This window comes from Neoarius graeffei, chromosome 6 (assembly GCF_027579695.1).
Source record: "Neoarius graeffei isolate fNeoGra1 chromosome 6, fNeoGra1.pri, whole genome shotgun sequence".
NCBI classification, from domain to species: Eukaryota; Metazoa; Chordata; class Actinopteri; order Siluriformes; family Ariidae; genus Neoarius; species Neoarius graeffei.
This window is the reverse complement of record NC_083574.1, coordinates 34,179,128-34,312,058: the sequence shown is the minus strand read 5'-3', so window position 1 is coordinate 34,312,058 and position 132,931 is coordinate 34,179,128. Positions and strand designations below refer to the sequence as shown.

At 41.1% G+C, this 132,931-nt stretch overlaps 3 protein-coding genes across 3 annotated transcripts in view; 2 read left to right on the top strand and 1 right to left on the bottom strand.

Annotated features, from left to right (window-relative positions):
* The window catches only part of rnf7 (ring finger protein 7), a 19,699-nt gene extending 18,838 nt beyond the window's left edge, over positions 1 to 861 (bottom strand). Inside the window, exon 1 of the mRNA XM_060923590.1 lies at positions 649 to 861. Within this exon, the coding sequence (XP_060779573.1) occupies positions 649 to 826 (178 nt within the window). The 5' untranslated portion in view covers positions 827 to 861. The remainder of the gene's footprint in view (positions 1 to 648) is intronic.
* Positions 862 to 27,721: 26,860 nt separating this feature from the next.
* trpc6b (transient receptor potential cation channel, subfamily C, member 6b) lies at positions 27,722 to 69,820 on the top strand. Its single transcript, XM_060924335.1, has 12 exons — positions 27,722 to 27,849; positions 35,342 to 36,107; positions 39,464 to 39,646; positions 39,804 to 39,968; positions 45,957 to 46,173; positions 50,000 to 50,227; positions 54,317 to 54,581; positions 58,425 to 58,620; positions 63,117 to 63,320; positions 66,048 to 66,104; positions 69,482 to 69,557; positions 69,687 to 69,820. The coding sequence occupies exons 1-12, from the start codon at positions 27,722 to 27,724 to the stop codon at positions 69,818 to 69,820; spliced, it is 2,619 nt and encodes an 872-aa protein (XP_060780318.1).
* A 9,140-nt stretch (positions 69,821 to 78,960) lies between these two features.
* LOC132887414 (cilia- and flagella-associated protein 45-like) lies at positions 78,961 to 110,275 on the top strand. Its single transcript, XM_060922888.1, has 12 exons — positions 78,961 to 79,022; positions 86,098 to 86,217; positions 86,338 to 86,459; positions 86,604 to 86,748; positions 92,733 to 92,903; positions 93,005 to 93,183; positions 93,269 to 93,398; positions 94,865 to 95,011; positions 96,666 to 96,779; positions 101,420 to 101,613; positions 102,283 to 102,507; positions 110,200 to 110,275. Exons 1-12 carry the CDS (start codon positions 79,020 to 79,022, stop codon positions 110,273 to 110,275), a joined length of 1,626 nt encoding a protein of 541 aa, XP_060778871.1. The 5' UTR covers positions 78,961 to 79,019.
* The last annotated feature ends 22,656 nt before the right edge of the window (positions 110,276 to 132,931 follow it).

The following is a 132,931-nucleotide window of genomic DNA, read 5'->3' as shown; positions in this document are numbered from 1 at the left end:
AAGAAAGTGAGGAAAGGGGGATAACTTGGAGTATATTTTAAAAAAAGGAACGCACTTTCCCTCGGTAATAAGCATGTCTGAAAGCGAGTTCTTTAGTCCGTTTATTCACTGAGTTGTATACACTCACTGGTCATTTTAATAGGAACACGTGTGCGCGCATGCGCAGTGCCTTATCTTGTGGCTACTGCCTCATACAAACATGACGTCATCTGGCGGCTTTTCGAGCATGCATTGGCTACTTCCCCCTTAAAAGATTTAAGACACTGGTTCAGGATCATAAAGCTCCAGCATTATATGCATTGGTGCAAAGACGAAAAAAAAAACCCCTCAATTATTCATATCAAGACGATTAAAGCAAGTTAGTAAAAGTTGAAATTGGACTGGGTAAAATCCAAATTTTACCCAATGTGTGTGTTGGACATCCTGAATGAAAGTCCAAACAAGGAAAAAATAAAATAAACCCACCTGACAGTTTGCTCTTTGCCTGACAAGTGAGTTTATTAGAAAACCTAAGGTAAAGTATTTGGTTAACAGTAAACATCCATAGCAAAACAAGTTGCCTAATTAAAGAAGCTACTCGGCTAACTAGCTTTCTGTACCGATAAACCGTTTACTAGCCAGTTAGCACCCAGTGTTAGCTACACTTACCCATAACTTGGACCCTACAAATGGCGCAAGTATCGCACTCGACATCCCAGCTCCACATTGCCACTGCATTCCACTTCTTCAGAGAAAACATTTTATCTGCCCCCGACTTAGATGAAGATGATAAACCGCTATGCGTGTGCACTATCCCCAACTCCTCACCGTCATCCATCTCCGCCATGGCCTGATAGCAGCATTTACAAAATGGCCGCCCTTCTATTTTTCCTCCTCAAAAATTTCAACAAACCCTGCCTACTGCGCTCTGATTGGATAAATATTCCGCACCGTCCAATCAACGGCAGGTATGCAAAGATAAATCTCGAACAGGGCGGGACCTTCTGAACAGAAATGTCGTCATTCCCCTGTGCATAAAATTCGTTGTGGCAGGAGTGATGGCTGTTTATATAATGATGAACATCATAACAGAGGTTTAAAAGTGAAGCCAGAGCCCTTCTACAGAGAGCCTATCCATCCATCCATCCATCCATCTTCACTTCCTATTAATGCCATTGCACCGAAATGGGATGCAATTCATCTAGAGGGCGCTCGCGAGATGCTTCTAGACAAAAAGTCCAAATTTTATTTTAGTTTTTTGCAAATAATGTATCGACTGTATATCAGAACCGAAATCTCATCTCATCTCATTATCTCTAGCTGCTTTATCCTGTTCTACAGGGTCACAGGCAAGCTGGAGCCTATCCCAGCTGACTACGGGCGAAAGGCGGGGTACACCCTGGACAAGTCGCCAGGTCATCACAGGGCTGACACATAGACACAGACAACCATTCACACTCACATTCACACCTACGGTCAATTTAGAGTCACCAGTTAACCTAACCTGCATGTCTTTGGACTGTGGGGGAAACCAGAGCACCCGGAGGAAACCCACGCGGACACGGGGAGAACATGCAAACTCCACACAGAAAGGCCCTCGCCGGCCACGGGGCACAAACCCGGACCTTCTTGCTGTGAGGCGACAGCGCTAACCACTACACCACCGTGCCGCCCGTCAGAACTGAAATGAAAAAAGAAAAAAAAAAACCCTAATGTCTTCTCATTTTTTCTTACAGGGAAGATGATTTTGCCCTTAAAAAGGTAGCTATGTAGGTGGCATGGTGGTGTAGTGGTTAGTACGGTCGCCTCGCAGCAAGAAGGTTCTGGGTTTGAGCCCAGTGGTCGATGGAGGCCTTTCTGATGTGCAGTTTGCATGTTCTCCCCATGTCTGTGTGGGTTTCCTCCCACAGTTCAAAGGCGTACAGTTAGGTTAACGTGGGGCAGCCATGGCCTGAAGTTGGGCTGAAGTGCCCTTGAGCAAGGGCATCTAACCCACAACTGCTCCCTGGGCATTGTAGCATAGCTCCCCACTGCTCTGTGTGTGTGTGTGTGTGTGTGCTCATTGCTTACTTGTGTGTGTGTGTGTTCACTGCTTCAGTTGGGTTAAATGCAGAGGTTAAATTTCACTGTGTGCTTGAGGGTATGTGTTACAAATAAAGGCTTCTATGATGGTTGCATTTTGATGAGGCGATAAACACACTTTGAGTATTTTACTACAATTTAAAAAGGACCAAAAAAATGTAACTACATCTATTGTCTCTTCTGTTTATATAAAAAATATAATGAGCATTACGGTGGCACAGTGGTGTAGTTGTTAGCACTGCCGCCTCACAGCATGAAGGTTCTGGGTTCGAGCCCAGCGGCCAGCGAGAGCCTTTCTGTGTGGAGTTTGCATGTTCTCCCCGTGTCTGTGTGGGTTTCCTCCAGGTGCTCCGGTTTCCCCCACAGTCCAAAGACATGCAGGTTGGTGGCTCTAAATTAACCATAGGTGTGAATGTGAGTGTGAATGGTTGTTTGTCTCTGTGCCAGCCCTGCGATAACCTGGTGACTTGTCCAGGGTGTACCCCGCCTCTCGCCCATAGTCAGCTAGGATTGGCTCTAGCTTGCCCGTGACCCTGCACAGGATAAGCAGCTAATGCATGGATGGATAATGATCGTGGGCGGCACGGTGGTGTAGTGGTTAGCGCTGTCACCTCACAGCAAGAAGGTCCAGGTTCGAGCCCTGTGGCTGGCGAGGGCCTTTCTGTGTGGAGTTTGCATGTTGTCCGCGTGGGTTTCCTCCGGGTGCTCTGGTTTCCCCCACAGTCCAAAGACATGCAGGTTAGGTTAACTGGTGACTCTAAATTGACTGTAGGTATGAGTGTGAATGGTTGTCTGTGTCTATGTGTCAGCCCTGTGATGACCTGGTGACTTGTCCAGGGTGTACCCCGCCTTTTGCCCATAGTCAGCTGGGATAGGCTCCAGCTTGCCTGCGACCCTGTAGAAGGATAAAGCGGCTAGAGATAATGAGATGAGATGAGATAATGATCGTTACATTTTGGGGCTCCAGCTCCATAGGCCCCCATTCATTCTGGACTGTCTGAGGCCCTCTAGTGGTAGGCTGCAGTACAACTTTAACCCCACCCATTCCCATTCCCTTATCAAGTCAATAAGAAAGGTGGCAAACTTCCATTTTAAGTTATAGCTGCACAAATTATTTTTAGGAATAGTGTTCTGTCATTTTTACAAGTTCAGTTGACCTTGATATCTCCACCAATATTTTTTCTTCATGATAAATGTCTTATAAAAGTTAATTTGTGATCAATAAAAAGCCATGGTTGATGTGGTGAAGCCATGAGGGGAAGCTATAGCATAATAGTTAGAGAAGCAACTTTGGGACCATAGGGTTGCTGGTTTGATTCCCTGGATGAGCAGTAATGGCTGAAGTGCCCTTGAACAAGGTACTTAACCCCTGCTCCCCCCAGGCTGCTCTGGGTATGTTGTATGCTGCTCTAGATAAGAGTGTCTGCTAAATGCCGGTAATGTAATGAGATGATTAACAGTGTTGGACATGAATGTGATGGCATAAAGTAAGGCAGCTAGCACTTTATCTGACAATTGTGTGATTTTAAAATTTAATCTAAAATCTTATCCCCAATGAGGACTACAGTACATCAACTTATATTTGTGTGTTAAAGTAATATTAAGGTGTAGGGGAGAGTAGGACAGTTTTTATTCCCATAAATGAATTTCAACTAATCAGGTTTTAGATGGCATCAGAAGTTAGATGTTGCCCCTAAGAGTAACCCACTTCCTTTGAAGCCACAAAGCTAGATACAGCAGCAAGGTTTGTGCAGTTAGATATTTTTGTCAACCAAAACTTGTATTTTGCTTCACCTCCATTCTATGGTGTAATGTATGCTGGTGAATTCATGTTTTGTTAGGAATTAAAGTATGTGTCCTAGAGTTACCATATATAGTATCATTTAACTTCTAGGGAAGGGTGGCACGGTAGTGTAGTGGTTAGCACTGTTGCCTCACAGCAAGAAGGTCCTGGGTTTGAACCCAACGGCCGATGAGGGCCTTTCTGTGTGGACTTTGCATGTTCTCCCCGTGTCTGTGTGGGTTTCCTCCACAGTCCAAAGGCATGCAGGTTAGGCTAATTGGTGGCTCTAAATTGACCATAGGCGTGAATGGTTGTCTATGTGTCAGCCCTGTGATGAACTGGTGACTTGTCCAGGGTGTACCCTGCCTCTCGCCAGGGCCGGCTCTAGGTCTTTGGCTGCCCTAGGCGAGATTGAGTTTTGGCGCCCACCCCCAAGAAAAAAACCCCTCTAATAACATCTAAATAACACTTTAATCTAATCACTCTATTCTATTACTATTAAACAATGTACGGTGCATGGACAATAAACAAGAAGTCATTTTTATCTTTTTCATTATTGTTATTATTGTTATCATTATTAACATAAAGTGTCACAAAGTAAAATGACCACACAAATTCAATACATATCTCCATATAATGGGCAAAAACTCTTCCGCACCCTGTTCAAAGTGTAGTGCATGGACAATAAACAAGAAATTATTTTAGTTTCTTTTTTGCTATTAAAAGTTAAGTCATCTCTGAAGAATTAACAAATTAAATGAATAAAAAATTCTACAATTCTAAATTGTGCAAACTTAAGCACCCTGTTAGGACATCAATGGGCTGTATTTTCAAACAAAAGTGCTATTATGGGTACTTTGTTATTGAAGTCTATTGCTGTTTGCATCTAGTTAGCTAGGCAGACATTGATTCAGGCGTCTAAAATATTAATTTGCCACTATAATGGTTGATATGAGAGATTAGATCAGACTTACCTCTATACTTGGCTCTATTTGTTTCTTCCTGTAGCCTTCGTTTGCGCCCTTGCACACCCGAGAGTTTGGATTTCTTCATTTAAGCACTTGTAGTCTGGGCTACTTTTTGCGTTGGATAGCCATTCTCATTCCCCAATGAACACCGCTCCCCCCGCCCCCCTTATAACCTATCATTGTGCATTTTTAGTAGGCATAAGGAAATCACCGACCACTACTGCGTAGGCTACACTTGTTTTTCAACCTTTTTGAGCCAGGGCGCACTTTTTTCAATGAAAAAATCTCAAGGCACATCACCAATAGAAAATGTTGACTGAAACTAAAATGCTGTTGCCAATATTTACAATATACAGTCATTCTATAATTTTCCACGGTACGCTTGGTGATCTCTCACAGCACACTAGTGTTCTGCGGTACTAGAGTTCGGCAGCACAGTGGTTGAAAACACTGTACACCACTGATGCACTTGGTAACATCTCCATTCAATAACTCCATCCCTCCTTTTTGGTGGGGTTTTGGTCACCCTTGGCGCCCCTGGGCACACTTTGCGCTCTAGGCAATTGCCTAGGTCGCCTATAGCAATCGCTGGCTATGATTACATGGCCAAAACAGAGAATAGCCGCGGATGCGCACTTGCGCGCCCGAAGACACACTATAGACAGGGCGAACCACTGTTGAGCGCTTATTGTTTCATGATTAACAACCACCACCACCACACCCCACCCCACCCCACCCCACCAGCATTGTGTGTTCATACAGTTCATATGTTACAACTACAGTGTCTTGCAAAAGTATTCATCCCCCTTGGTATTTGTCCTGTTTTGTTGCATTACAAGCTGGAATTAAAATGCATTTGGAGGGTTAGCACCATTTGATTTACACAACATGCCTACCACTTTAAAGGTGAAAATTGTTGTTTTATTATGACACAAACAATAATTAAGATGAAAAAACAGAACTCTGGCGTGTGCATAGGTATTCACCCCCTTTCCTATGAAACCCTTAAATAAGAGCTGGTCCAACCAATTCACTTCATAAGTCACATAATGAGTTGATTAAGATCCACCTGTGTGCAATCAAAGTGTCACATGATCTGTCACATGATGTCTGTATAAATTAACCTGTTCTGGAAGGACCCTGACTCTGCAACACTATGAAGCAAGCAACATGAAAACCAAGGCGCCTCCAAACAGGTCAGAGACAAAGTTGTGGAGAAGTATAGATCAGGGTTGGGTTATAAAAAATATCCCAAACTTTGAATATCCCAGGGAGCACCATTAAATCCATTATAGCAAAATGGAAAGAATATGGCACCACTACAAACCTGACAAGAGAAGGCCACCCACCAAAACTCACAGACCGGGCAAGGAGGGCATTAATCAGAGATGCAACAAAGACACCAAAGATAACACTGAAGGAGCCGCAGAGATCCACAGTGGAGATGGGAGTATACGCTCACGGGTAACGGGCTGTTTATTATTGACTCGCGTCCTGGATGTCAGCCCAGTGAAAAGTACTACATTGATACTACATGGAATGAAGATGTCATTTTAAAACAAACGGAGATGGGGCTCGATAGCAGGTACAGATAATGGATGGATGGTCCATGTTCAGTGTGGTGCACATGATGATACCAATCATCAGAGTGACTACATTTCTCCATTTAAATATACTGAATGACCAATTACAAGACCGAAGACATGGGTAATGAAAGAAAACAGTTGAAATATCATTATAATCCAATTATTTATCATTTCTGTTCTAGGGGTATCAACAAATATGTCCAGGCTATATTAGAATAAGCAATAATTTATCTCACCCCTCCCCCCCACTTCCTTTGCCTTACTCTGATATACCAAAGGCATGCAGGCATACATTAGACAATTGCTTTTAATTTCATCAATTTTCCAGAGCAATGATTCTTTTTTTAAAATGAGTTGTAAGGGTACCAACAAAGTTGTCTGTCTGTATACAGTGAAAGTTTGATCTCTCAAGCAGTGCTGACTAGTAATAACTAATCATAACTAGCTGAAATCTGAAAGGCAGCTTGATCATGATGATGAACTGATTGGAAAATATTCTTAATATGATAGGCACAGCTGTTCCATGGTATGTGAAATAAACAGTCATGTTGCACAATGTACTTTTTTAAAAAAGCCATTTTATTCCCTCTCTAGTTAGTTTTTAAAACTGTCTACAATATTCTAGGATATGTGAATGTAAAAGACTGTGATTTGTCATTAAAGCTAGACTGCCTTTCAGATTTTTCAAGTGTAGGTCATAAAAAGAATTTTCCCTGACACCCAATTATTTTTGTTTAATGGACCAAAAGCGACTGAATTCGAATCACAGACTTCCAATTTTATTAGACTTAAAAAATAAATAAATAAAATTAATGAATTTATGGCCATGTGGCCCTAAATGCTCTGCTATTTTTTTTTCTTGCTTCACTGAGATACGTCATGCATCACATGGTGGGCTTTCGCTGTTTGTGCAAAGCATTGTGGGATACAAATTTGAAACAGGAGAGAAAATGGAGGACGTGAGTATGAGAATGAAAGGTGAAAGACCGGCTACAGGAACAGAAAGCGAGAAGAAAAGACATTATGTTGCAAAGGAAAGGAAATGCAGGACCAAACTAATAAATAGCGGCGGTCAGCGAGAACCTCGGTGTGATCAACTATTTGTTTAGTGACAGAATGTAACTGTCAGTGCACGGTCAAAGGTAAACTTGTAGATGGCAGTAATGCAACACTGGATGCCAGCTGCCATAAAACCCAAAAGAAGTAGATGATAAAGTTAAACCTGCGTATGCATACACGGACTTCCTCTGTCTGCTTGACTGCGCGAAGTGAGCGATTTCATGCATGTTATTTACTCAGAAATCCCCTCAAATTAAATAACTTCCCAGCCACAGAATGGCCTGGTTTTTTAAAAAAAAAGATATTACAGAAATAAACATGCATCACAATGACCAAATTTCAGAGGAAACTAAATTTCACCGGTTTTATTAAATCAAAAGGCAGTCTACTTTTCATACAGCTGTCAAATCTGACTGAAATGATCATGATTTACTATCTAGAATAACCTTCTCTGGAAACAAGCATGAATCAGAATGAACTTAAGTTAACAATTTAAGTCATTATTAAACCAGGTTGTTTCAATAGCCTTTTCCATTAAGCATGTCTTGGAAATAAAATAAAGTGCAACCAAACAGTTTCTACCTTTAACCACATATAAGCACTATTTCAGCTATATACAACCCCGATTCCAAAAAAGTTGGGACAAAGTACAAATTGTAAATAAAAACGGAATGCAATGATGTGGAAGTTTCAAAATTCCATATTTTGTTCAGAATAGAACATAGATGACATATCAAATGTTTAAACTGAGAAAATGTATCATTTAAAGAGAAATTAGGTGATTTTAAATTTCATAACACATCTCAAAAAAGTTGGGACAAGGCCATGTTTACCACTGTGAGACATCCCCTTTTCTCTTTACAACAGTCTGTAAACATCTGGGGACTGAGGAGACAAGTTGCTCAAGTTTAGGGATGGGAATGTTAACCCATTTTTGTCTAATGTAGGATTCTAGTTGCTCAACTGTCTTAGGTCTTTTTTGTCGTATCTTCCGTTTTATGATGCACCGAGTGTTTTCTATGGGTGAAAGATCTGGACTGCAGGCTGGCCAGTTCAGTACCCGGACCCTTCTTCTATGCAGCCATGATGCTGTAATTGATGCAGTATGTGGTTTGGCATTGTCATGTTGGAAAATGCAAGGTCTTCCCTGACAGAGGCGTTGTCTGGATGGGAGCATATGTTGCTCTAGAACCTGGATATACCTTTCAGCATTGATGGTGTCTTTCCAGATGTGCAAGCTGCCCATACCACACGCACTAATGCAACCCCATACCATCAGAGATGCAGGCTTCTGAACTGAGCGCTGATAACAACTTGAGTCGTCCTTCTCCTCTTTAGTCCGAATGACACGGTGTCCCTGATTTCCATAAAGAACTTCAAATTTTGATTCGTCTGACCACAGAACAGTTTTCCACTTTGCCACAGTCCATTTTAAATGAGCCTTGGCCCAGAGAAGATGTCTGCGCTTCTGGATCATGTTTAGATACGGCTTCTTCTTTGAACTATAGGGTTTTAGCTGGCAACGTCGGATGGCACGGTGAATTGTGTTCACAGATAATGTTCTCTGGAAATATTCCTGAGCCCATTTTGTGATTTCCAATACAGAAGCATGCCTGTATGTGATGCAGTGCCGTCTAAGGGCCTGAAGATCACGGGCACCCAGTATGGTTTTCCGGCCTTGACCCTTACGCACAGAGATTCTTCCAGATTCTCCGAATCTTTTGATGATATTATGCACTGTAGATGATGATATGTTCAAACTCTTTGCAATTTTACACTGTCAAACTCCTTTCTGATATCGCTCCACTATTTGTCCGCGCAGAATTAGGGGGATTGGTGATCCTCTTCCCATCTTTACTTCTGAGAGCCGCTGCCACTCCAAGATGCTCTTTTTATACCCAGTCATGTTAATGACCTATTGCCAATTGACCTAATGAGTTGCAATTTGGTCCTCCAGCTGTTCCTTTTTTGTACCTTTAACTTTTCCAGCCTCTTATTGCCCCTGTCCCAACTTTTTTGAGATGTGTTGCTGTCATGAAATTTCAAATGAGCCAATATTTGGCATGAAATTTCAAAATGTCTCACTTTCGACATTTGATATGTTGTCTATGTTCTATTGTGAATACAGTGTCAGTTTTTGAGATTTGTAAATTATTGCATTCCATTTTTATTTACAATTTGTACTTTGTCCCAACTTTTTTGGAATTGGGGTTGTACAATTATAAGTTTTCACTGAACGGTTGTAGCTTTAAAGGCTCAGTTTTTACAGTAAATGGGCAGTGATATTAAGAATAGCTTTTTCCTGATTTACTGATGCTACTTTTTTTTTTAAAGGAACACAAAATAAATATAACAAATCATAACATTAGGTGTAAAACATAAGGGAGTATCAGACCTAGTCTTGAATTCCAGGAAGTGCATTATCAGCCGGATCCATAGATCACAGTTCTTTCTTTCTTTCTTTCTTTCTTTCTTCTACCATGTAAATGCACTGGAAAGCCATTTCCCATTTTCGCTCTTTGTTTCTAAGTAAGGATTTACAGAGAAACACATTTAAACAATGATTCATTTGTTTTAGGAAATAAGTCCCCAGTGCACAACTCTATGGTTATTCCAGGGCTGTGTCAGCTGCAAATGATCTAATATCCCAAAAACACACTGCTCAACCCTGCTTAGTAGACTGAGCTTTCACTGAGCTCTTTTAAGTATTTACTGAGCAAAGACACTGAATCCAAGTTATCAAATCAGAATAATATGTACAGTCAGTCAAAGTCCCTTCCCACGCCATGTGGCGCATAGGGCAGCGTCGATCTCCGTTTCCATAGCCCTTGGCCTCTCGCTTATTACATAGCTAGGGTTACAGTGGGGGGCTAGTACTCTGGTAACTGCGAGAGTTTGACTCCCCACTCGCATCTGTATTGCAGCGTGCCTTGCCAGATGGCAGTAGGTACCATTTTTATGATGGTCTTTTGGTATGACCCAACCATGAATAGAACTCGCAATCGAGAGGCGGACACGCTAACCACTAGGCCAACTCACGGTAGACTAATATATACAGTATACTTTGGAAAAAGCTTGCTGGCTAGTATGGCTAACTTCAGAGATGGACAACAAATGGAAAAAAAAAAAGCTGACTCTAGAAACCAAACATTTCTTGACTGTTCATATATGGTGGAGAAAATTATGTAAATTTAATTTTAGGTTGAACTATTCTATTAACTAACTTGCTTATGGGTAGATAGAATAATCAAACACACTATCAACTGTCAAGTCTGAGTTGTTTAATGTCTCTGTCTCTCTCATTACATGTTGATCCTGAGACACCAGTGATGCTGACCTCTTCTGCTCCTCGGACCTGCCTGATCCATCCTGATGCCCTACGTCTGGCTCGAGTCTCATCACATCGCTCCTGTGGAGGACGGCCCCATATGGACAGTCAAAAGTTGCACTTAGAAGATGCTCTGGACACTTAGTTTTGCTCTGATGGCTGAGGACTACAATCACCATGATGACTTTCGGACTGCAGTTGCCATGGACAGTTTTATGGCGTATTCACACCTACATTGTTTGGTCCAGACCAAACAAACCAAATTTCCCTTGGTCCGGACCTTTTGGGTTGGTCTGAATACAAACCACTGAATTCTGGTCCGGACCAAACAAGCGGACCGAGACCGAGCTGCAAGGTCGGACTCGGTCCGGACCAAAGGAACCCTGGTGCGGATCTTTTGGAGGTGTGAAAGCAGACTGGACCTAATCCGACAGTTTTGCTTTTTTGTACCTCGGGAGCTTCCGTTGTTTGTCGAGCATTATGGGAAACAGAGTCTTGACACTCCACCGCAAAGTGCAAACACTGTTTCGGTTGTCAAGGGAACCTTACAACAGTCGTTCAGTCATTCAGACCAGTGGTAGGCTAGACTACAGAGTACAAAAAATGAGTAGGGGGCAAACGTGGGCCGAGGAAGAAACGCGTACCCTTGTGGATATATGGGCAGATGTCCACATATCTGAGCTTTTGGAGAGAACACACAAAAATGCCAACGTGTTTGCTGTATTCAGTGAGAAAATGAAGGAGAAGGGGTTCACGCGCTCCCCAGAACAATGTCGGCTAAAAGTGAAGAAACTCCGTCAGACCTACATTAAAATCAGGGACATTCTTTCAAAAAGTGGCGGTACTAGCGACGCAAAAAAGAAATTCATCTATTGCGTGAAGAGCCAGAACTGTCACAACATGATGTGCGCTCATCAGCGCTATCCTCCGTAGCCACCTTGCCCTTTGAAGTTGTCGTTGATAAATTACTTGTACAACAGCATAGTAATCGCACAATTGTGAAAACAGTAAAAACTGGAAAAAACATATAGCTTTGATGACATTAAAAAGAATAACAGCACGGAAAGCCTCCATGACTACTTTTGAACTTAACGCTTTGTGCGCGTGTCGTCTCTGACCAATAGCTGAACGACCTCAGGGCGCGTGGCTTTGTTGACAGATTTTGGTCCACTTACTAAAATGTACAGTGTGAAAGCGAACCGCACCAAAATGAAAAAATAAAAAAAACATTTGGTTCGGACCAAAGCAAGTGAACTATCGAACTATCCTGGTCTGAATACACCCTTACACTCAAGTTTCCATCAATGAACGGTTGGTAACGTCAACAAAACAGACTCCATGCTAAAACTATAATGAATTTCCTGGTTACATAGTTGTACTTTGTGACTACATAGGACACAGTTATAGAAGCGAGTTATATATAATCACGCTATCTGTTATCACCCAGATGAGGATAGGCTCCCTTTTGAGTCTGATTCCTCTCAAGGTTTCTTCCTCATTTCGTCTGAGGGAGTTTTTCCTTGCCACCGTTGCCACAGGCTTGCTCAGTGGGGATAAATTGGGGATAAAATTAGCTCATGTTTAAAGTCTTTAATTTTCTGTAAAGCTGCTTTGTGACAATGCCTGTTGTTAAAAGCGCTATACAAACAAACTTGATTTAATATAAAGAGAGAATTCAACTGATACTATGGCTGCAAATACACTGCAAAAATGATTTTACTTATCAACTAAAAATATCTTTAATATAGGCAAATTCATCTAATGTCATGATTTAGATGGCTTTTAAACAAATCTAACATTTATTAAGCCCATTTTTAGGTAGTTTTACTCATTAAAAACATGAAACTGTCTTGTTCTGTTGCCAGATAATTTTGCTTATTTCAAGCATTTATTTCTAAAAAGAAGCTAAATTATGTGGCAGTAAAATAAAACCATTCTAAGCTTAAAGTATTATGTTTGCAAATAGGATTAATAATCTTAGATTTGCTTCAAAACAGTCTAATAAAGTGATATTTTAGTTGAAGTTCCCTGTATTCAAGATATTTTACTCATCTCATCTCATTATCTCTAGCTGTTTTATCCTGTTCTACAGGGTCGCAGGCAAGCTGGAGCCTATCCCAGCTGACTACGGGCAAAAGGCGGGGTACACCCTGGACAAGTCGCCAGGTCATCACAGGGCTGGCGCATAGACACAGACAACCATTCACACCTACGGTCAGTCACCAGTTAACCTAACCTGCATGTCTTTGGACTGTGGGGGAAACCGGAGCACCCGGAGGAAACCCACGCGGACACGGGGAGAACATGCAAACTCCGCACAGAAAGGCCCTCACCGGCCACGGGGCTCAAACCTGGACCTTCTTGCTGTGAGGCAACAGCGCTAACCACTATACCACCATGCCGCCATGTTTTTATTTACTAAGATATAAATTTGTGCAGATTACTGTTATTTATGTGATGCTTTTGTAATTAAAATGCAAGAAAATAAAAATGCTGCAGTGGTCCAGTATAATACATTGCTGCCTCATGGCTTTGCATCTGCTGTGACCCTGACCAGGTTACACCAGGTTACTGGTTAAAGAATGAGTTCAGTTAGATGAACTGTTCAATGATGTATGGCATAGCGTTGTTACCTGATGATCACTCCAACACTGTGGTAATGCTTTATGCATGGATAGCAACCCCTGGGTTCGATCTGTACGTCTGTGTGTCTGATTTGAAATGTTCATATAGTTAGAACATTCTAACTATATGAATAAATGCTCATATAGGCATTTAGTTAGTCATGATTGATAAAATATGTCGCTTGAGGGGGACCAGCTGTTCCTTTGACTTGGGTTCTTAATTGTAATTTCCCTGATAGCCTGGGTGAAAGAGGTCCGCAATTATTCTGCTTATTTATCGAGTCCTAGAGTCAGACGGTGGAGGGTGGGCCGGTTACAGCCTATAATTCTCTCTGCAGTCTCCACCAGACTACGATGGAAGAGGTGAGAATGGACTCAATAATGAAAGTGTAGGGCTGGACCAACATTGATGGAAGTGGATTGTACATTTTTAATCACATCCACTGAGGCAAATCTGATGGGCCTAAGCTGTTTCAGTAATGGGTTTGAGGTTAGATTGCCAGGGAGGTCCAGGGGGATTATGGGACAGGAATTTAACATTGGTGACAGGTGAGATCTGTCCAGTTATTAGGGGGAATATGGGAAGTTCATATTCTTCTGACATATACTCATCCTGAAGCACTGAAAGTGTATACATGAGATTTGAATGCACGCTGGAGGAACACATTTCGACTTTGGATAAACTATTCTGATGTATAGACATGATTTCTAGCACATACTATGGCTTTATTTATTTTTTAAACCAATATCACCTGTTCTTGATTGAGTATTGCCAGTATGAACTGTTAAAATGTTGCAATAATGTAAATTATTATACATACAGGTCACTTTTTCGATGGAATAAAAACATGTATTCTATTCCTTTCTAGTGTGTTTCATTCATTTGATTTGACAGCATGCAATATTGTTGGCATATTGCTTATCCTATGTGTATTATGTCACTCTGCCCAATGGAGAATAAGTGTTGAATATGGTTTACGATATCGCATGGTTATCAAGACAACATGATGTCACACGTCAGAGACGTAAAACTTCCACGCTAGCAAGTGACTGTTACAATTTGTAAACAAACATGGCCGCCAGGTTTGCCTTGTTAAATACAGAAGATTTTGAGAGAATTTTGATAAAGACGCATTGAATACCCGAAAGGAATGTGTATGTATAATAATAATAATATTGGCTGGCTTTTTTTCATGGTATGTCAGATACTCGTCTTCAACTCGTTCAATTTATTTGTCACATGCACACTTCAAGCACAGTGAAATTCATCCTCTGCATTTAACCCATCTGAAGCAGTGAACACACGCGCGCACACACACTCAGAGCAGTGGGCAGCCACACACAGCGCCCGGGGAGCAGTCAGGGGTTAAGTACCTTGCTCAAGGGCACCTCAGCACCTCAAGGTGCTCAATCATGCTAGTTGAATGGAATATATCTGATATACCACTCACCACCAGCCAATATTATTTAAATGCTGCATTACTAATCTAAACCCCTATATATTATAGCAAACATTCATTACAACATTCTACAAACTGGTGCTCAAGATATCCATCCATCCTCTCTAGCCACTTATCCTGTACAGGGTCGCAGGAAAGCTGGAGCCTATCCCAGCTGACTATGGGCAAGAGGCGGGGTACACCCTGGACAAGTTGCCAGATCATCACAGGGCTGACACATAGAGACAAATAATCATTCACATTCACACCTATGGTCAATTTAGAGCCACCAATTAGCCTAACCTGCATGTCTTTGGACTCTGGGGAAAACCGGAGCACCCGTAGGAAACCCACGCGGACATGGGGAGAACATGCAAACTCCACACAGAAAGGCCCTCGTTGGCCGCTGGGCTCAAACCCAGGACCTTCTTGCTGGGAGGCAACAGTGCTAAGCACTACACCACCGTGCCACGATGCTCAAGATATTTTCCTTTAAAACTGATTTGCATTCATAGAAGTTCCAGTCAATACGTTAGATCAGTGGTTCTCAAACTTTTTTCACCAAGTACCACCTCAGAAAATACTTGGCTCTCCAAGTACCACCATAATGACCAACATTAAAATACAGTAGCGTAGTAGGCCTAAGTATTCATTAAAAACAAGGCGGAGGTTTTATTTATATATATAAGTATAAGTATATTTAATATTGTTGGTCACTGTAACATCACACACAGTACTTTGAACAGTAACACTGTGTTTAAATATAGGAAAATAAAACACTGTACTTAAATAATGAATCAAATAAAATTAATTGCACATAAAAGTGAAATAAACATTGTACTAAAATAAATATTAAAAGACAGTTCTTAAAGATTAAATGAAAATGTACTTAAAAGTTAAATAACTGTACTGTACTTAATGTTAAGTAAAAAAAAGTACTGTACTTGAAAAAAATCAAAACAGGCTATGCATAGCTGCAGTTCTTGCCGTTTCTTAACTCCAGTGACTGCTTTCTGAAACAGAAACACACACCCACAAACAGAGGAAGAACAATAAGATTAAGAATAAAACAAAAGTGAGGAAAAGCATTAAGAATAACAGCTTATAATGTTAAATATACACAGACTATTGACTGATTGACTATTGATTGACAACTTACTGAGCTTAATGTGATGGGTGTGCTACGGGTGTACCATAGGACAGAATGGTGGACTTGGACTGCTTCAGTTCATCACATTTTCGTAAAAAAAAAAATCCACTGGTTTGTCCTTTAGTGCTGTGTGTTTGGTTGTAAGATGCCGTTTGAGATGTGATGGTTTCATGGACTCATTGCTCCGAACGTCGCCGCATACAACACACTGCGGCCTGGGCAGCTCCTCTGTCCCGCTCCAAATGAATCCCAGTTTTATGTATTTTTCGTCATACTTCCTCCTCACTGGTTTCTGCCGTTTCCTAGCAGTTTTGGGGCTGGTTTTGCCACTGTCGTTAGCATCTGCGCTCGGCTCATACACGTCCTCTTCAGTTCTCCCTCTCTCCTGATCCACGCGCTCATTCGCGGATTTAAGCCACGACAGTAATTTTGTCGTACTCGTCATAATTAGCAAAGCCACCTCCACCTTTTCCCATCACAGCCTAGTCTACCAATGGCGGATAACCGTCTGTCAGCGGAACCGGCGGGAATGCGTACGTACGCTACGTATGGCTACCCAGAAGCACTTGCAAACTTTTTAAAATTATTAACTTAATTTGTATCTCCTTTCATTTTCTTGTCATCAGTTGATAAGATATTTTCAGCCATTCGGATATTATGGATAGTATTTCATGTTTTATTTTATTTTTTAAATTTTATTTATATTTAATTAAGTGATTCTTTGGCGTACCACTAGAATGGAGCCCGCGTACCACAGTTTGAGAATCACTGCGTTAGATTTTACTGTGTGTAATTTGATACTATTGGCCAAGTGATCCAATGAAAAGCCATACGTATTACTACTCTAATTTGTAGCACACTATTACCCTGTCCACACTAGGGATTTTGTACCGATACGATACTACTTTCGTACCGCAACACCTGTCCACACTAGCAACTATACCGGTACTGTAGCGGTATAACTGTATTGGTACGAAACCCACAAATGTATGGGTTTCGTACCGGTACATTATTGGTACTGTAGCGCTTCGCTGTAGTGTGGACAGATGAAGCGGTTCTGTATCGATACAAATATAATGCGCATGCGCAATGAACCATTCCTACTTCTTCCAGGTTATTCATACAATACAATACGCACGTGCTTTCCAGCTGTAAATAAAACGTCAAAATGGCTCAAAACGACCGTGGAGCTACATGGAGCAAAGACGAAGTTATGTGTTTGTTGATGTCTTCGCTGAATAAAATAGTGAAGAACGGAGATTCGTTTTCTTTGTTTCTTTCTCAACTGCCTCGCGCGTTTTATACGATTCGACTGAATAAATGACCACCAGAAATACAGACTGTACATTGTCAACAAAAAGCACGTTGTTTCATCCGCCATATTCTCGGAAGGAAGTTACGCTGTAACCACGGAAACATTTCGTGCACGCACATTTCAACTACCGTGAAAGAAAACCGCAAACATTTCTCGCTAGTGTGGACAGATTCACTAAACTGTACCGGTATACTTTGTATCGATACAGTTATACCACTATCGTACCGGTATATATGTGAACACAGCTTAAGAGACCTTCCTACACCAAGTGCAACCAAAAGTGGATTACAAAAGAGACAGCTGAACAAATTGTCCACATCTGATGGTGTCTGATGGTCATGATGAAGTTAAAACTGCAGACTGTAAAACCTGTGAACAAAATACCACCATAGATAATGCAAATTTATAAATGCAGGGTGGCACAGGGACCACTTCACAATTGTATAGTGTTTCCATGTTCTCCCAGTGATTGTGTGGATTTCTTCCAGGTTCTTGGGTTTTGTCTGTCCCTCCAAAAACATGATGGTAGGTGTGTTAAAACTGACTGTGCTAAATTATCCCTAGGTGTGAATGAGTGTGCAAATGTGTGTGTATGTACATGATTCACTGTAATGCACTGGGTCCCAACTGGTTGTGCCTAGTGTTCCCAGGATAGGCTCTGGATCCACCACAACCCTGACCAAGATGAAGTGCTGAAGATGAATGAATAAATGAATTAATTTATTTATGAATGCATTCTTTGTTCGATTATATTTACAGTGGATGCAAAGGAGAGTTTTAGATACGTTTTTCTAGGTTAAATCTAGGTCAAGGTTAAATCTAGGGTAAGAATAAGCTAGACTTTGAAAGTATCCTCTCCTTTTAGCTCTCCCATCAAAGCCACTCCTCTAAAACACATGAACGCCAAACACATGAACACTATCCCGATTACTTCTGGAGGACGAGTCAACAAGAGAGAGCGGGGGTGGGAGTGGGGTGAGAGTAGTGCGTCATTTTCATATCCAACAACTGTACCTCATGCCTCATTCACATGTAAGAAAACACCTAACATTATGAAAATGAATGTAAGCAATGAACATGGCTATTGTTTGTACTCACAGTTGTTGATTAGCTTACTGAATGAAATGATTGTATGGGCTTGTATGGGCTTTTTTTACAGCCCTGTGACTGCCACAGATGGCAATTTTTTTTTTTATTGTCAGAGAATTTGATTTTTATTCATTTCTGTTGGAATGTAAAAAGAACTTCAAGTGATATAACAATACTGGGTGACTGGGTTGGTGGTTCAAACCCCAGCACTGCCAAGTGGCCACTATTGGGCCCTTGAGCCAGGCCCTTAACACTCTCAGCTCCAGAGGTGTTGTATCATGGCTGACCCTGTGCTCTGACCCCAGCTTCCTAACAAGCAGGGATATCCAAAGAAAAGAATTTTACATCATGTAATGCATATACAGTGGTGCTTGAAAGTTTATGAACCCTTTAGAATTTTCTATATTTCTGCATAAATATGACCTAAAACATCATCAGATTTTCATTCAAGTCCTAAAAGTAGATAAAGAGAACCCAGTTAAACAAATGAGACAAAAATATTATACTTGATCATTTATTTATTGAGGAAAATGATCCAATATTACATATCTGTGAATGGCAAAAGTATGTGAACCTTTGCTTTCAGTATCTGGTGTGACCCCCTTGTGCAGCAACAACTGCAACTAAATGTTTCCGGTAACTGTTGATCAGTCCTGCACACCGGGTTGGAGGAATTTTAACCCATTCCTCCGTACAGAACAGCTTCAACTTTGGGATGTTGGTGGGTCTCCTCACATGAACTGCTCGCTTCAGGTCCTTCCACAACATTTCGATTGGATTAAGGTCAGGACTTTGACTTGGCCATTCCAAAACATGAACTTTATTCGTCTTTAACCATTCTTTGGTAGAACAACTTGTGTCCTTAGGGTCGTTGTCTTGCTGCATGACCCACCTTCTCTTGAGATTCAGTTCATGGACAGATGTCCTGACATTTTCCTTTAGAATTCACTGGTATAATTCAGAATTCATTGTTCCATCAATGATGGCAAGCCGTCCTGGCCCAGATGCAGCAAAACAGGCCCAAACCATGATACTACCACTACCATGTTTCACAGATTCTTATGCTGGAATGCAGTGTTTTTGTTTCTGCAAACATAATGCTTCTCATTTAAACCAAAAAGTTCTATTTTGGTCTCATCCGTCCACAAAATACTTTTCCAATAGCCTTCTGGCTTGTCCATGCGATCTTTAGCAAACTGCAGATGAGCATAATGTTCTTTTTGGAGAGCAGTGGCTTTCTCATTGCAACCCTGCCATGCACACCATTGTTGTTCAGTGTTCTCCTGATGGTGGACTCATGGACATTAACATTAGCCAGTGTGAGAGAGGCCTTCAGTTGCTTAGAAGTTACCCTGGGGTCCTTTGTGACCTCGCCGACTATTACACGCCTTGCTCTTGGAGTGATCTTTGTTGGTCAACCACTCCTGGGGAGAGTAACAATGGTCTTGAATTTCTTCCATTTGTACACAATCTGTCTGACTGTGGATTGGTGGAGTCCAAACTCTTTAGAGATGGTTTTGTAACCTTTTCCAGCCTGATGAGCATCAACAACGCTTTTTCTGAGGTCCTCAGAAATCTCCTTTGTTCATGTCATGATCTCATCTCATTATCTCTAGCCGCTTTATCCTTCTACAGGGTCGCAGGCAAGCTGGAGCCTATCCCAGCTGACTACGGGCGAAAGGCGGGGTACACCCTGGACAAGTCGCCAGGTCATCACAGGGCTGACACATAGACACAGACAACCATTCACACTCACATTCACACCTACGGTCAATTTAGAGTCACCAGTTAACCTAACCTGCATGTCTTTGGACTGTGGGGGAAACCGGAGCACCCGGAGGAAACCCACGCAGACACGGGGAGAACATGCAAACTCCACACAGAAAGGCCCTCGCCGGCCCTGGGGCTCGAACCCAGGACCTTCTTGCTGTGAGGCGACAGCGCTAACCACTACACCACCGTGCCGCCCCTCATGTCATGATACACTTCCATAAACATGTGTTGTGAAGATCAGACTTTGATAGATCCCTGTTCTTTTAAATAAAACAGGGTGCCCACTCACACCTGATTGTCATCCCATTGATTGAAAACACCTGACTCTAATTTCACCTTCAAATGAACTGCTTATCCTAGAGGTTCACATACTTTTGCCACTCACAGATATATAATATTGGATGATTTTCCTCAATAAATAAATGACCAAGTATAATAACGGAGCTCCAGTGGAGCACCATACCTAAGAAAAAATGGTAAACCCATTGAGTCGATTTTTTGTGGTTTGTCCGTGTACGTGTACCACCACTCATACACACCGCCTAGCGGTCAGTGTTAGTAATTACCAGTCATACACACTGCCTAGTGGCCAGTGTTAGTAATTACCAGTCATACACACCGCCTAGTGGCCAGTGTTAGTAATTACCAGTCATACACACCGCCTAGGCGGCACGGTGGTGTAGTGGTTAGCGCTGTCGCCTCACAGCAAGAAGGTCCTGGGTTCGAGCCCCGGGGCCGGCAAGGGCCTTTCTGTGTGGAGTTTGCATGTTCTCCCCGTGTCCGCGTGGGTTTCCTCCGGGTGCTCTGGTTTCCCCCACAGTCCAAAGACATGCAGGTTAGGTTAACTGGTGACTCTAAATTGACCGTAGGTGTGAATGTGAGTGTGAATGGTTGTCTGTGTCTATGTGTCAGCCCTGTGATGACCTGGCGACTTGTCCAGGGTGTACCCCGCCTTTCGCCCGTAGTCAGCTGGGATAGGCTCCAGCTTGCCTGCGACCCTGTAGAAGGATAAAGCGGCTAGAGATAATGAGATGAGACACACCGCCTAGTGGCCAGTGTTAGTGATTACCAGTCATACACACCGCCTAGTGGCCAGTGCTAGCCAGTAAAGAAATAAAACAAAAGAGACTGGCTATGGTATAAAAAAATTCTACAACCTTGAAACAGATGGGAGCTCCGCTTTTAGGCAGTGCTTAAATCTATATATTATTTTTGTCTCATTTGTTTAACTGGGTTCTCTTAATCTACTTTTAGGACTTGTGTGAAAATCTGATGATGATTTAGGTCATATTTATGCAGAAATATAGAAAATTCTAAAGGGTTCACAAACTTTCAAGCACCACTGTACAGTACTGTGTAAAAGTCTTTGGCCCCTTATCTTTTTTATACAAACTTTGTTATAGATTTCTATTTTATGACTTCTACATTATCGAGTCAGTACAAAAACATTTTAGAGTTCCAAATGTTCTTTTCCAGCACAAATTAAATGTTACAGGAGAAAAAGTTTGTATCTGAGCAGCATATTTAAATAATATTGGCTGGTGGTGAGTGGTATATGAGATATATTCCATTCAGCTAGCATGATATTGAATGAGTCGAAGATGAGTTATATCTAACATATATCACCAAAAAAAAAAAAGCCAGCCAATATTATTATACATACACATTCTTTTCGGGTTTTCAGTGTGTCTTTCTTTTTCAAAGTTCTCACAAAATCTTCTGTATTTAACACAGCAAACCTGGCAGCCATGCTTGTTTACAAATTGTCACAGTCGCTCGCTAGTATGGAAGTTTTACATCTCCATCGTGTGACGCCATGCTGTCTTGACAACCATGCAATATCCATTCTATCCATCCATCCCCACTTATGCAGGGTTGCAGACAAGCTGAAACCTAGCTGACTACGGGTGAGAGGCGGGTACCCTGGACAAGTCACCAGATCATCACAGGGCTGACACATAGAGACAAACCATCATTCACACTCACACAGAAAGGCCCCCGTTGGCCACTGGGCTCAAACCCAGAACCTTCTTGCTGTGAGGCGACAGTGCTAACCACTACACTACCATTCAATATCATAAACCATATTCAACGCTCATTCTCCATTGGGTAGAGTGACATAATACACATAGGATAAGCGCTATGCTAACAATATTACATGCTATCAAACCAAATGAATGAAATCCGCTAGAAGGGAATAGAACACATGTTTTTATTCAGCCGAAAAAGTGTCCTTTATGTATAATAATACATAACAGAGCACTTTTCAGATTAAAAAAGAAAACATAATGAAGCGACTGGGTTTTGGTGCAAAATAAAGAAGCAAGTGTGACCATCAAAGTGTCCAGAAGAACTGTGGCTGGTTCTGTAAGATGCTCAATAAAAGCAACAGTGCTAACCACTACACTACCATGCCACCCACCATCCAATATCATAAACCATATTAAACGCTCATTCTCCATTGGGGAAGAGAGACATAATACACATACTGTAGGATAAGTGATAGGCTAACAATATTACATGCTATCAAACCAAATGAATGAAATCCGCTAGAAGGGAATAGAACATGTTTTTATTCAGCCGAAAAAGTGTCCTTTATGTATAATAATACATAACAGAGCACTTTTCAGATTAAAAAAAAAAAAACATAATGAAGGCTGCTGGGTTTTGGTGCAAAATGAAGAAGCAAGTGTGACCGTCAAAGTCTCAAGAAGAACTGTGGCTGGTTCTGTAAGATGCTCAATAAAAGCGACAGTGCTAACCACTACACCACCATGCCACCCACCATCCAATATCATAAACCATATTCAATGCTCATTCTCCATTGGGTAGAGTGACATAATACATGTAGGATAAGCGATATGCTAACAATATTACATGCTATCAAACCAAATGAATGAAACCCGCTTGAAGGGAATAGAACACGTTTTTATTGAGCCGAAAAAGTGTCCTTTATGTATAATAATACATAACAGAAGGGCGGCACGGTGGCGTAGTGGTTAGCACTGTCGCCTCACAGCAAGAAGGTCCGGGTTCGAGCCTTGTGGCCGGCGAGGGCCTTTCTGTGCGGAGTTTGCGTGTTCTCCCCGTGTCCGCGTGGGTTTCCTCTGGGTGCTCTGGTTTCCCCGACAGTCCAAAGACATGCAGGTTAGGTTAACTGGTGACTCTAAATTGACCGTAGGTGTGAATGTGAGTGTGAATGGTTGTCTGTGTCTATGTGTCAGCCCTGTGATGACCTGGCGACTTGTCCAGGGTGTACCCCGCCTTTCACCCGTAGTCAGCTGGGATAAGCTCCAGCTTGCCTGCGACCCTGTAGAACAGGATAAAGCGGCTAGAGATAATGAGATGAGATGAATACATAACAGAGCACTTTTCAGATTAAAACAAAAAAACAAAAAACATAATGAAGGCTGCTGGGTTTTGGTGCAAAATGAAGAAGCAAGTGTGACCATCAAAGTCTCCAGAAGAACTGTGGCTGGTTCTGTAAGATGCTCAATAAAAGCGACAGTGCTAACCACTACACCACCATGCCACCCACCATCCAATATCGTAAACCATATTCAATGCTCATTCTCCATTGGGTAGAGTGACATAATACACGTAGGATAAGCGATATGCTAACAGTATTACATGCTATCAAACCAAATGAATGAAACCCGCTTGAAGGGAATAGAACACGTTTTTATTGAGCCGAAAAAGTGTCCTTTATGTATAATAATACATAACAAAGGGGCAGCACGGTGGTGTAGTGGTTAGCGCTGTTGCCTCACAGCAAGAAAGTCCGGGTTCGAGCCTCGTGGCCAGCGAGGGCCTTTCTGTGCAGAGTTTGCGTGTTTGTTAGGGTTTTGCTGGGATTCGAACCTGGTTCATTGGTGTGATGATCCAGCAAACCCCCACTAGGCCACCAGGGGGATGACTCAAATGCAGAGGCGTGAGGCGGAAGTAGAAAAAGTATCAAAAGGTTTATTTATACTATGTACACTATATACAATCCAGGGCAAAACAAAAAAACAAAAACAAAGAGTATAATCCAAAAGTTCAAAAAGAAAAAGGCAAAAATGCAAAAGCTCAGAAGATCCACAAAACACAGTCACTACTAAATCCAAAAGAAAAGCAAAGTGCAAAACAAAGAACATGGTATAGAGGAAACTGGAGATAAACATAACAGCACAAAGACTCCGTGACAAGAGGACTGAACTCAGGGGTATAAATACACAAACTAATTAAGGACACAGGTGAAGATAATCAGGACAAACAGGCAATTAACAAAAACACAAAACATAGGAACAGTGGCGGCCTCTAGAGGCCAAAATGACACGAAAAGGAAATAACAGCGGCCTCTAGAGGCCAAAACAGTCCAAGTCCTAACAGGACCCCCCCCTCTAGGAGCGTCTCCTGACGTTCCCAGGGCGATCCGGATGGGCCAAATGGAAGTCCCGACACAGTTCTTTATCTAGGACATCCCGAGCAGGAACCCAGCAGCGCTCCTCAGGACCATAGCCCTCCCAGTCCACCAGGTATTGCAACCCGCCGCGGACCCGGCGGGAGTCAAGCAGGCGATGCACAGTGAACACAGTCTGCCCCTGGAAGATGCTGGGGGTGGGGGGTTCCTAGGGGCAGGGGCATACGTAGACGTAAGTACGGGCCGCAACAGGGAAACATGGAAAGTGGGGTTGATCCTCAGAGTCCGGGGCAACTGGAGCCGGTAGGAGACAGGGTTCACCCTGCGCACCACCTTGAAGGGGCCAATGTAGCGAGGAGCAAGCTTGCGGTTCTCCACCCGCAGCGGAAGGTCCTTAGTGGACAGCCAAACCCGCTGCCCAGGGCGGAAAGCGTGTGCAGGTCTTCTATGGCGGTTGGCCTGAGTCTGGTTGGTTCTGGAGGTCTGGATGAGGGTCTTCCTGACCTTGCTCCAGGTCTTGCGACACCGTCTCACATATTGGTTGACCGAGGGCACCCCTGCGTCCTCCTCCTGGTCCGGAAACAGAGGTGGCTGGAACCCGAATTGGCACTGGAATGGCGACAGCTTGGTGGCCGATGACTGCAGGGTGTTGTGGGCGTACTCTGCCCATGGCAGCCAGGTGCTCCACGATGTCGGGTTATCCATAGCCAGGCCTCGCAGGGTGGTTTCCAGGTCCTGGTTGAGCCTCTCCGTCTGACCATTGGACTGTGGGTGAAACCCAGAGGAGAGGCTGGCAGTGGCTCCGATGACCTTGCAGAACCCGTGCCACACTCGGGAGGAGAACTGGGGCCCTCGGTCTGAGACGATGTCCTGTGGAAGACCAAAGACTCGGAAGACATGATTGAACATAAGTTTAGCTGTTTCAAGAGCAGAGGGGAGTTTGCACAGTGGTATGAAGCGGCAGGCCTTGGAGAATCTGTCAACTATGACCAAAATGACCGTGTTACCTTGTGACTCAGGGAGACCTGTGATGAAGTCGACTGCCACGTGGGACCAGGGACGCCGGGGAATGGTCAGAGGATGCAGGAGACCCTGGGGACGCTGTCGTGGGTTCTTGGTTCTGGTGCAAACCTCACAGGACAGGACAAATGACCTTACTTCCTTCTCCATGTTAGGCCACCAGAAGCGTCTTTTCAGGAAGTCCAGGGTCCTCCGAGCTCCCGGGTGGGCGGTGAGAGGGGAAGAGTGACCCCACTGGAGAACCTTGGCCCGGGCTTGATGTGGGACGTACAAGAGGCCCGGTGGCCCCGTCCCAGGACCGGGGTCCTGGCGTTGGGCTCGTCGAACAGCCTCCTCAATACCCCAGCGGACAGGGGCCACAATCCGGGACACCGGGATAATAGGCCCAACTTCATTCTCCCTGTTAGTGGCAGAGAACAGCCTGGACAGTGCTTCAGGTTTGGTGTTCTTGGAGCCGGGGCGGTACGAGAGGGTGAAGTCAAACCGACTGAAAAACAGGGCCCACCTAGCCTGTCGAGGGTTCAGTCTCTTGGCTTGCTGGAGGTACTCCAGGTTCTTGTGGTCAGTCCAAACCAGGAATGGATGTTGCGCTCCCTCCAGCCAGTGCCTCCACTCCTCAAGGGCCAGTTTGACCGCTAGCAGTTCTCGATCCCCCACATCGTACCGGGACTCCGCAGGACTCAGGCGGTGGGAGAAGTAAGCGCAGGGGTGCAGCTTTCCTTCTGAACGTTGAGAGAGCACCGTGCCGACACCACTGTCCGAGACGTCCACCTCCACGATGAATGGTTGGGAGGTGTCTGGGAGGACCAGAATGGGTGCCATGCAGAAGCGGTCCTTGAGGTCTTTGAATGCCTTTTCTGCCTGAGGAGACCAGACATAAGATCCACCTGTCCTTTTGGTGAGGTCTGACATGAGTTTGCGTGTTCTCCCCGTGTCCGCGTGGGTTTCCTCCGGGTGCTCCGGTTTCCCCCACAGTCCAAAGACATGCAGGTTAGGTTAACTGGTGACTCTAAATTGACCGTAGGTGTGAATGTGAGCGTGAATGGTTGTCTGTGTCTATGTGTCAGCCCTGTGATGACCTGGCGACTTGTCCAGGGTGTACCCCGCCTTTCGCCCGTAGTCAGCTGGGATAGGCTCCAGCTTGCCTGCGACCCTGTAGAAGGATAAAGCGGCTAGAGATAATGAGATGAGATGAGATGAGATGAAGAAGCAAGTGTGACCGTCAAAGTGTCCAGAAGAACTGTGGCTGGTTCTGTAAGATGCTCAATAAAAGCAACAGTGATAACCACTACACTACCATGCAATATCGTAAACCATATTCAACGCTCATTCTCCACTGGGTAGAGTGACATAATACACATAGGATAAGCGATATTCTAACAATATTACATGCTATCAAACCAAATGAATGAAACCTGCTAGAAGGGAATAGAACACGTTTTAATTCAGCCGAAAAAGTGTCCTTTATGTATAATAATACATAACAGAGCACTTTTCAGATTTAAAAAAAAAAACAAAAAACATAATGAAGGCTGCTGGGTTTTGGTGCAAAATGAAGAAGCAAGTGTGACCGTCAAAGTGTCCAGAAGAACTGTGGCTGGTTCTGTAAGATGCTCAATAAAACCTACAGCTCATTTCCTATTGTACCTGAGACTACTTTTTTTTTCTAAAGCAAAGGGTTGTCTCACACCAAATATCCACTTTGTTTCATTTATAATGGCTTACTGTTGTGCATAGTGTGTGTGTGTGTGTGTTTTATGTTGAAACATTTCATTTCATTATTTTTAAGCCATTTTTAGTCTCCAGTATTTCTTTACACGTGTCTAAGAGTTTGTATGTGACAAATATCTTCTGCTTCTTCTTCTTCCTTTTTTCATTCATGTGGAAGAAGAATGCGCTCCTGAGCATCCTTGAGTGTGTGGTGTGAGTGCGTGGAGAGTCCGGGCACACAGCCAGCTCCAAGGACGCGGGTGTTAAATGTCTCTCCTGCAGCCACTGGCATGGAACGCGCTGTCGTTTGCATCGGATTTAACATGAAAGGCACGAAGTAAGAGAACCTTAAATGAAGCACATGGGCTGTTCTATCCCGGAAGGGCTTCTGTTTAAGGTGATTTCTTTAAAGTCATGAGGAGACCGGTGTGCTCCGAGCGCTTACCTCCAGAACAAAGTTCACACAGTGGAGATCGAGGACCATCAAAGGAACAATGTGAGGAGAGACACGCAATTTTCCGACAGAGATCTTCTTACTTAAGGTGAGTTCCATCCCCATCCAGTCAATCCATTTTATCTTCTGTTAAGATAAGATAAGATAAGGTAAGATAAGATAGCCTTTTATTATCCCACAAGGGGAAATTTACATTGTTACAGCAGCAAAATATATAAAGAGAAAAAAGAGTAGTGCAAAAGTACTAAGTATACAAAAAAGTATATGTTAAAAAAATGATCATTTTTTTGCATAAATTAACAGGTTTGCAGATATATAGTTAACATAAGTGTATTACAAAGGTGGTATTGCACATGTAAGTATTGCACAGGTATTATTACCAGTATTACCCAGGTAGTATTGCACAAGTAAGTCGGTATATTGCACAAGGGCCATTTTAACCATGTGTAGCTAGCAGTTCGCTGTAAAGTATACGTTCAGAGGGGTCTCAATGGATGTAGAAGTGATCTAGACAGTATTGTTCATTATTGTGCGGAGTGACTGGTGCTGTGCTTGGTGAGATGCCGGTTGTACAGTCTCACAGCAGTAGGGAGGAAGGAGCTGCTGTATCTCTCCATATTGCATCCAGTCAATCCATTTTATCTTCTGTTAAAACGCTGTGATCATCTTCACACCTGACTATAGGACGCAAAATCCATTTTACTGCACAATAATAAGTGAACATGATACTCAAAGGGATGGACGTCATGTCATTATTATTATTATTATTATTATTATTATTATTATTATGGAGCCGAGTTCATCCCTTGAACTTGGGGGTGATGGGTTGCTTGATGGTTAGGGTCCTCCTGAGTATGTGAGCAGTTCCAAGAAGGACGATTTTCTAAACCTCTTCCATTCTGATCTTCTCAGGGATTTTGCTTGTGCACTTTTCCATCCCCTTCTTGACGAGCCCAAGAGCACGTATGACCACTGGTATTGTTGTGGTTCTCATGCCCCATGTTCTCTCGATTTCTATTTCTAGGTCTTTATACTTGGAGAGTTTTTCTGTTAGGCTTCAGCTTGCCTGCAGCCCTGTAGAACAGGATAAGTGGCTACAGATAATGGATGGATGGATGGATGGATGGATGGATTTTTTCTGTTGTTTTCAAAGAAGTGTTTCTTTCTGTGAGGACAGACATATCAATGAGCAGACAAGTTCTCTCCTTCTTGTCTTTCACTATGATATCTGGTCTGTTCGCCATGATCTCTTTGTCAATTTGGATCGGCATGTCCCAGAATATAATAGCTACTTCATTTTCGGTGACTGTTGATGGTTCGTGTATGTAGTATTTGTCTTGCATTTTGATGTTATAGTGCTTGCAGACTGCCCAATGGGGATATGCTGCTGCCTTATTGTGCCTTTGTATGTACTTTGTTTTGGCAAGTTCTGGGCAGCATAAGACTAGGTGGTCTATTATCTCTTGATGTTGATTGCAAATTCTGCAAATTCTGGGTAGGTGCCATCTTTCAGAATCTTATTTTGATAGTAATTCATCTTGATGCACTGATCTTGGGCAGCAAAAAAAAAAAATATTATTATTATTATTATTTTCCATCCATCCATCCATCCATCCATTATCTGTAGCCACTTATCCTGTTCTACAGGGTTGCAGGCAAGCTGGAGCCTATCCCAGCTGACTATGGACGAGAGCACACCCTGGACAAGTCACCAGGTCATCGCAGGGCTGACACATAGACACAAACAACCATTTTATTATTATTATTATTATTATTGAAATTAATAGTTCATACACAAGCACTGGAGATCCTATTCCATCGTATTATTATGTGTATTGATTTCAACAAGGAACTGAGGTGAAGTTTCACTGAATATATATCAGTACCCAGTAATTTCCCCAAATGTCAATTAATAATCTACAAAGCACAAAGTGGGACAGCTGACATGCAGCAAGTACAATGGAAACACTGTAAAAAATGCTGTAAATGTAGGTTATCACTATTTATTTTACATGCAGCTGTATGATTTTACAGGATTGTACCATAAAGGACGAGGCAATTAGAGCAGTCCATTGGTGTACAATGAAATACCAGAATAGTGCAATACATAGTGGGATATCTAACATTATAAACCATGGGGAAGCCATGGCCTCACAGTTAGTGAAACAACTTTGGGACCAAAAGGTTGTTAGTTCAATTCTCTGGACCAGCAAGAATGGCTAAAGTACCCTTGAGCAAAGGCACCTAACCCCTAACTGCTCTGGAGATGTTGTATGTCATTCTGGATAAGAATGTCTGCTAAATGCCTGTAATGTAATGAACATGGATGAGAATTATTAAAAAATAAAAAAATCTCTTTGTGTCCACATCTGCGAATTAGTAAATCAATTTTAGCAACTATTTTAGGCAAATATGAACCTTATTCGATTTTAACTTTATGTGCTAGTCAAAGCTTTGGTTTAGTAAAGCATCTTTTATTAGAGGTAATTAAGTGATGGAGATGGTTTGGTCAATGCAAGCTGTTTGAGCTAGTTGTGATGGCTTTGAGTTAGAGCAGATGCACCAATCTGCTATGGTTGGATTGGATTGATGAAGACCCTTAATCTTCTGCTCAGTTGCATCCTTCCTCCTCAAAAGTCACGTTTTTAATGATCAGCCAAATGTATTGGATCATGTGTTATTTTATACTATGTAACATATTAGTGTCTTCTTCTTCTTTCGGCTGCTCCCGTTTGTTAGGGGGTCACGACAGCGGATCTATTCCACATATTTGATTTGGCATCAGTTTTACACTGGATGCCCTTCCTGATGCAACCCTCCACAATCTATCCAGGCTTGGGACTATTTTGCACTGTCTAGTACAACCCCAGTGGCTATGTATTTTACCTAAACTGCATAAATCTAAAGTAGGTGACTTTACTGCTGCATTGTTGTCAGTATTTAATTAATTAATTTTCTATGCTGTTTACCCATTGTGGGTTGTGGGTGAACTTGAGCCAATCCCAGCTGACACTGGGCAAGAGGCAGGGTACACCATGGACAGGTTACCAGTCTATCACAACAGAGAGCCAGACAGCCATTCACACTCACATTCACACCTATGGACAAGTTAGAGTTGGTAGTTGACCTAATCCACATGTCTGTAGACTGTGGGAGGAAACCAGAGCACCTGGAGGAAGCCCACACAGGCACGAGGAGAACATGAAAGTCCCCAGATGAACAGCAGGTTTGAACCCAGAACCTTCTTGCTATGAGTGTTGCCACTATATTACTGTAATTTTTACTTTAAAAGTTTGACAGGACACAAAACCATAATAGTTAAACACAATACTCTTATCAAAGTCCTTCCCATGCAACAAGGCACATCAAGTGGCACCAAGCTCCATTTCAGTAGCCCTCAGTTTCTCACCTATTACATAGCTAAGGTTAAAGTGGGGGGCTGGTCCTCTGGTAAACACAAGAGTTTGACTCCCTACTCACATCTGTATTGTACTGCATGCCTCATCACATGGCAGTAGATACTAGTTTTATGGTGGTCTTTGATATGACCCAACTAGAACTCATGAGCTCCCAGTTGAGAGGCTGATACGCTAGCCACTAGGCCAACTCGTGGTGCCTTTTACACTTATATGCCAGTAAAAATATTGAATGCTGTTAAAGGACAAATATTTCTTTGGATATTTAAGGAATTTTAGTGTAGTTTCTATTCTTTCTGACTGGGAGACACCCAGTTGTAGGGTTCCTCTTCAAACTGTTACAGGTTGCTCTAAAGGACACTGTGCTAGATTTGACCTTTATTTCAAAGAATATGAATCTTAACAGAGATAACAGAGATTGTAAGATTATAAGAATGTGCATTTTAGCCTATTGGTATACAACATGCAATGAACAGTATTGAGTTTCCCAAAAGCATCATAGCACAAAGATCATTGTTAAATGGTAGCACGAGCAGCACAATGAACACTCTCTCTCCTAATTAAGATGCTCTTAGCATTAAAAGGCTTTTGTGAAACCCATCCCAGATCGGTGTACGCGTGTTATGTCACACTGTTTTAACTTAAAAAAGGTAGTAACTGGGCTGACTTAAAAAAAAAATGAGTTAATTGAAAGTCATATAGAAAGTTAGCACAATGTTAATTGACTACCTCATTGTGCTAACTTACTATATAAGTTTCAATGGACTCAAAATTTAAAGGCAACCCGATTACTAACTTATTTTAAATTAAAACAACATGTCTTTTTACAGTGTAGTTTTCTGAAGGGGTTCTACTTGGAGCACTCTCTGATAAGGAATCAAAGTTGTTGGGTTTTGCGTTGAACCTTTAAGATTTCCCTTTAAGATCTGTCATTTTTCTGAAGAGAAATATCAATAGGGCTGTTTCAGATCATAAAAGAAGTCAAGCAGTGCTGGTCTATGAATGTAGCTGCACAATGGTGATATATAATGTCCATTTTCAGGGACTTGAATATAGCCCTTTTTTAAAATCATTCAAATCAAATACTTGTCACTGAAGTAGTACTTCAGGGGTGGATTTGCATTCTTAGTGACAAGAACATAATTGTAGAGAAACCTCATTAAGGTACAGAATTGCCTTGGTGAACAATAATGTACCCATACTGTATGGTTTTTCTGACAGTCTACAAGCTATAATCAGTTTGAGGCCATCGACCGAGGACTAACAACTTTGTTAGCTGGGTGCAAGGGAATCAATAGTATGAAATGTGGTATATCTGCCAGGCAAATGTGTGCATGTGTGTGTGTCTAAAACCCATTGATAAATTAGCTGATTTCACATCTCATTTCCTTCAATTTATTTATAAATAAGTATAATATAATATACATATAATTTCAGCTAGATTTCATCAACATCCTTACTTCATTATAATGACATTTCATGGATTAGTCTGTTTACTGGAGCAGCTAGTGACCTGCAGATTTCACATGAAAATATGGTGGAAAATGGAAACATGTTTTTTTTTTGTTGCTGTTTTTTTGATAGTTATGGTTTTATAACTTCCTTTGTAATCACTATCTCATTATATCAGATCATATTAGCGCTCCAGTTATTCTATTTTTGCCCTGCATATTTTACTCACAGTAAACAACTACAAATCATAAATCATCTTAATGTATATGGCAGTCTGCTGTATTTCAGTGTGCTTTTCCAAAACCAAAATATATCACGCTTTGAAATCAAAATACTTTGATATTTCCTTTATCATTTCTCATGAAGATAAGCATTATTTACAACAGAATGGTTACTAATTAAAGGTGGGCCTGCAAAGATCCCATATGTGCAGTTTATATGAAATGTTTATCGAATTAAACACCCACAGAGAATACTGCTGAGACAGAGATACAGCAAGTGACAAGGTTTTATGGCATCAGTTGGACCCATTTTTTTTTTGTTATTAATTGGACTCAGGGCAGTTTATTAGCTCTGACTCAGACAGCAGGAGCCTTTCCATTCTGCACCATCAGTTGCTGAAATCTGTGAACTGTGAGTCACTGTCCCTCGCCATGCTGTCTCTCTTGTGGCACTCTTGGTGTGCATCCCTCTGCCAAGAGGAGAAAAGTTTTTTAAAAGAGAGTACTTTAGTACTCCTTTGATTATCATAGCTTTTGTAATGTTTAGATTCACCCCCCCCCCAGAAACACTGTAACAAGTGCTTTGTAACAAGTGTCTTAACCAAAAGACAAATATGTCCATAGCTGATCATTTTTGATGAAGGACATGGAGGACCGTAGGTGCTAAAGAAGGCACCTGGACTTTCTTGAAATTCTTGAAGACGTTTCACCTGTCATCCAAAAGGCTTCTTCAGTTCTATCTGACTAATTTCAAGTATTTATCCTCTAATGGACCAAAAGCAACCCTAAGGAGAGTCATTGAGGTCACATGGGTCATTGACACTCTCGGTCATCCGGTAGGTGTTAGGGTCACTGGGGGCCGGGTGTGAACAGTGTTAGCAACCGAGAGGGTTGTTAGGGTGATCTGTGGGTCGTTGGCTCTCTCTGCCATCATGTGAGTCTTTGAAGTCAAGTGAGTCTTGATGTGGATAGGTATTACTGGGTTTCACGTGATGTCACATCCGCCTCATTAGTTATTCAAAACTTAGCTGGTGGTCTACCAAAGCTCAGTTGACAAAGCATTTGTACGGAAAAGGTACATTGCTTGCATGAAAAATGCCTTACACTTGCATTGTTTTGGGTTGTTCGAATCAATCAAACCATGAAACTGAAAAGTTTCTTCAGGGGTCCCTGTGAACGAATAAAAAAGGGTGAACGAACACAGGATTTCACAAAAAGACATCAAGAAAGGTGGCTTTTGAACCTCTGACTGAAATCGAAGGGAATCGAGTCAAAGCATGCCCGAGTTTACAGTGATCACTTGGTGAAAGGTTTGTATATCCCTCTCAGCTTTGTCCTTAGTGTTTTCCAAGTACTTTTCTTGCTATGTGTCGTTATTTTACGGTGCTTTTTTTTAGTCACAAAGCACTAAAGTCCCCAGCTGTTTCTTTGTTTACTTCTCACTCCTCACAAAGTCCATATGCATGAAGGTCAAGACAAAATTCTTACCCAGCCATACAGTTACAATGCACTGTGATCACTTCTCCGTCTTGTTTAACTACAATCCAGGTCTTTAAAGGAGTTTCTGATGATCTTTGTGAATGATTTAGCTGAGAGATAAGAGCCAACACAAGTGAGAATCAAGCAAACTGTTGTTTGTTTACACTTCAACTTGCAGCGCTTCATTGTAAAGATGCAAACGAAAAGCTTAAAAAAACCCATACTTACACGGGCAAAAACAATACAGGATTCATTCGGCTGCGACTTGATACCAAGATCCTTTACCCAGCCACGTACAAAAAAGTTGTAAGCCTCCATATTCTTCCACGCTTTCATCTGTTTTGCGGTGTAGAAGGACGTCTGCCACACCAGATAATTTGAGATGTCGGGGAACTCGACTGAAGGGTAGTTTTCGAGATCGTATGACAAATCCTTCTTTCCCAGACTATAGGGGTCGATTTCATTGCACATAGCAATCTTCTTAATATATCTAAAGCCAGCAGTGGTTTCTAGATTATGAGCGTACTCTAATAAGTTATCGGTAGTTGTTTGCACTACAGCAGCTGTTTAGACCACCAGCTATTTCACTTCTGGTAAAACCGCAAAGAAAAGTCACGTGACTGAAACCCAGCATTATAGTTTTCTGGGAAGTGTGCCAAGGACTGCATTGTAGGTGGCTGATAAGTGGTGTCTCAGACCACCTCCTCTGTTCAGTGATGGTCGTTTCAGGTTGACAAAGATGAGAGGTGAAACGTCTTCAATAATTTCAAGCAAGTCCAGTTGCCTTCTTTAGCACCTATGGTTTACGATGACCTGGATGACTGAGAACCTTCACAGACGTGAAGGATATTCTTACTCCAAATATGTCTAAAGTAACTAAATTTAGGCATCTTTAAGGCACTTGACCTTTTGCAATTTGGATAATTATTGCAGTCATTAATTGGCTCAGTGACAGTCATATTTCCCTTGATTAAAACTTTGGTTTAATTGGATTTTTTCCCCTTTTTTGTAGAAGGTCCAATGCTGACAGAAAAATTACCCAGAGCCAGATGTTGGCGAAGAGTCGTCGCTTGGCTATGCGCCGTCCAGCATATATGTTTAGCGCTCACTGCAACAGCCTGTCTCTTGCTGAAGAGGTATTCCTTGAGGCAGCTGAGTACGGAAACATCCCTGTTGTCCGTAAAATGTTGGAGGAACTCCCTGAACTTAATATCAACTGTGTGGACTATATGGGGCAGAATGCGCTACAACTGGCTGTGGCCAATGAGCACTTGGAGGTGACAGAGCTACTGTTGAAGAAAGACAACCTGGCCAGGATAGGTGATGCTCTGCTTCTGGCCATCAGCAAAGGCTACATCCGAATAGTGGAGGCCTTATTGGCTCATCAGGCCTTTGCGGACACATCAAAGTTAACCAAAAGCACCCTGCAAGCTGAACTAAATGATGACTTCTTTGCCTACGATGATGATGGCATGCGTTTTTCACAAGACATTACACCCATCATCTTGGCCTCTCACTGCCATGAATATGAAATTGTACACATCCTGTTACTGAAGGGAGCTCGCATTGAAAGGCCACATGACTACTTCTGTAAATGTAACACCTGCATTTACCATCAGAGGCATGATGCTTTTAGTCACTCTCGTTCCCGGATCAATGCCTACAAGGGGCTGGCCAGCCCTGCCTACCTCTCTCTCTCCAGTGAAGACCCTGTGCTGACTGCACTGGAGCTAAGCAATGAGCTGGCTGTACTGGCCAACGTAGAGAAAGAGTTCAAGGTAAGGGCCTTCTGTGCTTGCAGCAGATCTAGGTTACTTATTAGGGTTGTAAAGATTCAGTAAATCAAATCAGTGCCCAGGCTTCAGGAATTATGATTGTGGGAACCAATCCTGAAAATGGAAAGCATTAAGTATGCTGACTCCTGTACAAACCTCTTCCTGTCATTTTATGCTTGTGCCACTAGGTTTTGGAGGCATTACGCCCGTCTGAGTTTCTCATTAGTGCCATATCTCAAGGATGTGTGGTTGAATGTTTAATTACATTTTAGAATTGAATTTTTTTTCTGAAGTTTTTTTTCAGTAGCTTCATTCCTGTGATTTTCAGGCATACAAATTAGTAAAAAGGAGGTGTAGACTCTTGGTGATGAAGGCATCCTCTGTTGATGCTGGTGGCACTGTTTGGTACTAGTATGCTATTATTGAGAGACGTAATGAAATGAATTTCCAATTGCGTTATCCATTTCTGATACAGAGCCTAGTGTTACTGCTTTGCATTTCCAGGGTCCCTGGTTCAATCCTGAGTTCGGGCTACTGTTTGTGCAGAGTTTCTTATGTTCTTCTGGTTTCCTCCAGCATGACAGCAGGTGGATTGGCTATGCTAATTCACTCCTAGGTTTGCATCAGTTTGTGAATGTGTGTGCATTGGGTTTCCATCCAGGGTGTATTCCTGCCTCATGCCCAGTATCCCAGGAACAGACTCTGAATCCACCAAGACCTGGATTAGGATAAAGCATCAGTGTATAGGAAATTAATTTATTGCATTTATTTTCCCTGAAAATTTTGAGTAAAGTAAAATATTTTGAATATTTTGTATGGTAAAATGTACAGTTTTAGACTGCAGTTGCCATTAAACTACTATTTATTTAGAGTAGCATAATGCAAGATGATATAACCAATTTATTTAACAGTTAATCCACGAAATCGAGTTGTACATGAGCCGATAGCTGATGAGGTGCGTAGCACTGAGTTGGCTATAAGCCATATACAACGAGATTGAGAGGAATAACTGTTTTATTCTATCCACATTCACTGGATTTTGAGAAACAGAGCATTTTTATTTTTTGCAAATCCGATAAATAAAAACTATATACAATACATCCAATAAAATAATTTCCATTTAGAATGTAAACAAACTGGCAAAATGACAGTAGCAATTTGTGAAAAATGCTATAATAATAATTCTTGTAAAAAAAGGTACATTCTTACCATCAAATACTTTTATTCCATATTTTGTTGCTATTTTTTTGGGGTGTGTGTGTGTTTGTTTTCAAGTAGAGTATTTGTTTCGTCCTCGGTTGGTTCAGCAACACACTCCTCAATTTTTTTTCTCTACTCACGGTATATGAGCTGATAACCTAGTAGTAGAGTAGCCAATCAGAGCGTGCGGTCCATCATATTCAGTGAATGTGGATAGAATAAATAAAGTCAGTTATTCTATCTTTATCTTTTAGCTGTTTTCAAGTAGAGTATTTGTTTCGTCCTCGGTTGGTTCAGCAACACACTCCGCAATTTTTTTTCTCTACTCACGGTATATGAGCTGATAACCTAGTAGTAGAGTAGCCAATCAGAGCGTGCGGTCCATCATATCCAGTGAATGTGGATAGAATAAATAAAGTGTGTTATTCTATCTTTATCTTTTAGCTGTTTTCAAGTAGAGTATTTGTTTCATCCTCGGTTGGTTCAGCAACACACTCCGCAATTTTTTTTCTCTACTCACGGTATATGAGCTGATAACCTAGTAGTAGAGTAGCCAATCAGAGCGTGCGGTCCATCATATCCAGTGAATGTGGATAGAATAAATAAAGTCAGTTATTCTATCTTTATCTTTTAGCTTTTTATCTGTTTAAAGGTACGTTATTTCCTGGCATCTGTGCTATCAGAATTTTTTTTTACTGTGAAATACTTGTGAGTATTTAATTAATTTATTTTATTTTATTTCAAAATACTTTTGAGTATTGGATTCCAGTCAGTACAGTTGAATTGAGTTCACTACTGAATCTGATTCCTCTTATGATTTCTTCCTCATGTCGTCTCATGGAGTTTTTTCTTGCCACCATCGCCTCTGCCTTGCTCATTAGGGATCTAAATTTAAATCCATGACTGGATGTCCGTAAAGATTCTTTGTGACAGTGTCCCTTTTTAAAAGCACTATATAAATATAACTGAATCGAACTGAGTCATATTGTATCACAATGTATAGCACTAAATTGCATCTAGATATTATTCTACTGAATCACTGACTGTTTACATTCCTGATAATTAGTTTACTATACATGATGTGGTATCTCACTGAACATTTAATAAATGACAAGATGAATGATATATATGAAATAATGCAATACCACTCGTTCTGTGAGTCATTCCATGTGTGGTGCAGAGTGCGAACTGATGTGAAAGTACACAGCCTTCCCTTGTACTTAGCTGGCCTAAAGCCTTTTGACTAAATGTGGGTGGTTCAGTCTTCAAGTCTGAATACATATATTAGCAAAGCAGAATTACAGCTACTGAATGCAATTTCTTTTATTAACAGATGAGACATTTCACCACTCTGATTTGTTTAAGGTTTCTAATGTAAGGTATCATCTGGATAATGATAGGAATTATAGCTCAAAGCCCATGCTGCACAACAATAATGCTTAATACATTCCTATTTCCAAATATATCCTAGTTTTCCCTAAAACCCAACTTATTTAGGCACTATGTGTGAAAAGCCAACCTGCAACTGGTATGTTAATAAGCCGTTACTATTTGATACATATAAACAGCATCTGTATTTAATATTAATGTATTTATGAAGTATACAGGGGGCTGCAAAAGTAGGTATACAGTAATGAAAACAAAACATTCGCACAAAATGTTATTTTATTGATTATACAAACATCAATAATAACATAGCAATCCCTTAAATGTTCAAACTGTTTGCCCCCGGCATTCACACACTACACTAGTTGAGTGTGGACACCCATGCACACTCTGGCACAAAGGTCTTTATCAGCATCAATTTCCTGGCAAGCCTCCCGTATGAACTGAATCATGGCATCAACAGAACGCGGCTTGCATGCGAAAACCCTATCTTTTACACATCCCCAGAAAAAGAAGTCCATAGGGGTGAGATCCGGTGAACGTGGTGGCTACTCAATGGCTCCCCGACGTCCAATCCACCTGTTGGGAAATTCTTTGTCAAGTAGCGCATGCACATTGAGTGCGAAGTGCAGTGGCGCCCCATCCTACTGAAAATAGAAGTCGTCCTGCTGCTGTTGTTCGCGTATAATCCTTACTGTATACCTACTTTTTCAGCCCCCTGTATTATATTATAATGCTGTTACAATCAACAGTGCACTGTTTTTCATTGACAGAATGATTATAAGAAGCTGTCTATGCAATGCAAAGACTTCGTGGTTGGACTTTTGGACTTGTGCCGGAATACAGAAGAGGTGGAGGCCATCTTAAATGGTGACACAGAGATAAACTGCAATGACAAAACAGGCAGACCGAGTCTCATTCGTCTAAAACTGGCTATCAAATATGAGCTTAAAAAGGTGAAGTCTCTAAAATGTCTTTCTATTTTTGCACAACCTTTTTTTAGCTGTCTTAATTAGGTTTAATTTAATAAAATCTATCAGTGCTGCAGCTGACATGTATAAAATAAACTGGTTGCCTGATGCATTGTTAAATGTTTCATTGCTTCCCCCACAGTTTGTAGCTCATCCAAACTGTCAGCAGCAGCTCCTCTCTATTTGGTATGAAAATCTGTCTGGGCTCCGACAGCAGACTACAGCTGTGAAGTTGCTAGTAGTCTTCGGGGTGGCTGTTGGACTGCCAATCTTGGCTCTCTTGTACTGGATGGCGCCCTCAAGCAAGGTCGGCCTACGGTAGCCTAGAACCTTGTTCAACCTTAGACTATAACAGAGTAACAATGAACGTGTTCTTATAATGCCTCACTGAGACTTAAAAGAATGTTTCGGCATTTTTTCAACCATAGTACTGTCTACTACATACAATTTGTAGAATGTTATAGCATGTAATTTCACCACATTTCATTGAAAACAAAACAGAAAACCACTTCGAATGAAAATCTAAGGGAAGTCATTGTGGCAGTAAATAAACGCTTTATTTTTCAACTGCAACAGCCTCTGACACATATGGCAATATTTGAGCTTTCAGTGATTTCTTTGAACTGTTCTTTTTCTGTGGCAGAATGTACAGCATACATCTTTAATAAAAAAAAAACACTAGAATTTGGTGCACAAGTTTTAATTTTCTTTGGGTTTTCTGAAATCAACACAGGGTCAAAAATATACATACAGCACATCTAATATTTGGGTAAAATGTCTCTTCTCAAGATTCACCTTGACCAAACATTTTTGTTTACCATGAACAAGCTTCTGGCAGAATTCTGGTTGGATATTTCATGACTTTTCATGGTAGAATTGGTAGAGTTCAATTAAATTTGTCTTTTTTTTCTTGGCATAGATTCAACTTATAAGCACGGTCCATATATTTTCAATAGGGTTGAAGTCAGGATTTGTTTTAAGCTCAATGTTAGCCTGCTTTATCCTCCACAACCAGCTCTGATGGGTGTTTGGGTTCATTGTCCTGTTGTAACTCTCAAGTCCCAAGTCGTGTTCAAGTTTCTGATGATTTATGCTGAAGAATTCTGAGGTAGTCCTCCTTCTTCATTATTCCATCCACTTTGTGCAATGAACCAGTTCCACTGGCAGCAAAACAGCCCCAGAGCATGATGATCCTACCACCATCAGCTGGTACAGTGTCCCTCTGTACATGGTGGTCATTGTGGCCAAACAACTCAATCATTGTCTCATCTGACCATACAGCTTTCCTCCAGAAGGCTTTTTCTTTGTGCATGTGGTCAGCTTCAAACTTTAGTTAAGCTTGAAGGTGTCAATTTTGGAGCAGGGAGTTATTTCTTGGATATCAGCCTTTTAGTCCATGGTAATCTGAACTGTAGACAGTGATCCATCAGCTTCCAGTTCATGGCAGGGCTGTGCCAAGGTGGTTCCCAGGTTGTTCCTGACCATCCAAACCAATTTCCTTTCAGCTGAGGGTGACAGTTTGGGTTTTCTTGAAGCAAAGTGGCTTGGCAAAGTGACTACACCTCACAATAACTTGGATACGATTGTTTGAACTGATCTTGGAATTTGCAGTTGTTTAGAAATGGCTCCAAGAGACATCCCGGAGTTGTGTATATCTGCGATCCTCTTTCTCAGATCTGCACTGAGCTCCTTGGACTTTCCCATTTTACTGTATGTTGGTCAATCCAATGAGTGCTGTAAACAAACCCTTTTTATGAAGGCACAGAGAAGCTACCAATTGATCATGATCATGATTACTAACAGGAAGTTAAGAGACCTCAGCCTTGGCAAGATAAAAGACATTTTGGAATTTTCAGCACCTCTCAATTAATAATCTAAGTGAGCGTATGCAAATTTTTGACACTGTATGTTTAATTTTGACCCTGTGTTGATTTCAGAAAATCCAAAGAAAATTAAAACTTGTGCACCAAATTCTAATGTTTTTTTAATTAAAAACGTATACTGAACATTCTGCCACAGAAAAAGAACAGTGCAAAGAAATTACTGAAAGCCCAAATATTGCCATGACATTCATATCCAAGATGATATTCACGTCACTGTATGTAAACTTTTGACCACAACTGTATATATCGCGAGTGAGCGAATCGAATGAGTGAAAATGTTTTCAGCATGAGAAGATAAACATCATGTCTTTGCGCCATCGTGTCATGTTCTTTATATTATATATTGTGGACACATCCACACAAAAAATATGCAAGTTAATCAAAAGAATTTTAATTTTGAACTGGTTCACCATTTTGACAACACGCGTCTAGTCAGTGGGAAAAAACTGGGAATGATGTCATCGGAATGAAGTATCAGGAATTATTTTATTTATTTATTTATTATTATTATTATTTATTTATTTATTATTACGGGTGGCATGGTGGTGTAGTGGTTAGCGCTGTCGCCTCACAGCAAGAAGGTCCTGGGTTCGAGCCCCGGGGCCGGCGAGGGCCTTTCTGTGTGGAGTTTGCATGTTCTCCCCGTGTCCGCGTGGGTTTCCTCCGGGCGCTCCGGTTTCCCCCACAGTCCAAAGACATGCAGGTTAGGTTAACTGGTGACTCTAAATTGACCGTAGGTGTGAATGTGGGTGTGAATGGTTGTCTGTGTCTATGTGTCAGCCCTGTGATGACCTGGCGACTTGTCCAGGGTGTACCCCGCCTCTCGCCTGTAGTCAGCTGGGATAGGCTCCAGCTTGCCTGCGACCCTGTAGAAGGATAAAGCGGCTAGAGATAATGAGATGAGAGATGAGATTTATTATTACACAGGACACTGTTTCGATGGAATAAAAACGTGTTCTATTCCCTTCTAGTGGGTTTCATTCATTTGGTTTGATCGCATGCAATATTGTTAGCATATTGCTTATCCTATATGTATTACGTCACTCTACCCAATGGAGAATGAGTATGAGAATTGAATATGGTTTACAATATTGCATGGTTGTCAAGACAACATGACGTCACATGTCGGAGCTGATGCGAATATTCAATGAGAGTTTCTGCTGCGCATGCACAGAAGCATCTCTTTGGTCGCTGGCGGCGCCTGCAGTAAACTGTCACAATGAACTGAAAATGCCATAAGATACGTATTATATGCAAAACTTCCACGCTAGTGAGCGACTGTGACAATTTTTAAACAAACATGGCCACCAGGTTTACTTTGTTAAATACAGAAGATTTTGTATAATTATGTATTGATTATGTAATTGTGTAAGATTATGTATAATAATAATAATATTGGCTGGCTTTCTTCGTGGTATATCAGATATATTCCATTCAGCTACTCATCTTCAGCTTATTCACTATCATGCTAGCTGAATGGAATATATCCGATATGCCACTCAGTGCCAGCCAATATTATTTAATTATGTTACTCAGATCAGTGATGTATTTCGTATGAAAAATGCGAGTTTTTCCAACACGAGAAGATAAATTTTATATCTTCAAGCCAACATGTGATTATATAACGATTCATATGTATTGGCCCTTTTCCACTACCCTTTTTCAGCTCACTTCAGCTCGCTTCAGCTCACTTCAGCCCGACACAGCTCGCGTTTCGACTACCAAAAAACAGCACGACTCAGCTCGCTTCAGCCCTGCTTAGCCCATAAAACTCGCACCGTTTTGGAGTGGGGCTGAAGCGAGCCCAACCGAGCCGAGTGAGGCTGGGGGCGTGAGCAGACACTCCCCTGTGCACTGATTGGTGAGGAGGAGTGTCCTCACATGCCCACACACGCCCCGCGAGCACGCTGGGATCTGTAAACACCGCAAACCCGGAAGAAGAAGAATTACGAATTACGAGAATTTCTGAAGCCTTATGCGCCTCGCCTCATCTATACGCTCTTGCCAGTATCTGTTGGCGTTGTCGGTGACAACAAGCCACAGAACCAAGACCAGCAACACTAACGACTCCATGTCCTCCATGTTTATTGTTTACTATTCGGGTCGTGAGACTACCGCTTAAAAGCTCACTGATGTCACTGTTTGCGCTGCTTAACGACATCACCTGACGTCCACCCACTTTCGCTAACTCCACCCAATGTGTCCACCCACTTCCAGCCAGCACGGTTCAGCGCGGTTGTAGTCGAAATGCAACTTCAATAGCCCCGCTCAGCTCGACTCAGCCCAACTCAGCACGGCACGGCTCAGCTCAGCCGCGTTTGTAGTGGAAAAGCGGCATAAGAGCCAGGACCTAATGGTTAGAGAAGCAGCTTTGGGACTAAAAGGTCACCTGTTTGAGTCCCTGAACCAGCAGGAATGACTGAAGTGCCCTTGAGCAAGGCACCTAACCCCCAACTACTCCCCAGGCTGCTCTAGGTATGTTGTATGTTGCTCTGGATAAGAGTGTCTACTGAATGCTTGTAATATAATTTTCTTTTTATTATATAGACACATTTACAAAGTACCCAAATTTATCAAAATAATTCATCAATTTCCTCACAAGTGACATGCAGTATAGAGATTTGTCATGGTTTTGATACTTCGTGTCCTGGATGTAGCTCGTTTGAAAAATACGAGTGGCGTATTTTGCAGTAAAGCACTCGTTTCCATATAACATAGTACATTAAGCACACATTCATATCCAGAGCAACATACAACAGGACCCTGGCATACCCACAACCAGGCATTAGGTGCCTTGCTCAAGACCACTTCAGCCATTCCTGCTGGTCCAGGGAATCAAACCAGCAACCTTTTGGTCCCAAAGCTGCTTCTGTAACATTTAGGCCATGGCTTCCCTTAAGAAACCATGTAGAAGCCACATAGTTCATTATACAACAGTTAGTTCTGCTCCACTAACTTGATTGGGCAATAAATAAAAAAGCTAGCCAACATGCTCTAAAATAAATGTGGATTTTATGGGATCTATTTCCTCTAGTGGAGCAAAAATAAACAGAACATTTAAATAATATTGGCTGGCTTTTTTTCATGGTCTATCAGATATATTCCATTCAGCTAGCATGATATTAAACGAGTTGAAGACAAGTTCAATATCATGCTAGCTGAATGGAATATATCTGATAGACCACGAGAAAAAGCTGGCCATTATTATTATTATTATTATTATTATTATTATTATTATTATTTTCCCTGTGTAATTTACTTAGTTACTTTTAAAATCAACAACTACACAAAATGGAACGAGCTGGCAGCCAAAATTCTCTCAAAATCGTACACTTTTAACGACACAAACTTCATGGCCATGTTTGTTTACAAGCTGTCATAGTCACTCGCTAGTGCATAAGTTTTACATCTCCAATGTGTCTCTTTTCCAGTTTTTCAATGTCCATTGGTATGTTTTTCTCTTGTAAATATGCGTGAAGAATATATAATGAAGTTTTGGTAGCCTTTCGGGTGTTCAGCATGTCTTTAGTTTCAGTTTTTAGTTAATTTATTTAGTGCTTAATTATAGCATAGCTAATCCTAGCAGTAGCACTAGATTAGCCTCGTCTTCTCTCTTTCACGGCTGGCAAAGAAATGATTGTGCGCATGCACAGCAGAAAAGTTTTGTCATTGGATCTTTGCATGAGCTCTGTTGTGTGACATCATGTTATCTTGACAGCGTGCTATATTATAACAATATTGCACACTCATTCTCCATTGGGGAGAGTGGTGTAATACATGGAGGACAAGCGATATGATAACAATATTGCATGCCATCAATAAACCCACTAGAAGGAAATAGAATACATGTTTTAATTCCATGGAAAAAGTGGTCTGTATGTATAATAATTGGTCATATTTTGTCCAAAATATCCGTTACTCAAGACTGTATTATTTTTTTGCTTATCAAACTGTTGTAGAAAAGCAATAAAAGCACGTGCAATCATGCAGTTATGTTGAATATCGGCATGTCTGTGATTATCTATGGCACTCACACTGGATTCTCGTGCTCGTGCCTACAGTCAAATCACGACTATGCCGATATTCAGTATAACCACACTCTTGCTTGTGTAATATTATGTAATTGAAGGAGCTCAGCTGCCCTAACACTTCTGTTATAAGTGAGTTTCAGGTAAATGTGTAGTCTGTTGCTTTCCCTGTTTAGGATGTCAAAATCCTTTTAATCTCATACACTACAGGTGAATAGAAATTTGGTTTTCAAAAAGTCTCAAGCAAGGTCTATAATTTAATGATTATTTCACAAATATGCTTGGTCAAGCGAACAACTGAATTTGAACATTTTGATAAACATGATGCAAGTCTGAGGTTAAACAGATGACTGTTATTTTTTCTGTTTATTATCTGCTTTGCAGTTAGGGAAGATCATTCGTGGTCCTTTCCTCAAATTTGTGGCCCATGCAGCTTCATTCACCATCTTCCTTGGTCTCCTGATTATGAATGCAGCAGATCGGTTTGAGGGGACGACTCTTCTTCCAAACATGACCATCCATGACTATCCTACACAGCTGTTCCGTATGAAAACCACTCCTTTCACTTGGATGGAGATGCTGATCATTTCCTGGGTCATAGGTTGGATATAATCTTTTAATCTATTGCATGGCGCAGGAAAAGTCATGAGTGCAGGAAAGTCACAGTATCACAGCCAAAGTGATGTAACACACTGAACTCAATTCATGTGAGGTTTGATAATTTGGTGTTATTAGGCCTGGTCAGTTCTATAAATCAAAGAAACTGTGTCTCCAGAAGAAGAAGAAGCCTTTATTTGTCACATGCATTTGTTGCAGTGAAATTTACCCTTTGCATTTAAAGGGGAACTGAAGGCAAATTTTTTATCAAAATTCTATTTATCTCATTTTATTAAATATAGGAATGCATTTTAATCACTATTTTGTCACTGCTATAGCAAGTTATGAGTGTTTGAAATATGCTCTATTATATATCAGTCCATATGTCAAAGCAATGGGCATAAACGAGATTCGCTGAGACCTGTGCGAGACATCATAGGACGGAAGTAAAATGTACAGCGGAAATCAAAGTGACCAACATCTGCCAACGTTGTCAAAAGACGCATGCACCCTCCTTAGAATGCTGACGTAATCAAGCTGGAAGTTTTCCCTGTGTCCGAAATCGCTCCCTACTCACTATATAGGGCACTATATAGTGGGGACGCCATTTTGTAGTGCTGTCCGAAACCTTAGTGAGGATTATGTGGGAAATGCACTCAGTATAATGTGTATTTCTCACAAAAATACATGCATGTATTTATTATTTTGAAAACCCACCAGCCGCCTGATCTGACATGTTTTAATTGTGTGACAGTAATGACGTAAATACCAGCGCGACGGACTAGTCCTTATCCTGTTGTCTTTCCAACTCTTCTCTACTCCATGTTGGTTCGAAGTCGTATGGAATAATCTCAATCACTGATGAAGCTGGCAAATCTCTAAATTAATCTAAATTGGAATGATATGGTGATCTGGCTGCTGTGTAAACAGTTTTCAAAATGGCAGCGCTGACACTTCACATTTGAAGTCTCGCACAAGTCTCGTGAAGATTGCGCGGATAAGCGACGCCTGCCGTGGCCCATACAAACTACATTCAACATGGTTAAAAAACAAAAAGGCTGATAAGTGTAATATAACATGCCAATACAAGTCACGATATAAGGTTAATAAAACTGAAAACGTAATTGAATAACACGTTAATTAAGAAATAAAGCAAGTTTAAAAATGACTTCAGTTCCCCTTTAACCAATCTGTAGCAATGCACACACACAAGTGAGCAATGAGCACACACACACACATACCCAGAGCAGTGGACAGCTATGCTACAGTGCCCAGGGAGCAGTTGGGGGTTAGGGGCCTTGCTCCAGGGCACTTCAGTCCAAGGCCGCCCCATGTTAACCTAACCGCATGTCTTTGGACTGTGGGAGGAGACCGGAGCAGACACGGGGAGAACATGCAAACTCCACACAGAAAGGCCCCCGTTGGCCACTGGGCTCAAACCCAGAACCTTCTTGCTGTGAGGTGACAGTGCTAATCACTACACCCCCATGCTGCCCGGGGCAGAAAAAGTCATGAGCAAACCATAGTATCACAGCCAAACTGATCTGGAACTATCCATCCATTATCTGTAGTGGCTTATCCTGTTCTACACGGTCGCAGGCAAGCTGGAGCCTATCCCAGCTGACTATAGGCGAGAGGTGGGGTACACCCTGGACAAGTCGCCAGGTCATCGCAGGGCTGATACATAGACACAAACAACCATTCACACTCACATTCACACCTACAGTCAATTTAGAGCTACCAATTATCCTAACCTGCATGTCTTTGGACTGTGGGGGAAACCGGAGCACCCGGAGGAAACCCACACAGACACGGGGAGAACATGCAAACTCCACACAGAAAGGCCCTCGCCGGTCACTGGGCTTGACAGTGCTAACCACTACACCACAGTGCCACCTGATCCAGAACTAGAGATTAAAAAATAACAAAAAGCCCTTGTTATCATCATGGAGCCATAAATAGGAAAAAAAGATCTAGAACTGTACTCCAGATAGTAATACCAGATTTATTTAACTAGAGTTTGTGTGTCAAGGTGGCACACCGAGTAGCATGGTCACCTCCAGGGTCACAGCTGGAACCCTGAGCTCAGATTACTGTCACATGATTACTCTCCCTGTGTCCATGTGGGTTTCCTGTGGGTTCTCTAGTTCCCTCCCACCACCCAAAATTACTCTTTGGTATGAAAGTGTATGTGCAAAGTGTGCTGAGATGGACTGCATATATATATATATATATATTTTTTTTTTTAAATATCATTTAAAAATCTTTAAGAGCTATACTTTGAAAAGCAATATTATCAACATTAGATTAATGTTAATGGATTTTTATTTCACAGAGATTCAACACATAACTGCAATGCTTGATAAAAGACACTTTTATAACTTGAACTCGGATGAATAGCTCATCTCATCTCATCTCATCTCATTATCTCTAGCCGCTTTATCCTTCTACAGGGTCGCAGGCAAGCTGGAGCCTATCCCAGCTGACTATGGGCGAAAGGCGGGGTACACCCTGGACAAGTCGCCAGGTCATCGCAGGGCTGATACATAGACACAAACAACCATTCACACTCACATTCACACCTACAGTCAATTTAGAGCTACCAATTATCCTAACCTGCATGTCTTTGGACTGTGGGGGAAACCGGACCACCCGGAGGAAACCCACACAGACACGGGGAGAACATGCAAACTCCACACAGAAAGGCCCTCGCCGGTCACTGGGCTTGACAGTGCTAACCACTACACCACAGTGCCACCTGATCCAGAACTAGAGATTAAAAAAATAACAAAAAGCCCTTGTTATCATCATGGAGCCATAAATAGGAAAAAAAGATATTGAACTGTACTCCAGATAGTAATACCAGATTTATTTAACTAGAGTTTGTGTGTCAAGGTGGCACACCGAGTAGCATGGTCACCTCCAGGGTCACAGCTGGAACCCTGAGCTCAGATTACTGTCACATGATTACTCTCCCTGTGTCCATGTGGGTTTCCTGTGGGTTCTCTAGTTCCCTCCCACCACCCAAAATTACTCTTTGGTATGAAAGTGTATGTGCAAAGTGTGCTGAGATGGACTGCATATATATATATATATATATAATTTTTTTTTAAAATATCATTTAAAAATCTTTAAGAGCTATACTTTGAAAAGCAATATTATCAACATTAGATTAATGTTAATGGATTTTTATTTCACAGAGATTCAACACATAACTGCAATGCTTGATAAAAGACACTTTTATAACTTGAACTCGGATGAATAGCTCTAACACTTAAATTTCACGTAACCACACATTCTATTCACAAAGCCTACCTTACCAGCCTACCTTTATCTACTCCGCTCTAACCTTTCTATCGACAGTCATAGGCCACTTTCCACACACTGTTGTGCTTACATAACTCTGTCTTATGGGCAAGAACATCACAACAGAGAGGGGCCATAAAACTTTGTTATTTGATGTTGGTTATATCATCAACATACATTAATTTTAAGCCTGGCTTAAAAGTGCTTCCTAATAAAGTAGTGCAGACAGCAATCACAGCAATCAGGCTTTACTTTATGACATTAGAGGTGTTTGATTCACAGTAATGCTCCTCATAATTCTAAAAGACAAGAGGAGTTTATGATGAGATATTGCTGTGAGATAATTAATTCTGAGTTTTGTAATATTGTCCCAAAGGAGAGTTCGATTTCTTCATAATCATATAAGATGGATATTATTTTTTTTTTACTACACAGTCCTTTTAATTTACTATCTCTGCTTTTTTCCTTGCTTCATTTTTCACATATCATTTAAATTAAATATGCCTTGCTCATCCATTTTAAAGGAATGATTTGGGCTGAATGCAAGGAGATCTGGTCTCAAGGCCCTCGGGAATATCTGTTGGAACCCTGGAATCTGTTGGACTTTGGGATGCTGGCCATCTTTGTATCATCATTCATAGCAAGATTCATGGCTTTCTGGCATGCCTATACTGCACAGAGTTATGTTGATGAGCACTACACGGACTTCTCGAACATAACGTTGCCCTATGACATTGAGTATTATCGCTTAGGTAAGTTTGACTATAAAATGATGAATGGGTCAGAACAGGACATGAAGAACTGAATATATGTATACAGTGGTACTTCGAAAGTTTGTGAACCCTTTAGAATTTTCGATATTTCTGCATAAATATGACCTAAAACATCATCAGATTTTCACACAAGTCCTAAAAGTAGATAAAGAGAACCCAGTTAAACAAATGAGACAAAAATATTATACTTGGTCATTTATTTATTGAGGAAAATGATCCAATATTACATATCTGTGAGTGGCAAAAGTATGTGAACCTTTGCTTTCAGTATCTGGTGTGACCCCCTCGTGCAGCAATAACTGCAACTAAATGTTTCCGGTAACTGTTGATCAGTCCTGCACACCGGCTTGGAGGAATTTTAGCCCATTCCTCTGTACAGAACAGCTTCAACTCTGGGATGTTGGTGGGTTTCCTCACATGAACTTCTCACTTCAGGTCCTTCCACAACATTTCGATTGGATTAAGGTCAGGACTTTGACTTGGCCATTCCAAAACATTAACTTTATTCTTCTTTAACCATTCTTTGGTAGAATGTCTTGTGTGCTTAGGGCCTTTGTCTTGCTGCATGACCCACCTTCTCTTGAGATTCACTTCATGGACAGATGTCCTGAAATTTTCCTTTAGAATTCGCTGGTATAATTCAGAATTCATTGTTCCATCAATGATAGCAAGCTGCCCTGGCACAGATGCAACAAAGCAGGCCCAAACCATGATACTACCACCACCATGTTTCACAGATGGGATAAGGTTCTTATGCTGGAATGCAGTGTTTTCCTTTCTCCAAACATAACGCTTCTCATTGAAACCAAAAAGTTCTATTTTGGTCTCATCCGTCCACAAAACTTTCCAATGGCCTTCTGGCTTGTCCACGTGATATTTAGCAAACTGCAGACGAGCAGCAATGTTCTTTTTGGAGAGTAGTGGCTTTCTCCTTGCAACCCTTCCATGCACACCATTGTTGTTCAGTGTTCTCCTGATGGTGGACTCATGAACATTAACATTAGCCAGTTTGAGAGAGGCCTTCAGTTGCTTAGAAGTTACCCTGGGGTCCTTTTTGACCTCGCCGACTATTACACGCCTTGCTCTTGGAGTGATCTTTGTTGGTCATCCACTCCTGGGGAGGGTAACAATGATCTTGAATTTCCTCCATTTGTACACAATCTGTCTGACTGTGGATTGATGGAGTCCAAACTCTTTAGAGATGGTTTTGTAACCTTTTCCAGCCTGATGAGCATCAACAACACTTTTTCTGAGGTCCTCAGAAATCTCCTTTGTTTGTGCCATGATACACTTCCACAAACATGTGTTGTGAAGATCAGACTTTAATAGATCCCTGTTCTTTAAATAAAACAGGGTGCCCACTCACACCTGATTGTCATCCCATTGATTGAAAACACCTGACTCTAATTTCACCTTCAAATGAACTGCTTATCCTAGAGGTTCACATACTTTTGCCACTCACAGATATGTAATATTGGATCTCATCTCATCTCACCTCATTATCTCTAGCCGCTTTATCCTGTTCTACAGGGTCACAGGCAAGCTGGAGCCTATCCCAGCTGACTACGGACAAAAGGCGGGGTACACCCTGGACAAGTCGCCAGGTCATCACAGGGCTAACATATAGACACAGACAACCATTCACACCTACGATCAATTTAGAGTCACCAGTTAACCTAACCTGCATGTCTTTGGACTGTGAGGGAAACCGGAGCACCTGGAGGAAACCCACACAGACATGGGGAGACCATGCAAACTCCGCACAGAAAGGCCCTCGCCGGCCACAGGGCTTGAACCCGGACCTTCTTGCTGTGAGGCAACAGCGCTAACCACTACACCACCGTGCTGCCCCTCAATAAATAAATGACCAAATATAATATTTTTGTCTCATTTATTTAACTGGGTTCTCTTTATCTACTTTTAGGACTTGTGTGAAAATCTGATGATGTTTTAGATCATATTTATGCAGAAATATGGAAAATTCTAAAGGGTTCACAAACTTTCAAGTACCACTGTTTTTGATGTATAGAGTATTTGTTTATGTTAGTAGTTTAAGAGGAAACATATTTTGCTACAATATGTACATTAATTTTTAAAACATACTTATATGCACTAAAGGTTTATGTTAGTTTGTCCCAGTGTTGTAGTCAAGTCACTAAGCCTCGAGTCCAAGTCCAGTCTCCAGTCGCCAGTGTTCAAGTCTGAGTTAAGTCCATGTCATTAAAGAAAATTTTGAGTCGAGTCCACTATTGATCCGAGTCGAGTCCGAGAACAAGACTCCAACCGCACCATTTGATGGTGGCTGTTGCTGCCTTTATGTGAAACCATCTCTGCTACTGTGTTGGACTAATGTCACTGCCCCACTGACTGCCCCATTTTAGTTAACAGGCTACAGATAAAAAGCTTGTTCATCGCTCAGCAAGCCCCGCCCACTATCAACAGGGCAAATAACATGAGAGAGGGTTAACACTAGCTAGTTCATCACTCAGCAAGCCCCGCTATTAACAGAGCAATGGACACAGTGTGTCACTTCCTTTTCTGGGTGGAGTCTTACCAAATGACGATTGAAGTTCAAGGTTGTCCCCGTCATCTCCTTGATAGTTCTTCTACATATGGAATACATAGCAGTGCATTTTTTCCCACTGCATGAGAAGTCTGCATAAGCAAAGTGGACAATCCTAGGGGCTTCTCTCCAGGCATTTTAGTGCCATTAACGTTAGTTTGTTCCTGAACATGATGTATGAACAGGTTAATGTGTGTTCTCTTGCACGGAATTAGTATAAAAATTAATGTAGATGTAAATATCTTATGCCAAATTATTATGGCATGTTACAAAAAGTAAAGAAAAAAATCCAAGGCCTCATCTCCATTTTACGAATCTGCATGCAGTTAATACACGAGTCCGTGTCCAAGTCCGAGTCATCAGTGCTCAAGTCCAAGTCCAAGTCATGAGTCCTTAAAATTAGGGCATGAGTCGGAGTCCTAGACTTGAGTACTACAAGCCTGGTTTGGACACCATGGTTTTCATAAAACTCCATGATATTTCACTGAGCTATGATGTAGCCTATTTGTTCAAGCCCTCTAGTGGTGTAGATGTCAGTATCTAGAGTCTGTTGTCAAATTTGAGCTTTTTTTTTTTTTTTTTAAATTATGACCAGGTTCTTGCCCAAACTGATAATCACATCAGCAGTTTTTCTTTTGCTAATCAGACACAAGGTACACCACCACACTTGCCAAAGCAGTTGGGGTTAGGTGCCTTGCTCAAGGGCACTTGAACCAAGCCTGCTGGTTCAGGGAATCAAACCAGCAACCTCTTGATCCCAAAGCTATTTCTCTAACCATGTGTCCATGGCTTTTTCTGTTTCTTTATTGTGGAGCATTCAATAACTGAGCAGGCGTGTCTCTTCAGGCCTTGTTCACAGCCTGCCAGAACTCTTGATGGAACATGGCCAAGTATCTGGGATAATTTTACTATTTAAAAAATCATGTTCCAATAAGACCACAATAAAATACACCTGACATATAGAAACAATAGTTATATCATAGTTTAATTTGATTATTTTTAAACCATAATCTATTCTAGAACATGTCTTTCCTTTATGTCATGAGCAACCACTGGTGTGCAGTGCAAACATTTTTTGAACAGTGAGACCTAAATTGAATTAGTAAAACAAAATAGGAAATGACTCTAATTTGCCCTCTGAAGAAGTGTGCTTAATGATTTTGTACAAGGCCACTCCTAGAATGTTTTTCTTCTTCTATGCCAGTGTTTTGAAGTGAATTGGTTTAATTATGATTTTATGGATTTAAAAAAATGAACTTGAATCAATTTAGAATATTAAACTTGTGCATTTGTGTTAATTAAAATATTTGTGTCCCTATGTTTTTCTAAACTCTACATTCTTAGAAAAACTCTATTGTATGATCATGCCAATGATTGTAAAAATAAATATGTTATATTGGGGGGAAATGCCTTCTTTTGAAAATAGCTTCTTATTTGCATTTTCCACATTTAGCAGTTCTGCACAGATAACATTTGACTGACCAGACTTTTGTTTTTCTATGTAGCACGCATCTATTGGGTGCCATCTGACCCCCAACTGATCTCAGAGGGTCTGTATGCCATTGCAGTAGTGCTGAGCTTCTCGCGGATCGCCTACATCCTACCAGCCAATGAGAGCTTTGGGCCCCTGCAGATCTCCCTGGGCAGGACTGTCAAAGACATCTTTAAGTTCATGGTGATCTTCATTATGGTGTTTGTGGCCTTTATGTTTGGCATGTTTAACCTCTACTCCTACTACCTCGGAGCAAAGCAAAACAATGCCTTCACAACGTGAGTAGCTTGGAATCTGTTGTGATTTTGTTTGCAAACTGCAGGTTTTTTTCACACAAAGGCTTCAGCTGCACCAGTAGAGCACTAGGATGTGTTTCCAAAATCAGTCATCTATCAACTAAACAGGCCTCTTATATTAAATTCTACGAATCACACAAAGTCAGGTTTATAATCTTTGACTTTACAGTGATTTAAATTTCAAACCAACCCAACGCATCATCAAATTTCATAATTTCATCATGATCCAATCAATTTGATTCAGTTATTTTAATAGAATTTAGAGTTACAAAGTTGTCTGAAGTATGTGTATGGAGAAGTGAAATAAAGGCAATAAAAGCAATACACCAAGCTTTATATTCATAAAAAAAATCCACTGTAGTTATGGTGTAATTGCTATAAATATTCAAATCACCATAAATTCATACACAGACACACACATACATGTCCAGGAAATCCAGAAAATCACAATTAGCTGCTATAATATAATTTGAGTAATAAATGTAGAATACAATGAGCATGGTTCTATACTATACTCATCATCTCTAGTCGCTTTATCCTTCTACAGGGTCGCAGGCAAGCTGGAGCCTATCCCAGCTGACTATGGGCAAAAGGTGGGGTACACCCTGGACAAGTCGCCAGGTCATCACAGGGCTGACACATAGACAACCATTCACACCTACGGTCAATTTAGAGTCACCAGTTAACCTAACCTGCATGTCTTTGGACTGTGGGGGAAACCAGAGCACCCGGAGGAAACCCACGCGGACAACATGCAAACTCCGCACAGAAAGGCCCTCGCCGGCCCCAGGGCTCGAACCCAGGACCTTCTTACTATGAGGCAACAGCATTAACCACTACACCACCGTGCCGCCCTATACTATACGAAATTATATCTCTCATCAAAAAATTCCCGTGCAGGGATTGGCCAAGGATGGCTCATTTGACATAAAATAGTTTCACCGTTGATTAAGTAATGTATCTCATGACAACAAAAATTATGATGATATGGTGTGTGTGTGTGTGTGATGGTGTGAGTCAGTCATGGTATATCCTGGCTATACCATGAACTGATGTCACAATTTCAAGCTATGGCCGATTTAAGTCACAGCTGTGGCTCCACGAGCATTTCTGTGTATGTAGGTTTACGTATCATGATCATGCCTAGTGAGGCAGGTGATAGCATGGTTAAAAAAGAAGAAAAAAAGAAAAAGCGACAACATGTTACATGCGCAGATTGAAGGTCGTGCTAACGTAAACAATAAACATGGCTGCCTCCAGTGAGTTTATGCCGAGATTCAATCTCATAGACGAATGTTAAAAGTTAACACTTTTAGTTTGGGAATTCTTTGATGAGGGATATGTAACAGTTATTCCACAAAATCGGGTCGTACATGAGCTGATAGCTGACGAGGCGCGTAGCACTGAGTTAGCTATAAGCTATGTATGACAAGATTGAGGGGAATAACTGTTTTATTCTATCCACATTCAGTGGATTTTGAGAAACAGAGCATTTTTATTTTTTGCAAATTTGATAAATAAAAACGTTATACAAAACATCCGACAAAATCATTTCTGCTTAGGATGTAAACAAACCAGCGAAATGACAGGAGCAATTTGTGAAAAATGCTATAATAATAATTCTTGAAAAATAACAAAAAGATCTGTTCTTACCATCAAATACTTTCATTCCACATTTTGTTGCTTTTTTTGTATTTTTTTGGCGTTTTGTTTTCAAGTAGAGTTTTTGTTTCATCCTCGGTTGGTTCAATCCATTTTGTTTTTCTCTACTCACAGCATGAGCTGATAATCTAGTAGTAGAATAGCCAATCAGGGTGTGCGATTGCTCATATCTAGTGAATGTGGATAGAATAAAAATCAAATATAGCATGCACTGAGAGGCACCGGTAATTATGGGTTCTCTTCACTGACTGGCGTACTGTTTTCTTCAGGACTGTGCCCCTCACAAAATAGTACTCTACCAGTCACTGAAGAGAATCCATAATTTCAACCCGAGCCTCTCAGTGCATGGTATATTTGATTACTTTGCAATACTATACTATACTATGAAGGAACTTCAATAGTTCTCGGCCTCACCCAGAAACAAGGGGCATAACTCCCATTTTGGGGCATAACTGTCTATATAATAAGTGGCAAATTTGTTTGTTTGTTTGTTTGTCTTGAGCTAACGTCACCATTTCTTGAGAGATTTTCACCAAATTTGGCAAGTAGGTCCAGAGATGACCCGAAATTTTGCAGATATAAACAAAATTCATGTACAGGCTCCAGGGAGGTCCCTGGGGGGCACAACATCCACCCACCACCTCCCTCAATGCCTTTCACATTACATTTATCAACACAAACTCTCGATGGATCTTCACTAAACTTGGCACATAGGTACAGTTTGGCAGAACTCAGAAATTCTATATTTGGGCCCCAGGGGTCCCCATTGAGCCCCTGGGTGGTGGATGTTTGGATTCTTGTTTGTCTTGGGTTAACATCACCGTTTCTTGACAGAGCTTCACCAAATTTGATATGAAAGTCTGGGGGCAACCCAGAATTTTGCAAAACCTAGGCAACGCCAGGTAACCTGCTAATATACTATAAAGTCTTATATCACTTTCCACAAAAACTCAAATGAAAGAAGCAATCGATTGAAAAATGAGAGGAAAGCTTCAAGCTGGTGTGATGTTGCTCCAGGACAATGTGCCCATCCACACAGCACAGGTAGCAGGGGCAGGAGCAGCCAAATGTAGCTTTGAACTGTTACCCCATGCACCTTACTCACCCGACCTGGCACCGTCTGACTTCTATCTGTTTCCCAAACTGAAATCCCACTCGCGTGGTCGCCATTTTCAGAGTGATGATGAAGTCATCCATGCTGTTGAGGAGGATCTGGAGGCTCAAGCTGTGACCTTCTGTGAAGGGATCGTGAAGCTTGAATGTCAGTAGACCAAGTGCATTGCAGTTAAAGGAGACCATGTTGAAAAATAATGCAAGAACAATCTTTCTCCTGTGATGTTTTCTGGGTGAGGCCCAAAACTTTTTGAAGTACCCTTGTATACTATACTATAGTTCTACGTATTATGACAATGATGGGTACTTGCTGGGATTTGATCTGTTGAGCTAATTATGAATAATGACTTTTCTAAATGTTTTTTAGACATTCCTCTGAAAATGTCTTGTTTTTGATGTCTTGTTTTGTCACATGGATAAAAAGCTGTTGGCACTAGCATTTAAAGACATACTGCATGTGGGAGTTTGGCAAATCGAGTGACTTACAGCGAGTGGACTGAAGAGTGTTTATGCAAACTGGCCATAAGAATTTAGTCATACCCTGGGCAATCATTAACAATAGCACACTGTACAGTTTAGGAAAGTGACTTTCAAGATCTTGGATATGTTTATGTCCAATTCATGGCATACTGTAATTGATTTAGGATTTTAATTGTTTACCAAACTCCGTCATTTATTTACTTGCTGTTCTGAGGCATATAAAAGTTTATCATGGTTCAGCTAAATGTAGATTAATAAAGGTCACAGTATGAGTTGAAAATGACGGTCTTTTCTTAATTTATAAGTTTACAGATGCATTATTTTGGATGAAATAATCATCATTCTGATGGGCAGATTAAAAACAGACATCCATTTCCTCATAGCTTACCAGCTTGTGTTGTCAATGTGGGCTTGAGAGAGAGAGAAAGAAATCCTGTTCATGTTTGTCTTTAATCACACACACACACACACACACACACACACACACCTCAATGTAAACTGATGTTTGCTTTTATAACATTTAACACTTTCTTCTTTGATGGAATCCTTCTTTTCGTTTTCTCCCACTAGTGTTGAAGAGAGCTTTAAAACGTTGTTCTGGGCCATTTTTGGACTTTCCGAGGTCAAATCAGTTGTCATTAATAATGGACATAAATTCATCGAAAATATTGGCTACGTCCTTTATGGAGTTTACAATGTTATCATGGTTATTGTCCTCCTCAACATGCTCATCGCTATGATCAACAGCTCATTTCAGGAAATTGAGGTAATCTGGACACACACACACACACACACCAATATCCTGATTTTCCTAACCTTTTTATATCCTACTAATTGCCCAGCAATTAGCTTCATGCCTACTTTTATCTAATTTTTTAATATTTTCAAATAAACAACTCGGATATGTATATAAATCTGATCATTCTTTAGTTGTTGCTCCATGCAGAGATTTGGCAACAAGTTTGTAAAATAATTGTAAAAATCCTCTTGAGTTATAACTCTATTACTTGTACAATAAAAAAATACTTCTATATCAACATACAAAATGTATATTTCGTGTCAGGCAACAGATACGGTTGCAAATGCCAGTGACTAATAGCTTTATTTATAAAACTGACAAAGAAATCCAAATCGTGAAATAAAAGTGAGGTCAAATAATAAGCAATGGTCAGGTGATGTACAAACAGAATAAATTGTGATAGACAAGAGCAAAAATGAGAACACCAGGACAGGATCAAATATGAGGGAGACTATGACACAAAAACAGGAAGCATATACTTCACATTGGGTGAGGGCACTGACAGTCCTTATAGACCCGTTCACAGTTTGTACACAGTGATGACGTAGTATGTATGCACGCACATTTCACTAATGGAAGTATGGCAGAGTAAGGCATGGGTTATAATCAACAAATGAGAAAACTATGTCCTCACAGTGAATTGCATCTGTATGGCAGGGTAAGTAGCTGATTATTTGGCGTTGTGGGCTTGTAGTTAACATAGTTCAGAGCTCTATGATATACAGTTGTGGTCAGAAGTTTACATGCAGTGACATGAATGTCATCTTGGATATGAATGTCATGGCAATATTTGGGGTTTCAGTAATTTCTTTCAACTGTTCTTTTCCTGTAGCAGAATGTACAGCATACATCTTTAATTAAAAAAAATTAGAATTTGGTGCACAAGTTTTAATTTTCTTTGGGTTTTCTGAAATCAACACAGGGTGAAAATTATACATACAGGGTCAAAAATATACATACATCATACCTAATATTTGGGTAAAATGTCTCTTTTCAAGATTCACCTTGACCAAACATTTTTGTTTACCATGAACAGTCTTCTGGCAGATTCTGGTTGGATATTTCACGACTCTTCATGGTAGAATTGGTAGAGTTCAATTAAATTTTTTTTTTCTTGGCATGGACTCAGCTTATAAGGACGGTCCATATATTTTCAACAGGGTTGAAATCAGGACTTGTTTTAAGCTTAATGTTAGCCTGTTTTATCCTCCACAACCAGCTCTGATGTGTGTTTGGGTTCATTGTCCTGTTGTAACTCCCAAGTCGTGTTCAAGTTTCTGATGGTTTATGCCGAAGAAATCTGAGGTAGTCCTCCTTCTTCATTATTCCATCCATTTTGTGCAATGAACCAGTTCCACTGGCAGCAAAACAGCTCCAGAGCATGATGATCCTACCAACACCACCAGCTGGTACAGTGTCCCTCTGTACATGGTGGTCATTGTGGCCAAACTCAATCTTTGTCTCATCTGACCATACAGCTTTCCTCCAGAAGGCTTTTTCTTTGTCCATGTGGTCAGTTGCAAACTTTAGTTAAGCTTGAAGGTGTCAGTTTTGGAGCAGGGGTTATTTCTTGGATATCAGCCTCTTAGTCCATGGTGATCTGAACTGTAGACAGTGATCCATCAGCTTCCAGTTCATGGCAGGGCTGTGCCAAGGTGGTTCCCAGGTTGTTCCTGACCATCCAAACCAGTTTCCTTTCAGCTGAGGGTGACAGTTTGGGTTTTCTTGAAGCAAAGTACTGTAGCTTGGCAAAGTGACTGCACCTCACAATAACTTGGATACAATTGTTTGAACTGATCATGGAATTTGCAGTTGTTTAGAAATGGCTCCAAAAGACATTCCAGAGTTGTGTATGCCTGCAATCCTCTTTCTCAGATCTGCACTGAGCTCCTTGGACTTTCCCATTTTACTGTATGTTGGTCAATCCAATGAGTGCTGTAAACAAACCCTTTTTATGAAGGCACAGAGAAGCTACCAGCTGTAGTCAATCATGATCACTAACAGGAAGTTAAGAGACCTTGGCCTTGGCAAGATAAGAGACATTTTGGAAGTTTCAGCACCTCTGAATTAATAATCTAAGTGAGTGTATGTAAATTATTGACCCTATATGTATAATTCTGACCCTCTGTTGATTTCAGAAAACCCAAAGAAAATTAAAACTTGTGCACCCACTCCTAGTGTTTTTTTAATTAAAGATGTATGCTGTACAATCATTCTGCCACAGAAAAAGAACAGTTCAAAGAAATGACTGAAACCCCAAATATTACCATGACATTCATATCCAAGATGACATTCATGTCACTGTATGTAAACTCCTGACCACAACTGTAGCTGTTATGCTAACATGAATTATGCTTCTGTGTTACTGTCCTTTCAAATTTAACTTAGGCTATTACTCTCCTTACCATATCAAAAATCATATGCCATGCCCCTGTAACTTAGATAGACAGATAATCTTACCTGATATAAAGTGGGTGCTGCAGACGTGAGCATTTTTGATTGTGTCCTCATTCCAGTCAACATGTTTAATTGCTTGCAGCCACAGACACCGCTGGTTGCTCTGAAACGGTCATAATCCTGTCAGGATCCTGTAAAACTTGAGTGCACCAGTGGAATATTAATTCTGACAACCGTATACACAACCACCAGACATTCTGATGCTGGAAACATTTTTTATTAGATTTTAAATGCTTGCTACCTTGTCTGTGTCGGTCAGAATGGCTGGGGAACAACAACAATTCCGTTGCCTAAGTGCGCGCACAATTTTTGATGACGTCTGCTATGATGGGATCTATATACTGTGGTAGTGAAATCAGGAGAGTGTGAATGTGATGGTGAGTGTGTGAGTTGGGAGTTGGACTCCATGGTGGCCATGTTTGTGGGCTACGTGGCGTTATGGGTGTTGTAGTTGGACACAGATTTGAACGTTGACTTGACATGACATTTAGTAGTTGTCAGAAGATTATTCTTTTCTAAAGTCAACTGTTAGAATATTTATATAGTACAAGAACGTCATTCTGATATGCAGATAAATTGGTCCAAAGTTTAAATAATTTACAAAATGTGAATAATTGTAGGCGCATGTGCCTACTAGCTAGCTTATCAGTAAAGGTAACAGTTCAGGGCTCAACATTAACTTTTTAACCCACTTGTCCAGTCGGACAAGCAGCAAAATTTTTCATTTGTCCTGACCATAGCCTTTTTATCCCTATGTATTTACTAGTTCAGTGAAAGGAAAGTGATAAAGTTTATCAAAAAGCAGGTATAGTTATGATAATCATTATGTTTTAGTGATCTATAATTTTTCAATAAAACTCAAACTTTAATTGTAACAATAAACAAAAACTATCCAATGCCCTATTATGGTGCGTGTGTTGTTATAACCCATGACCCGATCTGCAGTTTTGAGTTAGACTCACCCAAATTCAAAGCTTCTGGAGGAAATAAAGTTACATCTTGATTAATCCAGTAAAACTTGAAATATAAACTAATTTAATGAAATGAAACTGAAAGAAAACAAGATGGACACGATAAGGGGGACAGAACCACATTGTGAATGAAAACAAACTGTAAGTGAGTTTAGCACTGTTGTAAAATTCCTGTAAAATATTTTATGACATTTGTAAACATTAATGTGGACCATACAAAATAAAAATACAATGCACATCCGAATGAAATGAAGATTCACCACAGATATTTATTTTATTGAGATATTTGATCGCAATTTCTCCAATTTCAATTAATTCAGAGTCTAATAATCTACACTGTAAACAAAAAAGGCTTAGACATGTCTTATTTAAATACCCCTAAATGTAACACTTAGATGACATGTCTTGGGTATTTCAAAATACCTGGAAGACATGTCTAGGGTATTTAGCAATGCCTGGAAGACATGTCTTGTGTCTATTGATAGGTGTTGGTGTCTTTATAGTAGACACGTGTTGTCTTGTATCCTGCGTATACACCCATGTCTTCCTAGAAGACACTGAAGTATTATTTAAATACCCTGGTGTTTCATGTAAATACCCTAGACATGTCTTTTTTTTTACAGTGTACTGTATAATAAAATATTATGACGATTATTTTTACACACGTGCTGTACTCGGCTTCCCCAGAATTTTGTAAACAATAACACGGCTGGATCACTGAGGGGATTGAAGTAGTTTTGTTGGAACTTTATTGATGTAACTCTTGAGTAATTTCTATAAAAATGGTGATTTTCAACAAATATTCAATTTGTCCTGTTGGACAGGCAGATGCAGACTTAACTTGTCCGGACCAAACATTTGGTTGTCCCGGACAGTCAGACTACCTTTAATGTTGAGCTGTGCAGTTCCTTTCTATTATTACCATTAATATAGTTATTGCACTGAAATGATTAGCTCCTGCTATCACATTCACTCTTACCAAGGTAACATTTTGTAGGCCAGATTTCCTTTATGAGACTCATTTCCTCCTGACAGGATGATGCAGATGTAGAGTGGAAGTTTGCCCGAGCTAAGCTGTGGTTCTCCTACTTCGAGGAAGGTGGAACACTGCCTGTACCTTTTAATTTAATTCCCAGCCCCAAGTCTGTACTCAGCCTGACTCAGAAAATCAAACAGCTCCTGTTAACTCCACTGCACAGACACAAGGACAGCTTGAAGGAGGACACGGAGCTCAATGAAGTAAGATCAAACCCAGGGAAATTAAAGAATTTACTTTGTTAAAGATGTACTTACATGAACTCAGGATTAGTTTCTTATTGACATTGCAACAATCAAACATTATGCAGAGAATGAAAAAGGCTATGAATATTTTACGATTTATCTGAACAATTTAGTCAAGTATTTACAGTTGGACAGTGTGTGCATAGTTAACAGTTATTCCACAAAATCGAGTCGTACATGAGCTGATAGCCGACGAGGCATGTAGCACTGAGTCGGCTATAAGCCATGTATGACAAGATTGAGTGGAATAACTGTTTTATTCTTTCCACATTCACTGGATTTTGAGAAACAAAGCATTTTTATTTTTATTTTTTGCAAATTTGATCAATAAAAACTTCATACAAAACGTCCAACAAAATAATTTTCACTTAGAATGTAAACAAACCGGTGAAATGACAGTAGCAATGTGAAAAATGTGATAAGAATAATTCTTGAAAAATAAAAAAGATATACTATCAAATACTTTTATTCCATATTTTGTTGCTTTTTTGTATTTTTGTTTTTGAATAGAGTTTTTAGTTCATCCTTGGTTGGTTCAGCAACATGCTCAGCCATTTTATTTTTCTCTACTCATGGTATATGAGCTGATATCCTAGTAGTAGAGTAGCCAATCAGAGCACACAATTGCTTATATCCAGTGAATGTGAATAGAATAATTCATATTATTTAGAGCTCTGAAGTGTAATTGCACTTGACTCTAAACTAGTAAAGGAATTAGCACTGTGCTGTTAGAAGGCAACTTGCCAAATGTACTAAAACTGTTCTGTTTCCTGAAGTCCTAAAAATATATTAAAATTCATCAGAGATTGATGATCAGAGATCAACTATGAGCAATTAGTGAATATTCTGTACTTTGAGATCAGGAGCACGCCACAGTGTCTGTCAGCAATGTAAGAAAGGCTGCATACCATCATTTACGGGTATGTACAACCCCGATTCCAAAAAAGTTGGGACAAAGTACAAATTGTAAATAAAAACGGAATGCAATAATTTACAAATCTCAAAAACTGATATTGTATTCACAATAGAACATAGACAACATATCAAATGTCAAAAGTGAGACATTTTGAAATTTCATGCCAAATATTGGCTCATTTGAAATTTCATGACAGCAACACATCTCAAAAAAGTTGGGACAGGGGCAATAAGAGGCTGGAAAAGTTAAAGGTACAAAAAAGGAACAGCTGGAGGACCACATTGCAACTCATTAGGTCAATTGGCAATAGGTCATTAACATGACTGGGTATAAAAAGAGTATCTTGGAGTGGCAGCGGCTCTCAGAAGTAAAGATGGGAAGAGGATCACCAATCCCCTAATTCTGTGCCAACAAATAGTGGAGCAATATCAGAAAGGAGTTCGACAGTGTAAAATTGCAAAGAGTTTGAACATATCATCATCTACAGTGCATAATATCATCAAAAGATTCAGAGAATCTGGAAGAATCTCTGTGCGTAAGGGTCAAGGCCGGAAAACCATACTGGGTGCCCGTGATCTTCGGGCCCTTAGACGGCACTGCATCACATACCGTACAGGCATGCTTCTGTATTGGAAATCACAAAATGGGCTCAGGAATATTTCCAGAGAACATTATCTGTGAACACAATTCACCGTGCCATCCGCCGTTGCCAGCTAAAACTCTATAGTTCAAAGAAGAAGCCGTATCTAAACATGATCCAGAAGTGCAGACGTCTTCTGTGGGCCAAGGCTCATTTAAAATGGACTGTGGCAAAGTGGAAAACTGTTCTGTGGTCAGACGAATCAAAATTTTAAGTTCTTTATGGAAATCAGGGACGCCATGTCATTCGGACTAAAGAGGAGAAGGACGACCCAAGTTGTTATCAGCGCTCAGTTCAGAAGCCTGCATCTCTGATGGTATGTCTGCATTAGTGCGTGTGGCATGGGCAGCTTACACATCTGGAAAGACACCATCAATGCTGAAAGGTATATCCAGGTTCTAGAGCAACATATGCTCCCATCCAGACGACGTCTCTTTCAGGGAAGACCTTGCATTTTCCAACATGACAATGCCAAACCACATACTGCATCAATTACAGCATCATGGCTGCATAGAAGAAGGGTCCGGGTACTGAACTGGCCAGCCTGCAGTCCAGATCTTTCACCCATAGAAAACATTTGGCGCATCATAAAACGGAAGATACGACAAAAAAGACCTAAGACAGTTGAGCAACTAGAATCCTACATTAGACAAGAATGGGTTAACATTCCTATCCCTAAACTTGAGCAACTTGTCTCCTCAGTCCCCAGACGTATACAGACTGTTGTAAAGAGAAAAGGGGATGTCTTACAGTGGTAAACATGGCCTTGTCCCAACTTTGTTGAGATGTGTTGTTGTTATGAAATTTAAAATCACCTAATTTTTCTCTTTAAATGATACATTTTCTCAGTTTAAACATTTGATATGTCATCTATGTTCTATTCTGAATAAAATATGGAATTTTGAAACTTCCACATCATTGCATGCCGTTTTTATTTACAATTTGTACTTTGTCCCAACTTTTTGGGAATCGGGGTTGTAGGAACGTTAATAAAAGGACTTTTTTATCAGAAATTTTAAAACACTGTTAATAGTGATATAGGGCTACTGTGTGTTTTCAGTGCAAGAACAAGGAAACAGAGTCACGGATTTGTGTCAAAATAATCAAATGATATTTGTTGTTATTTCAGCTGGGTGAACAAAAAGAATCAAATTATGCAGGATCACCTCAATCAAGTCGTTATCGGGTAAAATGGAAACACCTTTACACCACGATTTTTCACATCATATAATTAAAAAAAATTCTTAAATAATAACACTTAATTCCATCATTTGCCAGACATGTGTATGAGAACTTTATTCAGTGGTATACAGCCCTAGACTGTAAGCCTTTTTGAGTAAACAAAACAAAAAAACTGTAAAAGTGAAAATATTAGTGGAAGTAGTGAAAGTTAGTGAAATAGACTGAATTATTAAAAATATGTATCAGACAGTTTTGTTGTTCACAGTAGAAACAAAGAATGCAGACAGATTTGATAAAAACGGAATTTTATCTTCACCTTGTAGTCAGCATTATCTATCTATCTATCTATCTATCTATCTATCTATCTATCTATCTATCTATCTATCTATCTATCTATCAGTCTCTACAGTGGTGCTTGAAAGTTTGTGAACCCTTTAGAATTTTTTATATTTCTGCATAAATATGACCTAAAACATCATCAGATTTTCACACAAGTCCTAAAAGTAGATAAAGAGAACCCAGTTAAACAAATGAGACAAAAATATTATACTTGGTCATTTATTTATTGACGAAAATGATCCAATATTACATATCTGTGAGTGGCAAAAGTATGTGAACCTTTGCTTTCAGTATCTGGTGTGACCCCCTCGTGCAGCAATAACTGCAACTAAATGTTTCCGGTTACTGTTGATCAGTCCTGCACACCGGCTTGGAGGAATTTTAGCCCATTCCTCCGTACAGAACAGCTTCAACTCTGGGATGTTGGTGGGTTTCCTCACATGAACTGCTCGCTTCAGGTCCTTCCACAACATTTCAATTGGATTAAGGTCAGGACTTTGACTTGGCCATTCCAGAATATTAATTTTATTCTTCTTTAACCATTCTTTGGTAGAATGATTTGTGTGCTTAGGGTCGTTGACTTGCTGCATGACCCACCGTCTCTTGAGATTCAGTTCATGGACAGATGTCCTGACATTTTCCTTTAGAATTGGCTGGTATAATTCAGAATTCATTGTTCCATCAATGATGGCAAGCCGTCCTGGCCCAGATGCAGCAAAACAGGCCCAAACTATGATACTACCACCACCATGTTTCACAGATGGGATAAGGTTCTTATGCTGGAATGCAGTGTTTTCCTTTCTCCAAACATAACGCTTCTCATTTAAACCAAAAAGTTCTATTTTGGTCTCATCCGTCCACAAAACATTTTTCCAATAGCCTTCTGGCTTGTCCATGTGATCTTTAGCAAACTGCAGACGAGCAGCAATGTTCTTTTTGGAGAGCAGTGGCTTTCTCCTTGCAACCCTGCCATGCACACCATTGTTGTTCAGTGTTCTCCTGATGGTGGACTCATGAACATTAACATTAGCCAATGTGAGAGAGGCCTTCAGTTGCTTAGAAGTTACTCTGGGGTCTTTTGTGACTTCATCGACTATTACACGCCTTCCTGTTGGAGTGATCTTTGTTGGTTGACCACTCCTGCGGAGGGTAACAATGGTCTTGAATTTCCTCCATTTGTACACAATCTGTCTGACTGTGGATTGGTGGAGTCCAAACTCTTTAGAGATGGTTTTGTAACCTTTTCCAACCTGATTGAGCATCAACAACGCTTTTTCTGAGGTCCTCAGAAATCTCCTTTGTTCATGCCATAATACACTTCTATAAACATGTGTTGTGAAGATCAGACTTTGATAGATCCCTGTTCTTTAAATAAAACAGGGTACTCACTCACACCTGATTGTCATCCCATTGATTGAAAATACCTGACTCTAATTTCACCTTCAAATTAACTGGTAATCCTAGAGGTTCACATACTTTTGTCACTCACAAATATGTAATATTGGATCATTTTCCTCAATAAATCAATGACCAAGTATAATATTTTTGTCTTATTTGTTTAACTGGGTTCTCTTTATGTACTTTTAGGACTTTTGTGAAAATCTGATTATGTTTTAGGTCATATTTATGCAAAAATTATTTTAAAGGGTTCACAAACTTTCAAGCACCACTCTATCTATCTATCTATCTATCTATCTATCTATCTATCTATCTATCTATCTATCTATCTATCTATCTATCAAGCTCTCTCTCCTCTCTCTCTCTCTTTCTTTCTATCTACGGTATCTATCGATCTCTCTCTCTCTCCCTATCTATATATTAATCTCCCTCTCTATTGCTTTCCCTCTATTGCCCTCTCTCTCTTTCTATTTTTATTTTCATTCTACTTTGTGGTGTACAGTGTGTCATTTTCTTTTCGCATGTCTGATAACTTGCTGCTGTAACATAACAGTTTCCCAGTTTGGGCTCAATAAAATCAATCAATCAATCAATCAATCAATCAATCAATCAATCAATCAATCAATCAATCAATCTGTCTGTCTGTCTGTCTGTCCATCAACCAGTCTATCTTTTTAATTTCTCTGAGGGAACCCACCCAAAGGGATCAATAAAGTTCTAATCTAATCTAATCTAATCTAATCTAATCTAATCTAATCTAATCTAATCTAATCTAATCTAATCTAATCTAATCTAATCTCTGTCTACCTATTGATCTCTCTGTCTCTATCTATCTATCTATCTATCTATCTATCTATCTATCTATCTATCTATCTATCTATCTATCTATCAAGCTCTCTCTCCTCTCTCTATCTATCTATTGATCAATCTCTCTCTCTCTATCTATAGCTCTCTATCTATCTATCTATCTATCTATCTATCTATCTATCTATCTATCTATCTATCTATCTATCTATCTATCTATTTTATTTTAATTCTATTTTATGGTGTACAGTGTGTTGTTTTCTTTTCGCATGTCTGATAACTTGCTGCTGTAACATAACAGTTTCCCAGCTTGGGCTCAATAAGTAAATCAATCAATCAATCAGTCAATCAGTCAATCAGTCAATCAATCAATCAATCAATCAATCAATCAATCAATCAATCTATCTATCTATCTATCTATCTATCTATCTATCTATCTATCTATCTATCTATCTATCTATCATCTCTCGATCTCTCTGTCTCTCGATCTCTCCTATCTATCTATCTATCTATCTATCTATCTATCTATCTATCTATCTATCTATCTATCTATCTTGATATATTGATCTCTCTCTATGTCTCTCTCTCTCTCTCTCTCTCTCTCTCTCTCTCTTTACTTTTTGTTGCAGTTAAGAGTTAAAAATTCTTCACCTCTTATTGAGTTCATGCATTCATCCATCTTCATTACCCACTTTATCCTGGCCAGGCTCATGGAAAGCTAAGGAGCGAAGGAAAGACTGTGGGATTAAATGACTAAAAATAAACAGAGTTTGTTAAATATAGTCTTTTTACTTTTGTTACCTTCATTCTTTGACGTTGTCTGCACATTTCCCCCGACAGAGGATCATGAAACGATTAATCAAAAGATATATCATAAAAGCACAGATGGACAAAGAGAGTGATGAGGTAAATGAAGGTACAGTATATTATTTTATTTCTGAATACACTGATAATACACACAATTGTTTTACTGTCTTACATTATCAGGGGAAAAAAGGCTTTATACAGATCTTTCATGAAAGATGATCCATGTGTCTCTGTACAGGGGAGCTAAAGGAGATAAAGCAGGACATCTCGAGCTTGCGCTATGAGCTCTTGGAGAAGTCTAATGAGACAGAAGAATTGGCAGAGATGATTAGGACACTGGCAGAAACACTAAGCAGGCAGCACAATCACTAGTTAGTGACACACAGAGTGCTGACGTCTGAAACCCTGCAAATGGCTGGCTGGTTTTAAGGGACTGCTACAGCAACTACCTTTGAAGAACAGCTGTTATATGGACACTTGCAAGTTGGTAACCGAGTGGTACATCCTGTTTCTGAAAGGGATCAAACTTAGTAAAGATGTAGTATATGTTGCAGAGAAACATTTCTGTAAATTGCTATAATAAATTACTTTTTTAAAATCAAGATCACATTTCTGTTGATTAAATTTCATGCAATTCTGAAATTCTAAATTTTATCAGATACAAGACATTACAGAACATTGCCATGCCTACAAATGTTAAGAGCTGTAGCTGTACGGTAGCTAATATACGTAGAATAACAGTGACAATAAAACACCAGGTTTAAAACTTATGATGCTGAAAGCAACAAATTGATTCAAGTGCCTCATCATGTGGCATGTGACTTATACAATAAATCATTACTGTTCTACAAAAATATATGATGGTCTTAAAATCAAAACATGTTGTGGCATGAAACTTGAAACCAGTATTTTAAAACATAAAAGAGTGTGCAGACTAAGAAGAAGACTTTATTTGTCACATGCACATCAAGCACAGTGAAATTTGTCCTCTGCATTTAACCCACTTGAAACAGTGAACACAGACACATGCCCAGAGCAATGGGCAGCTATGCTACAGCGCCCAGGGAGCAGTTAGGGGTTAGGTGCCTTGCTCAAGAGCACTTCAGCCCAAGGCCATCCCATGTTAACCTAACCACATGTCTTTGGACTGTGGGGGGAACCAGAGCACCCAGAGGAAACCCACACAGACACGGGGAGAACATGCAAACTCCACACAGAAAGGCCCCCATCGGCCGCTGGGCTCAAACCCAGAACCTTCTCGGTATGAGACGACAGTGCTAACCACTACACCACCATGCCACCTGTAAGAGTTATTGTTCAGGAATTCTTTATAGCATTACCCAGCATCCTTTACTGTCCCACACAGACCCATGGATGGTCCTCTTTTTTTTATGACCAATATGTTTTTCCACAAGCTGGAACAATATTAATAATATCATACTATATTATATTAATATTTATAGTAATTTCTTTATGCAGATGAAACATAACTATGGTACACAGGGATGAGAGTGGGTGGTCACCAAAAAAACAGAAAACAAGATGGCGCCCGAAGCCGGGGGTCTGGGAGGGATACCCCCCAGGAAAATTTTGAAAAATAAGGTCTTACAAACCACTTTTCCTGCAATCTGAGCTGTAGTAGATAAAAAATCTGTTGTCTTTTTTATATATTTACATGAAAATATGTTTCAAATCAATAGGAGTATTGTTTGAATTCAAAATAAAATCACATTCTACATTCAAGGGTATGGTTATAATTTATGATCAACAAAAATGACAAACTAAATTCACATTAAACGTAAGTTTTATTAATTATCAAAATGTTCATATATTAAATAAAATTTCTTAGGGAGAAAAGGTCAGTTACCCTATGTCCTCATTAGTTGCATATGATTTCAAAGTCTTTTGAAATATTTAAGTTTTCAAAACTGTCAGCATTAATTCAGATTTACTGACCATCATATACATGTTCAATGTATTAAATCAAACGAATGCTAAGTTTATGGGATAATGTCTATGTACACTTTATACAATTATTTATAGTTCACAGTCACTTCTCATTTTCATTTAATCATTTCGACTTCTTCTTCAGCCTTTTGGCCAAAGACAAAAGCTTGTCAGTCCTCTCTCTGTTTTTTATACCAGCATCGATTTCACGTACGGGGCGGCACGGTGGTGTAGTGGTTAGCGCTGTCGCCTCACAGCAAGAAGGTCTGGGTTTGAGCCCCGTGGCCAGCGAGGGCCTTTCTGTGCGGAGTTTGCATGTTCTCCCCGTGTCCGCGTGGGTTTCCTCCGGGTGCTCCGGTTTCCCCCACAGTCCAAAGACATGCAGGTTAGGTTAACTGGTGACTCTAAATTGACCGTAGGTGTGAATGTGAGTGTGAATGGTTGTTTGTGTCTATGTGTCAGCCCTGTGATGACCTGGCGACTTGTCCAGGGTGTACCCCGCCTTTCGCCCGTAGTCAGCTGGGATAGGCTCCAGCTTGCCTGCGACCCTGTAGAACAGGATAAAGCGGCTACAGATAATGAGATGAGATGAGATTTCACATACCTTCGCTTCGTCTCGCTTGTCAATTGTATTCGGCATTTTGAGTAAAAAAGCCGATACGAAAGAGAAACGTATTTTTGAAGCGCAGCGACGATGAACATGTGCAAGTTTCGATGCGGGTACTTTTGTAAGAACTGTTATGATTGGCTTTTGTTCTCTCCCACACTCTTGTAAGAACTGTTATGATTGGCTATCATGCTCTCGCCAGCGATGTTTTGGCCAATTACATTGTAGATAACATGTATTCTACCGCGAGACTTAGCGAGACTAAAGATGGCGAAAATGTAAACATGTAACATCGTCGTACGCTTGAGTATCACGAAGGAACATACCCCAACCCCCCTCAATGAAAAAAAAATCTCAACGGATTTGGCATAATATCGATTTTTGCTCAGAAAAAGCGGAAATCCGCCGAAAAGCGGAAAACTTTCATCCCTGGGTACAGTACTTAATGGTGCTGACTGCAAAGTCATCTGAAATTTTCACATTTTTTTCAATGTGCATGGCATTTTCCTATGTCTCGCAAGAACAATATCATGTGGACAAGATGTGATCATTTTGATGCCCTGAGGGTCATTTTTCTTCATTTTGGGACCGTTCTCTTCCCTCTTGAGGTAAACAGTATGGCCCTACAGAAATAGCCGAATGCGAGGAGCTTTGACTAATTAGCATAATTATGGAACTGCGTCACACCAAGATGGTGATGCGTGGAAAAAATCGTGACTCTGCATCAACCTTGGAGAGTTTTGAGTTGCAGGGATATAATTTGTGGTTGACATTCGTGAATCGATCTCATCTCATCTCATTATCTCTAGCTGCTACAGGGTCGCAGGCAAGCTGGAGCCTATCCCAGCTGACTACGGGCGAAAGGCGGGGTACACCCTGGACAAGTCGCCAGGTCATCACAGGGCTGACACATAGACACAGACAACCATTCACACTCACATTCACACCTACGGTCAATTTTAGAGTCACCAGTTAACCTAACCTGCATGTCTTTGGGCTGTGGGGGAAACCGGAGCACCTGGAGGAAACCCACGCGGACACGCTCCACACAGAAAGGCCCTCGCCGGCCCCGGGGCTCGAACCCAGGACCTTCTTGCTGTGAGGCGACAGTGCTAACCACTACACCACCGTGCCGCCCCTGTGAATCGATCTGTGAAACAAAATACAAATATATATTTTCTCTGTTACTGCTTTTGTGCTATCGTTTCTTTCTCTATAAAAGCAAAACATTCGGTGTATAACCCCATATTCACGACTGTAGAGTCGAGCCCATGCATTCTAAGGCTAAGATAGCTAAGTGCGAGAATTATTTAGTTATCTGTGCAGAAAAATGACATCATCAAACCTTGCTCTGTCTTGCAGTTGCACTCACTAGGCAGGCTTTCCTTTTCTTTTCCGCCGGCTTTTAGCTGGCAGGAGAGCGGAGTCTGCCATGTTTGCCCATGTCGACTTGCTTTGGTTAACAGTAGGTCAAACGCCCCATGGTGGCCACATGATATTGTTGCTCACTTGCTTCAGCAACCTCCAAAATCGTAAAATGCAGGATGCATTTTGTCTTAAAGCAATGACACGTAGGATACATGGTGTGTGCAGCAGTGAAACATCTCGAAACTCCAACAGCAATAGAAATAGAACATTTTGCCCAGAATTCAACTTTGCAGTCAGAACCTCAAATGCTTAGATCATGTCAGCTTGTGAGTGTTTTATTATCTTCTCATCTCATTATCTCTAGCTGCTTTATCCTGTTCTACAGGGTTGCAGGCAAGCTGGAGCCTATTCCAGCTGACTATGGGTGAAAGGCGGGGTACAACCTGGACAAGTTGCCAGGTCATCACAGGGCTGACACATAGACACAGACAACCATTCACACTCACTTAACTGGTGACTCTAAATTGACCGTAGGTGTGAATGTGTTTTATTATCTTTTGCAGTTAAATATCTCATGCTTTTTGAACCACTAAACTAGATAATAATTAATAATGATCTAATTGTGGGGTGGCACGGTGGTGCAGTAGTTAGCACAATCACCTCAAAGCAAGCAGGTTGACCAAGGCCCTTGTATGGAGCTTCCATATTCTCCCCATTCTTGTGTAGGTTTCCTATAGGGGGTCTGGTTTCCTCCCACCATCTAAAGAGTGAGTGTGAATGGCTGCCTGTCTCTCTGTGTTAGCGCTATGATAGACTGGTGACCTGTCCAGGGTGTACACTGCCTCTCACCCCACTGGCAACTGTGATTGGCTCCAGCTCCCCTGGGACCCGCAGTGGATAAGTAACGTAGAAAATGAATGAATGCATGAATGATCTAATTGTTAATAATTTTATTTGGTCACATAAAAGCATAATTACTAATTTATACCGTTTAACAGGGACAATGTGGCGATTCTCAGTTCTCCAAAACCATTAATCTCATCCAGACACTCATACACAGCAGTGAAATCAAAACACCATACAGATCAGATTTAAACACACCCCATAAAACATATCATTGTTCTTGCTGGAACTGAGGGTATGTCATTATTCTGTGCCCCACAATTCAGATGTTAATAAGATTCACTGTAGCTTGTTATGGTATATGCAAGTGCTGAAGAGGTAAATATCTACAGTGGTGCTTGAAAGTTTGTGAACCCTTTAAAATTTTCTATATTTCTGCATAAATATGACCTAAAACATCATCAGATTTTCACACAAGTCCTAAAAGTAGATAAAGAGAACCCAGTTAAACAAATGAGACAAAAATATTATACTTGGTCATTCATTTATTGAGGAAAATGATCCAATATTACATATCTGTGAGTGGCAAAAGTATGTGAACCTCTAGGATTAGCAGTTAATTTGAAGGTGAAATTAGAGTCAGGTGGTTTCAATCAATGGGATGACAATCAGGTGTGAGTGAGCACCTTGTTTTATTTAAAGAACAGGGATCTATCAAAGTCTGATCTTCACAACACATGTTTGTGGAAGTGTATCATGGCACGAACAAAGGAGATTTCTGAGGACCTCAGAAAAAGCATTGTTGATGCTCATCAGGCTGGAAAAGGTTACAAAAGCATCTCTAAAGAGTTTGGACTCCACCAATCCACAGTCAGACAGATTGTGTACAAATGGAGGAAATTCAAGACCATTGTTACCCTCCCCAGGAGTGGTCAACCAACAAAGATCACTCCAAGAGCAAGGCATGTAATAGTCTGTGAGGTCACAAAAGACCCCAGGGTAACTTCTAAGCAACTGAAGGCCTCTCTCACATTGGCTAATGTTAATATTCATGAGTCCACCATCAGGAGAACACTGAACAACAATGGTGTGCATGGCAGGGTTGCAAGGAGAAAGCCACTGCTCTCCAAAAAGAACATTGCTGCTTGTCTGCAGTTGGCTAAAGATCACGTGGACAAGCCGGAAGGATATTGGAAAAATGTTTTGTGCATGGATGAGACCAAAATAGAAATTTTGGTTTACAGTAAATGAGAAGCATTATGTTTGGAGAAAGGAAAACACTGCATTCCAGCATAAGAACCTTATCCCATCTGTGAAACATGGTGGTGGTAGTATCATAGTTTGGGCCTGTTTTGCTGCATCTGGGCCAGGACGGCTTGCCATCATTGATGGAACAATGAATTCTGAATTATACCAGCCAATTCTAAAGGAAAATGTCAGGACATCTATCCATGAACTGAATCTCAATTCGCTTTATGTACTTTTAGTACTTGTGTGAAAATCTGATGATGTTCTCATCTCATCTCATTATCTGTAGCCGCTTTATCCTGTTCTACAGGGTTGCAGGCAAGCTGGAGCCTATCCCAGCTGACTACGGGCGAAAGGCAGGGTACACCCTGGACAAGTCGCCAGGTCATCACAGGGCTGACACATAGACAACCATTCACACTCACATTCACGGTCAATTTAGAGTCACCAGTTAACCTAACCTGCATGTCTTTGGACTGTGGGGGAAACCGGAGCACCCGGAGGAAACCCATTCGGACATGGGGAGAGCATGCAAACTCAGCACAGGAAGGCCCTCGCCGGCTACGGGGATCGAACCCGGACCTTCTTGCTGCGAGGCGATAGCGCTAACCACTACACCACCGTGCCGCCCTGATGATGTTTTAGGTCATATTTATGCAGAAATATAGAAAATTCTAAAGGGTTCACAAACTTTCAATCACCACTGTATACAGGGCCGTTGACAGCTTTGGCTGGGCCCGGGACAAAATAATCTGAGTGGGCCCCCCCCCCCAAATAATCTGAGTGCCCCCCCCCCCACACACACACACATACGCGCGCACGCACATCGCCACACAGCAACCACCCACACCCAACCCCTCTTTTCACAGTCTCCATTCACTCCAACCCTTAAATAACAGGTATTCCAAGCCCATTATAACAGTCAACCATTTTATTTCAACATTTCAACATATTTACAGTTTGAACATTTCCTTAGTCTGCAACTATTCAGGTGCGAAATGCAATGCGCCGGACTTTTGCTGTGGCAAAGTCGTCAATAAGGTCACTGAAGTCCAGCTTCTTTGCAAGTTCGCGCTCTATAGAGAGCATAGCCAGCCCATTGAGCCTCTCCTGTGACATGTTTGAGCGCAGGTAGTTGATAAACCAAAATGATTGTTTACGGGATGGAACTGGGCCTCAATGAGAACGGAGTTATGGCTTTCCCAAAATCTGAACATAGAAGCATCACCACTTCACACACGGACTGGCCATTGGGAGTAGCGGGAGTGGTGGGCCGGTGGTTCAGTGTGGGCCGGCGGAGAAAAAAAAAAAAACAGTTGCGCGCTGGCCTTTAATATGATAAGCAATGTTAACAGTTTCTTTAAGAAACTGTTAACATTGCTTATCATATTAAAGGCCAGCGCGCAACTGTAATAAGCAATGTTAACAGTTTCTTAAAGAAACTGTTAACATTGCTTATCATATTAAAGGCCAGCGCGCAACTGTTTTTTTTTTTTTTCTCCGCCGGCCCACCGGGAAAACTCCCGCTACTCCCGATGGCCAGTCCGTGTGTGCCACTAGTGATGTGTACAGTGAGTTTTTCAGTGTATTTTTTTGTCTTGTTTTTCATAAACGTCCTTTCCGTACTCGATTTAGAATGTTACAAAAAAAATTGACACCCTCCCAACCACGTAACATTAGCCTATCTGACCTGGGGGCTGACACGTTTATTACGGATAAACCAAAAGGATTACAACGTTCCCTGGATATAGAACTGGACCGAGAAGATTTCAAAATCTTAACGTGTAAGCAACAACAATAAAACAGAGGTTGTTTTATTCATTTAGGGCTTATTAGGCTTCTTTCATTAATTGCGCTTTTCATACAGGCCTATCATTTTTCACTTGAGCAAGGGAATTGTTTGAAGAGTATCCAGTCTAAGCGAAAGTTTAATGTTTTGCAACAGACTAACCTCAAAACACCCTATTTATAGCCCATTCGTTACATTAAACTCTATCTAGCTGGCAATTTCACATGCCGTCGTATCTACACGGGATGATTTCCAACAAAATAAGGTTTAATTAACAAGAGGCAGCGTTCCACGGGCTTTCAGGTTTTTTTTCTTACTATGGAGTTGGCCTGGAGTAAAATTTTTCTAGATTTTGTTTAGAGCAAAGACTATGCAAAATATAATATATTCTTAATCAGAATATAGAACTAGACAGGGGCGGCACGGTGGTGTAGTGGTTAGCGCTGTCGCCTCACAGCAAGAAGGTCCTGGGTTCGAGCCCCGGGGCCGGCGAGGGCCTTTCTGTGCGGAGTTTGCATGTTCTCCCCGTGTCCGCGTGGGTTTCCTCCGGGTGCTCCGGTTTCCCCCACAGTCCAAAGACATGCAGGTTAGGTTAACTGGTGACTCTAAATTGACCGTAGGTGTGAGTGTGAATGGTTGTCTGTGTCTATGTGTCAGCCCTGTGATGACCTGGCGACTTGTCCAGGGTGTACCCCGCCTTTCGCCCGTAGTCAGCTGGGATAGGCTCCAGCTTGCCTGCGACCCTGTAGAAGGATAAAGCGGCTAGAGATAATGAGATGAGATGAGAACTAGACAGGGACACTCTAACGAGTGCAAACCCCGCCTTTTCCCTATTAAAATACATTGGGCGAAAATTTCGAAGTTCTGCCATGACCTTGACCTTTGACCTCCAAAATTTAATGGTTTCCTTCCTGGGTGATTGGCAACACATGTACAAAATTTGGTCCAAATCGATCCATTGGTTCTTGAGATATCTTGCAGACACACAGACAGACAGACAGATACACACACACACACACAGACTGACGCAGGTGAAAATAATAACCCCTCCGACTACTGTCGGCGGGGTTAATAAGAAACGTGGAGTAAGATTTGGCCAGCATTGAGGAGAAAACTGAAAGGAATCGTTTGGGAGCTGAAAGAGTCTATTCTTATTTGTGACTGAGTCGATTGCCTTGACTCACTGAAAATAGCCGTAATTCTCATTACTAGTGTGCATGCCAAGCTGGGAGTCGAAGAATGTAAAAGATAGATATGTAAAGACCAACGAATGGACAGTTTTGGGAGAAAAACATCTTCAACTGTTTGGGAGCCGAGTCAGAGTCGACTCTTAATGGTGAAGTGAGTCGAATGTGATGATTCACTGAAAGAGCCGGAATTGTTGTTATTCGTGTGCAGATACAGGATGTGTATTTTATGTTGATGGTGAATCCTGCACAAACACACACAGATTATTCTGTAAAACTACCTTATAGTGCCAATGAATGGCAGAATAAAATTATACTCCATGGTGCTCTTTATTAATATTTCATTTACTTGGCATATATTCATGCGCATGCTCAGCATCCTTGGCTCACATGTACTCAACGGGCTCTTAAAAAGTATTTTTGATTCAGATTCACTTGATTCTGATTCAGCTGATTCTAACTCTCTGCATCCATGGTAACAGTTTCTATAAAACACAACAAACCGCTTTAGCATTGCTAGCCCTAGCTGCTGCCTCTTAACCATTGAATCGCTGGTGTTTTGTATGAAATCTGCAGAGAATTATGGTGCGTTGGCATTACTTTTATGCTTTTTTAACAAATAGATTTTAAATAAAAATATATATGTACACATCATTAAATATTATATAAATAATAGCTATATATACCCAACAATTTTGGGATTATAGTGAGAGTATTTAATGCAACGCGTATACTAGAGGGTTTAATTAATTGACATATATAAATCGTTACAAATAAATATCTTTAGAACCAGATCTGAGTTTATTACCAAATCTGAAACAAAAACAGAAATCTGGAGTGTGCATAGGTATTCACCCCCTTTCATATAAAACCCCTAAATAAGAGTTGGTACAACCAATTCACTTAAGTCACATAATTTTGAATAGTTGATTAAGATCCACCTGTGTGCAATTAAAGAGTCACATGATCTGTCACATGATGTCTGTATAAATCAACCTGTTCTGGAAGGACCCTGACTCTGCTACGCTACTGAACAAGCAACATGAAAACCAAGGAACACGCCAAACAGGTCAGAGACAAAGTTGTGGAGAAGGATTTGGTTATAAAAATATCCCAAACTTTGAATATCCCACGGAAATCCATTAAATCCATCCATTATCTGTAGCCGCTTATGGAACGTTCCACCGAATGGGTGCCATTTGCTTGTTGTACCACTCCCAAATTAAACTTAATTTGTTATATATTTTCAACACTGATTATAATAACACACATATTTAACTATTCAAAATGTGTATTGGTCAACCTCAGACTACGTTACAAGGTTTGAAAGTCAAAGATGGCTGCATTTTTTTCAGTCCTGTTACCAAAACTCTGAAAGTAACAGGACTGAGTTTTTAGCCTAGGATTAGCTAATACATGGAATTAAGCCACATGGCGTCATCACTAATAGCATTACCACACTTGGCACATTCTACCAAAAATCTGTATTTTTTAAAATAAACAAATATCATCTAAGAAATAATTTAAGTAACAGGACAGTATGTTGACATTGACCTTATCAGTCAAAGTTAAAAAAATCATCAAATATACAGAAAAGTAAATGAGAGAACTAACTTTTGGTCTTCCCATGGCCTTCAGAAGACACAACTGATGTAACTTCCTGTTGAGCATGTGATTTATGGAATGTTCCAAATTTGTCAGATGGGGTAATATGTTTGGGTAATAGGACTGAGTGAAAACCCAGGGACACGACTAAAATGTGTATTTTAACTAAGATATTGTGGATTTCTTATGAAAAAATATATTTAAACCATGGATAGGATATGGAGTCACACAACAGTGCAAAAGAAATACTGTTTCTGAAGGATTTTAATCATAATATTTCATAGTTAAATATAAAGTTAGAGTGCGGGGACAGGTAACACATGCTATTTTTCAGTGTTTTAGGTAGTTTTTATTAATCCTTACAATTATATATCTTAAATTTGAAACTAGATCAATGTGCAGGACATTCTGCATAATAAGGAACTGTATTTTAAAGTACATTTATACATATAATTTTCTAGGGATGGAAATAGCACCGATTCAGTGGAATGGCTCTTATCCTGTTCTACAGGGTCACAGGCAAGCTGAAGCCTATCCCAGCTGACTATGGGCAAGAGGCAGGTACACCCTGGACAAGTCACCGGGTTATCATAGGGCTGACACATAGAGACAAACAACCATTCACACTCTGTCAATTTAGAGCCACCAGTTAACCTAACCTGCATGACTTTGGGGGAAACCAGAGCACCTGAAGGAAGCCCACACAGACACAGGGAGAACATGCAAACTCCACACAGAAAGGCCCTTGCTGGGCACTGGGCTCGAACCCAGAACCTTCTTGCTGTGCGGCGACAGTGCTAACCACTACACCACTGTGCCACCCCCATTAAATCCATTATAGCAAAATGGTAAGAATATGGCACCACTACAATCTTGACAAGAGAAGGCCCCCCACGAAAACTCACAGACCGGGCAAGGAGGCCATTAATCAGAGATGCAACAAAGACACCAAAGATAACACTGAAGGAGCTGTAAAGATCCACAGTGGAGATGGGAATATCTATCCATATGAGCGCTTTAAGCTGTACTCTCCACAGGCTTATGGAAGAGTGGCCAGAAAAAAGCCATTGCTTAAGAAAACTTGTTTGGAGTTTGCCCAAAAGCATGTGGTAGACTCCCCAAACACATGGAAGAAGATTCTCTGGTCAAATGAGACTAAAACTGATCTTTTTGGCCATCATGGGAAATGCCATGTGTGGCGTAAATCCAACACCCTGAGAACACCATCCCTAGAGTGAAGCATGGTGGTGGCAGCATCATGCTGTGGGGATGTTTTTCATCTGCAAGGACAGGAAAGCTGGTCAGGACTGAAGGAAAGATGGATGGCACTAAATACAGGGCAATTCTGGAGTAAAACCTGTTTGAGTCAATCAGAGGTTTGAGACTGGGATGAAGTTTCACATTCCAGCAGGACAATGACCCAAAACATACTGCTAAAGTTACACTGGAGTGGTTTAAAGGGAAACATTGAAATGTCTTGGAATGGCCTAATCAAAGCCCAGACCTCAATCCAGTTGAAAATCTGTGGCATAACTTGAAGATTGCTGTACACCAACGCAACCCATCTAATTTGAAGGAGTTGGAGCAGTTTTGCCTTGAGGAATGGGCAAAAATCCCAGTGGCTAGATGTGCTAAGTTAATAGAGACATACCCCAAGAGACTTGCAGCTATAATTGCACCAAAAGGTGGCTCTACAAAGTATTGACTTTTGGGGGGGTGAATTCCTGTGCACACTCCAGATTTCTGTTCCTTCATCTTAATTATTGTATGTATCACAGGAATACAACAATTTCAGCTTTGAAGTTGTAGGCATGTTGTGTAAATCAAATGGTGCGAACTCTCCAAAAATCCATTTTAATTCCAACTTGTAATGCGACAAAACAGGACCAACACAAAAGGGGATGAATACTTTTGCAAGACACTGTATGTGCAGTGGGTTAAATAAATTAATAAATAACAAAGCTGTGCAATGTGAGCCGGAACGTGCAGTAAAAATTCACAGAATGAAGATGCATGACATGATCATTAAATGTGCAAAATGGCAGTTCAGAGAGGAAGTGCATTAATGTCACAGGTTGAGAGAGTGAGTTTAGAGTCAGTGAGGTCTCTGATCTTATTGATGAGGCCAGCTGCAGTGGGGGGAAAGCTGGCCTTAATAAACTGGATTAAAAAGCTGGCCTTATGGCGAGAGGTTTTGGTTCTAATGGACCACAACCTCCTACCTACGGAAGCGTATTACTGCCACACCAGAAAAAAAGAAGAAAAAAATTCATTATCACGTAATAATGTGAAAGGTTTAGTGTCATAACACTATATTTTTCACGTAATTATGTGAAACGTTTCATGTTATAACGTGATAACTTTAAACTCATGTTTGAATCTATGGTTTGAATGAGGTGTATGGAGAATAAATTGGGTAGTATGGAGAATGAACTGGGTAATTTGGCTCATTTACATGATTTAATCAACTTCTATTTCATTCTTGGCTTGAACTGTAGTAAAGTTGGAAGTATATTCACAGATTCAATCTTCCTGGATCAATGACTCTTAAGCGAAACGTTGTTAAAACACAATAGACGCCTCTTTCCTATTGTACCAAGGTAAACAACGAGCTACAACCTCATTTTAATCAAAATGAGTCTCCGAGCTGGACTAATGACACTGGTCTCTGTGTGCAGCCGGCTGTGAGACGGGTGCCCAGGGACCGTCTTAAAAAGTGCAAGACTGAAAATAAATGCTACGAAAATATTCAAGAACTTCACCCTTATTCACTGTAGTGTCACCCAAATCACTGCATACATCAGCAGTTTCCTGTTTATTATACTAAAACAGTTATTTTGGAAAAATGTGCTTTTGCATAATTTGGGGGAATTTTTATTGAGAAAAATATTCAAGAACTTTACTGTTATACACTGTAGTGTTACCAAAACTAACTCACTAACAGGAGACTGTTGATGTGTGCAGTGATTTTTCTGACCCTACAGTGAATAAGAGTGAAGTTACTGAATATTTTCGTGGCACCTGTATACCTGCTGATTCATGTAATTATCCAATTATCGATCATGTGGCAGCAGCATATTGCATAAAAATGTATGCAGATACAGGTGAAGAGCTTCACTGAAACTGGATAGTTGTAGATTTGAAAAACTGTGCTTCGTCTTTTTTCCAGTGTTTACAGTAGCTGTCCAATTTTTGGTCATCCACTGCCCATTGTAGCTCTGATTCCTGTTCTTAGCTGACAAGAGTGGAAACTGATGTGGTCTTCTACTGTTGTAGTGCATTTGCCTCAACGTTTGACTTGATTTGCTTTTCTGCTTGCCATGAGTGTGAAAATCCCAGAAAGTCAACAGTTTCTGAAAACCATCTCTTCTGGCCCTACCATGCCATGGACAAAGTACCTAAGATCACACTTTGATGACTGATGTGAACATTCAATGAAGCTCTTGAACTGTATCTATATGAATCCATGCATTGTGCTGCTGACACACGTTTGACTGAATGAACATTTGCATGATGGAGCAGGTGCGCATTGAAGAGGCCAGTGAGTGTATATACACAATGATTGAAAAAAAGAAAGGAAAAAAAAAGATGGACACTTGTTTCCATTTACAAACCATTATATTAGAACTGGAAAAAGAATAACTATTATTCCAAGAGAATGTTTAAAAATGACCGTTAAACAGTATGGATGACAAATTTTATATTCTCATAGTCTATTTCTCTTCAAATGTTTAAATACAGAGGACACTTGACAGGACGCTTCCAATATAACCTTCTGTATATTTGTGTCTAAGAAGTTTTTTTTTTTTTTTGAGCGGCACAGTGGTGTAGTGGTTAGCACTGTTGCCTCACAGCAAGAAGATTCTGGGTTTGAGCCCAGCAGCTGATGAGGGCCTTTCTGTGTGGAGTTTGCATTTTGTCTGCGTGGGTTTCCCCCTGGTGCTCTGGTTTCCCCCAAAGACAGGCAGGTTAGGCTAATTGGTGGCTCTAAAGTGAGTGTGAATGGTTGTTTGTGCCTATGTGTCAGCCCTGTGATGACCTGGCAACTTGTCCAGGGTGTACCCTGCCTCTCGCCCACAGTCAGCTGGGATAGGCTCCAGCTTGCCTGTGACCCTGTAGAACAGGATGGATGGGAGTTTTTTGGCTCATCTTTTGGCTGAAACCTATAGAGACACCTGTCTGTATGTTGAACCAAGTTTGAGCCTGTTTAAGAACGTACAGTCGTAGCCAAAAGTTTTGAGACTGACATTTCGATTTTCACAAAGTTTGCTGTTTCAGTTTTTATGGTGGCAATTTGCATTGACTCTAGGTTGTTATGAAGAGTGATCAGATGAATTGGAATTAATTGCAAAGTCCTTCCTTGCCATGAAAATTAACTTAATTCCAGGTTCAATTGCTGCGAAGAAGGCTTCAGGGCATCCAAGAAAGTCCAGCAAGTGCCAGGACCGTCTCCTAAAGAGGATTCAGTTACAGGATCGGGTTACCACCAGTGCAGAGCTTGCTCTGAAATGGCAGTAGGCAGGTGTGAGTGCATACAGTGCACTCACATACTGCATACATACTGCACATACAGTGAAGCAAAGACTTTTGGAGGATGGCCTGGTGTCAAGAAGGACAGCAAAGAAGCCACTTCTCTCCAAGAAAAACATCAAGGACAGACTGACATTCTGCAGGAAGTACAGGGATTGGACTGCAGAGGACTGGGGTAAAGTTATTTTCTCTGATGAAGCCCCCTTCAGACTGTTTGGGACATCTGGAAAAAATGATTGTCCGGAGAAGAAAAGGTCAGCGCTACCATGAGTCCTGTGTCATGCCAACAGTCAGAGGTGGAAAAACTGGATTGACAAAGTAAAAGTCCTGCTTAGGTTTTCCTTCTGCCTGTGCTCTCAACACAGGTGATTTCACCAATTAGCTCATCAACCTGGCTTAGGGGATGTGGTAATTAGGATCAGCTGGTTCATTGAATTGGCTGGAGCAAAAATGTGGCAGGGTTTTTACTTTCTGCACCCGGGTTTTCCACCTCTGCCAACAGTAAAGCATTCTGAGACTATTCATGTGTGGGGTTGCTTCTCATCCAAGGGCGTGGACTCACTCACAATTTTGCCAAAGAACACTACCATGAGCAAAGAATGGTATCAAAATTTCCTCCAAGAGCAACTTCTCCCAACAGTCCAGGAGCAATTTGGTGATGACCAATGCTTTTTCCAGCATGATGGAGCACCATGTCACAAGGCAAAAGTGATAACTAAGTGGCTTGGGGAACAAAACATTGAAATTTTGGGTCCATGGCCAGATCTTAATCCCATCGACAACCTGTGGTCAATCCTCAAAAAGTGGGTGGACAAACAAAAACCCAAAAATTGTGATAAACTCCAAGCACTTATTATGCAAGAATGGGTTTCCATCAATCAGGATTTGGCCCAGAAGCTGATATCTAGCATGCCAGGGCAAATTGCAGGAGTCTTGAAAAAGAAGGGTCAACACTGACCCCTTGACTAACGTGACCCTTTGACTAACGTGATTATTGACTCTTTGCCTAAACGTGATGTATTTGTCAATAAAAGCCTTTGAAACTTATGAAATGCTTAGAATTGTACTTTAGTATACCATAGAAACATCTGACAAAAAGATCTAAAAACACTGAAGCAGCAAACTTTGTGAAAACCAAAATTTGTGTCAGTCTCAAAACTTTGGGCCACGACTGGTATTGGCATGCCAACCTCAGGTAGCGATTCGACAGTCGCGGTGTGACGCCGCTGCGTACTGACTATGTAAGTGTCATGTTACATAACCTCAGGTCATGATGTAATCCTTTGTGACTGAGCATTCTAGAGTGCTGTCCAGGAAAGGAGAAGCTTTTGCAACATTGGTTCAAATCCTGGCGTCAGCGTAAAAGACTGAGCTCAGACCTGCACAGGTCTCTAGTTTTCCAATACAAACGCTATTTTTACCAACTGTACACAAACATTATTGTTTAATGAACTCCTAAGCAGCTTTAACACACATTTTTTGTGTGTGAAATGGATATGTGATCTTATGTTGATGGTCTTCATAGCCTCAGAGCAGGACTTCATTATCCACACAGCCGTCCAGTAACAGTGCTCACACGCGCCGCTATCGGACACGTGCCCAGACTTCCCAAGTGGATGAAACTCTTTTTGGAACAGTCAAACAGGTGTGAAAAAAATATTTGATTTCCAGTCACAAAAATGTCAGAATCAGTAATTAGTGGGCTATAGATAAATAGGCATGTTGAGGACTCGGTTAGATTTCCACTTTCATTTTTCTTTACCAGTCTGCATGTGAAGTTAAGAACCTTGTTAAAGATGAAACCAAGTCTCGCTGTGCTTCAGCCCCCGAGCCACGAAAGCCTGATACAATCCGTCTCATCACCAAGGACCTCATCAGGGACCTCAGGCAAGTACTGCACATGAGTGTGCATCTCAGCAAGATGTTATTAATTTCCCTTAAATTATTTGTCCGCCTTTCTTTGATTTTACAAAGTATGGGTCTTAAGAGATATGGAATATGACAGGTATATGCCTTATTCTGTTGAATTAGAATCCCCAACAAGGACCCATCTGGACAGTCTGTCATCCTCCACCAGGCTGAAATTGAGCACATCATGGCGAATGCTCATGTGCTCCCAAAAGAGGAAAGAGAAGCGACACTGGAGACCCAGCGCAAAGCTTGGGAAGAGGCCATGGTGAGCAAAAAGCATGTCCAAAAAGCTGGTCTGATGTGATAAAAGCGATAATGTTTTATACAAAGCATGTATGGACACTGACTTAAATCTTGTATATTATAATATTAAAGACGTAATAGATGGAAAAGTGGGTATTATCTACAACCCCAGTTCCAAAAAAGTTGGGACACTGTGTAAACTGTAAATAAAAACAGAATGTGATAATTTGCAAATCTCGGAAACCCTGTATTTCATAGAAAATAGTAGAAAGACAACATATCAAATGTTGAAACTGAGAAATGTTATTGTTTTTTGAAAAATATATGCTCATTTTGAATTTAATGTCAACAGCACTTTTCAAAAAAAATTGGAATGGGGCAACAAAAGACTGAAAAAAGTTGTGTAATGCTTAAAAAAAAAGGTTAATTGGCAACAGGCCAGTAACATGATTGGGTACAAAAAGAGCATCCCTGAGAGGTGGAGTAGGGTAGCAAGGTAGACAATAGGTAGGGGCCCTAAAATGGCGGCCGTGAAATTTGACACCATGTTCAGAGTTTAATGTTGAATTAAATAATAAATCCAGAAACCTGAACTTTGCTATGGCTCTACACAGAGAGGTAGAGATCACAACTACAACAAAATATTATTCTTGGATGTAAATCCTAATATTAGAGGGCCCATGCAAGGTGTGAGGAAGTTTGGGTCGACCCTGCACCATGGTCATGTTTGGAAGCCCAAAAGTCATGCTTAAATGAGCTGCAAGCACTCAATATCCCCCCCATGAACACATCAATTTTAAAGGAAAATATCTTGAGCACAGTGGTGTAGTGGCTAGCACTGTCACCTCACAGCAAGAAGGTTTTGGGTTTGAGCCCAGTGGCCTTTCTGTGCGGAGTTTGCATGTTCTCCCCGTGTCTGCGTGGGTTTCCTCCGGGTGCTCCGATTTCCCCCACAGTCCAAAGACATGCAGGTTAGGTTAACTGGTGGCTCTAAAATGACCGTAGGTGTGAATGTGAGTGTGAATGGTTGTTTGTCTCTATGTATCAGCCCTACGATGACCTGGTGACTTGTCCAAGGTGTACCCCACCTCTCGCCCATATTCAGACTCTAGCTTGCCCGTGACCCTGTACAGGATAAGCGGTTACGGATAACAGATGGATGTTGAAAGTTTACCCTCATGGCTTAGCTCATTGCTAGTTAGACAGTCTGGCAACAATTTGTTGTTGAACTGCAGCCCCTCCACATTGGAAAGAAAATGATTTGGGGTGATATTCAGGGGGCTAGAACTGAACACTGGTATAAAATACTGAACATTTTCATGGTTTCATTTTGAAGTACTTGACATGTAGTTTATTTTTATCAAATAATCACAATTTGTTCAAAAATTCTTCAAGGTCAAAATATTTTAGAAATATACAGTACTGTGCAAAAGTCTTAGGCCCCCTATTTTTTTCCATACAAACTTTGTTATAGATTTCTATTTTGTGACTTCTACATTATCAAGTCAGTACGAAAACATGTTAGAGTTCCAAACGTTCTTTCATTTTCCAGCACAAAATTAAAGTTACAGAAAAATTTGTAAAGTGTGTATCTGAGCAGCATATTCCATAAGAGACCATTTTTCAGATTAAAAAAGAAAACATAATGAAGGCTGCTGGGTTTTGGTGCAAAATGAAGAAGCGAGTGTGACAGTCAAAGAGTCCAGAAGAACTGAGGCTGGTTCTGTAAGATGCTCAGTACAACCTACAGCTCATTTCCTTATAAAACTGCACTCATTGTACCTGAGACTACAATTTTTTTTAAAGCAAAGGATCGTCTCACACCAAATATCAACTTTGTTTTATTTATTATGGCTCACTGCTGTTTATAGTATTTTTTTTAAATGTTGAAACATTTCATTTAATTATTTTTAAGCCATTTTTGCTCTCCAGTATTTCTTTACATGTGCCTAAGACTTTTGTACAGTAAAGTGTGTGTGTGTGTGCGTATATATATATATATATATATATATATATATATATATATATATATATATATATATATATACACACACATATACAGGGGCATAGCACCAAATTCTGGGCCCTATGCACAATCAGTGGCCATGGACCCCCCCCAAAAAACCTCAGCAGTTAACAATGCTGAAAGTATCTAATGGCCCTTTTCCACTACCAACGCGGCTGAGTTGGACTGAGCTGTGCGGTGCTGAGTGGAGCTGAGTGGGGCTGTTGGGGTTGCATTTCGACTACAACCGCGCTGAACCGTGCTGGCTGGAAGTGGGTGGACACATTGGGTGGAGTTAGCGAAAGTGGGTGGAAGTCACGTGATGTCGTTAGGCGGCGCAAACAGTGACCTCAGTGATCTTTTAAGCGGTAGTCTCACGACCCGGATAGTAAACAATAAACATGGAGGACATGGAGTCGTTAGTGTTGCTGGTCTTGGTGCTGTGGCTTGTTGTTACCGACAACGCCAACAGATACTGGCAAGAGCGTATAGATGAGGCGAGGCGCATAATTTGTCGTAATTCTTCTTCTTCCCGGTTTACGGTGTTTACAGATGGTGGTTCCCAGTGTGCTCGCGGGGCGTGTGTGGGCATGTGAGGACACTCCTCCTCACCAATCAGTGCACAGGGGAGTGTCTCCTCATGCCCCTAGCCTCACTCAGCTCGGTTTGGTTTAGTTCAGCCCCACTGCAAAACCGTGCGAGTTTTGGGTGCTGAGTAGGGCTGAAGTGAGCTCAGTCGTGCTGCTCTGAGGTAGTCGAAACGTGAGCCGTGTTGGGCTGAAGTGAGCTGAAAAAGGGTAGTGGAAAAGGGCCATAACAAGGGCCTACCAGTCCAGTCAGTTATGTAGCCACACATTAATCTAACAACTCTTAAATGAATTAAAAAAAAACTAAATCACACAATACTTCACTGAATCTTTGTTTTATTTGCAGAATGATTAAAAGTTGTAACAGCAAATGCCACCAAAGGTCACCAAACATAATAGACCTGCATGAAAATTGAGCACCTTTGCATTGGGCTGAAGAGAACAGATTTTTATCAAGTAGCTTATTTATTACATAATAGAAAAATGCCATTTCCAGATTTTGTGTTGTGCAGTTTTTAGCACTGACAATCGCGGTGGTATTGAAGCATTTATAACCACGGGTGTTCATTTAATGTAAGCTATTGCTTTCACATTTGGACTCACCTTTCTTGGGGGAAAAAGTTTGTGAGCAGTTGCTTTCCCTCACTTCTTTTCTTGTCTCTTTCCCCTCTCTTTTCGTTTCTGAAAACCGGATTTTGTTTTCTTGTGCGTCATCTTCCATAGCACAGATAGCCTACAATGCGCAGTGCTGCTTCAGCAGAATGAACGCTACGTTAAATGCGCCTAGTTAAAAAGCCCGGTGAAAGCGGACTAAGCCAGTTCGTGCAAAGGGTGGGGGGACCTGTCCCCAGACACTATATGTAAGCTCGGACACACAATTCAATCCATTAATCAAACGATTTATTGACCCAAAACTTTACATTTACATTAGTTAGCAACATATATTGTGATCTTTAAATTGTATTGATATTTAAAGGAAAATAAAATTACAGACGCCTCAAGGGCCCTCCCCCCACTTGGGGCCCTGGTAACTCAGTCCCCCTTTTCCCCCCACTACGATGCCCCTGCATACATGTATATACCGTAAAATACCAAATAATAGCCCGGGCGATTATTTGTCTCAATCACGTAAGAGACCCGGCGCGTATTAGAGACTAGGCGGCTATTTGGAACAGGCGATTAATTCCTTCTTCACAAATACCTTCCCCAAAATCTACCTCAAAACGGGGAAAAAAATAATTCTCAGATAGGCCTACTTTTAACCAGTATAACTTACAGTTTGTTTAGAGTTAGATTACAGATAGCACGGTGCCGACTTCGGGGAATTTTGAAGACGCAGAATGCATCTTCGCATGGCACAGTCGGGGTGGATAAAGGATAAATCACACACCTTTTCCTGTTAATGACTAGTTAAGCGCATGCTTTACAAAATAATCAAGAAACCACACCATTGTCTGTGCGCAGCACTGTGATTTAATTACTCTGCAAAGTTATGGTCACTTGCTATCACCCTCACCCATGCAGCCTCCACCCTTTGCGCTTCGCGATGTCTGTCAATCTGAAATTGCATGGAGGGCGCGACGTTGAAGCAACATAATTAGGGTGCGAAGTGTCAAACCAAAGGGTTTTTTCTTATGCTGAAAAATAAGTGACCTGCAGTGGCTACATACTGTCATCTTGCATCACGTTTCTCTCCAAGACGTCTCCCTATTTGGCCGATATGAGCCTATTCCCCGAGTGAGTTGGTACGGTGGCTCGACCCCGTAGAAAACTTAAAGTTCGGATGAAAGTTAGTTGAATAGGTTACTGACTTGTAGGCCTACATGTTGCCTGCCTGACGCGTGCTTCTGCCCAACTTGCACGACAGATTACTTGTTGAAAAGGCCCCTTGGATTAGATTGGCCGCGAGCAGACTGAAATGCATGTTAGAACGCTCTCACCTTTTTTGTAAAGCGTCTTCCAGATCCGAATGGGTAAGGGCAAGTGAAATGGTATAAGGTCTTTAATAAAACTCAGTGTGTGCTTTGACGCATGCATTCGGCAATTTAGGTCGTTTAACAGAAGCAGCAGTCCAACCTTGGAAACCCGCAGTCCTCAATGTCACCACACACGCTGGCTTTCGTTGGGTATACCCAAAGGGGTGGCTAAGACATCTGTCAAAAGTTACGGAGTTGCATTCCTCAAGAAATATTACGGTAGACCAAGATTATAACATTGAAATGGCATGTTTATTATCACGTAACAAAATGTTGTAAACAGTATTATAGAAATAATTTCATTCATTCATATTGTTTCGGTAGAAAACTATGCAATGCAAAATCGTTTAAAAACCAGAAAAGTGCTGGGCCTCAAGATTCTAGATAGAACGTTCGGACGCTTTTTTTTTTTTTTTTTTTAGACCCCGGCGAGTATTCGGAACCGGCCTTTATTTGTCACAACACACGCATACACCCGGCCGTTAAAGGGAACTCGGCGGTTAATTGGAACTCGGCTATTATTTGGCATTTTACGGTACACACATATATGCGTGTGTGTGTGTATATATATATATATATATATATATATATATATATATATATATATATATATATATATATATATATATATATGTGTGTGTATATATATATGTGTGTGTGTGTATGTATGTGTGTGTATATATACACACATGCGTGTGTGTGTATGTGTGTGTGTGTATATATATATATATATATATATATATATATATACATACACATATACACACACACACACACACACATATATATATATATATATATATATATATATATTTTATATATATATATATATATGTGGGGCGGCACGGTGGTGTAGTGGTTAGCGCTGTCGCCTCACAGCAAGAAGGTCCGGGTTCGAGCCCCGTAGCCGGCTAGGGCCTTTCTGTGCGGAGTTTGCATGTTCTCCGCATGTCCGCATGGGTTTCCTCTGGGTGCTCCGGTTTCCCCCACAGTCCAAAGACATGCAGGTTAGGTTAACTGGTGACTCTAAATTGACCGTAGGTGTGAATGGTTGTCTGTGTCTATGTGTCAGCCCTGTGATGACCTGGCGACTTGTCCAGGGTGTACCCTGCCTTTCGCCCGTAGTCAGCTGGGATAGGCTCAGACAACCATTCACACCTACGGTCAATTTAGAGTCACCAGTTAACCTAACCTGCATGTCTTTGGACTGTGGGGGAAACCGGAGCACCCGGAGGAAACCCACGGGGAGAACATGCAAACTCCACACAGAAAGGCCCTCGCCGGCCACGGGGCTCGAACCCGGACCTTCTTGCTGTGAGGCGACAGCGCTAACCACTACACCACCATGCCGCCCCACATATATATATTATGTATGTATGTGTGTGTGTGTGTATGTATGTAAAGTATAATGTAGATATGCACTCACTGTTTGTGTTAGGATGCTGCTGAGGAACGGAAGAGGCTCATGCAGCAAGCAGACTTGTCCCGTCGGAAGAACCAAGCCCTTAGTGAGCTGGATGTGGAGACTCGGGATCGTGCTCAGTACTTACTGGAGAGAGCAAACATCCTGAGAACGGAGCAAGAAGATGAGGTCAAGAAGCTTAACGAGGTCTGAGTCATGTTTCTGCTTATTAGTTTTGTGTGTGTGTGTGTGTGTGTGTCTGGCAAGTGTTCACACGTGTTTCTTTATGTGTTAACATAACTCCATAGCTGATTCTGAGAGCGCAGTGCCACGCGGTGAGGGACGCTCAAATTCAGGAGAAGAAGCAGATTCTGTCTGAGTTGCAGGAGGAGGAGCGTAGGCTGGATGCCATGATGGAAGTGGAACGTCGGCGGGCCCTTGAGATTCAGGAACAGATCGACGAGCTCCGCAAAAATCAGAGGATTCAGTGAGGCCTTTTAATGTGTCGCTTCTCAAACTTCAAAATGCTTGTTTACAGTACTGAACATGTTAGTGATGCGCGTTTGTTACAGGGGGAAGATGTGCATCCTGAAACAGATTGAGGAGCGTCAGGAGGAACGCATGCTGCAGGATGAGCTGAAGGAACAGGAAGGGCAGAAGATGCTGGAGAACCTGGAGAAGTTACAAATGGAGGAGATGGAGGTATGGAATCAGAAGCCACTAAAACCCAAAACATTTCAAGGTTAATGTGATCTAGTGTTGAAAAACCCAACAGTCTGACCTTGGTGTATATATAATTTTTTTTCGGCCTCCGTCCATCTACGTAGACGATGGTGGGTTGAGCCATTCCTTTGTTATCCACAAAGATGGAGTGGCCTCTCCATGGCGCAACATGCCTGAGCAAGTTTATGAAGGTCCTGTGTTGCCCCAGCAACAGGGCCCACCTCTCGACCTCGCTAGCGTAATCCAGAGGAAAGCAAAGCAGCACGTCTGCTACCAGTTTGGTTGCAGGAGTTGCCGAGAAGACTGACGAGTAGACAAGTCTTGCCACCTGTGGGGCTCCACTCCGATTTTTCTGTCAGGGTTGTTTCCCTTAGCCTTCAGCTATCCCTAGCACTCACAAGGCAGTGAGACCCCATGGGGGTTTGGGTGGTGCAGGTGCTAATTAGCCAGCAGCAGCTCCCCTGGGAACCGCCCCACCATGGTTGAACTTGCCAGGAGCAGGGGGAACCTAGCAGGACTAGGCCTGATGGTTCACCACCATGGTCCCGATGGTATCACAACCCAGGGTCATTGCTGTAGCTGTTTTATATATATATATATATATATATATATATATATATATATATATACACACACACATTTTTTTCCTTTTTTCTATCCACATTCACTGGATATGAGCAATCGCATGCTCTGATTGGGTACTCTACTACTAGGATATCAGCTCATATACCCTGAGTAGAGAGAAACAAAATGGCGGAGCATGTTGCTGAAGCAACCGAGGACAAAATAAAAACTCTACTCGAAAACAAAACACCAAAAAATACAAAAAACTAACAAAATATTGAATGAAAGTATTTGATGGTAAAAATGTATCATTTTAAAAATTTTTCAAGAATTATCGCATTTTTCACAAATTGCTACTGTCATTTTGCCAGTTTGTTTACATCCTAAGTGGAAATGATTTTGTCGGATGTTTTGTAAAAAGTTTTTATTTATTAAATTTGCTAAAAATAAAAATGCTATATTTCTCAAAATCCAGTGAATGTGGATTGAATAAAACAGTTATTCCTCTCAATCTCCTTGTACATGGATTATGCTATCAGCTCATGTATAACTCAATTTGGTGGAATAACTGTTAAATATATAAGATTCTTGTTAAAGAGAGAGAGAAAAAAACCCACATGAACCATATCCTATCCAGGCTGTTAATAACTGAGTAATTAATATTAAGTATTGTAATTAAATATTAAGGCAACCCTCGAATGATAGAAACTCAAATTTACCACCTTGTTACCTTTTGAAATGTCTCTCTGGTTATAATTTTTGTTCTGTCCACCTAAGTGTCAGCTTATGTATGCAGCAATCACTAACATGGCATCTTTATTCTCATTAATGTGTGTTTGGCTGGTCGGGATGTGTGTATATGTGTGTATCTGTGGCTTTAGGCGATGGAAAAGAGGAAAGCAGAGCAAAAAAGGCTTCAGCTGGAAATTCTGAAAATCAATGAGCAAAATCTGCTTGCCAAGGAGTGCAGGAAAGAAGAGGAGAGGATGGCTGACCTTCATGCTCTGGAACATACACGCAAGAAACTGGTGAGCTAGCACTTTACGCATGGGTGTTTCTCTATTACTAATGATACAGAAGTTTGGATACCCGTAGGGAAAAAAATGAAGACGACAAAAAATGTAATGGAATTTAGTGTGCTAGATTTCACAAACGTTCAATTATCATTGTCATAAGTACATATGTTAATAGTGACAGAAAAAAATTATAACTAGAGAACCAAATACATATATTAATAGTGTAAAATCAAGATGATAGTTTAAAAACCTGTATCTCCCTTCCTAATTGTGAAATAAATATTCTGTAATAACTTGTACTGCCTCCAACGTCTTTCATATACTTAGCTTTTTAATGAAAATTACATTACATTACAGGCATTCAGCAGACGCTCTTATCCAGAGTGACATACAACATACCTAGAGCAGCCTGGGGAGCAGCTGGGAGTTAGGTGCCTTGCTCAACGGCACTTCAGCCATTCCTGCTGGTCCAGGGAATCGAACTAGTGCCCTTTTGGCCCCAAAGCTGCTTCTCTAAAAATAATTTACTCATTTTGTCTTTTGGTTATTTTGATTAGGGTGTTTTGGATTATTCTCCTGTTTCTTCAGGATACACCAACATTATTATTATTATTATTATTATTATTATTATTTATCCCCCACCCAAACGAAGTTTGACAGGGGATATAGAAACGGGTTCCATCCATCTGGCTGTCCGTCCATCCGGTCACGTTTTTGTTTCCGGGCCATATCTTTAAAACTACTAAAGATATCTTCGTGAAACGTTGTATACAGTACGTATCAAGCAACATGTGAACTGGTGCCTTTTGCTATTTTGGATTTTTGGAAAAAAAAGTATTTTTCAAATTTTTACATAAATAGATTTTGGACTTAGTTTCTCAGAGCAATGTTCGTTTCCGGAGCATATATCCAAAACTATTCATGATATGGATTTGAAACTTGGTATACATGTTAACAAGGTGATGTAGATGTGCCTTTTCATACTAAGAAATTTGAGAAATTTGAATTTTTCATGTTTCCATGGAAACAATTTCAGACTTAGCCTCTCAGGTTAGTCTTGGGTGGGTTTTGTTTCCGGAGCAGAACTTGAGAACTATGAGTGGTATGGTCTTGAAAGTTGGTATATGTGTTGATTAAGTAATGTATATGTGCCTTTTGATACTAACAAATGTGAGAAATTTAAATTTTGAGCTCACCTGGACCAAAGGTCCGGTGGGTTTATGCCATGGGCTGCTGAGGTCAGTGTAAAGAGGGTAGGGTTGGTTTCCTGCAGCAGAACTTGAAAAATGTGACAAATAACATCTTGAAACTTGGTATATAGTTGGTATATAGGGCGGGGGATATACAGTAGATGACTCTGTCTTCTTGTTTTAGATAATTTTGAATTCTGTATTTTTGTATGCAAACTTTTGCCCTCACCTGTACGATGTCTCTCTTTAAAAATAGCTTTAATTCAAATCATCAGTGCTCTGAGCTTTAGTGAAGTTATTTTATAACCCACACTCTGATAACACCACACACCACCATGTTTTTCAGATATGGGGCAAAGTATTCTGAAAATAAGTCAAATCTGTTGTGGTGTAAGGAGATTGTAAATGATCAGAGTCCGATTCAGGTATGTGGTCAGACAGAAATCTGAAATTGAAGGTGTGTTTCTTTGTTGCAGGAGCGAGATGCGGAGTATGAGGCTGAACAGAGACGAATAAAGAAAGAGAAGGAGAAAGAAGTGGCACGACTGAGAGCACTACAGGAAAGAGAACGAGACTATAAAGCTGAACAGGTAAAAGAGCATTCATGATGTGTTTCGTGCATGTGTGTGCATTTGAATTTGAACAAAAAGCTGAATAATGACCAGTACTATTGACTGAAAATTACAAACATTCATTACTTAACCCTTAATCTACATACCTTATTAGTGATCTTATTTCCCCCTGCCATGGTTTTTTTTTTTATTTTTTTCAATTAGGCCTCCACTCCTGTAATATTTACTGATCAGATCAGTTTCCTGAACAGTTCACAATTACTGCAAATAAAATTTTATTTTAAAAACAATAATTCACCATTTCTGTTATATGTCATTTACAAACAGTAAACTGCATTGTGCTGTATTATGTAACTCACTATATGTATGATACAGTCAAGTGTCAGACTTGCTCATTCATCTCATTATCTCTAGCCGCTTTATCCTGTTCTACAGGGTCGCAGGCAAGCTGGAGCCTATCCCAGCTGACTACGGGCGAAAGGCGGGGTACACCCTGGACAAGTCGCCAGGTCATCACAGGGCTGACACATAGACACAGAAAACCATTCACGCTCACTGTCAGACTTGCTGTTTATTATTTTATTTTCACTAAAATATTGACACAGTTTTACACCGTCATTGCCGTCATGTCAGTTTATCAATCAATACATAACCCAAGGTATGTACAAACATATTTGGCAAAACACTATTGCATCTTAAATGAAAACATTTTGATGACAATTTTATATTATTTATTAGTATAAATATGCAGGTGCTGATAGTTAAATATAGTGGTGCTTGAAAGTTAGTGAACCCTTTAGAATTTTCTATATTTCTGCATAAATATGACCTAAAACATCATCAGATTTTCACACAAGTCCTAAAAGTAGTTTAAGAGAACCCAGTTAAACAAATGAGGCAAAAATATGATACTTGGTCATTTATTTATTGAGGAAAATGATCCAATATTACATATCTGTGAGTGGCAAAAGTATGTGAACCTCTAGGATTAGCAGTTAATTTGAAGGTGAAATTAGAGTCAGGTGTTTTCAATCAGTGGGATGACAATCAGGTGTGAGTGGGCACCCTGTTTTATTTAAAGAACAGGGATCTATCAAAGTCTGATCTTCACAACACATATTTGTGGAAGTGTATCATGGCACGAACAAAGGAGATTTCTGAGGACCTCAGAAAAAGCATTGTTGATGCTCATCAGGCTGGAAAAGGTTACAAAACCATCTCTAAAGAGTTTGGACTCCACCAACCCACAGTCAGACAGATTGTGTACAAATGGAGGAAATTCAAGACCATTGTTACCCTCCTCAGGAGTGGCCAACCAACAAAGATCACTCCAAGAGCAAGGCATGTAATAGTCAGCAAGGTCACAGAAGACCCCAGGGTAACTTCTAAGCAACTGAAGGTTTCTCTCACATTGGCTAATGTTAATGTTCATGAGTCCACCATCAGGAGAACACTGAACAACAATGGTGTGCATGACAGGGTTGCAAGGAGAAAGCCACTGCTCTCCAAAAAGAACATTGCTGCTCATCTGCAGTTTGCTAAAGATCATATGAATAAGCCAGAAGGATATTGGAAAAATGTTTTGTGCATGGATGAGACCAAAATAGAACTTTTTGGTTTAAATGAGAAGCGTTATGTTTGGAGAAAGGAAAACACTGCATTCCAGCATAAGAACCTTATCCCATCTGTGAAACATGGTGGTGGTAGTAGCATGGTTTGGGCCTGTTTTGCTGCATCTGGGCCAGGACGACTTGCCATCATTGATGGAACAATGAATTCTGAATTATTCCAGCGAATTCTAAAGGAAATGTCAGGACATCTATCCATGAACTGAATCTCAAGAGAAGGTGGGTCATGCAGCAAGTCAACAACCCTAAGCACACAAATCATTCTACCAAAGAATGGTTAAACAAGAATAAAGTTAATGTTTTGGAATGGCCAAGTCAAAGTCCTGACCTTAATCCAATCGAAATGTTGTGGAAGGACCTGAAGCGAGCAGTTCATGTGAGGAAACCCACCAACATACCAGAGTTGAAGCTGTTCTGCACGGAGGAATGGGCTAAAATTCCTCCAAGCCAGTGTGCAAGACTGATCAACAGTTACCAGAAATGTTTAGTTGCAGTTATTGCTGTACAAGGGAGTCACACCAGATACTGAAAACAAAGGTTTACATACTTTTGCCACTCACAGATATGTAATATTGGATCATTTTCTTCAATAAATAAATGACCAAGTATAATATTTTTGTCTCATTTGTTTCACTGGGTTCTTTTTATCTACTTTTAGGACTTGTGTGAAAATCTGATGATGTTTTAGGTCATATTTATGCAGAAATATAGAAAATTCTAAAGGGTTCACAAACTTTCAAGCACCACTGTACCTTTTGTAAATAAAACAATAGGGTAGTTCAATCAGTGGCTATATGCGTTTGCTATCAAAAGGAGCCCTGCTTCACACACACACAACACACAATAAATAAAAACTAAAAAAGAAACTAGTTATGATCAATATCCACAATATGTACATATTCAATATATACAAACAAATACAAAAAACCAGGGCTTTGAACCAGAATTTTTTTCCTATTGGTTCGTTCCGAACAGAAACAGAATTTTAACGTTTACGGTTTTGGGTTCCATCATTAAATAGATGTTCCCGAACCGGTTAGAACAAAAAAATTTCGTTCCCGGAACGGTTAATTACGTTCCCTGTCAGTTGTTTAACAAATAGCTATAAAATTATGTCTCTGTCTCATCCAGCTTAAGCCAAATGTAGGCTAATTCTATTAAAACCTTTATTAAATAAGACAAGAAATAATTCAAAACAATTATTATTTCAAATGTTGGCAATTTGGATTCTCAGTATGTCTTCCCATCTACACAAACAGAAAAAGTGCCAAAAATGAAAGATAATTCGTTTAGTGTGTTACCAAAGGCTAATCAGGCCCTATAGAGGGCTACCGCATGACGTCACCGCGCCGCGAGATTTTGTTAGGCGCCATATTGGAAGACCAAGTACACATCTATGCAAGTACATACATACATAAAACAACCTACACCTGAAATGTAGCCAGGGCCGGTTCTGCCCTAATCTGGACCCGGGTGCAACATCGCGCAACCCCCCCCCCCCCCCCCCCCCCAAAAAAAAAAAAAACAGTCTAAATCAGGACAACCATCACATAACTATAACTATAAACATTTTATATCAACTATTTTAACTAAATGGGCTATAATAAATAAGCCTGCAGGCAGCCACAGCGGGCTGCCTCAGAAAAGTAACCATTCAATGACACAACTGAAAGCCTGCAGCCACGGCGGGCTGCCTTAAAAAGTAACCATTTGTCCTACCTTAAAACTCGTTTTGCATTTTCTGCCTCCTTTTTTGTATTTTCGACCCTCCGTTTATTTTCTTTCCTTTTCTGAAAACTCAATTTGTGTCCAGACATTTTGTTCTGCTAACAACGAACTAACTCGTCAGGTCTCGTCTCTCGAGCCCGCGATGATTCCCGTGGGAAGGGCAACAACTGATACATTTTTACAAACAGCCAATAGGGAGGTTGCAACGTTCAGGCTCTTCTTTGCTCAGACACTCAGTAATGCACTTACTCACTTATTATCACATGGAGACGTGATAGTAGTCCACCTTCCCGCTCTCTCCATTCAGTCAGCGAACGTCACACAGGAAGTGAACCCCAGCGGGTCATAGAAACTTGCGCAGGAGAAGAATGATTTTTTTATTTGTAGGCTACGGAAACTTTGAGGAACGAAATAAAAACCGGTATTAACCGGTTACCATTATTTTTAATAAGTGTTTCTGTTCCGGAACATAAAAAATAATAAAGTTTCTGGTTTCGTTTCTGTTCCATGTGAAATAGAAAAAGTTCCCGGTTTTCGTTTCCGTTCCTTGAACCGGTTCAAAGCCCTGCAAAAAACTACACATCAAATGCATTAGTGTATAAAATACAAAATATAAACCGTAAAGTACAAACCATAAACTTTATCTATTTAAAAAAAAATACATCCATGATGATAAAAGGATTTCTTGGCCAGCCCTGTTCTTGTTTGTTAAATGTAACATATTGCTTTGTCTAGTAATTCTGCTGTGTATAGCATTACTGAATGTAAAATCATTTTTGAAAAATTTGCGGGCACCTCCCATTATAGAAACTCGTGTGTGCTGACTGGTTGAGAAATTCAGATTACTTATCGATAATCACCTTGAGCGACTTGGCAAAATGGCGGACAATAACTTCGTCACTGTAAGTGAGGAAGAATTACAAATTATGAAAGAACATGCTGTTCCTAAAAGCACTAAAGATGCTACAAAGTTTGGTCTAAAACTATTCGAAGGTAAGGTGGAATTGTGATTTATTTTATCGATTTCAAAACAGTATTTTATGTGAGTAGGCATAGATAAGAGACACAAGTCTGCACGCATTACATAACCTCGACTTCATCTCGTTTATTATTCCTCGAAGGCCTACTTTGCCTTCAGTGAATAATTGTTAATTGCATACAAATTAAGGCTAGTGTTAACTGTTTCATATTTACCGCCTTCAACTAATATAGGATAGAGTGCAACGGTAAAACAGGATGTGAATGTGCTTCATCCACTCATGTTCTCCTGATTTATTTATTTTTTTTGCTGTCCACTCCCAGGATGCGCTCAGGGCTCGTAGGAACCAGGAGGCTGCTGAAAGGGAATGGAGAAGGAAAGAAAAAGAGCAGACAAAGAAAAAGCTGGAGGAGGAGGAGAGATTGAAGGCTGCTCGTCTTGACCAAATCACCCATAAAGAGCGGATGCTGGCTATTGAAGCTGGACGAGAGAGGGCTGAGTTTGAGAGGGTTCTGAGGTGAACTGAAACTACACACCTCTTTGATATCACTTCTTTATTACATCATGCATGAATTTGAAATGAACTGATCACTTCAGCAAATTATTCTCACACACGTCACATAAACAAAACTGCCTTAAAATTAAGCTCACTGCTTGGATTGATGATTGTATTATTGTTTTATCTCAGTATTACTTTTCACCAATTAAGAGATTGTTTTTTGGGGGGCGGCAGACTAATCACAGCTATGAAGTCTGTATAGCCTGTTAATTTCAGTCATTGAGGATACAGTGAAATTTAGGATTGCAGATAATATTAAGGTGATATTGATGCAAACATACTAGTAAATGAACAACAGGATGGTTTAAAAAAGAGAAAATTCAGCCAAGTCAGAGTTCAGATCTCAGATGTGACGGAATGACGGAAGGAGAGCTATTCAAGCAAGCATTCCCAGAATACAGTATCTGTCCAAGGGGTCATTTATTTTTTCAGCCTTGACTGTGATCAGGTAATCAGTGTGTCACTTTAGTATTATTATACTTATAACTACTTGCTATGCTGTCTATCTTTTGGGACACCACAGTCTGATTAGTTGATAATAGTTCTTATCAGGTAATATCCTCACTGTGTATAAATAGTGGAGTAATTTAAAGTGTCTCTACAGTAAGTCTCAATTTGCCACTTCAGGGTCCAGCAGGAGCTCATCGAACGGGAGAAGGAGAAGGAAAAACAGCATCAGAAGCGGGCCCTGCGCCATGCTGAGGGGATCCGACAGCAGGTTCGGGAGCGGGAGGCTCAGGCCATCACCCAGAGGCGAGAGCGGTTCCTTGAAGGAGAAAAGCTGGATGAAGAAGCACGTCTCCATCGAGCATATCTGGACAAGATTAAACAGAAGAAGCTGAAGGAGTTGAAGTGAGTCTCAAAAGCAGAGTAATTACATGTCGGTGCCAGCAACTTCACAAAATTCACTTGGACCTGAATATCTCTGATTATTCGATCCACATTCACTGGATATGAGCAGTCGCGTGCTCTGATTGGCTACTCTACTACTAGGCTATCAGCTCGTATTGCTGGGTTTCACATGATGTCACATCCGCTTCATTAGTTATTCAAAACTTTAGCTGGTGGTCTACCAAAGCTCAGTTGACAAAGCGTTTGTATGGAGAAGGTGCATTGCTCGCATGAAAAATGCCTTACGCTTGCGTTGTTTTAGGTTGTTCAAATCGATCAAACCGTGAAACTGATAAAAGTTTTTTAGGGTTCCCCATGAACTAATAAAAAAGGGTGAACGAACACAGGATTTCCCAAAAAGACATCGAGAAAGGTGGCTTTTGAACCTCTCAGTGAAATTGAAGGGAGCCGAGTCGAAGCATGTTCGAGTTTGCAGTGATTACTTGGTGAAAGATTTGTATCTCCCTCTCAGCTATGTCCTTAGTGTTTTCCAAGTGCTTTTCTTGCCATGTGTCGTGATTTTACAGTACTTTTTTTAGTCACAAAGCACCAAAGTCCCCAGCTGTTCTTTGCTTACTCCTCACAAAGTCCATATGCATGAAGGTCGCGACAAAATTCTTCCCCAGCCATACAGTTACAATGCGCCGTGATCACTTCTCCGTCTTGTTTAACAAAGATCCAGGTCTTTAAAGGGGTTTCTGATGATCTTTGTGAATGATTTACCTGAGAGATGAGCGCCAACACAAGTGAGAATCGAGCAAACTGTTTGTTTACACTTCAACTTGCAGCACTTCGTTGTAAAGACGCGAATGAAAAGCTTTAAAAAAAAACACTTACACGGGCAAAAACAATACAGGATTCATTCAGCAGCAACTTGATACCGAGGTCCTTTACCCAGCCACATACAAAAAAAGTCATAAGCCTCCATACTCTTCCATGCTTTCATCTGTTTTGCAGTGTAGAAGGACATCTGCAACACCAGATAGTTTGAGATGTCGGGGAACTCGACTGAAGGGTAATTTTCGAGATTGTATGACAAATCGTTCTTTCCCAGACTGCAGGGGTCGATTCCATTGCACATAGCAATCTTCTGAATATATCTAAAGCCAGAAGTGGCTTCTAGATTACGAGCGTACTCTGATAAGTTATTGTTAGTTGTTTGCACGATGGCAGCCATTTAGACCACCAGCTATTTCACTTCTGGTAAAACCACTAAGAAAAGTCATGTGACTGAAACCCAGCAATACCATGAGTGGAGAAAAACAAAATGGTGGAGCGCATCAAGTCAGATATATCACTTTATCAAGTACTTAAAAGAAACGGAACTAACTAAAAGTATATAGTGTCTCGTCCCCCCCCCCCCCCCCCCCAAAAAAAAAAAAAAAATGTTCCACTCTCCAGCCCCGTCGGTGGCGGTAATGCACCTTTAAATTGGTTTGCCAACCAACAAAAAAAAGAAAAAAAGACCCTAAAGAAGATCATCATGGCGGAGTGTGTTGCTGACCCAACCGAGGACTAAATAAACTCTACTCGAAAACAAAACCCTAAAAAATACAAAAAAAAGCACCAAAATATGGAATGAAAGTATTTAATCATATGAATATATCTTTTTTTTTTTAGAGAATTATAGCATTTTTCACAAATTGCTCCTGTCATTTCACTGGTTTGTTTACATCTCTCATCTCATCTCATTATCTCTAGCCGCTTTATCCTGTTCTACAGGGTTGCAGGCAAGCTGGAGCCTATCCCAGCTGACTACGGGTGAAACGGGTACACCCTGGACAAGTCGCCAGGTCATCACAGGGCTGACACATAGACACAGACAACCATTCACACTCACATTCACACCTACGGTCAATTTAGAGTCACCAGTTAACCTAACCTGCATGTCTTTGGACTGTGGGGGAAACCAGAGCACCCAGAGGAAACCCACGCGGACACGGGGAGAACATGCAAACTCCGCACAGAAAGGCCCTCGCCGGCCACGGGGCTCGAACCTGGACCTTCTTGCTGTGAGGCGACAGCGCTAACCACTACACCAACGTGCCGCCCTGTTTGTTTACATTCTAAGTGAAATGATTTTATTGGATGTTTTGTATAAAGTTTTTATTTATTGAATTTTCAAAAAACAGAAATGCTCTGTTTCTCAAAATCCAGTGAATGTGGATAGAATAACACAGTTATTCCACTCAATCTCATCATACATGGCTTATAGCTAACTTGGTGCTACGTGCCTCGTCGGCTGTCAGCTCATGTACAACTTGATTTCATGGAATAACTGTTAAGTATATGCAGATAATTTTGTTATATTAAAAAATGCCATCAGAAGTAACCTATTTGTTTCAGTTGTATATAATAATGTTGGATCATAGCAAGTCATGGTCTTGTGCCTTTTTCTTGTTGGCATATCTTTACTTACTTGTATCTGGCTCACTTTACTGACTCACAGTATGATTCAAGCCTAATGATAATGCTACAGTTTCATTATGATGAAGCTAGCAAAAGCACAATGTGCATTGAAAAAAAGATAGATAGATAGATAGATAGATAGATAGATAGATAGATAGATAGATAGATAGATAGATAGATAGATTCCTTTGTCATTGCACAGAGTAAAATGAAATCGGGTAGCAATCCTCCTCATGGTGCCTTCACACTTCATACATTACAAAAACAGCAATTAAAAATAGAAGTGTTCAGTTCTCAAATAGATCTGGAGTAGAAGCTATTCTTAAGTCTGTTTGTCCATGATATGATAGACCTAAAGTGTCTACCCGAGGACAGCAGGTCAAACAGGTGATGTCCAGTATATGATGGGTCTTCAGTATGTTGGCTGCTCTACTGAGACAGCAAGGGCTGAAAAAATCCTCCAAAGAGGGCAGTGAGCAGCTGATGATCTTCTGGGCAGTATCGATGACCCTCTGAAGGGCTTTCCTGTCCGTTGCTGAGCAGCTGGCCTATCACACAAAGATACAGTACATCAGCACACTCTCCATGGAGCAGTGGTAATAGGATGCCATCAATTTCTCTTGCAAGTTGTCTTTCCTGAGGATCCTTCATGCCTTCTTGAGTATTGTAGTGGTGTTGATAGTCCAGGAGAGAGCTCCAGTGGTGTGTGTACCCAGGAACCCTTACCACACAGTCCCCATTGATGTGTACTGGATCGGTTGTCTGCACTATTCTTCTGAAAGTCTATTACGAGTCCTTTTGTGTTTGAGGAGTTCAGGATTGAGACTGTTCTCTGAACACCACACTACCAGTCTTTGGACTTCATCTCTGTAAACTGTCTAACCTCCTCCTGAGATAAGTTCATCTGCTGGACTTAATGATAGTGGCATGGGTGAGGGCACAGAGAAGGGGGCTCAGCACACAGCCCTATGGGGCACCGGTGCTGAGTGTAAGGATGGATGAGAGATGAGGGCCCAAACAATCTGGGGCGGTTAGTCAGAAAGTGCTTGATCCAGTGGCAGAAGGATTGGGGAAGTCTGAAGTCGATGAGTTGAGTGACCAGTCTACTTGGAATGACGGTGTTGAAGGCAGAGCTAAAGTCTACGAAAAGCATCCTCACATAGATGTAGAAGCATCCCCTGGTGTAGATGCAGAAATATTTCAACTGGAAGCAGTGCTCGAAGCCACAATGCAAAACAAACTACAGATGGTTAATGAGTTTTAGCGTATGCATCTGCTCCCACAGCTGGGAAAAAAATGTCTTTTGTAAAATATAGGATGGAATGTACAGGACTGCTGGAATGCTTGGTCTCATGACCTGTTTGAGCTTTCCCATGAAAAGTAACTGGAAAGAAAAAAAAAGATGTTTTGTACTGTCTAATGATAAAATATAAAATAAAATTTAAACCAGAGCATCAGCGACGTAGTATCTCACACGGCCATACCAATCACAAAACCAGGGAGTAACTATTGTACAGACTGATTAGATCCATCCATCCATCCATTATCTGTAGCCGCTTATCCTGTTCTACAGGGTCACAGGCAAGCTGGAGCCTATCCCAGCTGACTATGGGCGAGAGGCGGGGTATACCCTGGACAAGTCGCCAGGTTATGACTGATTAGATCTTCCAAATACGAGGATGTGATTCTTCCGGATTTTTCCGGAATTCCGGATTTTCAGGCATAAAAATGCGACCCTCGTGAATCATGCAAATTCGTTTTTTTTGGGGGGGGTAGGACCACATTACCACATTATCCATAGGCAACTCCAATGAGCCACGCATGCGCATAATAACCTACCCTAGGTTAAGCGGTACCAATAATAATAAAAAAAGCGAGAGTAACCTTTATGTGACCCGAGTCTTGAAGACTTGAACAAAGTTAGCTAGCTAGCTGGCGTCGTTAGCATTACGGTTAGCTTGGCCAGGAAGCACCGGACAACTGGCTGGAGATGGAGCGGGGTTTTTGTAAGCGTCGTTATCATCACCTACTATAGGAATGCTGCCCACGGGAGGCCACTCAAGTTTTAGATGAGGGTAGAGCCTGAGGGTTTGCTAAAGCAGTGTGAGGGAAGAGTGAAGGTGCGATGCTGGGGCAAAAGGAGGCGGCGCGGGGCGCTGAGGGTCGCCGGACGGAGTTCCGCGCTCGGCCGCTTCCAGCCCTCAGGACACTTGGGGGCTGCGTGCTGCTCCTGCTGCTCCAGGCGGCCCTGTGCCTCGCCAGACCCAGCGGGATAATCAGCACCAACAGCCATAACAACCACCCGAGTGTCAATGTTTACATGAGTGAAGATGAGGTGAAGAAACTTCTGGGTGAGTGTCTGAGTGTGTGTGTGTGTGTGGGGGGGGTTCCTCTCTCAGTCCATGTTGGCTGTGTGTGTGTGTGTGTGTGTGCTAAAGCAGCCTGGATGTAGAAACACATTACACTGTTAGCTTGCAAACTAATTTAATACTTTACATAAGTACACACGAGTGAAGTTAGGAATTAATCAGTTTGTTAATTCATCAACAGTTTTGTTTTCCAGGTAGTAGTTTTAAAGTGTGTCCCTCCCAGTTTGAATTCACTGGAAATTGTAGTCAGCCAGCCAGCCAGCCAGCCAGCCCTATTACGCATGCGTATGAACAGGCCAAATCCCAAACGGCTCCTGGTTGGAGACGGAGTGCACTACTGTAGAAGCCTTTTTATACTTTCTATAGGGCGGTTTTGGAGAGAGCTGGGAGGCATTTGGGATTCAGCCGCAGCTAGCTGCTCTTTTGTTAATAATAATAATAATAATAATAATAATAATAATAATTAACTGAATCCCAAATGCCCCCCAGCTCTCTCCAAAACCGCCCTATAGAAAGTATAAAAAGGCTTCTACAGTAGTGCACTCCGTCTCCAACCAGGAGCCGTTTGGGATTTGGCCTGTTCATAATCATGATGATAATTATATGATAATAATAATAATAATAATTATTATTATTATTATTAGACTGCACAGTGGTGTAGTGGTTAGCACTGTTGCCTCACAGCAAGAAGGTCCTGGGTTCGAGCCGCGTGGCCGGCAAGGACCTTTCTGTGTGGAGTTAAACTGCTCACCTTGAATTCCATTTGGCCATTAACGGGGTGCTGAGTCATTATAACATCTCATGGGTAAAGTTCTCTGAAACTGTCTGTTTATACCACACTGCTACCGTGTTGCATTATGGGTCTATATATTTTCCTGCTTTTTTGTCCTTGGCCAATCACATCCCTGAAATAAAACAATCAAAATCCATTAAAAACTTGGAAAGGAGTAGCAATTTTCCTGAAAGTTTTTTAATTGGCATAATTAGCAACTTGCTAATGAGAAATCACAAAACCAAATATTAATTTTTGTACACACTGATTAGATCTTCCAAACAAAACAACCAGAATCAAAATCTTGTGAAAACTCAGGAAGAAGTCCCAATTGTCCTGAAAGTTCGTTAATCAGTCTACTTAGCAACCTGTTAATGAGAAATCACAAAAACAAGGAGTAACTATTGTGCATGCAATATCGATGTTGTAATATTCACAGTCTGTTCCTAGTGTCTGTCTCTTCGTGGCTGATGTCAGACCTCGCACATTCCATGTAGCAAAAGCAAATTCTGTGGGAGGCGACGGTACCCGAGGATGCCGGACACAGCTTCTTGGATGAAGAAAGGTAGACATAGTCCTCTTTATGCGGTTGTCAGCTCGCAGTCCTTGACGACGTTAGCTTCCCGACTGCGTTGGTACTAACAGGGGGGGGACCTCGTGAAGGTGTCGTCTTCCTTCCCTAGGAAAAATCCTAGAAGTGTTATACCAGGCTGGGTCCAGCGACGATGAAGTGCGACTGGTAAGGCTACTGCTGTCAGGTACCAAGCTGAAGGTACGCGTCAGATCAACACACTCGGCAGACTTTGAAATAACCATTGGTTCTCCACAAGGAGACAGCCTGTCCCCAGTGTTGTTCACCTGCTACCTTGCAGCTGCACTAGAAACTGTATGGAGATCTTCCACAAGACCTAATCCACCCTTCTCTAAACTGGGCATGCCTCTAGAAATGGAGTATGCAGATGATGTGGATTTCCTAGACGAAGAAAAAGATCCACTAGAAAGACTTCTACCTGTTGCTGCCAAAAACCTAAAGGACTCAAACCTATTCATGAACGAAGGTAAAACAGAGTCTACCTGGCTGATACATCAGAGAAGGATGAGAACGACAAATCACTATGAGGAGAAGAGGAATGGAGGAAAAGTAAAATCCTGGGTTCCCTCCTCTGTAGCTCTGCTGATGTAGAGGCACATTGCATCATGGGTAACATTGCATTTCGATCATTCTGGAAGATTTGGATCCGAAGATCTAGGATTCCTTTGGCAAAGAAGCTACAACTATACAATGCTTGTTGTGTCTCCATCATGCTATATAACTGCAACAGCTGGGCAACACCAAAGGCAGTTATAGAGAAGCTTGACATCTGCCACCGTAAACACCTGCGTGCTATCACAGGTCATCAGTGGCCTAAGAGTATGGTAACAAACGACACCTTATACAGAATCTGCAACACAACACCTCTCTCCGTAAAAGTCGATCAACTCAGGTGGTCTATGTTTGGACACATCCGTAGAATGCCACAAGACACACCTGTGCAAAAAGCTTTGCACAGTATTAGGCTCCAGCAGATACAAGGCCCGTAAAGGAAGGCATTGTGTAAATCTACTCAGCACGCTGAAGGCAGGCCTCAAGCACAGAGGACGAGGTCCTCCTACAACAGAAAAGAAACTCTGAGAGCTAAGGGAGCTTGCAGGATGCGAGACGCAGTGGAAGAAGATGAAGAAAGACTGAATGCAGCTGTAGGACGCTTCCATGACACTAGATGCAGAAAACCAGTGAATGATGATGATGATGAACTATTGTGCAGACTGATTAGATCTTCCAAACAAAACAATCAGAATCCATTGAAAACTCAGGGAGGAGTAACAATTTTTGTGAATTATGGATGGACGGACTGACGCCACGTGATGGCAATAGCTCATCAGCTTATGGCTCTGTGAGCTAAAAAACAATGGTTATAGACTTCTCCCAGATTAACTGTTTTCCTACTGATTAGAATGTAATGCACACACGTCATCTTGCTGGGGAATTTTCACATAGCTTATATCATTTGATTTATATTTAACTAATATATATAAAATATAACTTTTTTTACTCTGTTCCAGGATGGCTGGTCTTCCAGAGAAATACTGCCGTGAGGTGGAGCGGAAGATTCATACCTTACCCCCTCTGGTGCGTTGAAGAATGGACTACGGATTTTTTTTTTAATTAATAAACAGCAAAGTAATACAATGAGAACACAAAATACAACGCCAGGAGGTTCTATACAGCCAGAAATCACAGAAATACATTAGGAAAGAAATATGTTAGAGTACACATAGTACACATAAATCCAAGGTTTTGAGAGCTTTGGGTTTTTTAGAGAAAAAAAAATTATGTATTGCTTGGTTTCTCTTTCAAACACAATAAAAAAGGGATTAAGATAAGAAAATTTTGACTTGTGAATATGTGCTTTCGTGAGTATTAAGTTGATAACATAGAATTGGTTGTATTTGGATGCAGAGTACGAGAAAAAGCCAAACAGTACTGGTACATCATTAAAAGAAAGAGATGAGAGAGAAAGAATTCAGTGAGAATATGTTGGGAAATGGATGCACAAAGATCTTGCCAAAAAATACAAGAGTGAGGACATGACCAAAATAAGTCATGAAGGTCCTCTGGAGCCAGTTGATAAAAAGATCAGTCCACAACAATGTCCTTTTTGTATCTCATCTCATCTCATTATCTCTAGCAGCTTTATCCTGTTCTACAGGGTCGCAAGCAAGCTGGAGCCTATCCCAGCTGACTACGGGCTGTGGGGGAAACCGGAGCACCCGGAGGAAACCCATGCGGACACGGGGAGAACATGCAAACTCCGCACAGAAAGGCCCTTGCCGGCCATGGGGCTCAAACCCGGACCTTCTTGCTGTGAGACGACAGCGCTAACCACTACACCACCGTGCCGCCTCCTTTTTGTATCTTTGCAGAAAGATCTTGGTAGGGTAAAAGCGATGAATCATTTTAAAAGGCACTTCTTTACCTGGTGGCACGGTGGTGTAGTGGTTAGCGCTGTCGCCTCACAGCAAGAAGGTCCGGGTTTGAGCCCCATGGCCGGCGAGGGCCTTTCTGTGCGGAGTTTGCATGTTCTCCCCGTGTCCGCATGGGTTTCCTCCGGGTGCTCCGGTTTCCCCCACAGTCCAAAGACATGCAGGTTAGGTTAACTGGTGACTCTAAATTGACCGTAGGTGTGAATGGTTGTCTGTGTCTATGTGTCAGCCCTGTGATGACCTGGCGACTTGTCCAGGGTGTACCCCACCTTTCGCCCGTAGTCAGCTGGGATAGGCTCCAGCTTGCCTGCGACCCTGTAGAACAGGATAAAGCGTCTAGAGATAATGAGATGAGACTTCTTTACCTTTTGTTAGTAAGAAAATATTTAGAGAGTAAGCACCATATTTTCTTCCATTCCATGCCTGAGATAAGATTATTCCAATAAGAAACAGCACTCGGAATGGAGACATTATCTCTTTGAAACAGAGCACGTATATCACGGTTGTTATTCTTCTTATTAGAAGAAAAACAGATCTGGCCAATCTCAGTAACAGTAGGATTTAAAGGTAATAAGGCTCAAATAAAGAGTTCTTAAGAAGCAAGACAGCACCAGAAGGAATCGCATCAAAGATTATAGTGTATTCCTTTGGTGGAGTAGGTACATTGTATCTGTGTAAGAGTTCAGACTAGGACATTAAATCACTACTCGAGTTAACACTCTGAGGTCCTGGGCCTGTCAGACACTCTGTGGCAGTCTGATAAACCTTAACATTTTTAAGTATTTCATCTAACTAAAAACATCCATGGAAAAGTGACACACATGGTTATATTCTGGGCACCCTCAGCAATAATAATATGAGAGTAAAGTGAATGGAATTAAATTTGTTTTTATTTAAATTAAGTGCAAACAACCTTACAAAACTATTTTCAGAGCCTTCAAACCTTGTAAAAAAAACACTATAAATCAAGTCAAAATCAAATCAAGTTTATTTGTACAGCGCTTTTAACAATAAACATTGTCGCAAAGCAGCTTTACAGAATTTATAAATATATCTGCACAAGACTTTTGAAGTCTGAACCTTGTAAACATAGGTGTTGGCTACATAAAAGTAAGAATGACATTCAGAAATGTTCTGTAGTTTCAATACTAATTGTAGAAACTTCAGACTACCTATGTTTTCTCCAAAGCCAATTGCCCTTTCAAATGAATATTGATGAGGTGTAATTCACCTGTAATCCCCCCGTCACTGTCAATAGTCCATTTGTCAAAGACGAAGGCCCTGGCCACTGTACCTCCCTGCCCCCACACCTCTCTGCTTGGAAAGTTACTGCAAAGAAAAGAATCCCTAAAAGCCAAAGCTATCACAGTCACAGATTCACATATTCTGGCTTCTTCTAAATCTTACAATGAATATACCCTCTTCAACTGTAAGATACTCAATAAAATGTTCAATAGCTAATGATCATCCCTGGATTGTGTCTCTCTGCTGTCAGTCCTCATTGCAGTCATCATCTGGATGCCAAGCATCATAACAGTTCCTGTCAGGTTGAAGGCAAAGGAAAACATCACACGTTTTGCACTTCCACAAGGTTTTTGTTTTCCTTCCCTTCAACCTGCAGTACACACAGGCTCTGCGACCATCACCGGCCCTATTCCCATTTGTGTTCAGCTCAATCCCACAAACTGGCTTGTGAGCCTTGCCAACTTTCTTCAGAGGAGCCTTTGGGGCCTCAAAGTTTCTCAGTTGGTATGGAAACAAGTGAACATGTACACTTGTTTATACTAGTGAAATGGGGCGTGTTCTCACCTCCCCTTGCTACACAATGAGCGAATGACGACACTGATGTTCCATGTGTTTAACATGTGAATAGCTGATGGGTGTGTCATTAAGAGGCTGCAGCTGGCTGAAGTACTGAAATTCGTAAGATTTGTTTTTATTTACAAAGTGCTAAAGATAAAGTTTGTTTTAAAGATATATACAGTATATTTGAAAACGGGGGCGGCACGGTGGTGTAGTGGTTAGCGCTGTCACCTCACAGCAAGAAGGTCCGGGTTCGAGCCCCATGGCCGGCGAGGGCCTTTCTGTGCGGAGTTTGCATGTTCTCCCCGTGTCCGCGTGGGTTTCCTCCGGGTGCTCCGGTTTCCCCCACAGTCCAAAGACATGCAGGTTAGGTTAACTGGTGACTCTAAATTGACCGTAGGTGTGAATGTGAGTGTGAATGGTTGTCTATGTGTCAGCCCTGTGATGACCTGGCGACTTGTCCAGGGTGTACCCCGCCTTTCGCCTGTAGTCAGCTGGGATAGGCTCCAGCTTGCCTGCAACCCTATAGAACAGGATAAAGCTGCTAGAGATAATGAGATGAGATATTTGAAAACAAGAAGTTTCAAGGTTTCTAGTGGTGTTACTTGAATGTTTCTACTGTAGCACAAAAACTCGTGGCGCTTTAGATGTGTGTTTACTAACAGTCCTAAAAGTCCCCTGTGGGGGGTCAGCAACCTGAGAGTGTTGAAGCTGATTAACCAGGTAAATACCATGACCATTACATTACAGGGATTTAGCAGACGCTGTTATCCAGAGCGATGTACAATGTAACCAGAGCAGCCTGGCGAGTTAGGTGCCTTGCTCAAGGGCATGTCAGCCGTTCCTGCAGGTCCAGGGAATTGAATCAGCAACCATTTGGTCCCAAAGCTGTTTCTCTAACCATTAGGCCATATTGGTTATGTCCCCAAACCAGTTTTCCAAAAACAGTGTTCTGTGTTTATATATCTCTATTGTTCCAGACATAATATCTATGGGGGGAAAAAGTTATGTTTATAAATCAAAGACCAGGAAAGAAGCATCTGCTTGTGAAAACGAGACAGTTTTAAGTTTTTTTTTTCAACATAATTTTCTCTTAGGGCGGCACAGTGGTATAGTGGTTAGCGCTGTCGCCTCACAGCAAGAAGGTCCGGGTTTGAGCCCCGTGGCCGGCGAGGGCCTTTCTGTGTGGAGTTTGCATGTTCTCCCCGTGTCCGTGTGGGTTTCCTCTGGGTGCTCCGGTTTCCCCCACAGTCCAAAGACATGCAGGTTAGGTTAACTGGTGACTCTAAATTGACCGTAGGTGTGAATGTGAGTGTGAATGGTTGTCTGTGTCTAAGCCCATGTTTACATTAGACTGTATCAGCGGATCATCAGATTAACATTTTTAAAACGATTAGTGTGCACACAGCAACACCAATACACGATTTGCGTGCACACAGCAACGCCAGTACACAGATACGCTCGGCTCCGCAGGCATCCTGCGCTCCAAATCACTCCGCCCTGAACAGCGAGTGCCCTCTGGAGGGTGCGCACTCCGGCCCTGCGCAGCTCACAGAGCGCACGAGTGAAGTGCACAAGCCACGATTCGGGACTGAGCCGCTGTGTGTGTGATCCCAGCGCATATCACTTACTACTTGCAAGTGGAAGGATGGCAAGCCTAAAGACAATCATAACTACACAATGGGCAGTATTTGCATCAGTATTTGCAGTATTTTCATACTTTTATACTCTTTAATGAAAGGTGATACAAGGTGGAAGTCCGCACCGTTTTTCAGCAGTTGCGTCACATGACCAACGCCAGCGAATCAGGAAGGTGGATGTCACAGTGACGTTGTCCAATGAGACGCCAGCTAGAGCTCAGCACAGCGTATCCGTGTATTCTGAATGTTTACACAGCACCGGAGCTGACATGATCTGGATTGAATACATGGACGCTGGCGAATTCCCGTTTCCCGGCGTTTCCAGGGGGTTTAATGTAAACGGACAGTGCATCCGCGAAGAAAACGAGACAGATACGGTCTAATGTAAACATAGCCTATGTGTCAGCCCTGTGATGACCTGGCGACTTGTCCAGGGTGTACCCCGCCTTTCGCCCGTAGTCAGCTGGGATAGGCTCCAGCTTGCCTGCAACCCTGTAGAACAGGATAAAGCGGCTAGAGATGATGAGATGAGATAATTTTCTCTTACTTTGTAACAATAAAAGCCACCAAGTTTCAAGAACAAGTAGTTAGGAATAAATTTCCATTTAGAGTTAGGGTTTTTAAGAAACTGTTTAATCCAAGTTTTTTTTTTAAAGGAAAACTGAGATCATCCTTCGAGTGGTATGAGTAGTGCTCATCTCTGAGTACCTTTCAGGGAAGTCCTAAGGTCAGTCCTGTTTCTGTGGCTATGTTCTCATAGGTTGGTATTTTGAGCTGTTAGAAACAGTCCTTGGCAGTTAGGGAAGATCACCAGAAGTCATTAGACACTTTTCAGACCAAACAGTTCTCAGGATTCATTGCAAGTAACTACTCACTGGGTAGCTCTCCTGAGAACTACATACCTTCAAGGCCCCCTGTTTTCATTCGCACCACCAGTAGAAACGCTGAAGTGATGCAAGTCGGCTTGCTAGCATGAAGTTAGCAGGAAATGAGTGAAGATTTTTAGATTTTACTTAGAAGCATTAAAATCATGCTGCATTTCATCCATCGCATATAGGCTCAATAAAGCCTGGACTACTTTGTTGGTCCATTTGCCTGAGTTTATTTTTTAATGTTAAGAGCTGTTTTCACTGCTAACATTTTACACAGAGTTTTAAAATTAGAGGTGGCTGGTGCTGCATTGGCTTGCGTTTGACCAGTCAACATACACTTGCATCACTCATGGTTCCTCTTGTGCTGGGAGGGTACCTCAAAAAAAGGGGGTTGGGGGACTTTCTCCAACAGTTCTAAGAACAATGAAAAAGGTCCTGTTGTCTGCAAGCACCTTTGGGCATTTTCACAGTCTCTTATGGCCCTTTTCCACTACCCTTTTTCAGCTCACTTCAGCTCGCTTCAGCTCACTTCAGCCTGACACGGCTCGCGTTTCGACTATCTCAGAACAGCACGACTCAGCTCACTTCAGCCCTGCTTAGCACCCAAAGCTCGCACGGTTTTGGAGTGGGGCTGAAGCGAGCCAAACCGAGCCGAGTGGGGCTAGGGGCGTGAGGAGACACTCCCCTGTGCACTGATTGGTGAGGAGGAGTGTCCTCACATGCCCACACACGCCCCGTGAGCACGCTGGGATCTGTAAAGACCGTAAACCCGGAAGAAGAATAATTACGAATTACGAGAATTTCTGAAGCCTTATGCGCCTCGTCTCATCTATACGCCCTTGCCAGTATCTGTTGGCGTTGTCGGTGACAACAAGCCACAGCACCAAGACCAGCAACACTAACGACTCCATGTCCTCCATGTTTATTGTTTACTATCCGGGTCGTGAGACTACCGCTTAAAAGGTCACTGATGTCACTGTTTGCGCCGCCTAACGACATCACGTGACGTCCACCCACTTTCGCTAACTCCACCCAATGTGTCCACCCACTTCCAGCCAACACGGTTCAGCGCGGTTGTAGTCGAAATGCAACTCCAACAGCCCCACTCAGCTCGACTCAGCCCAACTCAGCACGGCACGGCTCAGCCCAACTCAGCCGCGTTGGTAGTGGAAAACCGGCAATAGAGTACTGAGTATGCATAGAAATGAGGGTTAACGTTCCAATATTTATACATAGGCATGTAAAATATCATGAATAAATACGTAATAGTACCTTTTTAAATAGCAGTACCTTTAAGTAACTAACAAAAATATTTTTGTCTTGAAAATATACAGGGCAGTTAAATTTTAGACAAAATTGAGTTTCCCACTTCAGGTTTCTAACTGAAATAATTTCTGAAGTATATATATATATATATATATATATATATATACACACACAGTGGTGCTTGAAAGTTTGTGAACACTTTAGAATTTTCTATATTTCTGCATATGACCTAAAACGTCATCAGATTTTCACACAAGTCCTAAAAGTAGGTAAAGAGAACCCAGTTAAACAAATGAGACAAAAATATTATACTTGGTCATTTATTTATTGAGGAAAATAATCCAATATTACATATCTGTCAGTGGCAAAAGTATGTGAATCCTCTAGGATTAGCAGTTAATTTGAAGGTGATATTACAGTCAGGTGTTTTCAATCAATGGGATGACAATCAGGTATGAGTGGGCACCCTGTTTTATTTAAAGAACAGGGATCTATCAAAGTCTGAGCTTCACAAAACATGTTTGTGGAAGTGTATCATGGCACGAACAAAGGAGATTTCTGAGGACCTCAGAAAAAGCGTTGTTGATGCTCATCAGGCTGGAAAAGGTTACAAAACCATCTCTAAAGAGTTTGGACTCCACCAATCCACAGTCAGACAGATTGTGTACAAATGGAGGAAATTCAAGACCATTATTACCCTCCCCAGGAGTGGTCGACCAACAAAGATCGCTCCAAGAGTAAGGTGTGTAATAGTCGGTGAGGTCACAGAAGGACCCCAGGGTAACTTCTAAGCAACTGAAGGCCTCTCTCACATTGGCTAATATTAATATTCATGAGTCCACCATCAGGAGAACACTGAACAACAATGGTGTGCATGGCAGGGTTGCAAGGAGAAAGCCACTGCTCTCCAAAAAGAACATTGCTGCTCATCTGCAGTTTGCAGATGATCTGCAGTCCCATCTGTGAAACATGGCGGTGGTAGTATCATGGTTAGGGCCTGTTTTGCTGCATCTGGGCGAGGACGGCTTGCCATCATTGATGGAACAATGAATTCTGAATTATACCAGCAAATTCTAAAGGAAAATGTCAGGACATCTGTCCATGAAGTGAATCTCAAGAGAAGGTGGGTCATGCAGCAAGACAACGACCCTAAGCACACAAATCGTTCTACCAAAGAATGGTTAAAGAAGAATAAAGTTAATGTTTTGGAATGGCCAAGTCAAAGTCCTGACCTTAATCCAATTTAAATATTGTGGAAGGACCTGAAGCGAGCAGTTCATGTGAGGAAACCCACCAACATCCCAGAGTTGAAGCTGTTCTGTACGGAGGAATGGGCTAAAATTCCTCCAAGCCGGTGTGCAGGACTGATCAACAGTTACCAGAAACGTTTAGTTGTAGTTATTGCTGCACAAGGGGGTCACACCAGATACTGAAAACAAAGGTTTACATACTTTTGCCACTCACAGGTATGTAATATTGGATCATTTTCCTCAATAAATAAATGAGCAAGTATAATATTTTTGCCTCATTTGTTTAACTGGGTTCTCTTTATCTACTTTTAGGACTTGTGTGAAAATCTGATGATGTTTTTGGTCATATTTATGCAGAAATATAGAAAATTTTAAAGGGTTCACAAACTTTCAAGCACCACTGTAGGTCCATCTCAGAAACTGGTCTTTCATTTGGGACATTATGGTCAAAATTTTTTTCTAATTTTAATATTTTTTTTGCATTTACCGTACACTCAATGTTTCTTTTGTCATGTTTAATAAGAATAAAGATAGTATCTTGCTTTATCTGGCCTCCACTGTGGAATTTTTTTTTTGAATTACATTTCAAATGCTTTTGTAAAATTGATTTTTATATAAAATAACTCCATCATGAAGAATTAAAGCCCCTCCTTCACAGATGAGTGAAAATATTGAATAAATTTCCTCTTTTTGATTGCTTGGGTTAAAAATGCCAAGTTATGATGACTGAATTGATTATTCACTTAAATATTAATATGATACATTTTGGGTATTTGATATGGCGAAATAGGACTTGTACCGACTGTACCGGCTGAAGGTCGCGCGGGTCTCTGCTGCGGCGCGCGAGCAACAGGACCTCACTACCGCACCAGACGGAACACGAGGCAGGGGTGGGGCAAAATGACTGGCTGTAGATTCTATGAAAAGTTCGATCTAAATTGACCATGGTTGCAAAATATTGGCCAAAAATACGCAAACACTGCGAAATATGAAAGTAAGATGAAAAAGAAACATTCTATTGCCTTATACTGCAAGACTAAAACAAAATAAAACTGTCAAAACTCACCTTTTCAGTGATAACATCCGAACAGATCACCCGCGTAACAGAAAGACCGCAAATGGAAGCACGATCAACTTCTAACTGCTGGAGTGGAAAATTCCATTCTACACATGCAAATTGTTAATGTGTGTCCTTCCCCGCACACAAATAACACACTACGGTAAAAAAATAGACCACAACTCATTTTATAGCTCAGAAATTAATACAAGACCAGCTACCATCGTAACATATTCTGTAAGAAACATATTCTATACCTAACTTTCAGCTTTCGTTTTAAAAAACAAAATCACAGATTTATAACTAAATTTTTATATGGCGTAGTGATTTTAAGTTACTACTTTTGGTGAGGTAGTGACCTTGACCCTGAGGCTTTCCATTTAGATTAAAACACACGATCGTATTGGTTTTGGATATGCGGAAAATGGAGTTACAACGGTGATCAAATATTTTGCATGATGTTTTATTATGGTTATGATTATTCTGTGAGCGCAACAATGTATAAAGTTACAACTTAAAATACAATTAGTGATAACTGTACACTTTTCAGTGGACTACAACCTTTTTAAGGGAATGCGATGTAGTCAACCATTTATCATTATCATATCCAAGATCAAGCCGCCATTTTTCCACAAATTTGCAGAATTTTTGGCAAATTCTGAACAGAGTATTCACATCAAAGATTTAGTTTTATCTGTATTATTTCTTTCATCATTTTATTTCAAATTAAAACCAACATCACCATTCAAAACCGTATAGTTTATTGACTGTGAGTATATTTATTGGGGTACCCCCACAGTACCCAGTTTCTGAGACAGACCCATATATATATATATATATATATATATATATATATATATATATATATACACACACACACACAGTTAGGTCCATATATATTTGGACACTGACACAAATTTTGTTTTTTTTACCTGTTTACTGAACCATATTCAAGTTATAGTTAAATAATGGACATGGACATAAAGTCGAAGGTATCCACATTAAAATTGGATGAAGGGTTTAGGAGTTTCAGCTCCTTAACATGTGCCACCCTGTTTTTAAAGGGACCAAAAGTAATTGGACAATTGACTCAAAGGCTATTTCATGGGCAGGTGTGGGAAATTCCTTCGTTATGTCATTCTCAATTAAGCAGATAAAAGGCCTGGAGTTGATTTGAGGTGTGGTGCTTGCATTTGGAAGATTTTGCTGTGAAGAAAACATGCGGTCAAAGGAGCTCTCCATACAGGTGAAACAAGCCATCCTTAAGCTGCGAAAACAGAAAAAAACCCATCCGAGAAATTGCTACAATATTAGGAGTGGCAAAATCTACAGTTTGGTACATCCTGAGAAAGAAAGAAAGCACTGGTGAACTCATCAATGCAAAAAGACCTGGATGCCCACAGAAGACAACAGTGGTGGATGATCGCAGAATAATTTCCATGGTGAAGAGAAACCCCTTCACAACAGCCAACCAAGTGAACAACACTCTCCAGGAGGTAGGCGTATCAATATCCAAATCTACCATAAAGAGAAGACTGCATGAAAGTAAATACAGAGGGTTCACTGCACAGTGCGAGCCACTCATAAGTCTCAAGGATAAAAAGGCTAGATTGGACTTTGCTAAAAAACATCTAAAAAAGCCAGCACAGTTCTGGAAGAACATTCTTTGGACAGATGAAACCAAGATCAACCTCTACCAGAATGATGGAAAGAAAAAAGTATGGCGAAGGCATGGTACAGCTCATGATCCAAAGCATACCACATCATCTGTAAAACACGGCGGAGGCAGTGTGATGACTTGGGCATGCATGGCTCCCAGTGGCACTGGGTCACTAGTGTTTATTGATGATGTGACACAGGACAGAAGCAGCCGGATTAATTCTGAGGTATTCAATGACATACTGTGTGCTCAAATCCAGCCAAACTGATTGGTCGGCGTTTCATAATACAGATGGACAATGACCCAAAACATAAAGCCAAAGCAACCCAGGAGTTTATTAAAGCAAAGAAGTGGAATATTCTTGAATGGCCAAGTCAGTCACCTGATCTCAACCCAATTGAGCATGCATTTCACTTGTTAAAGACTAAACTTCAGACAGAAAGGCCCACAAACAAACAGCAACTGAAAACCGCTGCAGTAAAGGCCTGGCAGAACATTAAAAAGAGGAAACACAGCGTCTGGTGATGCCCATGAGTTCAAGACTTCAGGCAGTCATTGCCAACAAAGGGTTTTCAACCAAGTATTAGAAATGAACATTTTATTTACAATTATTTAATTTGTCCAATTACTTTTGAGCCCCTGAAATGAAGAGATTGTGTTTAAAAAATGCTTTAGTTCCTCACATTTTTATGCAATCATTTTGTTCAACCCACTGAATTAAAGCTGAAAGTCTGAACTTCAACTGCATCTGAATTGTTTTGTTCAAAATTCATTGTGGTTATGTACAGAACCAAAATTAGAAAAATGTTGTCTCTGTCCAAATATTTATGGACCTGACTGTATATACACACACCACACACACACGTACACAATACTCATGATATAAATATATATCCGTATGTACCCATACACACATATATACACCTATATTATCAATAGAATGCTATTGTAATTCCTCCTCCCTATACCTCATAAAGATCTGTTCCTTATACCTTTTTTTGAACTGGTTTATAGTTGTACATTTCATGAGCTCCACATTCAAACTGTTCCATAGCTTTCCTCCACAAATAGAAATACTGAACATTTTTAACGTTGTCCTAGCACTGCGAAATTTAAATTTCAATTTCCCCCTAAAATTATAGCCCCCCCTCTTTATCCGAGAACATTGTTTGGATATTCCTTGGTACTTTATAATTCCTTACTTTGTACATTATTAAGGCAGTTTTATATTCTATAATATCCCTGAATTTTAAACATTTTGAATTTAAGAATAGTGAATTAGTATGATCTTGGTAACTAGCATTATGAATTATTCTTATAGCTCTTTTTTGAAGTATAGTTATTTCATGAAGTGAACATTTATACGTATTTCCTCACACCACTGAGCAGTAATTTAAGTACGGTAAAACCAGGGAACAGTAAAGAATGTAGAGTGAATTATAGTCCAGGACGTGCTTAGCTATACTCAACACAGATATGCTTCTTGATAGTTTAATTAGTATGTATTTTATATGTGATTTCTATAATCTATTATTACCCCAAGAAATTTATTATTAGAAACTCTTTCAATGTCAACACCATCTACCAGTAAATTTATTGCCTTATTTATTTTATAATTATTAAATAACATGATTTTTGTTTTGGGGCGGCACGGTGGTGTAGTGGTTAGCGCTGTTGCCTCACAGCAAGAAGGTCCAGGTTCGAGCCCCGTGGCCGACGAAGGCCTTTCTGTGCAGAGTTTGCATGTTCTCCCCGTGTTCACCTGGGTTTCCCCCCAAAACATGCAGGTTAGGTTAACTGGTTAGGTTAACTCTAAATTGACCGTAGGTGTGAATGGTTGTCTGTGTCTATGTGTCAGCCCTGTGATGACCTGGCGACTTGTCCAGGGTGTACCCCGCCTTTCGCCCGTAGTCAGCTGGGATAGGCTCCAGCTTGCCTGCGACCCTGTAGAACAGGATAAAGCGGCTAGAGATAATGAGATGAGACGTTGCACATATCATTTATATAAAGGCTGAACAGTTTAGGATCCAATACTGACCCCTGGAGGACACCACAAGCAATGTTCAAACGAGATGACACAGAGTCACCCAACTTCACAAATTGTGTCCTGTTGCTCAAATAATTTCTTATCCAATTTAATACAACTCCCCTGATCCCATATTGTTCCATCTTATTAATTAATATATCATGATTAATAGAATCAAAAGCTTTTTGGAGATCAATAAATATCCCAGCGACATATTTTTTATCATCTATAGAGTTACTGATTTCTTCAATTGACTCCATTAGTGCCAGCTCTGTTGATCTACTGTATTTGCTCTAAATCCATATTGACTATCACTGAGTAGTTTGTATTTTTCAATGAATTTATCTAATGTTATTGAATAGTTTTTCAAAAATTTGTGAAGTTGTGTTTGTCCCCAGATTTATACAATAAAATTACTTTTGCTATTTTCATATTGCTTGGAAATGTACCTGTTTGAAATGACAAGTTACAGATGTATGTTAATGGTTTAGAAATCCTCCCCAATAATAGTTTCCCTCTCATCTACTGGTGTAAGAAATATAGAACAAGAATTCCTCTTTATAATATTATCAATACAATCATCATTTGTTACCGGATCAGAGATATTTTGAGCTAATCTTGGTCCAACATTAACAAAAAAATTATTAAAACTATTATCAACTACATCCATGTTATAATTTTCGATATCTTTGTCATTAAAATATTTAGGGTAATGTATTTGTCCAGAGCCATCTTTAATAATACTATTTAATATATTCCATATTTCTTTAATATTATTTTTGCTATTATCTATTAATTTGCTATAATAATCCTTCCTACATCTCCATATGATACTCGTTAACTTGTTTTTATATTTTTTATTTTTATTTTCTGCCTCTTTGGTTCTTAATTTAATAAATTCTCCATATAGAGTATTTTTCTTCTTACATGCATTTTGTAATCCCTTAGTAATCCAAGGTTGGTCATTATAGCTTTGTTTTGTACTATATTGCTTCAGTGGGCAATTCTTATCATATAATAATTTGAATATACTTAAAAATGTATCATATGCTCTATCAGTGCTATTCTCTGTATAAACTGATTCCCAGTCTTGCAGTAATAAATCATTATTTAATGCAAACATGGCTTCCTCTGTCCTAACTCTTCTGTACTTAAGTTTATGGTCTGTCACATTTCTCTTGCAATTACAGTCATAAATTGTAAAAACTGGTAGATGATCACTAATATCACTCAGTGCGTTTACATGCACATCCAAATCGAGCTACTGTCGGTAATCGAGCTAAGGGTCCCAGCAGGGGTGCCAGAGAAATCCAATCCTACATGCACACAAGGAAATCGAGCTATTGTGTGAGGTACATTGTGCACCCAAGCCACAGGTGGCGCTACACGCCCCATCGTGTTGGTACACTTCCAGTTGTCATCATGAAGAAGAGCTATTCAAGAGTATAAACAAAGTTTCCGTGCTCAAGCTGTTAGGCTTGCTCTAACAGACTGTATGGCTACAGACTGTCCTGCGCAGACCACTGTTTTGTAAGACAACTTATTTTGCACAATTGTATATTTTTCTAAAGTCCATTTTTTGCTTACAAAATTATTATTTTTTGCTTACAATTTAACTTATGTCTCAAGGCCCGGTCCCACTGGCCGATGGACACAAAACATATGCAAAAAGGACACAGCGGACGAGCAAAATTTCGGGGGTGGCTCTATCCATTTTCATCCGCTCCAGAAATGGACAAAATTGGCAAAAATTGGCGAAAACAGAACGGAAAAGAACGGACGTGGGTAGTATATAGCGGGGATGTTAAAGGCATGTTCATAGGAAGCCTAGCGGATGAAAGCGGATGGAAGTGGATGACAGCTCCGAAGGGGTTACCGGTGATAACTGAGAAGTGGACGCATAGCAGAAAGAGCGGATGCATAGCGGATGAAGGGGATGCATCACGTATGCCTAACGGAAACAAAGGGCATGTTGCGCGGATGTATATCGGATGCAGACTGTTCACTGCACATGCGGGGGGTATGAATTGCGTCTGCTCCGCGGATATAAAGGGATGCAGCACGCACGCCGTCAGCATAAAGCGGAAAGACGTGCTGGCGGCTACATCGATACATCTCTACTACTAGATGATTTTCTCCCCCTTTTTATACAAAATATCGATTGTCCGCTAGGTGTCCTTCTACATACTCTAGACATACTCCAGACATCCTAAATATACGAGATACATCCCAGATATAAACGCTTTGTCCGTTTTGAATACTTTATATACGAGATGCATACGCTTACATCCTTTCTATTTCCGTGCTACTAACGATGAATAGACGTTTCATGTACCTTATCTTTCCTCCCTCTTTCCGTTTTCAGCTGCAGCGGATGTGAGTTGCGAGGATGCCCAGAGGATGCAGAGAGGATACAGCAGATGTTTAACGGATGATAACGGACACGGCGGAAAGTTCATCCGTTCTAAAAGTTTTGTGCAGCTCAAAACTTTTTGCACGGATGAAATCACAGTGGACGGATGCTCGATGGATAGAGCGTATGAAGCAGGTATGCAATGAGTACACAACGGATGCATAGCATTTTCCAACGGATGGCAAAGACTTTTTTACGTTTTACATCCTCTTTGCATCCGTAAGTGCAGTGGGACCGGGCCTTTAATAAACACACAAAAAGTTCAATTGTTTTGTTTTTATTGACATTCTTCAGATGTTGGGCATTATATATATATACACACACAAATACAATGACTTGTTTATGTACACAATTCACAGCTATGCAACAGCTGTACAGATGTATTTGGTGATACAGTAAGTGAGCTAAATTTTAACAGTGCAAACAATGCCACAAAAAGAAAAGATTCATGCCGTTGTCATGCTGACCGAGGCTGTTGTGTTTCCCGCTTGTGGTCTCGTCACTCGTCACTTCCGGAAGGGGCAGTGCTGAAGTAAGTAGCTCGAATACCTAGCTCAATAGGGTATACATGCACTAAGTAGCTCGGCAGAAATCACATAATCTAGGTCGTGTAGCTCGATTCCGAGAAATCAAGTTCGGTTCAATTTCAGCCGAATTAAGGTGTATACATGGCATTTTGAATTTCGATTTCAGTCGAACAACGGCAGAAATTCGATTCTCTCTATGTGCATGTAAACGCACTGGTTGCACGTTGTTGCGAACAGGTCACAAGAAGACTTTAGCCCCCAAAATGTCCGCAAAAAGAAGAAAGCTAGATGCCGAATGCAGGGCTTTCAACAAAACATGGACTGCTAAGTATGTTTATGTGAACAAACATTTTCAGTGATGAAGTTTAACAAATCCAGGTATAGATCCTCTCTCACCGATGATTATGTCAGCTGTGCTTCGCATCTCCACCTCAGACATTCAACCTGACTTTGATGCACTCGTTAAAGACCAACAGAGACTAGATTTCTCTCACTGAACAAATAAAAAACTGAAAAACACCAAATGAGGTGATTAGACTACAAATGTGGGCATCATTATTATAATATGATGTATCTTGCTTGATATTTGGAGTAGAAAGACAATATTGTGATTGTGTTTTGGGGTGAATGTGACTGAAAAAAATGGTACAAACATTCACATTTTGTTAACCATTGTTTTGGGAAATTTGATTGAATAAATTAAATTTTTTGTAAGGCAACCTTGTTTTTTCCATACTCTTACCAGTCTTAGCAGCTTGTAAAAACAATGTTATTTACTGCTTTATATAAAGAAATACAATTAATATTATGCAGAATTTAGTTCAGCCTTTTGGTCCGGCCCTCCACAAAATTTTCTGTTTCTCATGTGGCCCCATGGAAAAAATAATTGCCCACCCCTGCAGTACAGCATGACAGCATTCCATACATTCAGGCTTCCCAAGATCTCTTAGGCCCGCTTAGCTCTGAATGCAAAGTAGCATTAACTTCGAATGAAGCCTCGCTGGTTCAAGCCTTAAAAGAGTCCCTGGTAATGACTAGACTTCCAGCACCAGAGCCGTTCACGTTCTACAACCAACCCTCCTGCTACTTAAACCAAAAGGCCCATAAAATGTGTCTGTTGTTAAGAAAATCACTTTATCTATAAATGTGAAAATTTTGCAGCAATGCCTTTAGAAGAGAAGAAAAAATTTGTCATCAGTAACAATATGTGCTATGGTTGGCTCAGAGTCAGCCATGTTGCCAAAAACTGTAGAAAGAGAGCCACTTGTAACATCTGCAGGTGGAATCACCCATCTCCACTTCATGAGGAATGTCCTCTAGGTGAAAAGCCAGAAGCACTACCGCAAAAGGAAAGTTCTTCCACTAACTTATGCAGTGTGAAAATAGACAGTGGTGACTGCATTTCAATGATTGTCCCAGTGTGGCTTTCTAGTGCAGCTAAGGATAGCCCAGAAATCTTGGTATATGCATTACTAGATACACAAAACAGCAATTCCTTCATAGACCAAGATATCTGCCAAAAAATTCAAGCTCACACAAAACCTGTCAAATTGAAGCTGTCAACAATGACTGATAAAAGTTCAATAGTGAATTGCCACAGAGCTGTTGGAATGAGGGTGAGAGGGTATCGTTCATAAGATTGCATTGAGCTACCACCAGCATACATGCAGGAATACATCCCGCTGGAGAAAAATAGTATTCCTACTCGTGAAACAGCGACAAGGTGGGTCCACCTTCTCAGCGTGGCCGAAGAGATGCCAGACTTGTTGAACTGTCCTGTAGGACTCCTAATTGGCTATTACTGTGCAAGGGCTCTCAAACCAAAGGAAGTGGTATCAGGGGAAGAGCATGAACCCTACGCAGTCAAGACGGTGTTAGGCTGGAGTATAGTTGGAGCCACTATGCCTTGCACTAGCACAAGAAATGAGACAGGATTCTGCCATCGCATTTCTGTGAAAGAACTTCCACCCATCACATCTGCCTCTGTGATTAAGGCATTAAAGACAGACTTTCTTGACACAAATTCCAAAGACAAGACAATATCTCAAGAAGATATTCAATTTCTAAACATTTTGAATGAGAAAGTCAAGCACAATCAAGAAGGACATCTGGAGATGCCTCTACCATTTAGAGCGCGTCCTCAGCTTCCGAACAATAGGCAGCTTGCCACAGTGCGTCTAAAACATTTAAAAAGAAAAATGGAGAAGAGTCCTAAATACAAGGAGGATTACATTAAATTCGTGGACAGTGTCTTTAGAGATGGTGATGCAGAAGAGACAAGTGTGGCCCCCAAAGAAGGCAACACATGGTACATTCCGCACCATGGGGTGCATCATCCTAGGAAGCCTGAAAAAATTAGGGTCGTATTTGACTGCTCAGCCAAATTCGAAGGCACCTCTCTGAATGACCACCTTCTCACAGGCCCAGACTTAAAGACCACTCTGACTGGAGTTCTGGGTAGATTTAGCCAACATAAGATCGCAGTTAATTGCGATGTGGAGAAAATGTTTCATGGCTTTCACGTCAGCCCAGAAGATCGTGATTTCATGAGGTTCCTGTGGTGGGACAATAGAAACACAGAAAGCAAGCCTAAGGAATACCACATGTGAGTGCACATATTCGGTGCTGCATCATCACAAGGATGCGCTAATTATGGCATGAAACACCTTGCCAGCAAATATGAGAAGAACTACCCAATGGCAGCGAGTTTCATCCAGAAGAATTTTTATGTGGATGACGGGCTGGTCAGTGTCAATTCTGTTGAAAAGGCCAACCAGCTCGTTAGTGAAGCACGAGAAGTCTGTAGTAAGGGACAGCTGCATTTACACAAATTTGTCTCCAGCAACAGAGAAGTTTTGGATGCAATACTAGAGACTGAATGTGCTAGCGCTGTGAAAAATGTAGATCTGAACTACAACGAGCTTCCAATGCAGAGTGTACTGGGAGTAAAGTGGAACATTGAGAGGGATGCATTTTCATTCAATGTTGTCCTCACAGAAAAGGCAGCCACAAGAAGAGGAATCCTATCAACAGTCACCAGTGTTTACGACCCATTGGGATTTCTCACTCCCTACCTCTTGAATGGTAAAAGAGTGCTGCAAGAGATGTGCAAACAGGGTGTGGGATGGGATGAACATGTTCCTCCTGAACTAAAGCCAAAGTGGGAAGCATGGCTCCATGACTAACACTACGTTCAGACTGCAACCTGAAATGACCCATATCCAATTTGTTGTGAAATCCGATTTTTTTGTTAGGCCGTTCACATTACCAATTATATGAGACTTGTATGCGATCTCCAATATGAACGGAAAACGACCCAAAAGTGTCCCGCATGCACAAATTGACACGTAATATAAGCACATCTACGTAATATGTAAACAAAAAAAAGCGCACTCTTCAAGTTTGCAAGTAAAGCATGGAGATGAGGCGAGACCTGGCGATGTGGTTTTTGTGGCGGCGGCGGAACTCACACAATAATCTGATTAATGTGGGCAGCAGACTAATGAGACCAAAGGTGTCAAATTACTGGAAATTTCCAGAACAATCTTATAATCTTGCAATACAGGATGGTTTAACATCCAGGTCCCTACCAAATCCACCATTAGCTTCAGTGCTTAATTTGTAAAGTGGGAGGTCCCGGAGCGCAGAGGATGAGTGGCTCTGGTGCGAAAAAAAAGAAGGGGGGCGCTTCTGGGCATGTATTGTAATAACACTGCAAATTAAGTTCATCTGCGAAAAACCCCGCTCACACTCTGCACTTGAGATAGGGACAGTGTTGATCGCGGCCAAGAGGCCCTTCAGTTCATCTGGGATGAATTCTCCATTACTTTCCCTGAATTCCCTGAATGCCCTGATGACGTCGTGGGTCATTGATGCAAAACTGCTGGCAGAGCGCTTCCACTTCTTTTTCCCTGAACAGCGCGTCTTCCTCCCACGGCCACGGAAGTGTGCACCCTCCTTTTCCATAATATACAAACAGATATTTTGTGGATGTCGTTTCATGAGAGAAATCACCAACAAGATAGATATCAAAATCAGACATTAACACTAAGTAAACTTGCATTTATTTATTTAATTATTTGGGTTTTTTTCTATTTTGTTACATAGTCAAGAGAGGTGGCGGATCACCGGATCCAGTGTAAATAGCTGCCGGAGCCAGCGTCTGAGGTTCCGGAGCGCACTCCGGCTTGCTCCCCCTCAAATTAAGCCCTGATTAGCTTGATCAATTCTAGAAAAGTCTATTTAAATTCTGAAAACTGTACAAATGTTATTGTTTTCCACCAAAGAGGCGGGATTAGCCAACGCAGAATAGTGACGTTTGTCTCTTGTTGATGACGTGTGGGTCGCATGAATGCGACCTGTCTGGTCAGACTGCAGTCGCATGTGAAAATAACGGATATGCATCGGAATTAGGACCACATATCCAAGCGGCCTGGGTCGCATGTGAAAAAATCGGATCTGTGTCGTTCAGATTGTCAATAACAAATTGGATACAGGTCACATATGGGCAAAAAAATCGGATATGGGTCGTTTCAGGGTGCAGTCTGAACCAGTGGCGGCTGGCTTTTGTAAAAGTGAGGGAGGAAGGAATGCTTGGTTGAAGGTCACGGGCCCCAATGCGACCGCACCTGCTGGACCGGCTATAGTTACACGCACAGGTTGAGTTGATAATAGTTTTTCCTGAATAATTCATTAACATCCTTTCCACGGTGTCAAACAACTGGCAACAGTCAACAAGTAAAAGAACAACAATAACATTATTTCACAACTATTTACATGGGATATAGCCGTGTTTAAGACAAACATTGATGTTAAGGAATGATTCAGGCCAACTGATTGAGGCTCCCTATTTATATATCAAGTCAATTCTCCGTGCTGTCTGATTTGCAAATCTATCTGTGACCTGATCGTACCACGCTGGATCTTTTTGGAGTGTCTTGAGAATCTTTTTTTCAATTGAAATAATGGCCAGATGTTTTAATCTCTCCTGCCCCATTGCGTTGCGTGTGTACGTTTTAATTCTCTTGAGGCACGAAAAACTCCTTTCAACCCCTGCAGAGGTTGCGCCAATTGTTCCAATCAGGGACATGAGCCTGTACAACTGTGGCATCGCCCCATCAAGACCGCTGGACTTCATGAAGCCAAGGGCATCGCAATGTTTTCTTGATGAATTTATTTCTGCATTGTGATAAAAATGCTGCAGTTCGATTCTCAGCTTTTCTTGATCAAAAAGGTGGCCATATGTCTCCATCAAATTTGACAGTAGCTGCGTAGGAAATGATATTTTGAACGAGTCGAATTTCGCCGCATCCAAAAGCTCCATGAAGCGCAAGCGGTCGAGGTGTTGAAAGCGCTGAGTTATTTGAGTGCGCAAGTTGTCGTGGATGGAATCATAAAGTGCTCTGTAGGACTGACGGGGATTAAGCAGCCTTCTTTTGACCCTGTGAGACAAGTCAGGGTCTTCTGTTAGAGAGGCAGCCCTGGCGTAGATTTTGTCAAAGGCGCTCTGTACTTTTAGCTCATCCAATATTTGCAGGAGATTCTCTATTCGCCGTTTGCAAAAGGCGACATCCATGGATTTGTGCTGCAAGATGTCAAACACCACGTCAGTGTGCGAAAACAACTGCTCAAAAGTGAAGAGTAAAAACGCAAATTCAAACTCTTGCATTTTCGACCTCAAACCATCAGCTAAACGTATTGTCTCATCATCCATCATTGGGCGCTCAGTAATGTTCTCGAAAATCTGAAGTAGTTCGTCATAATTTGAAGCAACCGTGTTCACGACCCTAGAGGAAAAGTTCCAGCGAGTGGGAGCGCTCCGGGGAATGCGGGCGCAACTGAACTCCTCGAGTAAAGAAACCCTCTTGCTGGACTTGGAGAAAAAAGACGTGAAGCCACCCAAGTGAGCAAAGAAGTATTTTGCTTGGGGAATGGTCTTAACACCCTGACTTAAAACTAGGTTTAAGCGATGTGCATAGCAGTGGACAAACGTTGCACAGGGAGCCAATTCTCTCACTTTAGCCTGAAGGCCATTCAAGTCCGAGGCCATGACCGCGGCACCATCGTAAGTCTGAGCGACAAGTTTATCCTTGAAATTGAAACCTGACAACTCAGTCTGCACGAAATCGAACAAGGATTGTGCACTGCGACCACTGGACACATCAAAAAATCCTAGAAAGCGTTCCTGAATTGTACCTTGATTATCGACATAGCGCAAGATGACAGACAGTTGTGAATGACAGCTTATGTCTGTGGTCTCGTCGATTTGCCACGAGAAGAAGGGTGCCGTGTTAAGTTGCTTTTGGATTTCTGAATTAATTGAACCAGCTATAGCGGATATTAGATCATTCTGGATTGTTTTTGACATGCCTGTGAAGACAGTCGAACTTTCCAGATGCTCTGCCAGAACACGATCATAGCGAGCAATAACCTCCGCTAGCTCCCTGTAATTGCCCTTATTGTCCGAATTCCCCCCTTCTTCATGTCCCCTCAGTGACAACTCTTGCATGCCTAGGTAGGCTGTTGCATCTATCAGACGTTTTAATACCTCTCTATTGCGACTCACTTTAGCATTGTGCTGCTGGATTTGCAGCCGCACACCCTCGTCTACCACCCTATCTATTGGCATGGTGCCTAGTAAGGACAGTCGGATAGCAGCACCAACGTGGTCTTGACACTTCTCATGGCGTTTGGTTGCCCTATCTAGATTTTTTAAATCATTGAAACCATGAACACTCCACGCTTGTGATTTGGCATTGTTCATTAGCAAACAGGGCCAGCAATATAATCGATGGGTGGTAACGCTACCAGTGAGCCATGTGTACCTAGCAAACCATGTAGCATTCACTGTACTGCCTTTGCCATTGGGTTTTGTGATTTCGATTTTAGGGGTTGGTCTACCTGCTGCTTTGATGGCTAATTTTTCACTGTAGCTCAGCCCATGGAAGGGTTTTGCAAGCAAAACATTCACCACGTCCTCTGTTTCCATTACTTTATTCGTAGAATATCTATAACATAGTCAATCCACTTCCACCTCGCTGTTCTCACTCTGACTGCCGAAGTGCCCGAGTCACCGGATCTAGAAGTTAAGTTTGATAAGATAACCCCTCCCCCCAGGCAGCTAAGGCCTCTACTTATTGGTTCATTGCGCAACTAGGGCTGCAGCCTATTGGTTGATATTTTGTAGCACTTGTCAGATCTCTTAGCTAGTCCCACCCTCTTAGAGGAGGATTTTCCTCCTCTCTCTCATTGAAGTCTATGTTAACCACGAGCCGCCAGTGCCGGAGACTGTTTGAAT

Excerpts from the sequence above, each read along its gene's own strand:
- trpc6b (XM_060924335.1), top strand. The coding sequence starts at position 27,722 with ATGAGGAGACCGGTGTGCTCCGAGCGCTTACCTCCAGAACAAAGTTCA. Across the intron at positions 39,647-39,803 it reads TCAAATATGAGCTTAAAAAG|TTTGTAGCTCATCCAAACTG; the intron begins GTGAAGTCTCTA and ends CTTCCCCCACAG. Across the intron at positions 54,582-58,424 it reads CAAAACAATGCCTTCACAAC|TGTTGAAGAGAGCTTTAAAA; the intron begins GTGAGTAGCTTG and ends TTCTCCCACTAG.
- LOC132887414 (XM_060922888.1), top strand. Across the intron at positions 93,184-93,268 it reads CGCAAAAATCAGAGGATTCA|GGGGAAGATGTGCATCCTGA; the intron begins GTGAGGCCTTTT and ends CGTTTGTTACAG. Across the intron at positions 95,012-96,665 it reads AACATACACGCAAGAAACTG|GAGCGAGATGCGGAGTATGA; the intron begins GTGAGCTAGCAC and ends TCTTTGTTGCAG.